Source organism: Rhinolophus sinicus, chromosome 16, assembly GCF_057876585.1.
Source record: "Rhinolophus sinicus isolate RSI-liver-muscle chromosome 16, RSI-T2T, whole genome shotgun sequence".
In the NCBI taxonomy this organism is placed as follows: Eukaryota; Metazoa; Chordata; class Mammalia; order Chiroptera; family Rhinolophidae; genus Rhinolophus; species Rhinolophus sinicus.
Window position 1 is genome coordinate 187,146,893 of NC_142516.1, and position 126,277 is coordinate 187,273,169.

The 126,277-nt window shown below is 41.1% G+C and overlaps 2 protein-coding genes across 4 annotated transcripts; one reads left to right on the forward strand and one right to left on the reverse strand.

Moving 5' to 3' along the window:
- Positions 1-14,523: 14,523 nt before the first annotated feature.
- NUFIP1 (nuclear FMR1 interacting protein 1) lies at positions 14,524-42,467 on the reverse strand. Of its 2 annotated transcripts, none has more exons than XM_088793026.1 (10): positions 42,041-42,467; positions 39,691-39,773; positions 38,766-38,864; positions 37,797-37,859; positions 37,061-37,137; positions 30,404-30,496; positions 27,502-27,695; positions 22,037-22,183; positions 16,176-16,408; positions 14,524-14,830 (listed from the first exon to the last, which is right to left on the reverse strand). In XM_088793026.1, the coding sequence occupies exons 1-10, from the start codon at positions 42,426-42,428 to the stop codon at positions 14,714-14,716; spliced, it is 1,494 nt and encodes a 497-aa protein (XP_088649152.1). In that variant the 5' UTR covers positions 42,429-42,467; the 3' UTR covers positions 14,524-14,713. The 2 variants fall into 2 exon arrangements, with proteins under 2 accessions (XP_088649152.1, XP_019612518.3); XM_019756959.3 differs by having other exon boundaries at positions 22,067-22,183; positions 42,041-42,466.
- A 64-nt stretch (positions 42,468-42,531) lies between these two features.
- On the forward strand, positions 42,532-73,065 carry GPALPP1 (GPALPP motifs containing 1). 2 transcript variants are annotated; one of them, XM_019756986.3, is made up of 9 exons: positions 42,532-42,737; positions 50,134-50,266; positions 51,063-51,164; positions 53,783-53,891; positions 59,827-59,958; positions 60,369-60,533; positions 64,305-64,403; positions 69,270-69,488; positions 70,123-73,065. In XM_019756986.3, the coding sequence occupies exons 1-8, from the start codon at positions 42,650-42,652 to the stop codon at positions 69,486-69,488; spliced, it is 1,047 nt and encodes a 348-aa protein (XP_019612545.3). In that variant the 5' UTR covers positions 42,532-42,649; the 3' UTR covers positions 70,123-73,065. The 2 variants fall into 2 exon arrangements, with proteins under 2 accessions (XP_019612545.3, XP_088649153.1); XM_088793027.1 differs by lacking the exon at positions 70,123-73,065 and adding an exon at positions 69,893-70,003.
- Positions 73,066-126,277: the final 53,212 nt, after the last annotated feature.

A 126,277-nucleotide genomic window follows, 5' to 3' on the forward strand; every position in this document is an offset into this window, starting at 1 on the left:
GAAAGATTTCCTAAGCTGAAGAAAATAGACATGCAAGTCGAGGAAGCGCAGAGAGTCCCAAACAAAATGAACCCAAACAGGTCCACACCAAGACACATTAGAATTAAAATGGCAAAAGTTAAAGACAGAAAATCCTAAAAGCAGCAGAGAAAGGCAACTACGTAGTAACTTATAAGGGAGCTCCCATAAGACTCTCAGCTGATTTTTTCAACAGAAACTCTGCAGGCCAGAAAGGATTGGCACAAAATTTTCCACATGATGAAAAGCAAGGAACTACAACCAAGATTACTCTACTCAGCAAGGCTATCATTTAGAATTGAAGGACAGATAAAGAGCTTCCCAGACAAGAAAAGCTAAAGGAGTTCATTGCCACCAAACCAGTATTACAAAGAATGTTAGCGGGACTTCTTTAACATGGAAAAAAAATCAAAATTATGAATAATAAAATGGTAATAGCTACATATCTATCAACAATTACTTTCAATGTAAATGGATTATTTAATCAAAAGACATAGGAAGGCTGAATGGATAAGAAAACAAAACCCTTACATATATGTTACCTACAAAAGACTCACTTCATATTGAAAGACACATACAGACTGAAAGCAAAAGGGATGGAAAAAGATACTTCATGAAAATGGGGAAAAAAAGCTGGGTTTGCAATACTTATACCAGACAAAATAGACCTTAAAACAAAGGCTGTAAGAAGAGACAAAGAAGGACCCAGTAAATTTCTTCAGAATTTATCTGAAGAAACCCAAAATGTTACTTTGAGGGTACCTGTGCATCTATATGTTCTTTGCAACATTTTTTAAAGTGGCCAAGATGCAGAGGCAGCCTGGGTGTCCATCAATGGAAAATGGGTAAAGAGGAGGTGGTACATATGAAGTCAGACAATTAAGTTTGTGAACTCGTTGCAACGATGTTGTAACCTTTTTTGATATCAGAGGGATTATTCATTATGAATTTGTACCAACTGGACAATTAACCAAGTTTACTGTTTGGAAGTGCTGAAAAGGCTACATGAAAAAGTTAGACAATTCATGGCTCTTGCCAACAATTCATGGCTCTTGCATCACGGCAATGCACCAACTCACACGGCACTGTCTGTGAGGGAGTTTTTAGCCAGTAAACAAATAACTGTATTGGAACACCCTTCCTACTCACCTGATCTGGCCCCCAATGACTTCTCTCTTTACCCGAAGATAAAGGAAATATTGAAAGGAAGACATTTTGATGACATTCAGGACATCAAGGGTAATATGACGACAGCTCTGATGGACATTTCAGAAAGAGTTCCAAAATTGCTTTGGAAGGTGAACTAGGCAATGGTGTCGGTACAAGCTTCCCAAGGGGAGTACTTCGAAGGTGACAGTAGTGATATTCAGCAATGAGGTACGTAGCATTTTTTCTAGGATGAGTTTGCGAACTTAATTGTCCAACCTCATATATACAATGGAATATTGCTCAGCTATGGAAGGGAATGGGTTCTTGCCATCTGCGGCAGCATGGATGGACCTGGAGGGTACTGTGTTGAATGGAGTATGTCAGACAGAGAAAGACAGATGCAATGTGACTTTGCTTATATAGAGAATCTAAAGAACAAAATAAACAAACTAAAAACAGAAACAAATTCATAGAAACAAAAAACATTTTGATGGTTGCCAGGTGGGAAGGTAGGCTGGGGGGGTGTGGGTGAAAAAAGGGGAAGAGATTGAGAAGCACAAATTGTTTTTTACAAGTTAGTTATGGGGATGTGGAGTATACCGTGTTTCCCCAAAAATAAGACCTAACCGGAAAATAAGCCCTAGCATGATTTTTCAGGACGACATCCCCTGAATGTAAATCCTAATGCATCTTTTGGAGCAAAAATTAATATAAGACCCAGTCTTATTTTCGGGGAAACACGGTAGTATAAGGAATATAGTCGATAATACTGTAATAACTATGTGTGGTGTCAGATGGGTACTAGATTTGTTAGGGTGATAGATGGGAGGGGGTTGGGGACTAGGGTAAAAAAGTTGAAGGGATTAAGAGGTACAAATTTGTTACAAAATAGTCATGGGGATGTAAAGCATAGGGAATACAGTCAATACTATGGTAATAACTATGTATAGTGCCAGGTGGGTTCTAGACTAGTCAGGGGGGTGACTTCTTAAATTACATAAATGTCTAACTACTGTGCTATACACCTGAAATTAATATAAAATAATATTGAATGTCAACTGTAATTGAAAATTTTAAAAAGGGGGGGGGAAATTGAAGGGAAATACATGGTCCAGATTTCCAGGTATAAAACAAATAAGTCACGGGGACGTAATGTACAGCATGGGGAATATAGTCAATAATATTGATAGCGTGATACTGTGTCAGACGGTTGCTGGACTTATCACGGTGATCACTTTTTTAGGTATATAACTATTGTGTACCTCTGAAACTAATATGAAATTGTATGTGAGCTATATTATTAATAAAAATCTTTAAAAAAATTTTTTTAATCTCGTAACTTACCCCCTAACCTCTGCTCAGAAAGGTCTTCATTGCTGTTGACTGCTTGATTAACTGATTGGTGCAATCAACAAACCAGGCGTGAAGATTCCTAAGGCCCCTGCGCTTCCAAAGTTACAACCCACTGGACATCACATGGGTGACTCATGAGCATCTCAGAGTTAACGTGTTTGAAACTGAGGTCTTGAGACCCCACCACCCTCAGTTCCCCAAACCACATCCTTCTGGAGTCTCCATTTCCATTCATAGCGGCTCCATCCTCCCAGTTGCTTCAGTCAAAAGCCCTGGAATCAATGGTGATTCCAATTCTCGCTCTCATTCTACATCCCATCCCTTGGGAAATCCTATTGACTACCATGAAAGTATATCCAGAATTTAGTCACTTCTCCCGACTCCTCTGGCCCAAGTCACCACCACCTCTCACCTGAATCACTGAAGTCATCTCACTCCTGCTTCTGCCTACAAGCCCCCTCCCCCCCGCCTATTCTCAGCACTGCAGCTGCAGGAATTTTAAAGACAAAGCAGATCATGTCACTTCTCTCTTTAAAACCCTCCAATGGCTTTCCATCTGACTCAGAATAAAAGTCAAATCCTGACTATGATCTACAAAGCTCTACATGACAACCAACCGTTCCAATGAATTATTCCAAACCACCAGACACTGTAGCACATGACCACACAACACTTCATCGTAGCAGCAGCAGTGGTCACCACGCCCTCCTGCTCAGACACCAGCATGAACGGCCCAGCATCTCCCCCTGAGGGGTCTGAGTCCAGCTCCGCAGGGCCCTGCTCCGAGCTTGTACGTTTCACACAATCCCAGCCCCTTTCCATGGTCCCCCAGCCTTAGGGGGTGATCGCTGTTTCCTATAATTCTTACCTCTGTGACACCTCAGTACCTCGTCTTTTCTCTTCCCTAATTCCTGGCTAACAATCCTTTATTTGAATTTCTCTGTTAAAATACTCGTGTGGTTTCCGTCTCCTGATGGGACTCTTTGGCTGATATAAGTCCAGTTCTGAATGTCTACCTACCCTGCTTGCTGCTTTGTTTGTGTACTGTGACACCATTCATTGTCGTTCATTCAACTACCACATGCCAAGCACAGTGCTTGTGGCTGGAACACGAGGAAACACAAAATGATCAGTTTTTGTACTGTTAAGTCCCAGAGCTTACAGTGTAGTGGAAAGAGACAAATGAAATTATCACACAAGTAAATATAAAACTGCAAGTGTTGCAATGCTGAGAAGACAGGTACATGGTGCTGAGTGTGTAAAAGGACCTGACCTACATAGGGAAGTCAGGAAAGGCTTTCCCGAGGTGATGACTGAGCAGAGGTCCAAGTTTAAGCAGGTAATAACAAGACATTCGGGAAAAGGGAAGAGCTTTCTAGGCTTGGAGAAGAGCAAAGGCCGCTTGGCAGGAGCCAGCAGGGCAAGGAGCCACGGCTGGGGCGCAGGAAGGTCACGTGACCCGCCCAACATCACGGTACAACCAGGGTCCAAGGTGGGCATTTGAGCTCAGATCTACAGCCCTCTGCTATGTTCACACTACCAAGCTACCCTAGCCAGCAACCACGGTCTCCTTTCCACTCAAAGCTTTCCATAGGGACAGAGATGGCAGTGAATGCTCACTCCAAAGGAAGAAAATCACAAAGTAGAATGTGAAAAAGGACAACAGCTTTGAGGCACAGAAACTGTCATGGAATTGTTTGTGGTTTCTTTGTTGAGTGTGCTCAGTCTGGGTCTGTGGAGTCCTGGGGATGGCCTGCTACTCAGTGTGGCCCTCGGGCTGGCAGCAACGGCACCTCCTGGGAATAACCTGCAGATTCTCAGGCCCCACCCAAGACGTCTGAGTGAGAAACTCGGGAGGTGGGGCTGGTGACCTGTATTTTAACAAGCGCGAGGTGCAGGGCTTCTCCTGCACACACCATGTCTGCAGTAGTGGTACCCAAACGGTCTGACCATCCTAACCACCGGGGAAACTTGTTAAGCTTTCCTGGGCTACACCCGTGTCTACTAAAATCAGAATCTCAGGGGCGGAGCCTCTATTCAGACGATCAGCCTGGTTTGGGAGCCACTGTTCTCCATCAAAGCAACAGTGTCTGCCAGAGAGCAATTCATTTTCAAATGCCATTTTTTCTTGCCAGGTAATTAATAAGTACCACAGGCTCTACAAGCCAGACTCAGTACATAATTTGATGGATATCATCGATCTTCTCAGCTCTTCAATTTTAAAACAGTATCTTTCACAGGTTTCTTATTTTGATGTTTTTTATCAATATCTTCTTGTCTCAGTCTCGTATCATCATATCCGCCAAGAACTATACAAGATCTCATAAGTGCTTATCAAAGTCAAACCTTGTTATTTTAGTTGTGGTCTAAATATCTGTTCTTGAAAATATCCCCAAGTTTCAAAATATCAAAAAGAAAAGCACCCAGCCTTGTAATACAAACATGCATCTAATTCAAACCTTTTTCTTTTTCCTGCTTTTGCAAAGAAATACATTTTCTATCACAGTGATTCAGCATTGTTTTAAACATACAAATAAATATAGGAGGAATTAAGATAATATTATGTCTAAAAACAAAAAAACAGGAAATACTTCCAGAGCTGAAAGAATGGATATTATCCTAAGTTCATCTTCAAACAACAGCATTTTCAAGAATTTTTCCATCTTAGAATTTTTCTATATCCTGGGATTTATGCAGCTCATCTGCAAATAATATTGATTGGTCTACTGTAGGTAAGCAAGGACATATGACTTCCCTCAAAGGCTACAGTCCCAGTGAGAAGGGACAAAACAGTGGTTGCTGTAACAGAAAAAAAAGACCCCAATTATTGGTTATCTTCAGACAGTTTAGCAGTGAGAGCCAGCAATCTTTGATTGTGTAAAATCAGAATTTGTGAGGTGGCTGCTGTCATCACTCCAATAAACAAGGAAGCAATTTCAGTAATTTTAAGAAAATAGAATGCATAGGAAGGAAGAGAGCCTCGATTATGTAACTCTGCCTTGGAAGATACTAAAAAGAAACCACTAACTGTAAAGTTGCATAATGACAATGGATTGTTTCCTATTAATGTTACCATTATCTTCAAAGAAAAAAAAAGAGAAACCCTTCTATAGAGAACAAAACCAAGAAGATGGTATCAAGAAAGTAAACCATTTTTCCTGCAAAAATAAAGGGATTAGAGAAAGTCTAAGGTATTCTTCTGTAATTCAACAGAAAAGGGAATTTAAAAAAAAAGGTAAAAAGATCCCTATCTTATACCATGCAAAATAGATTTAATACCAAAATACATTACAAAAATATTAGAATACATATAAATGACGTGTGATCCAAAAATATGGTGAATGTTTAAGTGAAAAAAAATTACTACAGTAATAAGCACATTGCCATTAATTCCCCTCAAAATACTCCCTCGCTTTTATCCCATTGTTTTTGCCACTTTCTGAAGTAGTTCTGAAAGCCCTTTTTCGCCAGTGTCTTTAGTTGCGCTGTTGTGGCTGCCTCAATGTCTTAAATTGATTCAAAACATTTACCTTTCATGGTCATTTTGACTTTGGGGAAGAGCCAGAAGTCACATGGTGTCAGATCTGGTGAATAAGGCAGGTAAGGAGACACCATAATGTTTCTATTTGACTGAAATTGCCATACTAGAAGCAATGTGTGACACGGAGACTTTCCATTATGATCACCAAATACAGTGAATGCTGCTGCCAAGTGCCATCCAACGGAAAGGCAGGGATCTCCAATACGGGCAGCGGTGCGTCGAACCTTAGTCACAGTGTGGGACAAGTTTCAGCTTGTTTGGTGCAGTCAGTTGGGTGTGAGCTACGGTTCAGAGAAGGTGTGTTTTAAAATGTGCCGCAAATCATCCTCCATCATGACAAGGCTCCGTATCACACATCGCTCCTGGTGTTCGGCAATTTCTGTCAAATAAAAACATTACGGTGTGTCCTCATCCACCTTATTCACTGGATCTGGCACCGTGCAACTTCCGGCTCTTCCCCAAAGTCAGAATGACCATGAAAGGTAAATGTTTTGAATCAATTCAGGACATCGAGGCAGCCACGACAGCACAACTAAAGACACTCAGGAAAGAGGACTTCCAGAACTGCTTCAGGAAGTGGCATAAACAACGGGATAAGCGTGTTCGAAGCAAGGGGGAGTATTTTGAGGGGGATTAATGGCCGTGTGTCTTTTACTGTAATGATCTTTTTTTAAATTTAAACATTCACCATATTGTTTAATCACATCTGGTATGGATGGCAGAAAGCCCCAAAGCCATCAAAGAAAAATTAATAGATCCAACTTCCCCAAAAGTTAAAACACTAGCCAGAGATTGAATATTTAACAAAAGATTGAGATCTGTAACAAAGCATTTGTACAAATCAAAAAGTTAAAGACAAGCAACCAACAGGAAAATAAATAGAATTCACAGAATATAATGGCCAAAAAAAAAAAGGAAAAAAAAATGCTCAGCCTCACTAGTGTCAGGTAAAGGCAAAAAAAAAAAAAAAAAGAGATGTCATTTGTTCACCTGACAAGAGTAACAAAATTACTGCATTTGCTGTTTTCAGATGTTCTCCTCTCTCAGCAATGTCATCTAAATATAACCTATGTTACGAATGGAAGGTCCCACACTGGGGACCCCTCCACTACTGCTCTGGACTGGACCAGCTCATGGGATTTGGGGGGATTCCAAGGAAAGGCACACCTCCCCAACCAGTGCCATGCAGGGTACGGAGAATGAAGCCTGGGCACCATGTCCTCAGTCTTACTTCTCAGGCACCTGAAAGGTAATTCCCAACCAAACTCAGAGGAAACGCCTTTTTTTTTTTTTAAGTCTTATACACTGGTACCTTTCATGCATGAGCAAAACCAGTAAAAAGATTTGTAATACATTGGTAAGAGCGTGGGTGAAAAGAAATTCTCATGTACTTGTCCAAGAATAATTTTCAAAAAGTTGGAAACATAACATAATTTGTAAGCACAAGTCAAAAGATTTATTTAACTTATTGCCAAAGGATCCCGAAAGATGACAAAAGAAGGTACCAGAAAAGAATGCTGGATTAAGATTACACAGTCAGGTGTTAACGTGGTCAGTGTCCTACAAGGCTAAACAACTGTAACCTCCCTTCTCCTAGAGAAAGGCAACATGTCACTCCACCAAATAAAAATTGTTTGCAGCTTATCAACATCATACAAGCTAACATCTGGCTTTACAGAGTCCGGGCTCTAATCCATTGCAAACAGAAAAGTGTCAGTTAACCATTAGGTAGGTTTGTTTGACAATGTTCCAGCACAGTGGGTTCCCGAACATTTTCGTCTCAAGACTCCTTTACACTCTTAAAAAATGAGAATTTCCAAGTTTTTGTTTATGTGAGTTATATCTAGTAATGCAGCATTAGAAATTAAAACAAAACTTAAACAGTAATTCACTTAAAAACAATAAATTCATTTACATATTAACATAGGAAACATTTTTTAAGAACTATTTTGTAATAACAAAAAATTTTAGTGAGCTCAGTGGCATTGCTTTAAAGTTTTGTAAATCACTGGGATTTCAAAGTAATTTACTGATGACAATAATTAGAGAGGTTACAGAGACTATAGCAGGGATAACCAAAGACAGCTAGTAAGAGTATTGAGAACAACCTGAATTCATCTCCAAAAACTCACATATGTATGTCTTCAACTAACACCTTGGAAAATTCTAGAAAGCACACTTCCCATTAGCTGCCATAGTAATGACAGCATCACACCATGTAGCCTCTGGAAAACTCTACTGTACATCCATAAAAGAAATAGGCATAAAAAAGGCAAATAATATCTTAGAATTATGAAAATACTTTCAATTTCACAGACCCCATGAAAGGGTCTTAGATACTCCTAGAGGTCCCTGGACCACACTGAGAATCACTGCTCTAGTGTGACATTGAAAGGGTACGCAGTAATACACTTTCCTTAAGTTTCAATATGTTTTCTTAAAAACATTTTTAATAAGAATGTAATCTGATACAGCCTTTTAAAGGGCATTTGATCTTTGAACCTAAGACTCTTTTCTACAGAAACAGTCATAGGTATACACATACACAGACACACAGAGTGTGTATCACTATAAATTCAGCAGTGTTCACTGAAGTGTTATTACCATTAGAGAAAAACTGGAAACAAATTTCCCCATAGGGGAATGATTTAAAAAGTAAAAGCGTATACATACATACAGGTGGGCATACACACGTATGTACATACACATGCACAAATACTCATGACGTATTGTCAAGTCAAAACATCTGCAAAGCAATATCTATGATTCTATTTAAAAACAAAATTCGTATGAGCATATTTAGATACTTGTAAGTACTCGTATAAGTATTTTAAAAGTCTGGAAATACATGCTGAACTATTAACAGTGGTGTCTCTGGAGAACATGACGAGAAGGGAACAGAGCAAAACAAACGTCACTTTTTAATTTTATATACCACTGGATTATTTGAATTCTTACAATGAGCATATTACTTTAGCCAACAAAAAAAGAAAAAGAAAAGAAAAACAAGGTAACAAAAGAGACATAGGAACCAAATGCAAGATGGTATCCTGGACTGAATCATCAAAAAGGACGTTTGTAAAAAAACTGGTGAAATCCAAATAAAGCCTGTCATTTAGATTTACAAATTAAATAAAAACATTAAAAAAAAGAATCAGAAAAACATATAGACACGAATTGCGAATACCTGGCCCAGGAAATGGTGGCATGACCCGCCAGTAACCAGAAGTGAAGACTGCCAAGCACTGGGATTTGAAAACCCACACACCACCTTCGGAAGGTCCTGGAAACATGAGTTTTTCCCGGGTGTGTACAAAGTCCAAGTGGCCTGGGAACAGAAGGCCAACAGGAGACGTCTGTGGCGCCCTTGATGAGAAGACTCAGACAGTGTTGCAAACAGAAGCCGTAACTGGTGTGTCACGTATGCACTGCCCTGAGGGGACAACCTATGGCAACAGCTGCAATGCATGGAATTTCAACTTGGGGTTTCTCCGGACATTCTGAATGTCTGTCTTGGTTACTCCATTCATTCAGTTACTGCTTTTGTCCTCTCCCCGTGGTGAGGAAGAAATGACGCGTCCCGTGTGCCACGCCCGAGGCCTGCGGTTATGCCAACAGGACACTGGTCTGGAGAAAGCCTGTCCTCGGAAGCGCCTGCTTCCACCGCAGTGATCCCTCGGTCCACTTGTGCCTCAGGCAAATAGTTGCCGGACAAAGGGCGGGAAGAGGGCAACTTCACATAGTGATTCAGAGTGGGCTGTGGGGGTTAGAAGCCGTCGCGGGAAAAGCTGCCCCGCGCTCCACCCACGGGCTTCCTGTCCCTCCGGAGAACGTGCTGACCACCTAGCAGTGGCGAGCCCCACCATTCCCACGGAAACGAAAATGCCTTGTCCATTTCTATTTTTAATGGGGGAAAAAAGATGCTAATAATAGTAAATATAAAAAAGGGTTGAGCTTTTAAATATGTCCAAAACAGAGTTTTCCAATATGGCACTTTTGATATACAAAACAATGCGCAAAATGAAATACACAGAATGATCTTAACTGTTACCTTATCAAGTTATAGAAACTTAATGTGTCTGATTGGATAGTTGACGGCCTTAAGGGATTATTAATTTTTAAAGATATGATGGTTTCAAAAAAGTCCTTATCTTTTAGACATGTGTACTGACATATATGGGGATAAAATAATATGACTGGGCATTTGCTTCAAAATAATCTGAAGTGGTTGGGGCAGGGTGGGGAGGAATGGGAGAGGGATGGAGGGTAGAGAGCTGTATGAGGTAAAGACTGGCCATGGATTGATAAAAGTCTTGAAGCAGCATGATGGCTGGGGAGGGGGTGTTATTACATTACTCTCCAGACTTTTGCGTGTGTTTGAAATATCCCAAAATAAAATGTTTTAAAGAGCCATAAAAAGGAGAAAAAAATGTAAACAAAGATGCTTACTTAAAAAACTAAAGAATATCAATGGTTTGGTGGTTGCCAGAGGGTAAGGGGGGTGGGGGGTGGGAGATGAGGGTAAGGGGGATCGAATATATGGTGATGGAAGGAGAACTGACTCTGGGTGATGAACACACAATGGGATCTATAGATGATGTAATACAGAATTGTACACCTGAAATCTATGTAATTTTACTAACAATTGTCACCCCAATAAATTTAATAAAAAAAAATAAAAAAATAAAAAGTTAAAAAAGAAAAAAAAAAGAATACGAGGTCTGACAATGAAGTTCACGAACTCATCCTAGAACAAGTGCTACTCATCTCATTGCTGAATGTCACTATGGTCACCTTCGCAGTACTCCCCTTGGGAAGCTCTGCACTGACACCAGTGCCTAGTCAACCCTTCAAAGTAATTGTGGAACTCTTTTTCTGGAATGGCCATAAGACCTGTCGTCGTAGTACCCTTGATGTCCCGAATGCCATCAAAATGTCTTCCTTTCAATATTTCCTTTACCTTCGGGTAAAGAAAGAAGTCACTGGGGGCCAGATCAGGTGAGTAGGGAGTGTGTTCCAATAGTTATTTGTTTACTGACTAAAAACTCCCTCACAGACAGTGCCGTGTGAGCTGGTACATTGTTGTGATGCAAGAGCCATGAATTGTTGGTGAAAAGTTCAGGTCGTCTAACTTTTTCATGCAGCCTTTTCAGCACTTCCAAATAGTAAACTCGGTTAACTGTTTGTCCAGTTAGTACAAATCCATAATGAATAATCCCTCTGATCTCAAAAAAGGTTAGCAACATTGGTAAACAAGTTTGTGAACTTAACTGTCAAACCTCATATAATGAAGAGATTCAGGTAAGAGTCCAGATTAAAACAGTCGACTCTCTCTCCTGTGCTCCAAATTCCTTAAAATGATGTATTTTAAAAGAATGGAAGAATGACAACAATGAAGGTAAGGATAAAGGGTGATGTTAGAACACAGTGGTTTTGAGAAACTCCTCCTAAGTTCCTCAAAGTGGTTCTCAAAACGTGGTCCTTCACACAGACCTCAGAAATCATCTGGAAACTTGTTAGAAACAAATTCTCAGGCCACACCCCAACCTCCTTTGCGGCTGGGGTCCTGCAGAAGGTGGTAGCAAGCCGTCCAGGTGATTCTGACGCCCACTGAAGTGTAAGAACCACTGTGAAGCTGATGGAAGATTGTGAAGCTTGACTGACAAGAAACAAAAAAGTCTCAGCCCAAACCAGGCCCGGAGGCAACAGTCAGAAACGTAAAAGCAATTCCAGGGACACTCTCAGCCCAGAGTCAACAAGTGACAGAAAGCCGAGGCCTCCAGCTGCGATTGGCCAGTCCTAACCTTGCCCACCTCCGAAATCCAGTGATTGGTGGGAGTGGGGGATCGTTTTGCACAGGGGAGAGAGAAGAGTTCCATCCTCAGAATAAAGCCCTTTGAGACACCATCCAAAATTAACAAAAAAGAATGTAGACCAGGGATTGTACCGTGTTTCCCCGAAAATAAAACCTAGCCAAACCATCAGCTCTAATGGGTCTTTTGGAGCAAAAGTTAATGTAAGACCTGGTCTTATTTTAATATAAGAGTGGGTATAATATAATATAATATAATATAATATAATATAATACCGGGTCTTACATTAATTTTTGCTCCAAAAGATGCACTAGAGCTGATGGTCTGGCTAGGTCTTATTTTCGGGGAAACACGGTAGTCATTTTGGGGAAACTTGTGGACACTGTTCAGAATCATGTTTTTAAAGGCATAAAATAAAATACATAGGATTACAAGGAACCCAGCTATGTTGGAATACAGTTATTAAAGCATTAAACAAAATAATTTAACAGTAAAAAACCCAAAAGAATAAAGCCCTTTGTATTTTGGCGAAGAGATGGAGTGAGGATGGGAAGGGAGCCTAGCTCTTGAGCCCCCGCCACCCCCACCCATCTGTGTATTCTAACAGGTCTGGTGGACAAGCCCCTTTTTCTCAAAGTAAACGTCTCCTGGAGAAAAGAAGGCTTTATAAATGTGGGAAAAATCCACACCAACTACCAATACATTAATCAAGTGAACCTCTTTCGTATGTAAGAGCCATCCTTTGAGGACAACAAATAGTGGTAAAGATAATTAGTAAACTGAACAAACAGAAGAACTGGCTATCAATGGGAAAAACAGAAATAAGTCAAGGAGTAGAAAATAATGTGAAAATTCTAACTGGTATCCTCAGAAATGTAAGGGTACTACAACTATGAAAAAACGCAATTAGGACAAGAAAGCAGTCTTGAATATTTAAAACAAATTACTAAACTGAAAGAACGTTGTATTCAAGAATAGGCAAAGCACCGTTCCTCCCCTTAAAACTCATAGAATATTTACAACTATTGACCATATATTCCGTCAAGTAGAAACCATACAGGCTACATTCAGTAATTCCTGGGTTAAATATAAAGGCAACTGAATCTGAAATTACCCACTAGAGAGAAGTAACAGCCACCCCAACTAAAGGCTGTCAGACATAGCCTAGGCCGTGCTTCAATTGTTAGAAAACAAGACTGAAAAGTAAAGCTTCGCACAATACACCTTAAAGCAGTGACTACTGACATCCCTGGAGATACAGTGGTCCGAGCAAGTAGCCTAGGAGTCTGAATTCATTTCCGCATTCAAGGCCTTTGGAAGCTGCCTGCTCACCAGTGACAAAACTGCAGACTAAGCCACAGTTCAGAATCTCCACTCGGTCTATAGCACTGGTTACTTCATCCTGATGAAACAAACTGGGTTAGGTGTCAGCCACATCTTGGAACCATATAAAAATTAAACTGAGTTCCTCGAAGTCAGGCGAGGCCTCATTCGTTTTTCTGTCTTTAATTCATGCACAGTAGTGGCACATAAGCAAGCACTCATCAGTATAATGTAAACTGAGCTAAGGTACTGGACAGGTAATTTCCCAGAAGACGGGCTCCCTGGAGCAACAGAGGGACTCAGAATAAAAAGGTCTGTCTGGCGGTTACGAGATTGGGAAAGGCTGACCCGAACACGAGCTTCGTCTCAGGTCTGTGAGGCCACAGTGCCCAGTGCCAAGTGCTGCAGGGCTCAGGACAGGGCCTGGCAGGCAGGGAGACGACAGCTGAGAGTTGCTGGCCGCTTTCTTGCCTTCCTCCTTGCAGGCCAGGTCGATGCGCTTCGATCATCACAATGCCAGATACCATTAATGTTTCAACTACAACGGCAGACCACTTTTTGAAAACTAGCCTCTTTTAGCTGTCTGTCAAAAGGGGAGAGTTCTAGCTCTGGCTAGCACAGGAGATGAGACCATAAGATCAAAATCTCTGGTTTTATAGGAAATAAAAAGATCTCAGTCGCTTTTATTTAAAACATTTAAAAAGGGTTCAATTATGACCTTCATAGGATGAATGTTAATTAAACCTTATAACTGAGGTAACTGTTTCATAAACTGCTGTTTCTGCTATAAAAAATTAGTTGAATCAAGTACTGTACCTTACATACTTTTTCACAGGGAAATAAAAAAGGTCCAATTCTGAACCATACCAAAAAGAAACACTTTAATTGAATCTAAACATACACAAAGGCCATATCAATATTAATATGAAATTAAATTAATATAAATGTTCAATATTTGAGCCACTTAAGTAGTACCAATAGGTGAATTTCAAAGTGTGCTTTGAAATAAACAGAAAATTTAAATTTCAAGACCTTCTAATTATATTAATTTAACTTGGTTTATTTTAAAACTATTTCCTCCTCCTACAGTTAAAGAATGATTCTTCCTCTCTTGCATTAAAAACAAAATAATTATTTCTCTCCCTAACCTACAACTTAGCTCAGCTGAACTAAATATTTTTAAAACTTCTTTCTTTACTACTAAACCACTATCTTCAGTTCTTAACTGACCCAAGATCCGACTTCCTCACATGACAGCAATACACACAAATAAATAAAAAGTAGAATTCTGTCAGCAAATATTACATACAATCCCAACAACACAGATAACGTCTTAAAAATCAGTTATGTATTTATTTGCATCAATTCAAAGAAAAGACTTGAAAATCCAACACAGAATTACAATTAATTACGAGACTTACAATTTAATTACGAATCCAGTTTTAGAAAGTTCCCGCCCTAACTTGAGGATGGCACTGTTACGCGCTTCAGTTATGAGAGCTGAAACATCACACACCTAAACATTTTCAGTTTTCACAGAGTCAGTGTTAAGTCCAAAAAAGTCTTTTTTGATGATGTACCGAACACACTGCAAAATCACATTTCTCTCATGGCGAATGTCTGGAGCTAAAAGCTATAAAACAATAAAAAAAGAGATCAGCGAGTATATGAAACATATCCAGGAAACACCATTTACAATACTGTGTACACGCCTTCCTCATGTAAAGAACACAGAACAATAAAGATGTGTATCATATTTACTAATTGTTTTGCTAAAAAACGATGCAAGAGCATTCCTTTTAATGTACACCAAGACTATCTAGGTTTTAAAACTGCACAAATGTTAACATTTGGGGTCCTCTCTAGGTGTATCTAACAAGGGACAAGAAAAATAGGTTTAAAAGTTTGCAATTCTTTAATCTAAAAAATTACGTCAAAGAGATCCTACAGAACCCAAATCTGTAAACAGTGTAGAAACTGATAAATAGATACAATAAATATAGTAATAGAACTAACAGATCAAAATCCCACCATTCCTGTACTTTTATCCCTTCCCATTGTTGTGCTTATTGTAACTAAAATAAAGCTAAAAAAAAATCCCTGGTATTCAGAGTAAGTATATAACCAAGGAATCGTATGTGATTCACCAAAAAACATAAAGTGACCACTCAATTTATCTTCGATGTCATTAATGGAGTTCGGAAACATCACAGAGGAACTTTCAGAGGAAAAATAATTTGATCTATCACTTATAAGGTAAATATTTTAAAAATGCCATTTACCATATACAATACTGAAATTTCTAAAACAGAGTCCATTTCAGATCCGTGTTTATGAGAAGCAACTATGTCTCCACGTAACCCTGAGTGCAGCCACAGAACACTTGAGCTACAGCATAAGCACTTATGTGACAAGGCGAAACCAAACAGACTTTTCACAGAATGTCAACAGTTTTACAACTCCACTATGAAATCTGGACTACTTCTATCACTGGTAGACATGAAAGCCTTGGATCTTTGAACAGCCTCGTGTCCATTACTTAGAATCAAAAGATGCATTGCTTTCGTTTTATAAATTGAAGAAAGATAACAGATTTTTTTAGCATACCGCACTGAGAATAAAGCCAATAATGCACAAAACAAACACATAAAAACCCTTCTCTCCCTTCAGCCTGCTCTTATGTTTAGCTGTGCTTTCAAAGAAAACTTTAAAAGTGTCAGTATACCTCAATGCACATTTCATTACCAGTTAAAACTAGATTTTTATTTTAAGCAGTTTTCGATATTGTAATTATTCCCTATTTACTAAACACAAGCCATATGTGAAATGCAGCTCCAGAATTAAGACACACAGATGAGTCTTCTAGAAGCATGTCTCCAGAAACCTTAAAAAACACACATGCATGCGCAGACAAACCCAGTGGCTCTACCATCCTGATGTGAGCAACAAAGATCAGAATGTAAAGAAAAATCACTTACCATTTCCAGGAGATATGGATGGTGTGTTCTTGGTTCAAATAACGTATGATAGTTGTGATAATCTTTTTTCCTCTTAGGGTTTGTCTTTTTAAAACTTTTCTTCTGGCTGTCATACTTGGCTTCTGAGAAATTTCTAGCAGTCTCTTTAACATCTTGACTTGGTCTCTTAGGAGTATCGCTATGAAAAAGCTGGTCTTCTGCCAAAATGTCTGCTTCAGTCTTAATGGGAACTTCTAATTGTGATAAAAAACAAACACAAAAATTTAAAAACAAAAAACAGGGAAGCCTTCCAAAAACAACCCAAAATACCATAATAATCCCTCCCGTTCCCCCAGACATAATACTGGCTACTTATTGATTGAAACTAGGCATTTACAATGTATTATAGTATTTTTTGAAATTGGGAGCTGTAACTGCCAAGACTTAAGGAGATTACCACAAAGAGCTACAGAAAGAGATCCTGATGATGGAAATAATACCAGATGGAAACTTGGATGTACAGAAATGAAGAATGGAAAGTGCCAGAAACCGTCAATATGTGGATAAATACAAAGACATTTTTTTCTCATTTGAAAAATCTTTTAAAGATAGTAACTATTTAGAGCAAAAATAATAAAAATGTTTGTGGGGTTTATAACATCAGTAGAAATAAAATCTATGATAATAGCACAAAGGAAAGGAAGAGGAAAACGTTAAGTATATTGTTATAAATTCTTGAATTATATGTGAAGTGGTATAATATTGTTTGAAAGAATACTGTGATAAGTTAAGGTTGCATACTATAAACTCTAGACCAACTTCCCTAAAATAAAACAAAGAGGTACAACTAATAAACCAACATCTGCATTGCCCTAAAAATACAGGATTATTCCAAAGGCAAGCATAGAAGGAAAACAGAACAAAAAACAGATGAGACAAAAAGAAACAAACCGTGGTATCAATAATTACAATATATGTAAATAGTTTTAATATCCCACTCAAAAGGCTCGGTTGAGATTAGACTGGAGGGGGGAGGGAAGACCAACTACACAATGTCTACAAAAAAATACCTTAAATTGTAGGTAGTCCTTGCTTTGTACAACTTGAACTGAGACTAATACTCAGTTACCAAGGAACAGTGCACAGCAAGGACCGCCCATATAAAGTCACAGGTTAAAAGTAAAAAGACGGCAGAAGATACCATGCATACACCAATCATATGAAAACTGGAATGGCCAGCGACAAAGAGGGGCAGCTCATAATTGTAAAAAATCAATTTACCAAGAAGACAACATAGTAACAGCTAACAACAGAGTGTCTATACACACGCAGCAAAAGCTCACAAAACTGAAAGGAAAAATAGATGAATCCATTATTAAGGTTGGAGACTTGAACACTCTGCTCTCAGTAACTGAAGAACAATTAGAAAATGAGCAGGGATATGTAAGACCTGAGTACCACTAACAATCAACTCAAACTGACAAACAACAGCCAGTTCACATGAACATTCACCTTGTGTTGGGCTATAAAACAAGTCTCAATAAACTGAAAAAAATAAAAGTATACAGAGGATATTCTCTGACGATAAAAAAATTAAAGTAAAATCAATTAACAGAAAACTATCCAGAAAAATCTCCAAACATTTGGAAACTAAACACACTTCTAAATAAACCACAAGTTAAAGAACAAATCACAAGAGAAATTAGAAAATATTTTGAAATAAAGATAAAAACATAATGTGTCAAATTAGTGGGATACAGCTAAAGCAATTCATGAAGGCAAATTTGTAGCTTTGACTATTCATATTAGAAATGAAGAAAATTTTAAACTCAATTATCTAAGCATCCACTGTAATGAGGTACACAGTGAGGAGGAATGAAAGAGTGAAAAATCAATAAATTAGAATAGGCAATAGAGAAAAATCAACAAAGCCAGAAGTTGGTTCCTTGAAAAAATTATAAAATTAATAAATACCTAGCAAGACTGATTAAGAAAAAAGGAAAAAATACCAATTAATAATATGAGGAATCAGAGACGGGATATCACTGTAGATCATATAGATATCACAAGAAAATATTATGAATAACTTTGTGCCAGTGAGTTAGACAACGTAGATGAAACAATATTTCTTTTGAAAAACACAACTTACTAGAAATGACTCAAGAAAAAGTAAAAAATCTGAATAGCCTATACCAACTAAGGAAATTTAAATTCATAATGTAAAATTCTCCCCAAAAGAAAATGCCAGATACAGATGGCTTCACTAGTGAATTGTACAAACAAGAAAAAAATGCTAGCAATTTTACACAAACCCTTAAAAAAGAGGTGAAGAAAACAGATCCCAATTTATACCAAATCCAGACAAAGCCAATCCAAGAAAAGAAAACCCAGACCAATAACCCTCATGAACATGGATGCAAAAATCTTTAAGGTAATATACCATAACCAAATAGATTTTATCCCGAAACTATAAGGTTGGTTTGACATTTGAAAATCAATCAGTGTACAAGGTGTGATAAACAAAAATATGTTGCTTAAATTTTTAAAAACTTCATTACAGTAAAAGACACTGCCATTAATCCCCCTCAAAATACTCCCCCTCGCTTTGAACACACTTACCCCATTGTTCTTGCCACTGTCTGAAGCAGTTCTGGAAGTCCTCTTTCATGAGTGTCTTTAGTTGCGCTGTTGTGGCTGCTTCGATGTCCTGAATCATTTTGACTTTGGGGAACAGCCAGAAGTCTCACGGTGCCAGATCCCGTGAATAAGGTGGATGAGGACACACTGTAATGTTTTTATTTGACAGAAATTCCCATACCAGAAGCGATGTGTGACATGGAGCGTTGTCATGATGTAGGATGATTTATGGCACACTTTAAAACACACCTTCTCTCAACCATAGCTCACACCCAACTGACTGCACCAAACAAGCTGAAACTTGTCACACACAGTTACTAAGGTTCGATGCACCATTTCCCATATTGAAGATCCCTGCCTTTCCTCTGGATGGCACTCGGCAGCAGCATTCATTGTATTTTGTGATCCCAACGGGAGGCTCCATGTCACACGTCACTTCTAGTATAAGGCAATTTCTGTCAAATAAAAACATTACGGTGTGTCCTCATGCACCTTGTTCACCAGATCTGGCACCGTGAGACTTCTGGCTCTTCCCCCAAATCAAAATGACCATGAAAGGTAAAGGTTTTGAATCAATTCAGGACCTCGAGGCAGCCAAGACAGCACAACTAAAGACACTCACGAAAGAGAACTTCCAGAACTGCTTCATAAAGTGGTGACAGCGATGGGATAAGCGTGTTTGAAGTGAGGAGTGTTTTGAGGAGGATTTATGACAATGTATCTTTTACTGTAATAATTTTTTTTTAATTTAAACACTCACTGTATTTGTTGATCACACCTCGTACACCCACTGAGTTTTTCAAATCTAAATCACTCTTTTTGGTCTGTGGCCTTTTGAACGAGTTTTCGATTTGGAGGTCCCGTCACAGCCAAATCAGTTTGAAAAAACAACAGTTTTAGAGAATTGTAAAACTGTGCTTAACTTCTAATATGGCAAAAACAAAACCAAAAAACCAACATGCAAAACCCAGGACAGATATCAAACTAACCCATTTGAAAATGCTAATCACTGAAATTTTCTTTTCTATGTGTATCTTAATGATTCTGATGGTCCCAGAACCAAACACAGCCTCTTCTTTTGCTTCAGTCTTTCTTGAAGGACACTTTCCTTGTTTAAAACTCTTTCTGGAAAAGCACTACTCATGTTTAAGATCCTCTATTTTCTGATACACTTTTCTGTTAATCCCTAAGCTCAGAAAGATCTTAACTATGAAGATACATACAACTGTTAATGTTGGTGAGAATCAGACTGCTTCTCTCCATTTAGAATCCACTTAAATAAGCAGCCTTCTAAATACTATTTCATAATTCAGACAAGGCCACTTCATTTCCTTGGTTTATTTATTCCGAAGTCCCTGTGTCAATATCCTGTTCTACAGACCAAAATTAACACTGAAAGCTAGAAATGTGCTAGTGACCTGGATGGCTTAATAAAGCTGAATTCAAACTACATAAAATAATTCACAAGGTTTAAGAACGTGAAGCAGGGGCTTTTCCTTAAGGCAGGGCATTTTTGACAATTAGTCAGGCATTTTTGACAATTAGTCAAAATGAATTCACACCAAATCCAACACATCTTTTAACAGATAATGTCCTCTGTTATCGCTAAGAAAAGGCTATGCAGGAAGACAGTAAACGCCACCTAGAGGAAGACGACAGTGGAAGGCAATAGAGTTGGCTTTTTCAGACTCTTAGGTCCCTAAACCTAGGCTTTCCATCAGCTCATCCACGTACTAGCTTTGCAAACTTATCCTCTCTAAGCTTAAGGTTCTATGAAATGAAGGGGTGGGTCCTCAAAGATCCCTTCCAGTTTCCTTTCTTCCTTCTCCGTAAAAAATGGTGGCAGCCTCAAAATGAAGACATGAGTATAAAAGTACTAAATGTTTTATCTTAAGAGAGAAGAAAGCATTCATACAACTTGTTTTTGTGGGATTCAGTAATCTCGTAATAGCTTTCTTTGCTATCACCTGTCATAAATACAACTGATAAGCAGGAAAGGTAATATGTGTTTAAAGAATAACTCCATCTTCATATCAGTGCACTGGAAACAAGAGTAAAGAAATAAATACTGTTTTTCTTAAAATTAAAAAAAAAAAAAAAACACACGAAAAAACAAGAGGAGACAACCATCTGTTAAGGAATACTCTGATAAAGCCAAAGTAGTTTCCATTTCAAGATTCAAGTAGCTTTTAACCAGCTATCATAGTAAGAAATAGCCCATAAAAAAAGAAGAAAACATTCCTACGTTACAGACAGATCTAAACATTATATTTCTTATTAAAACCCAACTCTTCTTTCTTTACCATCTTCCAACTGCACAAACACGCTCTCCAGCCTAGTCGACATTAGAAGTGCTGACATCATTGTCCAAACGCAGTGAAACCTTCCCTTTATTCCACTTATTCACCTTCAGAGCCTACATTCCAGTCACTAGGACCGCTCCTGCCGGGGTTACTCATGTTGGCCTGAGATTCACATCCATGAACTCTCTCAGGGCTGGTGAAGCCTAAAGAAAATGGCCCTGCAGCCAGATTTGCCCAAGAGCAGGACACAGGCTCAGTCACGACACATGCCTGATTACCATATAAACACCGGGCTCAGGGCTGCCAGCCACACTCCAACAGCTCAGCGGCCTCCTCATTTACCGGGTGGCCCTAACAGAGATGCTGGAGATTAAGCTGGCTCATCATCATCTTTAAAGGTAAGACGCGTCTCACAGAGACTCTTGAAAGGATTCCATTGTTTCCAAACTTTAAAGCACATGCAGTAATGCAACCCCAAGTAGAGGGCCGCTGTGCTCCCCAAATGACATCATTTATGTAAATGTGCTCTGTATTTAGAGCAAGGCCCTCAATACACTTAAGGAATTCTATCATTCCCTCTGTCATAAAGGACCTCCTCCCACCTGCAAAAGCTGCTATGCATGTTAAGACAAGGGTTGTGGAAAGCAGAGAGAAGAGAATAACTTTCTTTGCTGTATCTTTTAGAGTTTTCTTCAATTCCATTAGTCAATATTCTCTCTTCTTCCCATTCTTTCACTGTATCATTTGCCTTTTTCTCCCAGAATAGCAATACATTCCCCGTTTCTCCAGCTTTCCTTTACTGCATGTTTACTTTAATTCCAAAGTCAAATGAAAAAGGAATTTGAAGATCGAATAAAGAATGTGCAGGACACATGTTTCCTCTGATACACACAAGGAATGGATGCTACTGATACGTCAAAGGCAAAAAGCAGCAAAACAAACCCAAGCATAAGACCCGAGGCTGTGGCTGACCTTCCGGCTCGCTCTCTGACCCTGAGAGACTGCCGTAGCTGCTCATCAGTGAGCACAGGGCGGGCGTGACTTCCTTGGGTATGACAGTGCTTTGGGGTTTCTCCTCTTTATCAGACTCTGAAAAAGAAAAGCAAAGAACTAAGAGTAAATCAGGATACTCAAAACATCTACCAGTCCCCCACTCCCTCACGTGTTAGTGAAAAGAGAGTACTTTCTGATCATTTCCTAATTCTTCCCCAAGAACGAAATCCAGGAGGCCTGAAAATTTTCTCCTTGGTTTAAACCTTCATGGTCAGAGCTGCTCGCCCCAAAGAGAAGACACAGGAAGCTACTATCACAGCTCAGTTACGTACCGCGCTCCACAGGTTATGGAATTGGGCCTTCTTTAGATTCATTTAATTACAGTCTTTGCTATTACTTTGTTTGCTTTATTTATGGTATTCATTAATCTCATTAATTTTCACTCGGTGATCCCAATCCATTATTTCACTGGCTTAGGATCACTGACTGGAAATTAGATTCAGGAATAAAATATACACATATCCACCTTTTCTGTTGTTTTAAAGCTGGTTTTCAGGACAGAAAGAATATTTAAGCCATTCTATAGATAAAGGCTGAGTCAAAGAGCTTTGATGAAATTAATCTGCCCATAGTCTTCTTATTTAGAACTTCTACGAACTTAAGCAAACCAGCCAAGCACACGAGAGCCTGACGTGTTTGATCAGAGCCTCGCGAGCCTACTTGTAGCCCCACAGCACCACCTAATATGTTTCTTTTTGGCAGCTCTAAAAATGTCTTAAATCTAAACAACCAATAAAAATAAAGCCTGACTAAAGAATGAAGACAGTAAATAACTCATCTACGTAATGAACCAACTCCACCCACAACCTTCATGATATGTTTCAAGACAGCACTTAAGGTGGGCTAAGTCGGTCTAGGGGAAACGGGGTCCACTTTTACATGAACGTGGGGCCACCACCTTCCGCTGGTTGCAGTTAAATCCTCTCTCCTGCCCATGCACACTGCCCAGCGCCACACCTCCAAAAACTGCTCCTTGTCAATTTTAAGCTAACTCATCACCTTTTCTCCTGGATTAATAAAGGGAAAGGAACATACGTAGTATGTATGTGTACATACAATTAGTGGATTAAACAGTAATCTGCAACAATATTCGTACAGAGACTGCTCATCCAATTGTTTGAATGAGGATAGGCCTTCCAAGGCCCAAAGAGTACAATACAGTGTTCTGCAAAAGCACAAGCTCATTTCATCCTTATTAGGTATCATCACTTTCACTATTAATTACAGGCAACGAAACTCAAATTCAGAGAATCTGAGAAACTTTCCCTTCAGGTAACAAAACTATACAACAACTGGGTCAAAGTTAAGTCCTGGTTATGTGACTCCGGATCCCAATTTTTACCTAGTGGGCTAGAATATCTCCCACAGATATAAAGTCCTCTTCTTATAATGAAGCCAGCCTCCCAAGATGTGCTTTGATCAGTAATAATGCTAATGAATGTCTTCTTCCAGCTAGTGCTCCATTTCTCTGTTCCGTTTTACAGCAAAATTCCAAACAACAATTCCATGTAAGTCAGCAGGGAAATCACCAGCGCCCGAAACTGCAGCTGCCCGACGCACTCCCGAGTGTCCCCCAACCTGTCCATCAGGCCCCCACACGAGTGAGACTTTCTCTGCAGGTTCACCTGCTTCCTCTGTGTTGCCAAATCTAGAGGTCATTTCTTGGTTCTCATCTTATTTAACTTAGTGACAACATTCAACAGTAATCATGTTTTACTTTTAAAAACATTTTCTTCACGTGGCTTCCAGAACCCCTTCTCTTGGCTCCCCTTTCCTAGTCTCCCTACTGAATTCTCCTCATTGACCAACTTCCAGAATTCTCGAGTGTCCCTGGTTCCAATCCTCAGCGTGCTTTTCTCTTTATGCCTCCTTCTATGATCTCCTTTTACCTCAAATCTTAAAATCAAGGTGCCAGTGAATCATAAATGTATACCTCCAGCCTTCACGTTCCCGCTAAACTCCAGAATAATCTAACTGCCCATTCAACATCACTACTCAGAGGTCAAAGGGCAGCTCAAAGGTTAGTAACAGGTCCAACAGCAATACTACAGCTGGCCTGTCGTCATTCCAACAATGGGATGAACAGTCTCCGTACTAATACTGCTGGCGATTTCTGTTTGATCCTGTTAATTCGATCTCTACTCCAAACATGCCCTCCAGCAGACTCCATCTCAGTAAATACCAGCTCTTCCTCCTCCCCGGTGAGGCCAAAATCTAGCAATCATCCTTGCCTCTTCTTTCTCTCAAACGCCATCTCCAATCAATCAACAAGCGCTGTCAGCTCTTTTGAAAATATACCCACAATCATACCTTTCCCATTATTTCCACTACTACAGCCCCAGTCTAAGTCACCATTTCTTGCCTGGACAACTCTAACAGCCTCCGAAAAGATGTCCCCGATCCACCCTGCCCACTGCCCCCTATTCTATTCTATTCTCTTCCTAAACACATAAACGTAACCACATCACGCGCTCCCCTTCAGAAGCCACATCCCTTCCTGGCCTCTAAGGCCCCACCTGACCTGGCCTTCACTTATCTCTTACCTAAAATACTACCACTTCCTTCCCCGCTTATTCACACCCATCTTGCTGTTCCCTGAACACATCTGAAGTGTGCTCTCACGCTGGGCTGTCTGCACCTGCTGCTTTTTCTGCTTGGAGAGCTATCCCCTCGGTAGCAGCTCCTAACTTCATTCAGGTTTCATAACGTCACCTTGTCAGAGATGCCTTCACTGGTCATATAAATTATCCTTTTCTCCAACCACCGTTCTCTATCCTTTTACTTCGCTTTGCTCATCTTCACCTCGTTTACATCAACCCACATTTATTTACTATAACCACCTCCCACCAGAACATAAGCTACAGGAGAGAAAGGGTTTGGCTTTCAGAGCCCAGAACAGGTCATAAGTGCTCAACAAATATCTGAAGAACAAACTGCTGCATGAATATAGGCAAGTTCAAATCCCATGTTAACATCTTACAGAACCATAGTACATTTACCACATATTAACACTGGTATACTACTACCTAAACTACACACTGGATTGTAATTGTACCACTTTTTCCACAAATGTCCTTTTTCCATTCCAGAACACAACCCAGCATATCACATTGCATTCTGTCATCATGACTCCTCCTCTGTGTCTTCTCCAATCTGGGACAATTCCTCAGTATTTCTTTGTCTTTCATGAACTTGACATTTTTTGAAGACTACCGGTCAGTTACTGTAGAAAATCGCTCAGCGTGGGTCTGTCTGGTGTTTTCTGACGGTTAAACTAAGATCATTCATTTTAAGCAGCGCCTTCCCATCATGTCAGAGGGCCCGTGATATTGACATGACTCATGACTAGTAATGTAACCTTGATCGCTGGATGGTCTCCCTGGCTTCTCCACATAACATTACTATTTTTCTCTTTCATTATTCTATTTCTTGAAATGAGTCACTAAGTCCAGCCAACATTCAAGGAGATAGGAATTAAACTCTACCTCTTAGAGTAAGGAATATTAATGAATTTTGGAGATATGCTCATTAATATTTGAGGGAGATATTTTGAGGTTATATAAATACCGTTTTACCTTAAAGTGTTACCACTAATTTTACCATTCATCAGTGGCTCTTTCCTGAAACAATTATTATATGGTGTTCTAATGGCGACTTTCCATTTCCTTCATCTCTTCTAGAATTAACTGAAACTCTTCTATATGAAAGATTTGTGCTTCCTGCCCCATATTTATTTCTATCAGTATGGACTCATGGATATTTATTTTATTCTTTGGATTATAATCTATTATTATATATTTTGTGGCTCCAATTGTTCCAACTTTGGATATTGGGAGCACATGCCAGTTGGTCCCTGTGTCCTTCTTACATGCCCACATCCTGTCGTTTCTGAGCCGTTTCTTACTGCCGGGCACTAGATGAGATGCTCTGGGCTTACACTGTATGCTCCCTATCCCAACACCAGTCATTTCTCCAAAAAGCCCCGGTTCCTTTAACTGGAGAATGGCAGTAACACTTTGAAAAGGGGTACTGTCCTTTTGGCTTGATCAAAACATCCTCCGTAGTGATTTTTCATCTCAAAAGAAAGACTGTTCCCAAAGTCCCTCGGATCTACTAGCAGTTCTAACATTTTTAGCAGCTATCCCAGAAAGACTACGCCGAAGGCACCTATATTGGCCGACAAAATAATACTCCACAAACTTCTCTCACTTTTTCATAAAAACAGCCAAAACACCTCTCTAAACTAAAAATAGCATAAACATAGTAGCAATGAAGATGATAAAATCAAAATTTTAAATGACTATAAAATACCAGCTTAAATAATTTCTCTTACTGTTAAAACACCAGTGACACTTTCCTTCGGGTAAATTTCACCTCTCATACATACATATCATGTTCCCACTAACCAAAAAACGAATACAATTATCTAAAAATTATCACCAGACTATCAGTTTCTGGAAGGCAGGGAGAGATTCCTCTGAACTATAGTGCTGGGGAAGCCAAATGGAGAAACTGAGCAAATCCTTATTGAAATGAAAACAGAAAAAAAATAAAAATCACCCTTTGAACATCTTGCCCAACTCTAAGCACTCGTAAAAGCTTTACACCTGGCTTCTTTCTACAACTTAATTCTTCACTAATAACACTCCTTTGCAGAAGAGGACGCACGTGCAATTAGATGAAGCTTCCCGATTCTACCGGGAGGAAAGGTGGTCAAAATATCTACATGTATGTTTTCATTTTTCAGAAGGGGAAATGGAGCCTCAGAGGCTGAATGATATCCGTATGGGACAGCAGCATTTGGCCCTTTAATTTTTCAACTGATCAGCAAGAGTAAACTTGCCCCGTAAGTTCTAGAGGGAATTCACGGATCAACTATAAACACATAGAAATACAGTCTATGCTCTGAGGAGGAACAGTATTACTCAGACACAGTGAATTAGTACTATTTGCCCAAAGAGACTGTGTTCATGCTCAGCGGCATAAGTAACACTGGCCCCCGTTGGGATTACTATTTTATAGGTGGGGAAAACACTCACGTAATTGGGCAAATTTGAATCTACAGCATCAATACATTCAGATCAATCTGAAGAGTATTTTCAAGATTACATCATACTATGGAAATTACCCATCATATATTATCTTTCTTCCACATCCTGCCTGGCTCATGCACCCATCCCCAAGATTCAGAAAAGATGTCCTTAAACAATGTTTTCGACAATGTTTTGTTTTTCAAAATAAAAACAAAAACATCATTCCACATTTTTACATGTTTGCCATGAAAGTCTCCACAAACAACGCTGTGAAGAAGCAACTTCAGCATCATTGTCTGTACTGCTTTCCTGTTTACTCACCAGAATCTGTGTTCACCAAAACACCCAGAGGGTCTGCATTTGCTGCATGGGGACCTTCAGGTTTCAAATCACACAAGCCATTGCGTGATGCAATGGCCTCTCTCTGTCCAGCACGGTCATTTTTCCATTTGCGATGTCTGCCAGGACTTCTGATCCTTGCCATCTGTGAATGTCTGGACATCCCCTTCATCTTGCTAGAGTCAAAAAAAAGAAAAAAAAAAAAAAGAAAAGGCAACTCTTAATCTAAAAGGCACTCATCTTTCAAGAAAAATCTGAAAAAGACTACTGAATGCATAAGAAACCTAGCTGTCAATCAATTACTTGTAGCCTAGTGCATTAAAGAGACCAGAATAAAATAAATTCAATGGCTTCCAAAGACAGAGAACTCTATGGAAGAACTTTAAAATAACATAGCATAATATACCAAATTTTATCGATTCCAAGGAGGAATACATTTCCTCTCATATTTTAACCCCTCTGAACCTGGGCTATGCTGTATAATCAACAGCAGGGGGATTTAACTGGCAGCATTCTTTCATTCCTATTGCACAGAAGTCTTCCTTAGACTTTATAAAGTACATTAACTCTTGTCTACTCATTTTTAAGGAGACTTAAAAGTTTCTGAAGCATTTACAAACACGCTGCCTTGTTTGACCTTCAAGACAACTCTTTGAAATTGATTAGACAGGTGCTATTCACTTTAAGGAGATAAACTTAAAGATACAGACTAGGCACAATTTCACAGCTAGCTCAAACCAAGTGCCCGCTCAATCACCACAATTACACCTCTTAGAAGGAAAACAAATACTTATGTGAGCACAATCTAATGTACACTGTGTGTAGGAAAAAAGGCCACTAAGAAAAGGTTTATTATATACATTCTCAGTAGACAATATAAGGTATCCTTTGGTGAGGCTGAGTTTTCACAAAGATACACGTGTTTATCCTAATTTGTCACTTATTGATTGGGTAAAATTCATTTTTCAGTAGTCATGGAGGCTGCAGTTAGGAGTATAGAAATTAGAAATCTGGGCTCAAATCCCAATCTTGCCACTTAGTTGTGTCTTTTGGACAATAGTAATATCCCTGAGTTTACTGCCTCATCTGTAGAATGGGAAGCACAGAGACAGAGAGACTATAAAGTGCTTTGCATGTAGAACAAGGTAACACATTGGGCCCTGAATGAATGATAGTTATTATCATACCATTTTCTAAATAATTTGCTAACCCAACATATTTAGTTAACATCTCTGCAAAACAGAGGTTCCCTTTAGAGTCACCACAATCTTTACAGAGCCTCATTCCAAAATATCACATAATATACTCCAAATTTTGCAGAAAACCATGGACCAATTTCCAGTGTCCACCCAGAGATGCTAGGCTGATACCTCAATAAAGGTAAAACACACAGAGTTTCTGCCTGTGGCCCAATCACCACGAAGACAATGAGGAGACGCCACTCTCCTTAGGCGCCCACTCAGACGCTCTCCCTGAGCCCACTCAGATATGCCGCCTGCATCTGCGCACAGCTGGCTTCCAAATGATTATCATCAAGGTAATCACTAATGAGTAATGACTTAGGCTAATCCGTAACTGCTGAGATCAATCGTTGAAAACGTGGTATAATTAGTATGTATTTGAATCCCACCCACCTTTGAGGGAGTAGTTCTGTTACACCACTGTTTGATAATCATTTAAAAGTAAAGTTTATTTAATCAACACTTAAAAATAGTTACACAGAGTATAATGTAAATAAAAATGCAGATGCACTTGAAGTGAAGAGATTAGGAATGTCATGACTAAAAAGCTAATAGAGAAGAAAACAGAATATTAAAATTATTTAATTAATCCAAAAGAGGGCAAGAAAGAAACTTAAAAAAAAAAAAAGGACAATAGTAGACCGAAACCAACTATATTAGTAATAACATTAAATGTAAATAAACTAAATCCTAGCTAAAAAATAAAGATTTTCAGCCTGGATTATTAAAAAAATAAGATCAAACTATGTATTCTACAAAGACACTTTAAATATACAGACACAAAAGTTTAAAAGGAAAAGGCTGAAAACGCTACCCTTCCCCCACTGCACTACACCACCTTTGTCGTAAGTCAGGTGACTGTTTATCAGTAGATGTGTCTGTGGCACTGCCAACACTACAATCGCCATCACTCTAACTTTCTTAGCTGTTCTAGAACTTTTGCATTTTCATATTTAAAGCTTTTCAATTTTAAAGCTTATCAGTACCACCCTCCTCCACCATCCTACAACAACAACAAAAAACCCTTCTCAAAAAAAAAATCCAGGGGCCGGCCCAGTGGCTCACGCAGTTGGAGTTCCGTGCTCCTAACTCCGAAGGCTGCCAGTTTGATTCCCACATGGGCCAGTGGGCTCTCAACCACAAGGTTGCCAGTTCAACTTCTCGAGTCCTCCAAGGGATGGTGGGCAGCGCCCCCTGCAACTAAGATTGAACACGGCACCTTGACCTGAGCTGCCACTGAGCTCTGAGATGGCTCGGTTGGAGCGCGTCCTCTCAACCACAAGGTTGTCAGTTCAACTCCCGCAAGGGATGGTGGGCTGTGCCCCATGCAACTAGCAACGGCAACTGGACCTAGAGCTGAGCTGCGCCCTCCACAACTAAGACTGAAAGGACAACAACTTGACTTGGAAAAAAAGGCCTGGAAGTACACACTGTTCCCCAATAAAATCCTGTTCCTCTGCCCCAATAAAAAGAAAAAAAAAAGAAAGAAAAAACAATTTTTTAAGTAAAAGAGTTACAAAAGCAAAGATTTCGAAATTAAGAGTGTAGAGATTTTAAGATTTCGGTGTATGCTCTTTTTATTATTTATAAGTATACTTGTTTAAAATAAGCAGTGAGAATGCAAACAATTCTAAGCAATTTACCCATACTGTGTCGTCGTCAATACCGCTCCTCTCTTTTCCTTTTCTTCCTTTAACTTTTTCTTCCTTTCAATATTGGCCAGAGTTGGGTAGTTTCTACAAAACGAAGTCAAAAAATTATAAAAGGGCCTCTAGAATACAACTTGAATTACACAATCAAGCAATTGCTGCATTTAGCAATTTTTGTTTAATGAACGATTAGTACCAGAAATCACTACAATTTATATAAACCTTTATACAAAATTTATGAAACCTTTAATTCCTTCTCGACCACCTGCTAGTCCACAAACTTTGCTACCAGTCTATGAGTACATAAGGAGCTTTACACCAGAATTTAAATCAAAAGTATTATATACTGTGCTCAAACTGATCTCAATCATCTATTTGGTGTGTGCTCATAAATACTGTAAGAAAAAAATGTAAGTCTATGCAATCACTTATGCAAATTGGTACTAGGTACATCCAAAGTCACCAAGATGAAGAAGAGACAGTTCTCAGAAAAGACTGTGTACCAGGAAGGGTAAGAAAAGCACATAAACAGCTTTGACAAAGGGCAAAATATAGTAAGTACCCCAAAGAATGTAAAGATTGGAGGGTGGGAAGGGAAGATCATACTGAACTGGAGAAATTCAGAAAGAAACATGAGAGAAATTGGTCGTAAGTGGTGTAGGCAGAAATCAGAAGGAAAAGCGTCAGTGCGCTAAGTACAGCAAACAATGCAGATAAATCATGGCCTCAGAAAGTGTGAGCAACCGAGGGAACGGCAAGTGCTTCCGTCTGTATGAAACACAGTTACAGGCAATGCACCCGAAAGGGAAGCAGAGGCCAAAATGTACCCTGAATGGAAGGTTACGAAGTTTATATTTAACTCAGCTGAGATGGCGAGCCACTGAAAGTTACCCCCAGGGAGAGATATGTACAAGGCAGTGACTACGACGAAATCCGACAGCAGTGTGCAAGATGAATTGCTCGGACAAAGCTTTCTTTGTTCCTTGGCACAGCTGTATGGCGATGCAGGCACCAAACTCTGGTGGTGAGAACAGATCTTAGAAGGAGAAAAAGCACAGAAGGAGGGGAACATAGCAGCTACCACTCATCTGGGCTGCTCATCAGAGTAAATTCTGAGAAACATCAACAAATCGTGTTCTGCCATTGTTTCTACCTCCTTCTTTTTTTAAAATCTGCATCACTGGCTTGAATAGCGCAGACGATATGAAGCCTATTGGTTGGCCACACTGGAAGAGAAGAATGGAAATGACATTGAGTAAGTGGTGAAGTAATCAGAAAAAAGGCAATGAATTTCAATGAGGACACTGAAAAGCAATCTAACCAGCCAAGAAAAATAAACTCCATAAATAAAAGATGATGAATACACAAGCCATAAATAAACATTAAAAGGAAAAGATCAAGGTCAGAAGGAGATAAAAATCTGACAGCCAGTCAGCACCACATGACTACACTTTTGGAAAGCAAACATAATCTAAGGTTATATGAAATGGACTCTGGCCCACGTTCAAGTGTGAAACCTTCCTCTCACGATACTCAAAGTGGTCAGAAAACTCTCAGGGCACTGTGTTCAGTTTCGTATTTCTAAACTGAAAAGGAGGGCTGAGGAAAAATAAAACTTGGAAGGCATTCAGAAGAGACTCAAAGATGATTAACAGGATGAAAAATAAAACCTCTGACGAAAGATGAAAGGAACTGGAACTATTTGCAGCCCTTAGAAGAGAAGCGACAATAAACGATCTCACAGAGAGGATGGTAGCCAGCTCTTCTCAGTCTGAAGACAGACTATGAAGAAGCAGAAATGATGAGGAAAAAGGCGCTGACTTTCACAGGCCCCACAGCGTCTAGGCATGTCACGCACAGCCACTCAACACCCTTCGCATCTCTGAGATTCGCTCATTCTTACTACTTGTGTTTCTGCAACATTTTTCTCCTGTGTATTACAGGCCCTTATGATGTCAGGCCATGTGCTAAACAAGATTTGGTACCAGGGTGCCTCATGCACGCAAGTAGATGCTACGTAAGTGCTTCTCAATGGTAAAGAACGGAAACGTGTTACAGCAAGTAGATTTTAGGTGAGGTGTAAAAGAATTCCTTAAAACAGACATCAAGAAAGTTGAGGAAACTCCTTTGGTGGAAGTCTTAAAACAACTCACTTTCTCTGGCAGATTAAAGTATCACTTTCCTAAAGGTAAGGAATCTTTCAATATCCCTTGCAAAGCTGTAAGATTCTATTTTGCTCAAATTAATAAAACCCTCTCCCCAAATTTATACCATTTTTATCTATGCAGAACCTAAAGAATAAAAACTAAGGAAAACAAGGGTATTAGAAAGCAAATTATCACAAAACAGGGATACCCGAAATACAAGACCGAGTTATACACAACAACAGAAAACCCCTCCAGCAATGTAATAATGAGATACTGGAATAAGGAAAAGTCTGGAACTTTGATAAAGGACACAGATCGAGTTCCTAAAGTACACTGGAAAGAACAAATCCAAAGATGCTGGAAAAAATCACAACTGTCTTACGCTGCACAATTACATACAGATAAACCTTAGCCCAGTCAGCTCCTATTAGAGAATGGATGTTACGAGGTTAAAAAGACTGCGACAAGTGCTGTGCTCATGGTGGCCTTCTCCGTTTTTATCTGCTAAAACCCCCCTTCTCCCTGTGCTTCCGTCTTTCCCCAATACCCCGAGCGGCACTGGCCTTGAAACCACATTCCCCTTTCCTTCTCTCTCTCCCCTCTTCTTTTCATTCCTCTTGCCTATGCCTAAGCCTCCAGTGACAACCCTTAAGCACTAGAGTCAATAAATGGGCAAAACCATGCCAACCATGATCTTAGCACATATCATCCTGGTTACTTTATACTCTAACTCTTGCCCTAATCCCCAAATTACCACCCACTTACTGACGTCTCCCCTAAGCCTGTTCTCCATAAAAACCTTCCCTCTATTCTCACTGAACCACACCTGCTTCAACGTAAGCCACACTACTGTATTTTTATTTCAAAGTCTCCCGGAACTTCAAAAGGATGGCGCATTCTTTAGGAGCAGACCCCCTCTGTTGGAATTCTGAAAGAACTGGGGACACAATTTCAAAGGCTTTCCGCAGAGCCGCAGGAACTGCTGAAATAAACACCACAGAACTGCTCCACCTGCTGGGCTCCCATCGGCTGGAAAACACGGCTCGAGGTTTCTAAAATTGAGGTTTAGAAGCAAACCTCTACCACTCGCTTTCCCTAATGTCAAATCATACAGCATTTGTACCTCATAGGTCAAGAATTAAGAATCTTTTCTTTTTTTGTTTTTGGTGGGATTTTTTTTTTTTTTTTTTTTTTGCAGGTTATTAGTGGAAAGCCTTAAAGTTTTAAAATAAATACAGTGGGCACCTTGGAGTTTGGCTAATCTGAAAAATATAAAGATGAAGGAATAAAGGCAAAAATGTACTTTCTTTAAAGAAGCAACACACCAAACAAAACTTTAGCATTTTCTTCCAGCTCTAAAATTCTTACTCCATGAAAAATCTTTTACAAGATTTCCTAACATACCAATCCCAAAGTCTATCTTTCCTGCATGTCAAAAAATACAGTGGCTTCCTCAGAAAAAAATGTAGCTTCCACAAGAAAGATAAAATTCAAGACAATTCTGCCACGAAGATGTGAAATTTACTTTTTAGGAGTTTAAACAACATTGTTAAAAAATTGAAAACAGAAATTTACAAAGTCAATGTATCTTCATAATAGGTTTTTAAAAAACTGTTAGTGGCAAGAATGTGAGTGTATTTTTGAGAAATCTACCAAATATACCAAAAGAAATGTTTATTAATACTTTTTATTAATAAAGGACACTTAGAGAAATGTCTGAATATGTTAAAGAGCGAGAACTAGAGAAACAAGATGTGGAAAAACATCAGATGGATTCAGCGAGCACCAAAGATAATTTCAGAACATCACAGCTACAAAACAACTTCATGCAAAACTGTCATCCTCGCTCCCCTGAAGCATTTCATAATCTCACCGCTCTGTAACCTCACTTACGCATGCCATCCATTTTATCCCATCTTCTTCCAAGGTCCTCTGTCCACTGTCACAATCATACCTTCAGTCTACATTCTAGAACCTGCAGCTAGACTCTCTCCCCTCTGGCCCCACCTATCCCACACAAAACGAATCACCAAAAGCATATTAAACACTTGGTCCTCTTTGTAATCCTGTTCAGAAGGCTAGAGCTGCTTCTAAATATCACTTAGAGTGTTGAACTTCAGCTGTCAGTAAAGGTGGCCACGCAACCTACTTCTAGCCAATGAGAACTCCATGGCAGTGTCCGGGTTGGAGCTAAAGCAAAGCTATTGTTTCCCTCATGAGAAGGGGCAAACTTGGCTATGTGTGCCTTTTGCGCTGTTCTCTTCTTCCTGCCTAGAATGTGGGCTTAATATTAGGATATGCGGGAACCTTCTGGTGGACACGTCGGTGAAAACCACCTGCTACGGAGCAACAGGCGAAACCTGTGCCGAATGGTGCTGCTGAGCAGCAAGACTAGCCCCGGACTTTTCCTACTTGGGAAAAATCCACCCCTCCATGCTAAGCCGCAGCTGTGAGGTTGCTGTTCCATTTCCTGGAGCACAATCTTAACGGATGCAAGCACCACTGTATTCTAGCCGTCCTCTTTAACCTGAATGCTTTCCATGCCTAACTGGGCACATCTTGATTTAAACACTCACCTCCTAAAAGGTTTGGCAGTTTCTTAGAGACTAGGTAAACATATGCTTCTCACATGACCAACCAATCCCACTCCCAGGTATTTACCCAAGTCAAATGGAAACCCAAGTTCTAAGCAAAGCCTGTGTATCAATGTTAATGAAGGCTTTATTCGTAATCACCAAATACTGGAAATATCCCAAAGGTCTCTCAAGTTGGAAATGGATAATAAACAAGCTGTGGGACATCCTCGCAACGGACCAGAATAAAAGCAACAGAAAGGAGCAAACTACTGCTCCATGAGACAACATGAACGAAGCTCAAACACACTGTGCTAAGTGAAAAGGTCAGACTCAAAAGCTACAGACTGTATGACTCCACTTATACAATGCTCTGCAAAGGTATGAATGCAGAACAGAAAACAGACCAGCGGCTGCCAGGGACTGAAGGCGGGGGGAAAAGCTGACACTGAGGGCATGAGGGAAAGTTGGGGTGGGAGGGTGCCAGAGCACTCTTCTGTATCTTGACGGTGGTGGTGATTACACAACTATTAGGTTGGTGCAAAAGTAATTGCGGTTTTTGCAATTGTTTTTAACCTTTTAAACCACAATTACTTTTGCTCCAACCTAATACATACATTTGTCAGAACTGAGCATTCAAAGGGGTAAATTTCACCATATGTATAACATGCCCTGAAATGAACAGAAAGGCGCGCGCAGGCACTACACCTCCTACACGTCTGGCAAAGCAAACTGATGGCCCTGCCTTGCAAAGATCCCAAGTGCCCCCTGACCAGACACTGTTATTCCTAATGGGTAAATTTACTGCTTCAGTTGACTGCAGTCTCGTGGCCTCATCACATATATTTATCCTACATTTCATATTACAGTGAGAGTCTTAAAAGGCAAGAGTCTACTCCCATGTGTTTTCAGTGACCTCCAGCACACAGAATAAAATCTTTGCCTCTTCATATACTGAATGTTTACCTGTAATTTTCAAGCTGAACTATTGTCAAAAAGTTACTTAAAGATACCATATCACCTGCATTAACATAAATTCAAAAGTTGCTGAGATTTCTCACTAACATTAGAAAATCAAACTAATCTTCTACCAGGGACTTCAGATAAACACATGCTAAGCTAGTTGGTATCTTCAAATTCCTAAGACTCTAGCCAGTGGAATTTCTTCCTTTAAAGCACACATTGCACAAAACCACAGTGGGCAGAGTTCACATTCATATGGGGAAAGCTACTTTAGAAAACACTGCATTCAACACAATCAACTGGGTTTGTTTCAGTGAATTCTGTCCAATGTAGTGAGAAGTTCATACTCAAATCCACAGCAGTTTAAGTAGTTATTAGTTACATTACTAATTTACAACCACAATTATTAATCAGATGAACATATTTGTGCCCAATTTCTTTAAATACAACAAAAGTATAGTTCAAAACTTGAGTCTCAGCAAGATTTCTCCAACCACTTACTTTTACGTACTAAAATACAATTACACCCATAATAAACGTATTTCCCAGCTCCATTTATATACAGCAACATTCAGAAGCACCCCTTACAACTATGGCACCATGGGGTAGAAACAGCGACGTAAAAGACGGTTCTTACATTCGTAAAGCCTGTGAGTTAATTGTTTTAAAAGACACATATGCAAAGAAGTTCATCAACACGACCATAATAAGACACATCTATGCTAAAGAGGCAGAGGAGATACCAGGTACCACATTCAAAGAAGGGCAAGACATTCCTTTAGGCAGATGGAGGAAACATCCCCGAAGTGGCAGGATTTCAGCAGAGCTAAAGCAATGGGAAGAATTTCAAAGATGGAGAAGGTACGATTTTCTAGAAGCTGCAGCTGGAGCAAAGTCATTATTTTGAAGTACTCAGCCTTGCCACAGTAAAGGAAAGTTATTTCACTAGTTCTAAACTCTTTACTCACTTCCTTCTTTCTTCCCTCCATCTTGCGATCTCCTCGGGAGTGTCTAACTTGATCTTCTTCATACCAGGAGCATGCATCTAGGGGGAAAAAGCCTGCTGCACATCAGGAAGCATATTTATGCTTTTGACTGCATCTCAAGTCCTACCGGGGATAATGGAGACTCTGCACCCAACAGTAAAGTTACTAGCAAAGATCATTTTAAAAATAAGTAAGCAGGTTTAATCCATCCTTACGACCTTTCCTGTAAAGGAGCAAGAATAATTTCCTGAGTATTAAGATTAGTGTTATTAATAAGAAAAAGAGTAACAATTTTGGTTACAAAGTAAATATATCACCCATTTCTCAACTGACATTAAATACCCACAAGAATGATCTAACAACCAAAATTGAGGGAGGTAGCTAAAGAAATAATGAATACCTGAAACAATCTGAAGCTACACGGTGTAGAAAAACAATCATAGAATTTGGAGTTAAGAGACTCAAGTGCAAGAATCAGTGTTGAGGCCCTGGGCAAATCATTACTTTATCTGTTAAATAAGGCCAATATGTATCTACTTTACACAGTGGTTTGTGAGAATAAAATTGAATAGATGTAAAAATGCTTTATAAAGTACAAAGTACTGCATGAATGCTACTTCTTATTAGGCTATATAAATGCAGAGCTGTGAAGATAACAGATCAATGAAAAAAAAGAGCATGTGTCAAAAAAAAAAAAAAAAACCCCACAAGAACTTACATTTCTCCAATGGAACTGGACAATCTTCTCATGTGCACTAAAAGAGCAATCCACTTCAGGACACTGTAAAAGATTTTAAAAAAAGACTATTCAATGTTTTCTATATTAAACATACCCTATTACTACATAAACAGACACATTCTGGTCCCATTCATTATATGATCATCCTATGTATGTGCTGTTAGCAGTGCATAGTTATGTTACTAGCAAAACAAAGATCACTCCAAAACAGAGTTGCATTAAAAAGAAATGACAAACTCAGTACATACCGTGTCCCCCTGAAAATAAGACCTAACCAGAAAATAAGCCCTAGCATGCTTTTCAGGATGGCGTCCCCTGAACATAAGCCCTAATGTCTTTTGGAGCAAACCTCAATATAAGACCTGGTTTTCTTTTCGGGGAAACACAGTCGTACAATAATACGTATCAGTGACTTCACTTGAATGCATGACATCAGCAATGTTGTGAAGTATTTATTCCTGGAGTTGAGGGGCATTCCTACAAACTAAGAACCTTTTCCAAACTAAGAACTTTCTTTTAACTTTTTTACTTCTCAAATATTCTAAATAAAAAAAACGTTTTTAAGCACTTAATAAGGTCCAGTGCATCCCTGGAGTGTGATGGGCCGGGCACATTACACAGTGCGGTCAAATGGCCAAGGGCGGCCTTGAAGAGAAGGGAACTCACAAGGTGCCCAGAGCACCTGCAGGGGAGACCAGCCCGCTGAGAAAGCAGAGGCGTCCCCCACACACTAACAGCTGCCAGGCCTCCTTCTTTGCTGACATCTTACCTCTTCCTGAAGTGCTGGGCTCCCCACCCTCCAACTGCAAATCCCAGGGTCACTGTCCCAATTTGTCACGTCATCGAACATTTCTATGAACTATAAACTTTTAAGGAAAAGAAGCTCAGAATTTCTACCAAATCTACCCATTTTGCTAAATAAATTTCAAAACAACCAACAAAACCTACTTTTGTATGTTCAGACATGTGTTTCTCATACTTTTCTTGATTTTTAAAACCACGATCACAGGTATCACAAAAATAGTGAAAAACTGGTTCTTTTCTTTTCTGCAAACAAAAATGAAGAGGCTTTAGGTTTTTGGTGAAATATCTTTAATCAATAATAAAAATATAACTATCCTTCTAGTAATACATATTTTGATTTTTCACATTACCCTTATATGTGGGAGAAACTCCTGAAGACATTTCTAATGAAGGGACAATTCTGTTTCTTTTATTTTTAGCAAACATATTAGGAAGAGCCAAGCACAACAAAAAATTTTAAATCTGAGTAGAGCTAACATAAACAGTGAGTAGATTGCAAAGTGGTAATCTAATTAGGACTTAGAGCATAGGTCAAGATGACCTAAAAATAAATATTCAGTGTAAAAACAGCATTTCACCTCTTAGGAAAAACAACTATATATAAATATATACTATATACACATGCATACACCACAGAAGGAGAAAAAAGAATAATTTAGGTAGAGATTAATTATTTTTTATTGCCAATTTGCTAGTTTTATGCCTAAACATAAAACAAAAGGATTATTACAATGATAAACCACATAGGAAATGGTCTTCAGTTATTTAATGTTGATATAAGGTTTAATAACATTTATTCATCTGTAATCATAATCCTGAATTACATTTACTCAATACTACACTGAAATGGATTCAATGTTTTCACTTTCTATAATTTCTCCATTTATTTCTCAAAAAGATTTTGCCTGAAATGTTTACTTACAGTTAAGATCCTTAAAGATCCTACTATAGCAAGGCTCCACTGCATCAGTAATGGAGACAAAACACTGAGAGTTATGACAGCAACACAAGACAGGAAAGAGCAAGATAGGGACCAAAGTGGTCTGTTTAAGAACATCTTCAAAAATACCTTTTTCTTCTGTTTTCTACTGGGAGGGCTGTTGAAGTCAGTGAACTTTGCATCATAGTTTCGTGGCAGATAAGAATGTTTAACTGAAAACAAAAAGAGATCCATAAATATTCACAACAATACAATTATTTAAAATTTTATTTGCTGTAGCATGTCACAAGTACTTGAGTAGGAAGAGTGGTAAACTACCTCCTCTAGGAAGAATAGCAGTTTGAACAAATTAACAAAGATTAAGACTGGTCTACCAAATAAATATTTTTCAACTTAATGCACAGTGGTAAGACTAAGTGTCCACAAATGCATTAGCGTCTAAGTAATGGACAAGCTAAACCGATAAAATTCCTTGTGGTTATTTCAAACATTAGAAATGTAAACAGTAAAACCTCTAGTAATACAGGTCTTTGACCATCAATTTTAACCAGGAAAACAGAACCTTGTGAAATACATTTTCCCTCAGATTCTTTTCTTATTGCCATGACCCAACTCTGAAACCCTGACCTTTCATCTAGATTATTGGGACGGCCTCCCAAATTGCCTTCCAGCTCCTAAGTCCTTTCTTCCAACAGACCCTGCACACTGACACCACAAAAATAATCCTCCAATTGTCACAACCCTGCTGAAAGTCTGCAAATGACTTCCTAGAGCCCTTCATGAGATCCCGGTTTATTTTATCACCCTTCTCCCACACCGTCCCCCTACGCTGCTTCAGTCACCCCGGAACACTGCAATCTTCAGGACTCACCTTGTGCTGACACCTCTTTGTTTCCACCTAAAAAGTATCTCTGACTAAATATCTCCCAAAACACTTCTTCCAAATCCTTTTCCCAACTGTGCCACTCTCTGAAATCACCATCTATATGGCTCCATCACCAGTCACACTGTACTGTGATTTATACAGAGGGTACCAAAAAAATGTATACACATTTTAAGAAAAGAAAAGAACTGTATTAAAACTGTAATACAATGAATGGTGGTAGCATTCATTTGACTAACGCCATCGTTTGCGTGAAGATCATACTATACATCGCTACGCAATTCAACTTCAAAAAGTAATATATAGATAACATCTATTAAAATGTGTATACATTTTTTTGGCACCCCCGGTATTTATGAACCCATCTCACCTGACTTAGGACTGCTTTAGGCACACTCATATTCCCAGCATTTGGTGCACAGTAAACACTGGTTTGGGTTCAATTTAATGTAAATTGAATCATATGCGGAGTTAGAGAATGGTTTTACGGAAACAATCTCATGGCTTTCAATATGATCTATATACTGATGACACCCACGTCTACAGCTCCAGCCACAAATCTCCCCTGAAAGTACAAACTACTGGCCAACTGCCTATTTAATATGTCTACTTGACACACACATATTCCAAACTCAGCTCCTGATCTTCTGTCCAAATCTGCTCCACCCACATCCTCCCTCCCACTTGTTTGGCAAAAAACTTGAAAATTATTCTTGTCTCCCCTTTACCTCACTCCCATCTCCAATCCTCCAGCAAATCGTTTTGGTCCAACCCTACCTCCAAAATACGTCTAGAATCCAACTACTTCTCATATCCACCCTGGTCCAGGGCCCTGATACCTCTCACCTGGGGAACTGCAATTGACTTCCTAACTGGTCTCCCTTCCACTCAATTCCCATCAGTAGTCACATTAACTTTTCCTTTTAAAATATAAATCAGATCATGTCACTCCCCTGCACTACACATATCACAACAAGAAAAACCAAAGTCCCATCATCTACAAGGCCCTAACAGGTCTGCCCTCTTCCCCGATTTTCTCCAGTTCTAACCCGGGCTCAGTCCCCTCTCGCCACACCGGCTTCCACTCTGATCTGCAGCTCCTGCCTCTAGGCCTTTGCAGCTGCAGTTTCTTCGGCCTGTATCCCCGTCCCCCAGACGTACCACCATCTCGTCTCTCCCCTCCCTGAAGTCCCTGCTCAAATGTCACCTTCCTTATGGCTAACACTGACATTTAAACCTGCACTACCTATCCTTCTTCGCTTTGTCTCCTCCACAGCACTCACTGCCGTCTGACACACACTGCTTCATCTTGTCTGTCTTCCTACACCAGAGATTATGCTCCATACAGACAAGGATTTTCGTATGTTTCGTTCACTACTACATTCCCAGTTCCCGATACATCGTGGAACTCAACAAATAACTGCTAAACTGAATCAACAGGCGACGAAAACTCCTGTCGGGCAAATTGTGAGACATTAATGACCAGACTCCCACAGTGCAACGCAGAATGAGAAGTGCAAAGGGGGGGGAGGAGAAATGGGAGAGAAAAGGGGAGAAGAAAGGTAAGGGGGTGTATAGAGAGGAGTAAGCGCCTACCCGGCGTGTTGTGGGGCTTCTGATGCCAAGGAAAACTACCAGGAGACTGTCTCCAGTACCATGATGTCGACGCCTGGAAATTCCAGGAAGGCTGGCCGTTGATTTGAGGCTGAGAATCAAGGCGGGACTGGGGGTCGAAGTGGGGCTGCGCCCCGGGAAGAACCTGGGCGTGCAGGCGGGTGTCCACGAGGAGCTGCGCCTCGGAGGCTGGCTCTGACCCTGCTGCGGGAGGCGACGACGACGGCGGCGGTGGTGGCGGCAACATTGCCCAGAGCATCCAATTGTCCCGCAGGGGCGCAGTGTCGCTGAGAAGCCCCAACGTGGGGGTCAGCTCGGGGGCTGCACACCAGCCCGGGGAAGTCACGAAACCACCAGCCGGCTCAGCCATGCCCGCCGCCCGGAAGGGAATCCAGCGTGCGGATGGGGAACACGATTTATGCGTCACTTCCGTTGTGGCGAAGTACACGTCTCAGCCAATCACAGGCTGCGACGTCATTGGTCGGCGCCGGAAAAACTTGCAGCATCTGCGACGGATCGCGGGCTGCGTTTTGGGTGGGCTTCGCTGTGCGGGGGTAGACTTGCCTGCGTGACCAGCGTCCGCAGCCGCGCATGGCGAGGGATCTGATCGGCCCAGCGCTGCCGCCGGGCTTCAAGGCCCTCGGGACAGCGGAGGACAAGGAGCGGGACCCCAGCCCCGGTGAGCCCCGCGCGTCCCCTGCCCGCCGAGCCCTCCCGCCCCTTCTCTGGCCCGGCCTTGCTCTCTGAGTGCAGGTCTGAGGCCTGGGAGGGCGGAGGAGCGGGGAGCGGGCGCTGCCCCCAGGGTGACCTTCCTTCCCCAGCCGTAACAGTGGGGAGGAGGCCGTGGGGGCCTCAGAAGCGAGTTTTAGCCTCCTAATCATAGTAACGTTCCCATTTAACGCAAAGTCGGCTGCACGCTGTGCGCAACTATCCATCCATACACTTGCAGTCGTTTGATCCAGCGACTGCGTAAGGTAAAGGTTATTACTGCTGTTTACAAAAGAACTTCCAAACCTATAGAAAAGTTTTATAAGCGTTTATTTGAGCCAAATTTTTGAGGACATGCCTGGAAGCAAGATCTCAACGGATTGAGCAAATGCTCCGGAGAGTAACAGTTTTGCAGTTTCTTTTATGTATTTAGAATCAAATGCGAAAACGTAAGGAAGCTACATGAAATCTATTGGTGGTAGATAAAGGAGGTGGTAGATTAGGGCAAAGCAGGGAAATCTCTAGGATTGAATAAACAGCAAAATGAGGAAACACTTATGTTGGTGGGTACAGGATAGTTAACATTTACAGTACAGAGATAGTATGGGGGGAACAGGATAATGGGGGGTTCTATGGTCTTGTGCTCTGGAGCCTGCGGCTGTGCCTGTGAGGGGTCTAGAAAAAGAAAATTACTCTGACATTTCAAAGGTATGTTATTCTAGTTACATAAGAACAATGGACAGGATTCACTTACGGTAAAGATTGACCTTCGCTAAGGAAGCTATAGGCCTGGCGTGTGACTACCCGCTACGACCTGCCCAGCAAGGAATTTGTGATCAGATCATCCTGTGTGGTTACTTTTGGTCACTGAGCTTGTGAGGCCTGCCATGTGCCTTCTTCTCCCCCCTCCCGCCCCCCGCGTTTGTCAGGTTTATTGCTCAGCCCCCTTTTTTCATTATAATCGGAGACACTGAGGCCCAAGCTGTTGCCCTGATCGGACAGGTAGTAAGTGGTAGAGCCCTGATTAGAACAAAACCAGTACTCTTAACTTTTGTGTCTTAATTACCTTCGGATGCACAATGCCCTGACTCTTGGAGAAGACGTTTTGCTCTCTAGCCCCTGACCTGCCTTCCTAGCCTCTAATTCTGTCATTGCATCTGACACATACAGCCCAGTTCTCAAACCAGTCCGAGTTTCTGCACAGTTCCTCAATTCTCTAAGCTCCGTCTGGCTTCACTCTGCACCTCCTGACATGCCTGGCAACCTCTTATCCAATCCTTGAAGGCCCAACTTAAATGTCACCGTCGTGAAGCCGTACCAAACTCTTCCAAGCATTATCACGCCTTCTTCTTTACCCACAGAGTTTTTTCTGCTTAATCACGTCACATGTAATACATTGTTTTTCAATAACTTGCTGACTTATCTGTCTCCACTATTGCACTATGGTTTTCTGGCCTTAACACAGTAGGCACTTTTCATTGGCCAAGTAAATGCTTCTCACACTCCTCCATGCGTATCTATCTCCTCTAATGTTTGTTCTGATTTGTAGACTGGGACTGACTGACCAAAGTTGGAAAAGAGTAACTCCCATTTCTCAATCCAATTTGACTACCCAAAGGCCACATTTCCAACTAGAAGTTTCCTTCCAGATCTGCCTTCTGTTACAGTTGTTAAAAGGTCAGGCTTTTATTTTAGCAAGGAAGGTTCCATTCAACCATGGTTGAATAAAAGTGAGGTTAACCAGGTTTTTTAGTTGGGTTCCTACATGTATGTTACTTTTGGTTCACCATATTCCCAGATTTGAAACCAAGGCAGGATTTGCAGGTAAGCAACCACCATCTCCCAATTAGATACTTCTATTATGATTTGCTTCCATCATTCTACCGGCAGTTACTCCAGGTGTTCTCTTCTCTGTCCACTGTCTCCTCTTTGCTTGTCTTGTGTGTGCATTCGCTCCCACCCCCACCTTCTGCACTTAACACTGTGTACCTGTGTATATCCCCCGTACCTTGCCCCAACCTGTCTGGCACATGAAAGATCCTTTGTAATATTTGTTGAATGACTACCTCTTTATCAAGCACAATATCTTGCACATGTCATTTTTTTAACACATAATCCCACTTATTAGAATTTCATTCCCTTCATAACTGCCTAGATGGTTGATCCTAAAACAGTTGCCAAAAAAATCTTCAGATATCAGTTTTCGATCTCATTCTTCTTCTATCTGGACTTTCAAAAAGTTTATCAATACCAGTATCTTTGAAATTCACTGTATCCCCTGGGGCCATCCTCCAGTCGCTACCTGCCTCCTCCCTCTTTCAACCAAAGGGTAACCACCATCCAGATTTATAACATCAGAGGTAAGTTTTGCATGCGTTTGTGCTTTATGTAAATGGAAAAATATAGTACGAACTCTGTCAATTTGACTACCCCTATTTAAATAGTCATACAATATTTGTCCTTGTGTGACTGGCTTATTTCACTTAGCATAAATGTCTTCAAGGTTCATCTTTGTTGTAGCATGAGTCAGGAATTCCTTCCTTTTTAAGGCTGAATAATATTCCATGTATGTATGTACTGTATGGACCACATTTTGTGTATCTATTCATCTGTTTATGGACACGTGTTGTTTTCACCTTTTGGCTATTATGAGTAATGCTGCTATGGCCATGGGTGTACAAATGTCTACCTGAGTCCCTGTTTTCAGTTCTTCTGAGTATGTACCTAGAAGTGGAATTACTGGATCTATGGTAGTTCTGTGCTTAACTTTTTGAGGAACCACCATAGTGTTTGACATAGCTGCACAATTTTACATTCCCAGTAATACACCATTTCCTCCATATCCTCACCAACTCTTGTTTTTTTCTGTTGTTATTTCTTTTAACAATAACCATTCTGATGGGTATGAAGTGATATCTCATTGTGGTTTCGATTTGCATTTCCCTAATATTACTTATTGTTTAGCATCTCCTCATGTGCTTATTGGCCTGTGCATCTAGTTTAAGAAACTTGAATTTAGAGTCTCATTTCCAAAGTAAAAAATAATAATAATTAAACAGTACACTCTCAATGTCTCACATTTCTAATTTATAAAGATACACGATACGCCAAACAATGACCCTAAGACAACAAAAAAGAATATATGATTCTAAGAATATTCTGGTTATGAAGAAAATGTTGTATTTTAGAAAGCTGTGTACTTCGTATTGTATCGCATCAGGCAGCCCATAATACCTGAATGCCTCAAATGTGAGTTTCAAACAGCTCTGAAAGATGAATGAAATTAGTGAGACTAAGGGGTGAGAGGGAGCCCTGAGACTGAGGGAACAGCATGTATGAAGACTTTGGCTCCAGGAACAGAGAAGACCAGTAACTGAAACAGAAAGCGAGGGCGGAGATGAGGTTGCCACTGTCAGATGCCCACATTCCAGCAGGAAGGCAGATAAGCAGGATCTCAAACACAAGGGACAGACCTCTGTGTGGCGTTGCTTGAGTGTCCTCGTGACGTGGCAGTTGGATACCCCCAAGGAGTAGAAAGCGGAAGCCACAATGTTTTTTATGACCTAACCACCATTTGCTCAACATCCTATTGGTTAAGTAGGTTGTTCCTATTCAGTAGAGGAGAGAACTAAATAAAGGCCATGGATACCAGGAGGTTAAGAATCGTTGGGAGCCATCTTGAGGCTGCATATCACCGTGGAGACAAGTAGAAAGATCTGGAAGACACTAGGAGTTGCGTGGTGCAATCAGCAGGCCATGGTGAATCAGGGATGAAGAGGGAAAGGGGGGCTGATGACTTCCAGGTTTCTGGTGTAAAGCAGCTGGATGATGCTGATAGCATTTATCGAAACAGCTAGAGGAAGATCAGATCTTGGGATAAAAGTAATGAGTATAGTGATGGATGTATTTAGTGTGAAATGCTTGGGTGACACTGTAAGGAGATATAAGTGGAAAGGTAGATAGATTTGCGCTTAAGAAGAGTTCTGGACTAGACATACAAATATGTTTATATATACCCTGTTTCCCCGAAAATAAGACCTAGCCGGACAATCAGCTCTAATGCGTCTTTTGGAGCAAAAATTAATATAAAGTCCCGGTCTTATATAAGATCTGGTCTTATAGTAAAATAAGACCAGGTCTTACATTAATTTTTGCTCCAAAAGACGCATTAGAGCTGATTGTCCGGCTAGGTCTTATTTTCGGGGAAACACAGTATGTGATAATTAAAGGTGGGTGCGAATAGGGTCACTTGGGGGAGAGAATGGGACCTAAGACTGAGCTTTGAGAGTCTTTAACACTTGGAGGTTTAGCAGAAGATAAACTAGTTGAGGAGAAAGAAGGAGCAGCCCAAAAAACAGGACACAATTGAGAGTGGGGTATCACAAGCCAGAAGAAAAGACAGTTTTAGGGGAGTGAGCCATAGTCACATGTTTCAAGTAAGATGAAGACTGAAAAAGTTCCATTTGATTTAGCAGCATGGAAATTTTATTCTTGTAGGAAAAATTCGGTACTTACCCAGTGTAGTGATTTCCAATCAGAATCTTCAAGAAGGGATATGGAATTCTTAAAAATCCTTCAGTATCTCACGCACTGTCCCTCCTTCTCTTCCCTCTCCTTTCAGGATTTTATTGTGTTGTACAAACATCTTGCAAGTTGAGAAACAAAGACTGGGTTAACCTCACAGTTCCTGGCATAGTCCCGGTTTTTGCACTGAAAATCCCACTTCCAGGAAGCCCCTTAGTCCCAGGCAAACCAACCAGCACAGTTGGTCACCCCCTTTCTGTCTTCCGTGGCAGGGCGCCTCAAACTTGTCTGTGCACATGTGTCACCGGGAGATCTTGTTAAAAGGCTGTGATTCCGAGAGCTGGGTGAGGCCTGAGATGCAGCATTCCTAACCCGCTGCCACATGCTGCTGCTACTGGTTCCCTAGTTATACACCCAGGGGGGATAGGAAACAGTTTAGAATAGACCAGTGGTTCTGAAACTGGCCCTGATTTCTCCCCTGAGCTGTGTACTACTATACTCAAGTACCACTGATAGTACCACTGAAATTATCAATGGGCGTGTTAAACCTAAGATGTGAAAAACAAGCTCTTGACTCTTCCCCCCCAAACCTTCTCCCCTCCTGGCTTGGCCACACTGAGAATTGCATTGCCATCCTCCTGGCTAGCCAATCGGGGAGAAACCTAAGACTCATCCTCTGTTCCTTCTTTTGCCCTTCCTTCAAAGCATGTTGTAAATCAGACCATTTTTCCATCAGATTTCTAACTCATCTCCCCTACTTCTGATCCCGTCTATTGTCCACCAGCAGTTTTTGTTTTTACGGTAATTCTGATTATGTCTCCCCAGACTTAAAACCTCCCAGTGCCTGCCTGTTGTATTTAAAATCCCAAATCTTTGCCCTAGCTTATACTAGCATTTATTGAGTACTTACTGTGTGGCAGATACTGTGCTAAGTGCTTTGATTATATTAACTGATGTAATCTATAGCACAGTGAGTTTGGAACTATTACTAACATTTTGCAGGTCACGAGTGTGACACAGGAAGCTTAAATAACATCCAAGTCACACAGCTAGTAAGTGGCTGAAATTCAAAGCTGGAGACTGGCTCCAGAGCACGCAGTCTGACGCCTTGATCGCATCCAGCTTCATCTTGTTTTGCTTACTGTGCTTGAGCCACACAGGCCTTTGGGCTAAAGCACATCAGTGTTGTTCTCTCCACACAACTTGTGCACTAGCTATTCGTCCTCCTAGAATTTCCTTCCCTCAGATTGTTGCATGGCCACTGTCATCTCCATACAGATGTCTTCTCAGAGAGGGCTTCCCTGACCACTGTCTTTAAAAGTACCCTCCCATATATTCAGTCACCTTTTATGTTCTTTGTTATGTTGTTTGTCTAGAAGTATTTACTCAATAAGTATTTGCTGGATGGGTGGATGGATATCGACTCTTTGTTGAATGTTGTCTAGCGTATATATAGCCTCTGAAATCAGACTCCTGCGTTCATATCCCAGCTCCACTGTTTAGTTGTGTGATGTTGGCAGGTTGCTTTCTGTGCCTCAGTTTTCTCATCTGTAAGATAGAAATAATATTTCCCTAATAGAGCTGTTGTCAGAGTTCAATAGGTCAGTGCACATAAGTCACATCAGAACTCAAGACATGTAGTTTTTCTTTTATTATTTTTAAGCTTTAGTTAATATTAATTGTGAATGAACTGCATACCTGGGAAGCTCTTTGGAAAATAATATTTCCAGGCCAACTGAGTCAGGTCATTGGGAAACAGCCCAGAATCTTTTCTTAAAAAGATATTTTGGGGCCGGCCCGGAATATCAGGTGGTTGAAGCACCGTTCTCCTAAAACCAAGGTCGCCAGTTCTATTCCCACATGGGCCAGTGAGCTGCGTCCTTTACAGCTAAGATTGTGAACAACAGCTCTCCCTGGAGCTGGGCTGCCATGAGCAGCTGGAGGTCGGCATTTGCAGGCTGTTGTGAGCTTCCATGAGTGGCTGGCAGCCGGCGAGAGCTGCCGTGAGCTGCTGTGAGCTGCCAGCCGACGACTGGCGACCGAGTACCTCAGCTGGGGGGAGCGCAAGGCTCATAATACCAGCATGGGCCAGGGAGCTGTGTCCTACATAACTAGACTGAGAAACAACAGCTTGAATCAGAGTTGGGGAGAGGGGGGGAGGTGGAAGAAAGGAAAAATAAAAAAGATTTTGGCAATTCTGATATACATCCAAGCTTAGAACTATGGAAATGGAATTTCAGCATCACTGCATAGGATCAACTTAGACATTTGTGTCTATGCGACATCATGACATCATGCAGTGACATCGTGCATTGTAATTCTGCTGAGACGTAAAGTGACAGCAAGTCTCTCTGTTGAGTGGACCCAGAAGAAGGAATGAAACCAGTTAGAAGTTAGAATGGATAGTTTTGATTTTTGGTATATCAGAGTATAGAATGGCAAATTTGTTGTTTAGTTCACTCCATTATGTATTATCTATCAAATGCTGTGTAAGAAAAATAATTTCATGAAACTGTTTCAGCAGTTGTACCAACCAAAATTGCAACCAAAGCAAAGATTGCAAGATGTCAGGGAAATTAAATGTTATTATTAGACTTATAAGTTTGGGTATTAAAGTTTTTGTGGATCTCTCCGTTATACTATGCAAGACTTGGGGTCTGCCTTCCTGGAGTTGGAAAGACAAAATCACTGTACACAAAATAGGAGCAAATGAGATTAAATTCCGTAACAAATGATAGCCAGCCAGTGCTGTGAATTTCAGAAAAGAATGTACAAAATGTCAGCGAGGGAGCTCATTGGGACAATCGTGACTAGTTACAACATACATGAGGCATCTTCTTCAGTTGCAGGACCAGCCCTACCCCCTGATTATAAAAGCAGTAGTTCAGGGTCATCAGACAGCGATGAGGACAGTAGCTCTTTGGACGAAGAAGGAAATCAAGAATCTGAAGAAGACGACACTGGCCCAACTGCAAGGTCAGTCATTTACTGAAATGATAAACTAAGCTTCAAACCTAGAATACACTGGCTGGGACAGATGGCTATAAGGGGGTGTCACAGCTGAATTTATACAGCGCAGGAAGAAATCATTTCACATGACATTTCCTTGTGAACTATACCTTCTACAAAAAAATGTATTCTAGTAGGACATAGCTGTGGACATACCTAGAATTTCAATAAAATTCCTACGAAGAATTTTTCCTTAAGGCAATATTAAAGTGACTATTCTAAATAAACCATAGAATTTCTTTTTAAAAATTGTATATGCAGTGTACGTTTTTCGTTTAAGTTAAATGAATGATTTCCCTCTAACCTAGCCTTACCACAGGTCCATGTAAATAAGATGTCAAATCTTTGTTTGTTATTGGGTAACAAGGTTTTTTTGATGCATTTTAAAGATTCTGGGACAGAAATATCAATGTAAAAACTCTTCCTTAAATGAGATTAAAAGCCAAAGTCATAAACTTTTTGCTCAGAAACATCTAGCAAGTAGACTATTATTTGAAGCTTCATTGAGTGGAGTCTTGAATACCACGGAATATATAGAAAATTGATACAGCACTGCTGTAAGAAGTAAAACCAATGTGTAACATTCCAGGAAAAGATTAGAAGACTTACTGTGCATCCGTTTTTTATTTGGCAAGATTATTGTTTCAGTATTTATACAACTAGTTGAAGTTACAAATTAAAATTTTTATAAATGTAAAAATTAAAATTTCTCTGGAAAAAAGTGTTGACGTATATGTATAAAGTTGCACTACTGTGTTTTCAGAAAACAGAGGCGAAATCAAGGTGATGACGACGACGATGATGAAGGGTTTTTTGGACCAGCCCTTCCTCCTGGATTTAAAAAGCAAGATGATTCTCCTCCAAGGTGATAATGTGTAATGTTTAGGGCCAGTCTTTTCTAAATATTTCAACTAGTGTCTGAATTCATTAAAGAGATGTCTGACATTCTTTTTTAACTTATGTTTTATATAACATTTGAAAATCATGTAATAAAAATGATTTAAATAAAAGTAGTTATAAAATTTCCTATAATAAAAATATTTATATGTATATGACATTTTCATAGTTTATAAAAAATTTTCCACATCTATTTGTACTCACAGAAGTGCTTGTGATGGGCTGGGTACAACCGCATCCTTTTCCCCCCTTTTTTAAACAGATAAGGTTGCCCACAAAGTGAGTGGTAGACGTGGGGCCGACAGTCCTGGTATTTGACTTGGATTCAGGCTTTTTTCTTAATTACTTATTGATAGAAGAAGCAAATCCCTATGTGCCAAACTAGACAATTTGAATAACTTCTCTGAACCTCAAATTTGTCATCTATGAAATAACAGCACGTACCTTACAGAATTATGATTGAAATTTCATATTTATGTACATATACGTGAGTGTATATCTTATATGGGGCCTGACACAGAGTAACGGCATAGTAAATATTGATTCCTATCTTCCTGGAATTGTAAAATTTTTAAATGCTGAATATGAAATTACACACCAAATTGTCTAATTCATAACACTATATACTAATACGCAAGAACAAGTAAAAAGGGCTGTTGTTCATTTTATTTTCAGAGTTTATCATCACATTTGTCAGCTCCTAAGTTTCAGAAATAACAGGAATAGTCAATCCACTGTCTGTTTTTATATGGCCCCCGAGCTAAGATTGATTTCTAAAGGGTCATTAAAAAACAAAGACAAATATGTGACAGAGACCCAACTGTGACCCTCAAAGCCTAAAGTTTCCTATCTGGCTCTTTACAAAAAATTTGCTAAGGATATAATATTCCCTTTAAGAAAATGAATTATTTAGATGTGTAGCAGTTTCTTTTTTGAGAATTCTATTTTGGCAGTAACAAAATATATGTGTGGTAGCATACAGTGTTGGCAGAACCCTTTATGCAGCCATGAGATGCCGTGGTTATGTTCCTTTAGTGTACTTTAAGAGTCTGTGTGTCAGTAAGTTTGTCCTCACATTCCCTGAGGCCAGAGAATTAAGCTATAATTGCATTTGTAGACAAAACCCAAGTAGTGCTTCCTTACAGCTGATAAATGATAGCTAGTATGATCTTCCTAACATGCCAGACTTCATACACAGAGTTGTTTTGGCCCAGAGAGGTTTTTGAACCAAGAGCAGAGGTTATGCAATGGCTCAGATCAGCACCCGGACCTCCTGACTTCCAGTGCTATTTTCCCTCTGCCAGGAGGCCTGTCTGAGGCTCTAACTGAACAATCAGAAAATTCAGCGTAGGATGTCAGAACCATCTTGGTTGCTAATACTGGCACGGTAACATCTCTGGAAAGCACTTGGGTACAAAACAAAGGATGAACAACCTTAGAAGTATGAACAAGAATAGAAAATACCTTTTATTTTTTTTCTCTACACAAAGCAAGGTGTTCTCTTTTTAAGACCCAGAATTTATGCACTTCTCCCTTTTGGGCTGATGACAGTTCCCTCAGAATGTGGCAGTAGAGCAGCTTGAAAGAAAATGAATTTTTCATCAAGTGGACCAGGGCTCCAGCTCAGCTCTGCCACTTACTAGTTTGTATTGCCCTTCAGCATTATATTGCTCACCTGGAAAATGGAGTGACGTATGCCAGGCAGGGTTGTTTCCATTCCTTCGAGCAGAAAGGTGCAGTGGCTGCAGTGTGGTTAGCACAGCGCTGTTCTTGTTTTCTGTGGGTCTCAGGTGAACTCTGTTCTTTCTTGTCCACGTCCACACTGTCACTGGATTATTGGTGAGGACTTAGATTAATGCTTAGATTTTTGTACCATCTCAGCATGTGTCACCATAAACTGCTGACATCCATTGTACGCATGTGCTGTGTATGACCTTAGAGCTCAATTTATACTTAAGTAGTTCTGACTATAATTATAGTGCCCCTAAGGTATTTTTCAGTGGACAGTGAATATTAAAACAGAGTCAAGTGGAGGCCGGTTAGTTCAGTTGGTTAGAGGGCTTTTAAGAACAAGGTTGCCAGTTCGATCCCCACATGGGCCAGTCAGCTGTGCCCTCCACAACTAGATTGAAACAATTACTTGGATTTGATGGGTCCTGGAAAAACACACTTAAAAGTTAAAAAAAAAAAGAAAGCCAAGACACAAAATAGAAAAACATCTTCGGACTTAAAAAAAAAAAGAAAATCTTCCTAAAAGAACTATGTTAAATAAAAATTATATCTATATTTTTATTTAACATAGATCTTTTAGGAAGTGGGTATACGCCACTGCCATAAAGATTGAGAATTACTGGTTTAGTATCTAATCATTGACTAACAAATAGAAAGTAAAAATGCAAAAATTAATTTTTTTAAAGATATTTAAGTGGAAAAATACTAGGTTATAGAATTAAAAGAATATGTTAAGTAAAATTCTCATTGTCAACACTTGTCATTATCTGGCTTTTTATTATTTTCGTGAACTTTGATTCTGAAAACTGCTTTTTAAAGTCAGAGAGAATGATAAAGGTATATTTTATTTTTCAGGCCTATCATAGGTCCTGCGTTGCCACCTGGTTTTATTAAATCTACACAGAAAAGTGACAAAGCCAGAGATGATCCAGGACAACAAGTGTCATCCCATCTCAACTCTGAGGTTTGGAAAATTTTCAAGTAAAGGATAAGATGGATAACATGTAGCACATGCCACTTGACACAGTGACGACTGCAGTCGTTCGAGTTGCATGTGGTGTAAGACCCAGGCATGTTCAGACTAAGTTAGGATCGCAGCATAAGTCGGTGAGACCAAAGGCTTGTCCTAGCCCTGAGATTCTGTTAGGAAAAGAATGTGATGCTGGCAGGGTGTTACCTCCTCATGCCTCTGATCCTGAAAGGAAGCTTCAGAGTGCTAGAAAATAGAACATGATGAAAATTTTAAGGAACCGATGTGATTTGACTCGGAACAGAGAAAGCTGGGGAAGTTTTCAACAATGATCTTTACCTTGGAGTTAACTCTCCTCCTACCTCGCGCTGGTACCTCTGTATAACAGGTACTGGTGGGTCAGTCATTTTATTAAAATATAGAGCAAATGATTTTGGAGTCAAGTGTGAAGACTGTTTTCTTGTTAGAAGCCAGGTCTTCACCAATAGCTGAGATTTATAATTGGTGATGCGTTTTCCTCATGTGGATATTATTTTTATATTCTCCACGGCCTTATGATATAGATATGATCCACATCTTACAGATGCTAAAAACCAGAGAAGTTGGGTGACTTACTCAAGATGGCACAGTTTGTACTTACCAAAGCCAAGGCTTAAACCCAGTTCTTGAGACTTTAAAGCACCTGTTCATTCTGTTACCCTCCGTGGCTTCCTGTATGTTTATCTCCTGAGAATTCCGCAGTTACACTGCGGTTGTTAGTAAAGGAAATGCAATGCCATGGCTAAGATCTTGAACTTCCACGTCATTTGTTCATGCTTTCAACAGTAGAGCACCTACTACAGTGTGTCAGGCATATAGTCACCGGAACAAATCAGTCGACAAATTCCGTTGTTCCTACCTTCCGAAGACGTCCAGAATCCAGCCATTTGTGCTGCCACCCGGGGCCAACTCAGTATCGTACATCACCTGTTTATTGGCCACCATGCTTTCGCCCTGTTCCCTTACTGCCTCTTCCCAGCACGGCAGCTGCAGCGGCCTGTGTGAAACGCAGTCAGGTTACGGCACTCCACTCCCAACCTGACATTGCTCCTCTGCACAAAGCCCGAGTCCCACTGCCCTCTGCAGTCGGGCCTCCACAAGCTCCCGGACTCCGCTCTGGTTTTGTCCTGGCCACACTGGCCCCCTTGCTGTACCTTCTCAGACACACCAGGCCGCCTCCTACCGCTGGCCTTTATACCTGCTACGTCTCCAAAGCGGTCTTCCCTAGATGTCTGTGGGGCTGGCCTGCCACACCTGCAGTTTTTCGCTGGCCTGTCACCTCAGTGAGGTCATTTCTCACCTCCTAATTTAAAATTGCTAACTCCGCTTCCCTGTACGTCTATCCCCTTCCCTCCTTTAATTTTCTCCATAGCACTTACCACTACCTAAGCTACCGTTTATTTTACTGCTTCTTTTACTGACCTTTCCCACAAGAAGGTGAGTCCATGGAGGACGCGTCGTCACAGTATTTGTTGAACGAATGAGTAAGTCCGGCACAGCCCCCGCCCTCATCGCATTTACAGTGTAGGGGGGGATATATACATTAAACGGGTACTTTCTAATATGAGGGATTCAGAAGGTGAGACAAAATATAGTGCAACCATGACAGGAAAATATAAACCAACCTGAAAAAATGAGAAGTCTTTTTCTCTGAGAAAATTTCTAAGCTGAATATTGATGACTTGGAGCTAGCTCAGCAGAAAGGGCAGGAAAGATTGTTCCAGAGAGTACAGATAGCTTATTTGAAGGGAGAAATGTGGAGAGGAAGGAAATTAGGGTTAAAGAAATCCAATATGGTTAGAGTGGAGAGAATGAGAAGAAGGGTGAAAGAGAAAGGGAGAGAAATACCGTGTTTCCCTGAAAATAAGACCTAGCCAGACAGTCAACTCTACTGCATCTTTTGGAGCAAAAATTAATGTAAGACCTGGTCTAATTTTACTATAAGACCGGGTATAATATAATATAGTATAATATAATATAATATAATTAATATAATATAATATAATGTAATATATAAAATATAAGACTGGGTCTTACATTAATTTTTGCTCCAAAAGATGCATTAAAGCTGATTGTCTGGCTAGGTCTTATGTTCGGGGAAACATGGTAGGCTAGAGCCACTCAAGTGTTGAATCCTGGCTGAACTTAGTTTCATTATCAGTTGCTTAGTTTCATTATCAAACTTAGTTCCTTATCAGTAGCATGCAGGTTGTTCTCTTACAGAGTTGTTGGAAGGATAAATTAGAACAGTAGGTATCTAATTTATAATAACTAATTCTGATCACTCGCCACCTCCATTACTGATGCCCTGAGAGTGACTTGGAAGACTTTACACCGAGCCTCAGGAATCCTTCCTGGCAAGGTTGTTAAGTACAGGAATGAAGTACCAGAGGACGGATTTCCAGCCACATGAAGACTGAGCTGACATGGTCAGGCTAGGCTTTGCCTGCCACATTCACAGAGGAATGCTGGGGGCAAATAGCATGGCAGCAACGGTACTGCACAGCTAAGCTTAAAAGGAAGAGAGGGAAATCCCCAGGTGTTGATAACATTGAGAGAATCTAAAGCCAGAGCAGTAAACACGAGTTCCACAGCAGTGGGCACCGCCACGAGCCCTAGGGAGTGCGCCCGGGGACAGGAGGTGTAGGTTCAGGTCACGGGCAGGGAGAGTGATTTGAGCCCACCAGGTAAACCCACAGCCTCCATGCACTGCTCTGTCTGCAAAGAGTACTAGAGGGATGGAACCAGTCCTTAGGGACGTCTGCTTCAGTCTAGGGCCTTTTCATGCTGTCACTACTTTCAAATGATTCACACACAGAAAAGTGTGTCTGTCCAGCAGTCTGTCTGCCTCACGGGAGGTTGGCAGGGACAGAGAAAGGGAAATGGTACAATGTTAGCAACTGATGAATGTGGGTGAGGATACGTGGGTGTTTGTTGTACTCATCTTGGCATTACATCTTTCAAAATAAAAGTTTTGAATAATAAGTCAACTTTACTCACACCTGAAACTTTGTCCTAACTCACCTGGACTGCAACTGGGTAGTTTATGTAAGTAACTCCCTAGCTGGTATCTCTTCTACTTTCTCTAGCTTCTCTTAGCAAAACGGGAGGGATAAAGGTGGGGTAGAGATTACACCATGGTACACCTGTTAAGGTACTCTTAGTTCTGAGTTCTCTGCTTTGCTATTTCCCTTTAAACTTTCTTCCAAAGACACTTCTTGTTCTTGCTTTCATATTTGCCTCTCAAAGAGAGTCTCATTCACAACATATACCCCAAAATTAAGACACACGTGATAATACTAAATGATTAACATTTGTTGAGCGCCTGCCATAAACCAGACACTGCAAAGAACAACATCAACTGATATTTGCATGACTTAATTATATTTGTATAATTGCACAAACTTAATTTAATTCAAACAATCATCTGGGGGATGGTGTGTCAGCTAGAATGCTTTTAGCTGGAAATAACAGGAAATCTAACTCAAAATGGAACTTCGTCTTAACCTCCTTAATTAGCAGCTAGATTGTTTATATAATTTTCTTGTTGGTTTATAATCTATATTTCCCATATAAGGAAAATGTGTTCCATACATAATAAGAGATCGGGAGGTAGGGTCATTCATTCCTGGGTTTGTTAATTTAACCGCTTAATGGATCGTCCAGGGCTGCTATTATTTCCGTCTTCTCTCATCCACGACATGAGAATTCCTCTTAGGCTGACCCTTTTGTGATGCCAAGAAGCCTGTCAAAGTTCTCAGATTCACATGCAGGTAGAAACATCCAGACATAGAAGGGGATGGTCCCTGTCCTGTGCCCCTTCTTTTGAGGGAAGAAAACCTTCCTGTGTTTCCTGGAGACCTCTTCTTATGTTTCTTTGGCCACATGGAATCATAAACCCGTTCCTAAGTCAATCAGTTATTCAAAAGGAGTGAAACCAAAGTGTTTGGCTTAGAATTACCAACATTTTCCCAGGAGTTAGGGAAGGTCCCGGTTTCCTGAGAAGAGCATGGCTCCAAGAAGGATGAGCGAAACCAGTGTTCTCTCAGCAAGAGGATAGTTACTGTTGAAGCTGTTACAGTCGCCATCTGAAAGACAGAAATGAGGCCTAGAAAGGTTAAATAACAAGCGTGAGGTCACGTGGCAAACTGAGCCCTGGAAACTTGGTCTGTGTAGCTCTGCAGCCCAAACTACCAACCAGCAGGGTGCGTAATCTCTATTGTATTTCTGTATAAAATAACTCACCTTTAAAAAAAAAAAAATTTAACTCATCCAGGACACTCAAATAATTTACTACCTAGATTGATTTGGGTTTCTGATTCGGGTTTCTCAGTTTCAGTTTAGTGTGTTTTACCTGATTTCCTGTTTGCTCCCCCATCCGACCATTTAGTTTATGTCTCCCAACATCCTAAGCGATTTTTATTTCTAAAAATTTTAGGCATTATCCTACTAAGACATGCTAAAATTTCCCTTATTAAACCCTCTCGTTAGATGGAAGTAAAAAATGCCGTTAGCTAATCGATCCCATCATCTTAATTAGCAATACTGTATTGATACCGTCTCTTAATAGTTTACACGTTCATTGTATCTTTTATATCTTCTCATGTACCAAGTAGTATAATTGTAGGGGGTTTAAAATCTGTTTAAGATCATGTCTTTGGCATCAAAGCGTTTACTGTTGTAGAGTTAAGCTATAAACACTTGAAGTTAAATCATTAACAGTTGAAATAAAACAAAAGGGGCCGCTGCGGTGTAAGTAGGAAAAATACTACGATAGCCTTGATCTTAGAATATTTGAGTCTTAGATACTAGTTTTATAACCTTGGATAAGATGTTTAACCTTTCGAAATATTAACCTAGGTTTCCTTAAAAAGAAAACAAATAATGCCATTTCACAGTTTTGTTATGAGGATCAAATTACGCATCGTATACTATAGTCCATAATTATTGATAGAGAAAGCGGGAGAGGGCGAAAGGGAGGGAGAGAAGGAGAATGATTCAGAGTAAGCCACAAGTAAGCCATAGTTATTTGTACCAATAGCAATCACAAGGGTTCAAAGGAGAAACCACAGGTGGAAAGTTACCTTTGAGTGGTTAGTGGGAAAAATGTGAACAGTACAAATGATCCTCCTGGTAGTTAGAAAAACAAGAGGAAGAAGCTGCCTGTCAGAGCTGGAGGACAAATGTGTTTTATTGTTCCTCTTAACGTATCTCATCTTTGAGGAAGGACTGCTTTAAACCCTACTGTGTATAGCATCTAACCCTCAGTCTCACATAAAAACCCTTTATTAAAATGATTTACTGAGAACAAATTGAATTCAACTATTACAATACTGTTACATCTTTGGGGTAGGTGAGGTACTCTGGGAATCCCATGAACTCATTCGGGTTAGCACTTGTGAGGAATAGCCCAGCACTTCTGTGTCAATGGACTGGACTGAATCATAAAGCTGCTACAGCTTCCAAGAATGTCTCGCTCGTGTGCATCTTATTCCAACAAGCTTTTTCTGTGCCAGGGATGCATATGGTCTCAACTTGTATCCTTTCTGACCGACCCATAGTGATTACCTAGAATATCAGGTTGAGAAGAATCGTGCGGCCACATCTTTGCCATCAGGAAGAGCCGAAAGGATGTACTGAGGTCGGCCATGGAGATAGGAGGAGAGGGGGGACGATCCACGTGCCATGATTTGTCAGCTCTGTGCCGTGCACTAGAGAAAGGCACAGAAAAGGTCCTCGTCACTCAGTGATTGCTCAGCAGTACTTGTTTGCTTTTTTTGTTTTATTGTCTCTAGGTAATCAGTTTCAGCTAAATTTTAAGTAATTTAGGATCATTTTTCACAACCTACAGCTCTGCTCTTCGTTTAAAGGTAATGTCTTGTTTCAAAAGGAAACAGATAGCAGTGAAGATGAGAACATCGTTGGACCAATGCCTGCAAAAGTACCGGTTAACTATAGTGTGACAACAGAGTTTGAGAAAAGGGCCCAGAGAATGAAAGAAAAACTGACGAAAGGAGATGATGTAAGTTTAAATATACTTTACTCTGAGAGATAGACTACATTAAAAATCTAATTTTTAAAAAGAAACATTTAAAAAGTGTGTGTGTGTGAAGAAAATTTCAGAGCTGGGTTACCCAGAAGCTATAAAAGGAAAAGACTGGCAAGTTTGCCTGCTTAAAAATTTTTTATAGCAAAAAATAAAGTCAAAAGAACAATAAGTAAGGTGAAAATACTTATAATGTATACGTATGACAAAAACATCAGTCCTTTCTATTAAATCTTTTGTCTTAAAGTCTGTTACTAACTTTAAAGCCTCAGTTGAGACACATAATCACTTATAAAGTATTTTATACACACACACACCATACGCATGCACACTCTTACTCTTTCCAGGCTACTTTTTTTTTTTTAAACTTTTTATTTTTCTTAAAGGATTCTTCTAAACCAATTACAAGGGAGTCGTGGATGACTGAGCTTCCTCCAGAATTGAAACACTTTGGTCTTGGGCCCAGAACTTTTAAAAGAAGAGCCGATGACAAATCTGGAGATCGATCAGTCTGGACGGATACTCCAACTGACAGGGAAAGGAAAGCTAAGGTGAAAGGGTTTGTTCACGTATTTCTGTCTATGTTGACTCCGTTTTGAAAAGACAAGGAAAACAATTATGTAAGGGTACTATTTTTCAAATTATAATTCCAAAGGGGAAATACAGATTTCCTCTTGAAGGAAAGTTATAAGGAAGGAAAGTGACACCAGTTGCTTACTACTTCCCAATAAATTGTCTCATTTAAATCTCCAGAAAACCTTGAGACATGGGTTTATTGACTTCATTTTATAGGAGAAGCTAGCCCCTATGAGGTCAGCTTTTCTGGAATTACAGTGCTGGTAAGTGATGAACAATAATTCCATTCTGGACCTTTCCAACTTTAACTTCTTGGACTCAGAAACTCCAAAACCGGTCTTTATACAACATCATACTATCTCTATGACAGTGTATCTTAAAATATCTTGAAAAAACCCAAAGCCACAGATAAGCGTAGATAGTTAAACCATACATAGAGACTCACTCTCTCAGGTGCAGTGAGCTTCATGTTACTGTCAAGATAGGCAAAAAACACTTCATTAATAGTGTTAAATACTGTATGGTCTCACTTTATGTGGAATCTAAAAAAAATTTAAAAACACAAACAAGTTCATGGATCCAGAGAACAGATTGGTGGTTGCCTGAGGTGGCGGTGGGGGGATGGGCAAAATGGGTGAAGGGGGCCAAAAAGTACAAATTTCCAGTTATAGAATGAGTAAGTTGTAGAGATGTAATGTACGGTATGGTGACTAATATTTGTATTGCATATTTGAGAGTAGCTAGGACCCTGGATCTTGAAAGTTCTCATCACAAGGGGAAAAAATGGTAACTATGTATGGTGACGGATGTTAACTAGGCTTGCTGTGGGGATCATTTCACAATATATACAAATATTGAATCGAATATATTAAACAATTTACAAAGTATATACCAAAAAATGTATGCATAAAATACATTGTTATTTTTAAATTTTCTTTTCTTGAATCTTTTCTATTTATTATGAAATATTTCATTGTAAACTAGGAGTTAAACCAATGTCCCCAGCACTACTACTTACATTTACTCCATCCAAAAGCTTTAATTCCATGAACATGTCCCATTCACATCTTAAATACTTGACTAATTGGCACCTTATGATTATAGCTTTGTCGGTTCTGACTTAATTGTAGCGGGCCAGCCGCCACGAGTCGAACGGTTCCTGACAAGGGGAGTGGGAATGAAAAAAGGCACTCACACTTTGATGATGGCGATCGCGGACCCCAGTGTTCCTGGAGACCCTGAGTTTATTCTGTCCCCAGAATTTATACCTTCTGTGGACGTGCAGTTTAACAAGTACAAAAATGCATTACCTAGTTAACAGTGAAACTTTAACTTTAACACAGGAGACACAAAATTTACTGAAACTCCCAAATGTAATTATCTTATCAATAGCCCTGATAGGCATCAGCCTTCTGTTCTGGGAACTGGCCACTCCCACCACATTCCTGAGCAGCATGCAAGCACTCTCCAGATGCAGGCAGAGACAATTGCTTCAGGGGGAGGAAATAGGTTAAGTATAAACTGAGCCATTAAGGCTTTAAAGTTAACTGCAACCATGGCTCCCCACACTTAATCGATTGCACACTGAATTCATTCCCCTCACTCGGTTTATCTTGTTCATTAGTTCATTAGAATTATGAGGATTTCTGTTTTCATTCTGTAACTATAAACTCTGCATAGGCATTCTGTTGTTTGCAGGTAGTAATAGAAAAACGAGAAGGCTCCTTAAGGAGCTTTCATTTTACTGGAGAATTGTTTGTGAAGTAGTGTTATTCTTAAAATGTGGATAGTTTGTTGAAGTCTCCACATTTTAGCACCCTATCCTGAATATGTGGCGACTTCATAAGTTCTCTTTCACCCTGAAGATTAAAGGAAATCTGAGCGTTATGATAGAAAGATGAGATGAACCAACACACGTGGGGGCAGAAGAGGCAACAGAAGATAGTCGGGGCACAGTCGTGGGCCCCACTTTGGAATGACTAGTGTTGGAAGGCCTGTCTAATCTTTCTTAACTGGTCTCGTAAAAATAACATACTGCTGCTGTTTTATCATTTAGCTTTTAAGATTGTCTCCAAAACTACAATTAATCCCCTTGCTTACATGGACCTTTTATCTGTGCCTACAGTTAGGCATGTTTTTCTGCCCTTCCGTTCCTCACTGTAGGTGAGTAGATGTCAACCTACAGGCAGATACGCAGGGAGTCTTGTTCAGAGGGAAATACCACAGGAAAACGGAACAAATGGAAACTCAGCAGTACGATTTGGACATAAGTGATTTGAGGCCCTGTGACCGAGTTCTTTAGATCTCATCCTTCTTTTCAGGGCTGGAAATGTTTTGTTCATTACTTCCAGTGGACTCATAAAGGGATCATTAACACCCCTCAAATTGGATGTGGTGCTATATGTTACAGCATGTGGTAACAGACCTATCGTGTTTGTGGTCCACACTATGTACTTTCACAGAGCTGTTCGTTGTCTGGTGGTTTTGATCCTGTGTAAAGCTCATGACTAATTTTTAATTTTTGTAACAGATCTTAGTTGTTTCCTTTTTTTCCCCCCAAACTTCCTTTTTGATAGGCTGCGTCCACCACTTCAGCCTACTTGTTTATATTTGATTCCCCAGCATACATCTCCCATACGACTAATGTTCTCACATTCACTCGGTCTACATTACCTGAAAGAAGTAAAATTGCTCTTTAGAGAGAAACAGAAGTGTGATGCATAAATTAATTGAATAAGGTCTGTTATGTTCTCATCTCCCAGTCTTGACTAGTCTGTTAACTCTTAAATAGTTAGGTCTCTATCTCCATCTACCATAACATCGTTTTTCTCTGAATATTTACAAATAGACATCAGTTTTCTGGGAAATTTTTTATGGAAAAGTAAGACATGAGCTATTCCTATGTTTTTAATGTACTTTATTAAATACAATGTTGTTGCAGCCGATTATTAAGATAAAAATTATATAAGGGCCTCACTGTTTTTCTTCAGCAAATATCAACAATATAAAAATATGCTTCGAGAACAGTGGTATTCAGTGTTTTTATGTGAGCCTTCTTCATTCCTGGTCAACACTATGTGCTCCAGAATTTTTTCTTTCTAACTAAATTTTATTGGAAGTTTACATGCTTCATTTTTATGTGTGTGCTATGGTAAATGGTTGTTTGTTTGTTTTATTTCAAATTCCAGTTCTTTGTTGTTATATTTTGTATATTGACCTTGTATCCTGCAGCTTTGCTCTAATTGGTTACTAGTTCCAGGAGTTTTTTGTTGAGTCACTGGAATTTTCTATATAGACAGTCTTGTCATCTGTGAATAAACATGGTTTTATTTCTTCTTTTCCAATCAGTATACCTTTTACTTCTTTTTTGTAATTTCTTCCCTCAAGAGTTATTTTCCAAGTTTTGAAAACGAATACACGATTTCTTCGTAAGCCTTATTTTCTCTTCTACGTTTCATCATTATTTGTCAAACTCATCTCTGAGTTTGAGACATAGGTGGTTCTTCCAGTTCGTTGATTGGCTAGTGTTGGGTTTTTTTCTTTTTCCCCCTCTTGGTTTTTTCAGGAAAATCTTAGAACACTAACAGATCTCTTATCGAGTATATTAACATTTCTAATTGGAAGAGGTTGAACAAGCCTGACTTTGTTCAGTCTCTGATTACCCAATCTGAGTAAAAAAAGTATTTCTTTTTTGTTTTCTCTTAATTATATGGTTCAGTAACGTGTTATCTGTGTTTGTTCCTCAGGAGACACAAGAAACAAAGAAGTCATTCAATAAGAAGGATGAAGAACGTGTATTATCAGGAAGGGAAAAGAGATTGGCTGAGCAGGTATCCTCATACAATGTAAGTCAAGGGAATAAAATACGCTTATATACCTTTTTTCTGTCTTAATGCTCTTCATTTGTTCTTTTTCTTGTTTCTCTTTCTTTTACATGTCCCCTCTTTATCTCAGTCTTTTACTATGCATCTGTCCTGAAAAATATTCAACTCTATTGTGTATACATATTTATATAAAATCCTTTTGTGTATCTCACACTGTTTTTTAATGTATCTCATGTAATGTTTTTGGTTTTTTGTGGGTTTTTTTTTTTACTTAAGTCATATATCAGAAAATTAATTTGTAGAGATCAGTAGCATATGATCAGAAAGAGCCCATGAACTCCTAGAGAGCCTCAGTCCATACATTTTGAAATTATAAGCAGATTTGGAATGTTTGATGTAAAGATTTAAATATGGGAGAAAAAATATTTTTAAAATATGGTTCAATATAAATTTATAAACTGAACAATCAGTATTCATTTTTCATATCATTATTTTGTTCTATTCTCTCACTTGTGGGGGTAGGGGAACAACTGGTATTCCAGCTCAAAGAATAAATGTGATCACTGAACCCACTGAGCCCTGAAAGGTGTTCAGGAAAATTACCTTCTGTTTTGTTTCCAAGGTATTAGTTAGTAAGAAGTTCCACAAACATGAAAACTATAGTGAGAATTACTTACTGGACATAGGTAGACCAGTACCACAAACAGTGACGCACACATGGGACATTTTTGAAAGTGACCAAAAGCTCAATCCCCATGGAACATTTATGAAAACTGACAAGCTCAAAAGTCACGCTGTAACAAAATTGAAAGAGTCACCATTATTCAAGCCATATTCTCTGACCACTAGAAATTTAAGTTAAAATTCAGAAAACTTAAAAGCCCTATACAACTAGAAATTAGAAAAATTCAAAGTTTAAACTTTGCATCAAAGATTACATGATAACAAAAGCTAGAAAACACCTAAACTTGAATGATACAAAACTACAGCATATCAAAATGTGTGGGAGCAATATAAAGTGGTACTTAGAGACAAATTTTAGAGTCATAGTAGTTATGTTAGAAAAGAATAGTTGAAAATTCACAAGTTGTGCCTTTTTCCAAATGGGCATTTCTTATAAAACTAAGAATATACCTTCCCTGTGACTCTGCAGCTCCACCCCTGGATGTTTACATACAAGACAAATGAAAACTGTCCACACAAAGATTTGAACATGCTTTATTCATAATAGCCTCAGAAAGACTTGGACAACAATTTTCATAGGTGCTTTATTCTTAAGAGCTTAATTTGTGAACAGCCCAGGTGTCCATCAAAGAAAAAGAAAGCCAAACTGTGTATACAATGAAATACACTCTGCGATAAAAAGGAACAAATTATATAAGTAAATATGACAACGTAGATGAATCTCAAAGTTGTTGCATTGAGTGAAAAATGTCTTACACAAGACTTCCTACCCAAATCCATACTCTGATTCCATTTATATGAAGCTCTACAATAAGCAAAATAAATCTACAATGGACAAAAATCAGAATAGTGGTTGTTGGAGTGGGAACGTGGGGATTGACTAGGAAGGGGCATGCGGAGCTTTCTGGGGGATGGAATTGTTCCAAATCTTGAGAGAAGGTTGAATTGTAAAACTTAGTGAATGTAATATTAAGATCGTGCATTTCATTGTGTGTAAATTTACCTTAAAAGAAAAAATTGTAGACAAATATTGAACTCTAGTTAATGAAATGCGCGATAAAGTACTTAGGGGTCTACGTAATGATGTCTGCAATTGATTCTAAAATACATCAAAAAAATTGGAGTTCTAATCTCATGGTGAAATTCTGGTTACTTCTGAGATATACTTTTCCAAATATTAACATAGTCTTAAGACTAAACTACCCTATAACTCTTGATAAGTCAAACACTTTTAAAAATATTATCATGAAGACAACAGGAATACTGAACAACTGGAATCTTAGCATGAATTTTCAAGAGCTACTAAAAAACCATCCCATTCAACATAAATTGCTCTGGCTTTTATAAATTGTTATAAAACACACATTTTTCATTAAATGATTAAATTTGGTAAATCAGCGACTTGGCCCCTTAGCAAATTGATCTGTACGTGGATTGGTTTCAGTGTGATTTTTAATGAACTGACTGCTTCTGGGTTTTTTATTATTTTTTTATAGTACTAGCACTAGTTTGATCATGTACGGCACAATGTGCAGACCAGACAGTACAACTGAAAGAACTGATGTAACAGTTCATTTCTTTTCTCATAACAAATTTGAGACCTTGAATTGTTTGAATTGATTATAATAGCCCAGTGGTTTATTGTAGTCCCATCTCTATGTCCTCTTTGTAGAAGTGTCTATTCAGGTCCTCTGCCCATTTTTTATCAGATTATTTGTATTTTTGGTATAGAGTTGTATGAGTTCTTTATAAATTTTGTCTATTAACCTCTTAGCATTGGCAAGTATTTTCTCCCATTCAGTAAGTTGGTTTTGGGTTATTTTGATGGTTTCCTTTGCTATGCAAAAACTTTTTAGTTTGATGTAGTCCAATTTGTTTATTTTTTCCTATGTTTCCCTTGCCCAAGAAGACATATCCAAAAAAAAAAAATATTACTAAGAGCAGTGTCAGAGAGTTAGTTTCCTGCCTATTTTTCTTCTAGGAGTTTTATTGTTTCAGATCTTACATTTAAGTCTTTAATCCATTTTGAGTTTATTCTTTTGTATGGTGTAAAAAAGTGATTAGTTTCATTCTTTTGCATTTGTTTGTCCAGTTTTCCCTACCCCAATTTATTGAAGAGACTGTCTTTACCCCATCGTATGTTCTTGCCTCCTTTGTCATAGGTTAATTGACTGTATAGGTGTGAATTTATTTCTGGGTTCTCCATTCTGTTCCATTGATCTGTGTCTGTTTTTATGCTAGTCCATGCTGTTTTGATTACTATAGCCTTGCAGATAGCATGATACCTCCAACTTTGTTCTTCTTTATCAAGATTGCTTTGGCTATTCGGGGTCTTTTTTGGCTCCATATAAATTTTAGGATTATTTGTTCTAGTTCTGTGAAAAATGCCATTGGGATTTTGATAGGGATTGCATTGACTCTATAGATTACTTTGAGTAGTATGGACATTTTAACAATGTTAATTCTTCCTATCCATGAGTACAGTATATGCTTCCATTTATTTGTATCTTCTTCAGTTTCTTTCTTCAATGTCTTATAGTTTTCCAAGTACAGGTTTTTTTAGCTCCTTAGTTAAATTTACTCCTAGGTTTTTTGTGTTTTTTTTAATGTAATTGTAAATGGGATTGTTTTCTTAATTTCTCTTTCTGATAGTTCATTATTGGTGTATAAAAATGAAACCAATTTCTGAATATTAATTTGTATCTTGTTACTTTACTAAATTCATTTATCAGTTCTAAGAGTTTTTTTTGTGGAATTTTTAGAGTTTCCTATATATTGTATCGTCATATGCAAATAATGAGTTTTACTTCTTTTCCAATTTGGATGGATGCCTTTTATTTCTTTTTCTTGTCTGATTGCTGTGGCTAGGACTTCCAATACAAAGTTTAATAAAAGTGGTGAAAGTGGTGTCTTGTTCCTTAAGGAATACTCTTTTAGCTTTTGACTTTGAGTATGATGTGTGGGCTGTGAGTTTGTCATGTGTGGCCTTTATTATGTTGATGAAGTGTGTTCCCTCTATTCCCACTTTGCTTAGAGTTTTTATTATAAATGGATATTGGATTTTGTCAAATGTTTTTTCTGCATCAATTGAAATTATTTGTATCCTTCATTTCATTTATGTGGTGTATCTCATTGATTTATAGATATTGAACCAACCCTTGCATCCGAGGAATAAATCCCACTTGATCGTGGAGTATGATCTTTTTAATGTATTGCTGAATACAGTTTCCTAATATTTTGTTGAGGATTTTTGCATCTATACTCATCAGTGATATTGGCCTATAATTTTTTTTTTTTGTAATGTCTTTGTCTGGTTTTGGAACCAGGGTAATGCTGGCCTCGCAAAATGAGCTTGAGAGCCTTCCCTCCTCTTGCATTTTTTGGAGTAGTTTGAGAAGGATAGGTGTTAATTTTTTCAATGTTTGGGAAAATTCATCTGTGAAGGCTGCATCCCACTCCCTGCTTCTTCCATTCAGGGCCATTCTATCTTTAATCAATACTGAAATGTCTATAATGAATCTCTAATTTGTAAAACCAGTTGCCTTTGCTCAGACCTCATTCTACTAGATGTATGTGAAAATGTGAACACTTGCCCCAACTAAGAAGAAAGAAAATGAGGCAGATAAGAGAAAAAACAGAAAACTGAAAATTCTCTCAGTGTAGGGCATCTGGCAGCATGTCTTGCACAGGCCTTGGACTGTGTCTCCTCTGTGCTGTTACTTGTCTGGTTTGCCCTTGTTTTTGCTTTAGCCTTGTACCCCCTTCCCCTCCTAATCACCTGTCCATGTAGGCTCCACGGACTAGTACATCCATGAAGCTGTAATCAGGCTCCCAAGTGAGGATGTCATTGCTCTTTCTCACCCGTGTTCTTGGTTTGTACTTGAATTTTGATATACACACAATGCTTTTCATTATGGTTGTTTAAACATTGATTTCTTCTCTGTCTTGCTCTTTTTTTGAGTGTGTGGTATGTAGTTAGTAGATGTCTTCATTTTGCTTTGGTTGAATTGAATTAGCCTCTGATATAAATTTTCTTCATAGATGCTGTCTCGGATTCTGAAAACCTATTGGGGTTTGTAAATAACCCCCTTTAATGTTCACCATTAACCCTTAATTATTTTGTTTCACTATCATGTTCTGTCAGTAATCTATACAAACTGAGATTTTTATTTCTACTTTCTTCTTTATTTCTACGTTTCCCAGGAATCAAAAAGATCAGAATCTCTTATGGACATTCATCATAAAAAATTAAAGAATAAGGCTGCTGAAGATAAAAATAAGCCCCAAGAAAGAATACCATTTGACCGTGATAAGGATCTCAAGGTTAATCGGTTTGATGAAGCTCAGAAAAAAACCCTAATCAAGAAATCTAGAGAACTGAACACCAGATTTTCACATGGCAAAGGCAGTATGTTTTTATAAGTAAGTATATTTCAGTGAGGTATATTTTCATACTGATAAATTTGAACTTTTCTAAAAATACATTTTTTTCTATAAATGATTATGTGCAAAAATCCATTTCTTTTCATAAGAAGTAGATTATAAACCTGCAAGTCTTTTTCTATAAGTAAACTGATTTTTGAAAATTCAACCTTTGTGGGCTGAAAATGTGGTTTGTGGAAAAGTAGCCTGTCCTCATAATAAGCTAACGGCATTGCTATTACAAATGCTGAAATAAAAGTTTAGTTTATGAAAAATGGCAAAGGAAAGTGTGGTTTAAAGGTTGGGTAAACATGCATGCTTTATTTAAGGAGGAAGAAACGAGGTTTGCTCGTATCTTTGTGTTAAACAGGATCACAATTAGAAAACGTTCGTTGCTTTTAAAGGTTTGGGACGTGAACTTTCAGAACCGTTACATCACTCATTTATCGCCCGAACTGACAAGGGTTCATCATGGTGATTAAGGAATCACAAAAAGCTAAGGCTGCTTTTTAACATCTTGATGATTTTTTGAATTGTATGAAACCTACATCAATATTAAAATGTGGCTTTAAGGGAAATACAGTTAAAGTTAGAAATATTTCCCAACTTACTGAATTTTCTTATTCTTACTTAGGGGGATTTCCCTGTGCAATGAAGAAAAGTTGAAGAATAATACTCTTTTATCTGTCTACCTTTATTCCTTTGTTTTGAGTTTCCTAAGATTAGAGATTACTTACTTTAGTCTTAAAAACCATACAGACTTACCTTGTTCTGTTTGTTTTTTAAAGTCATGTGGAAACATAAAATCAGTGTTTATTATGTAGGAGTTCATGTGTCTTTGGCTTCTGAGAAAGCATGGGCTTTTCTTCAGATAATTAAGAGGATTTCCCCCCGCATCCTAATTTTTGTGGTGTCTCAAGTGCCCTCTCAGACCTAGTCAGGACTACGCAGAGTTTCTACCACGTCAGAAATCGCTAACCTGCCCTGGACAAGTGTGCCGGGTCCCTGCAGTAAACCCATGAATTTGAAATGATTTGGATTTTCCCTCCAAATTGTGGTCAATACACGTTTCCTTGAAAATAGAAGATATGGAGGACGGTTTTGTTAAGTTTGCTTGTTAACTCAGGGCTTTTTATTTGTTGTTTGGGGGTTTTGTCTGTTTGTTTTTAAGTCAGAAAGAGGGATCTCTGTGTTACCTCATGTGCTAGGTAAAAACTATTTTGGTTTCTTCAACTTGAATAAGTATTCCTAGGGGAGGCAATCTGAGGGACAAGATGTGTCATTAACCAGTAGCAGTGTGATGTCCACGGCTCAGCTCTGGGACCTCAACCAAATCTCGCACAGTCTTTAACCTCTGCTTGACCCTGATCTTACTATACCCATTTATGTTTAACAGATTTTAACTAATTTATTGGGGACAGATCATTCATATCAATCATGAATAGGCTTTTTTTTTAAATGAAACTGTAATCATAACCACCGTAGTGGGAGCATTTTAAGTTTGGAATGCTTTAAGATGTTAAATAGAAAATTCTAAATAGTTAAAGCCCGAATTCAAATTTTGTAAGTGATAGTTCCTTACAAATTGATACTAATTGTTCTGCTAGTCCTGTGCCCTAGTCTTGATGAAGCACAAGGTTTTAATGGGAAAAGATTCGGATTCTAGTTCATTTAGGCTTTATGAAAAATTGAGTAAACTGTTCAAATAATGGTACAAATGATTCTCCTACTCATAGCAAGGCAGTGATATTTTCCATAACAAATGTAAGTTGTAGGCGACTCAAGGGGTGTTGCTGTTAAAAGATGAATTAGTCTCCTGAGCATATGCATGAAAAGGCTTCTTTCTCGTCTAAGCAGAATTGAACAGAGCTACCTTTTGATGAAAGATGTCATTTTTCGTGAGTGATATTTCTGAACACAAAACTTGATGCAGCAGCATCCATTGCTGTTACTTAATTTTGTTATAATTTTTTTCCCTGATGAAAGGAAGACGTGTTTTCTAGTTCCTCATTCTTCTATAAATTCCTAATATATTTTTGGGAAATTTGGTATTTCTTAAAGTACAAATGACATCTGTGGCTAATTCCTTTTGCTTTGCTTTCTTCATCTTAAGGGGAAAGGGATAGTTCTATATTATTTATTTACTATTTCGTCCCTCACCCCTGCTGTGTCCATGACCTTAGCAAAAAGGAGAAAAGCCTCTTCTTTCTGCCTAGTACTTTCCACAAGTTACCCCCTTTCTGCCACCTCTCATCTAATGCTCTTTCATGCCCCACTGAGGCCAGTTTTAATGAAATGTGAGTCCAGACCAGAGGTCTTCTGCCCCGTGGAGAGAAAAGGCCCAGTATAAACAACACTGACAATAAAAGAACCAAATAGCTGTTCGCACAGAATGGAAAGGTGTTCATTCCATTCCCTCCCCTCTTCTGAGCTGCAAAAGGCCTGATTGAATCAACCCATCTGGCAGAAAATTGAGATTGTTGACATTTTCTAACAAGAACTCTTTAATGTCCTACACTTCTTAGCCAAGTTTTATAGAACTGTGACCTCTTGAAACTTAAAAAGAAAAAGAGCAACAGTAATTTCCAAAATTGAAGTAGCTACTTTAATGTTCTTTACTGATGAAGGTGACATTTAAGTTCATTGTACCTGAAATTATATGATTTTGTCCACTTCTAAACTGTCATCTGAAATAGATTTAGACGCTTCAGATTTACCACATTACTAGTAAATAAATGGTGGTTTTAGCAAGTGGGGTATTGTGAAGGGGGACAAAACGTGAGAGATGATGGCTAAATCCCTAATAAGACTGTTTTATCAGATAAATCTTTTTTATATTGTGTAAAGTGTCTAAATTAAGCCCTGCTCTCAAGTAAAAGCCATGGTCTTACTAAGAGTTCTTCATCTTGTTTGCATGTAGCAATCACTTGACATTTAATCACTTGAACATTCAATGGTTCTTTGAATTCATGGGGTTTTTTAAGAAGAGAGGTTGAGATTTAAATGGTACTGAGGCTTACGTGCTCCAGAAGAGATTAACGGTTATTATATAAATTATCTGATCCCAGAACATTATGGCACTTTTGTTTCTTAGATAGGGTGGATAATGATAATATTATTAATGAGAAATATGTGATCTGAGACATCGTTTTTGGACTATTTACAAGAGCCCATATCACTTCTCTCTTTTTCCATGGCAGTGCTGGGAAACAGTTCTGTTAAGTTATTATATATGTCTAAGGAAGAATTACCAGGGAGGGAAGTGGTCAGAGACAGTACCCATGTAACATCAAAGCCAAATATTCTATTTCAGAATGTTAACTTATTTTCCTTTGACTTTTGATGCCATCATGTGATTTAAATCTACAGTTACGAAAGGTCATGCATTTCTTACTATAGGAGAGGTATATTTTTTGCAGTTTAAAAAATTAACTGTGTAGTATGTACAAAATTAAAAAGCTATACGCTGCCCCTTTCAACCTTTTCATTTTGAACTTTACAGTTAAAAGACTTTATAAAAGAATTCCTGAGGTGTAATTTTTTTACGTATAAATAAAGTTTCATCTATATCTGAGAAGTCGTGGCTCTTTATTTTTGTTTGGTTTTAATATTATTAGCTTATCTGAAGCAGGCAACATCGGTGAAGAGAATATCCTACGAGGTCTGACAATTAAGTTTGCTAACTTATCCTAGAAACAGGGCTACATACCTCATTGCTGAATATCACTATGGTCACCTTTGAAGTCCTCCCCTTGGGAAGCTGTGCACTGACGCCAGTGCCTAGTCCACCCTTCAAAGCAATTTTGGAACTCTTTCTGGAATGGCCATCAGAGCTGTTGTCGTATTACCCTTGATGTCCTGAATGTCATCAAAATGTTTTCCTTTCACTATTTCTTTTATCTTTGGGTAAAGAAAGAAGTCATTGGGGGCCAGTTCAGGTGAGTAGGGAGGGTGTTCCAATCCAGTTATTTGTTTACAGGCTAAAAACTCCTTCACAGACAGTGCTGTGTGAGCTGGTGCATTGTCGTGATGCAAGAGCCATGAATTGTTGGCGAAAAGTTCACGTCATCTAACTTTTTCCCGCAGCCTTTTCAGCACTTCCAAATAGTAAACTTGGTTAACTGTTTGTCCAGTTGGTACAAATTCATAATGAATAATCCCTGTGATATCAAAAAAGGTTAGCAACATCATTGCAACAAGTTCACGAACTTAATTGTCAGACCTCATAAGAGACTGACATTCTCATCAGCTGGTGATAAGAGTAATAATAGACATTGAAATGCCTGGCGTGCTGTATGTCAGGCACCATGCATTTTAGTTTTAATGTGTCTTGGCGTGGGCCTGTTTGGGTTCATCTTGTTTGGGACTCTGTTCTCCTGGACTTATATGTCTATTTCCTTCACCAGGTTAGGAAAACTTTCAGTCATTATTTTTTCAAATAGGTTCTCAGTCTCTTGTTTTCTGTCTTCTCCTTCTGATACTCTTATGATGGGAATGTTGTTACTCTTGATGTTGTCCCAGAGGTCTCTTAAACTGCCCTCATTTTTTTGGATTCTTTTTTCTTTTTGCTGTTCTGACTGGGTGTTTTCTGCTACCTTGTCTTCCAAATCACTGATTCGATCCTCTGCTTCATCTAGTCTGCTGGTGTTTCTTTCTAGTGCATTCTTCATTGCAGTTATTGTATTTTTCACTTATGACTAGTTCTCTTTTATGGTTTCTATGTCCTTTTTTATGCTTGGCTGTCTGTTGAAGTTTCCACTAAGTTTTTTGAGCATCCTTATAACCATTGTTTTGAGCTCTGTCTCTGATAGGTTGCTTGCCTTCGTTTTGTTTAGTTCTTTTTTTGGAGTTTTCTCCTGTTCTTTCTTTTGGGATGTATTTCTTTGTTTCCTCATTTTGGCTGCCTCTCTGTTTGTTTCTGTGTATTAGGTTGATCTGCTGCATGCCTCAGTCTTGGCCAGGTGGCCTTATGTAGTAGGTGCCCTGTGGCACCCAGTGGCACAGTCTCCCCTGTCACCTGCAGTGGTCCAGGAGTGTCCCTTCTGTGGGTTTTGTGTACCCTCCTGTTATAGTTGAGCCTTGGTTGCCATGGACACATCAGTGGGTGGGATTGACACTCAGGCTGATTGGCTGTGGGGTTTGGCCACGTCCACAGTTTACAGGCTGCTGTGGGGGGGTGAGGGGGGCTTATCCCACTGAGTGGGATTTGAAGCCAACCTCCAAGTATGTTGGTTCTGGGGCCTCTTGGGAGGGGCTCCAGTGCAGGCCCAGGTCACCCACTGCCTGTAATCGGTCAGGGACTACTTAATAAGAGCTATAAAGGGACCTGTGGTTGTTCACTGCCTCTGCTAGCCCTGGAGGTGAGTGGGAAAGGCCACGCTGTGAACCAAAGACATCTGTCACTGGTACAGGGCCTCAGGTAGCTCTGCAAAATGCCAGGCAACCCGAGGCCTGCTGCCACCTGCCAGCTCCCTTAAGGCTCAGCCACTGATAAAGCCTCATGCGGTACACACGTTGGGTGAAGCAGCGAGTCACTAGAGTGCAAAGAGTTGTGGTCACCAGGTTGGTGTAAATTCTGGTTTGGTGCCAGTGCTGAGTGCAATGCGGGTGGGGCTGGCTGCTCACTGAGAAAGGGCCTCTGGGGCGTTGGGTGGGGCAGGGTCCCAGCTGAATCGGCAGAACAGCTTTGGAGCTCACCAGACCAATCAGATTCAGCTTTGGCCAGGCGGGGCGGGCTCAACACAGGAAAGATGGCGCCTGCCTGCCCGCCTGCTGCACAGGAGCAGGACCTCCTCACGGAAATGGCGACTGTCCGCCAGCCCTCAACCCCAAGCAGCGCAACTTAGTCTGCCTCCCATGTGTCTCTGACACACCCTGAGTTACTGTCCCTCTGCTGGAGCCTAAGGTGAGTGCCTGGGAGTGAGAATGTCTGTGCGAGGGCCCTTTAAGAGGACGCCTGGGTTTCCCACAGCCTTCCCTCCCACCCGTATGTCGGAATCTGTTGTTCACAGCCACCAACTTTTAAGCTCCCAAGTTTTGTGGTGATTTTTTGGCAGCAGCCCTAGAAAATCAATATAACAGGGTAGGAAGCAAAGTCACGTTGGCTTCTTCAAGCCCAAGATGGCGTCTGGTGTTAGCAACTTCTAGTTCAGCGTCGTCATTAACTCGGCAGGTTTCCGGTCTGTGCCGTCCTGGTCTCTAAAGGCAACTGGAGGCATTGTTACCAAGAGAAGGTAATATATTCGGATCGGACAGAAATTTGAAAAGGAAAAACAAAAACAAACACTACAATCAGTAAAAAGCCTGTCATGGAGTAGTTAGGAGTGGATTTTTTAAAGTGCTGTCAAATGGAGGTAGTTCTTGAATAAACGCTTGTTTATAATCAGCAGCTGAACATGTCGCGGTAATGCCGATGGTCCCCTGCACATCGCAGTTAGGTAATTTGTAAATGGATCGTTCTGAAGAGAATAAAAGGCGGGTTTTTTCCCTTTCGTAGGTAACTATTCTTAAATGAGCTTCCTTTTTACCGCCTCGCAAGCAATTGCGCTTCCGTGTGGGCAGTAAGGACGTAATTTAGGCGTTAATAATGCAAATTAAACTTATTAGAATACGTGCTTTGGGTTCTCGATTGTAATGCAGATAAGGGTTCAGGAGTCATTTAAATCAAATGAGAAAACAGAAGTACAAGGAAAAAAATTGTGCTACATTTGGACAAAACGATGGTGTGTCTACCTAGAAACTATTTTCTCTTCTGGTTTCTATACCTCAAGAAAAGACATAATAGAGAAGAAGGAGGTCTAGAGAAGAACAATTAAACTGGCTGACTCCTGTCTGCAGATAGTTACGGGGCTCCCACAATGCGCCGGACACGAAAATGACTGAGTCGTGGCCCTCAACTTCACAACCTAATGGAAGAGACAGACACACACAGCTACAACAGTGCAGCGCGGCTGCACAGGACAGGGACACGCACAGGACATGGTGAGATCAGAGGAGAGTCACCAGGCCCGCCAAGGGTCAGTGAGCTGAGACCAGAACAGAGAGACAGAGGCAGCAGAGGGCTGCTGGTGTTACGTTATGTGTATGTTGAGGAGTGAGAGAGACCAGTTTGAAAGGATGGAGCAGTGGAGGCGAGAGCTGGGGTAACAGAGAAAATAATCCAGCTGCAAGGCTGGAATTAAAGGTCGATGTCTAGGGGTTGACCTTGAATAAACAGGAAGAGGAATCTCACGTCCTCCAAAAATAGAGAAAAGGAAATGCGGGTGGTTATGGGTATAGATACGTTTTTAGGTAAAGGCCAGAAAGTTAAGATAATACCCGGCATACTTAATTTGCTGAGGTAGAGATTTTTTTAACCTTTTGGGTGTTGAGAATCTGATGAAAACTGATTGTCCGGCTAGGTCTTATTTTCAGGGAAACACGGTATATGGAAAGAACCTCAGCCTTACTCATAAAAAAGAAATGCAGACTAAACTACAATAAGATGTCATTTTCACCGAATAGATAAGCAGACATCAAAAATTGTTAAAACATCCTGTGTTGGGAAATGCATTCTCTCACACATGGCTGGTAGGAATATAAATCAGTGTGCCTCTGGAGGACAATTTGCTGATATCCATAAAAAATTACATGTACCAGAACTGTCCAAATACCAAGTTCCACTGCTAGGAATTTGTCCTATAGACATACGTGCACAAATGTAAAGTGACATGTCGTTTTTAATTGCACATTATCTGCAATAGCAAGACTGCTGTTTAAAAGAATGAATCAGTCTATGTATCCTGATATGGGGTGTGTGTGTGTGTGTGTGTGTGTGTGTGTGTGTGTGTGTTACTTAGAAGACCTCTGTAAATGCATGGAACTCCCCAGGGAGGACAGCCTTCCACTCCGGGCCCTGGTTAGTGGCCTCTGTCCATGCTGGTGCCCCATGCTCTGTGCTGTGTCTGAGGCTCGTCACCCAGTTCATCTTCTCCGTGGACCCAAAGACCTCAGGTGAAGTAGAGGTTGCCTGCTGGCAGAGGGGCTTCTCTGGCAGTGCATCTATACACTTCCCAATTCTACCCCCCACCCCCCAGAGGGCTCTGAGCTGTATCCCAGCTGCCCCCTCTGCATCAGGAACACGTTTAGAAAGTGATCTCACGGGTGCTCCAAAATGGAGTGTCAGAGACCTAGTGTAGCTGCCATGTACGGAGAAATGGATGCGTTCTTCTGGGGTTCACCAACAGACACGCCCCTCTGGCCAGACAGAAGGGCTTCCTGTCTTAAGGGGGTCAGGAGACAAAGGAGCAAAAGGCCTGCTCTCCAGGGAGCAGGTTGTTGGAGCTTCCTGGGGGCAGAGTGAACGCTGCTGTCTGGCTCCTGACATTGGGAGCTCAGGATCTGGGCCTTCTGAGGGCCTGTGCTGGGAATGAAAGGTGACACAGCTACTCACCCCTCCCTGGGGACAGGGCAAGGTAAGCGCACCCACCTCCATCCCCAGGCCAGGGTATATGAATGCTACAGCCGCGTATTGAAATTTTAAAATGTTTTCTCTCCTGGAAAGCGATAATTCCTTGGGAGGACTCGGGCTTGACTGGGTTCAGCGCCCACCCAGCCCTGGGTTAATTAACGATCCGAAATGAGGAGGCACCTGGTTCTTGTTTGTGTCAGGGGCCCCCAGGCTGCATGGGCTTGACAGTGTCGATTCCGAATGACAGGGCGGTTCCTTCAGTACACAGTGTGGGCGTTAGCTCTAGAAGAGGGAGCGGTATTGTACAGTCAGTTCATAGGCCCACTGGTGTCCTTTTGTCTACTGATCGTTTAAATACAGGTGTTCTTCCAAGTTGTCTTCTCTTCCCATTCTGCTCACTGTCCTATGGCTGTGCTTTCCCTCTGGACACCCAAGATCCTCAAAGCTAAATCTCCAGGCAGACTGCTTTCATTCACGCCAGATCCCGGTGGCCAGCCGTCTGCACTTGGGTGTCCACAGGCACTTAAACACACGACCACAATAGAATCCGTTATTTGCTTTCAATCCAAATATGCTTGTAGAAGCAAAGACTGTCTCTGAGAGAACACACAGGAAACCAGTCGGTGTGACTGCCACATTCCAACCCCTCCTATGTCCCCCTTTCTGTGAATGGGCACCCCCATCAATCAAGTCACCCAATCCAAAGGCCAGGAGTCATCCTTGAACTTGGTTATGAATATAGTGCCCTAAAAATGATCTTTGCAATGTACAGATTTGATTATGTCGCTCCCTTACTTAAAATCTCTCAGTGATTCCACAGCCTTCAGATTAAAGGGCCTTCTTTTCTGACTAGCTCTCCAAGCCATCCCTGCTGGCGGCAGGGGGAGATGTTTGTGCACCTTCTTCCCAGCCTCTCTTTGTGCCATTCTGCTCTCTCTCTCTCTCTCTCTCTCTCTCTCTCTCTCTCCTGTCCCGTGAGCAGCCTGGTCCTTCCCGCAGGTGCCTGTCACCTCTGCCCCTGGCGTCCCTAACTGCCAGCTGATGCTGTGTTGCATGGTCTAATACCGAGAGCCACTCCTCCAGTTTTCCCACAGTCTACCTGCTTCTGACTGCAGAGCTGCTTTGAAGATAGCAAGCATACAAACTCAGGTAAAGACAGGTGTTACCACATTTTGTACTCGGGTTTATGTCGATGACAACCCCCTTCCCCCATTTGATGAAATACTGTCATTATTTCATCTTGCAACCTTGAGGGACAGGATCCGTGACCAACCAGCTCAAATCTGTCTTCTAGTTGAGTAGCTCACACGGCGTCCCCGGCCAATAGATCCCTCCCTCTGTCGTTCTCCTGTTCACTGCACTATTAGAAACTTTCACGTGTTTTGTCCTTTCTCCATACCCAAATCATGAACTCTCTGAAGACAATATCTTTTTGTTAATACTATTTGTAGGGCTTCGAGGAAATACAATAGATACTCAGTAAAATGTATAGACGGGAGGGATGGGGTGGATACATTAATGCATGGAGAAAGACTTTTTGCTTCCTAAATACAGTAGTAAAAACTTGTATTTTTTTTTTTTTTCTTGAGGGTGAGGTAAAAGCTGGAAATATCAGCAATACCACAAGGAGGCACTAGAATTCCACATGGGTTCCCTCTGCCAAGAAAAGCCAGCTCCTCTGAAGTGTCTTGACATGGGCTGCTGCCTCTTCACAGATGCCTGGTTGAGCCACCATGGGCCGAGAGACATGATTTGAAATGAGGGCTGTGGGAGAATGCATGCAGGGAAGCTGCAGCGCCGCCATGGCAGAGACGAATGAGCACTTTCAATGGGCTCTAGCACAGAAGCACCCCTTCCTTCTCGGGTCAGCATCCCACCCCGCCCCAGGGAGCCATATCCAAACAACAGCATGTTGCTTCCTCACCCCAGTTTGCCTCCTCCACTAATTAAGCAAAATACTCAGGCTCACAATATAGGGACTTCGTTCCATTGCCACAGTATTTCCCCACTGAATCCTCTCTTCCTCATTCAATAATAGAACTGTCACAAATATTATTACAGCTTCCCCCTTTTCTTCCCACGAGGTCACTGAAAATTTCATCCCAGACTTTCAAACCCTAGATATTTGTGCAGGCTGGGGAGAAAAAAATCCTTTGAAATTTCAAGTATATCTAAACATATATATCTAACTCCTGTGAGAGACTACGAAATGTAACCATGGAAACTAGAGCATACCTGTAACCATGGAGACCCATTTAAACCAGCTGTGCCATTACCATCTAGAAGCTGGTAGGGCTATGGCTGTTAGAAGGACAGTTAATATGGTTGGATGATCTCAAGTGTTTTACAGACGTGTAGGTAATTTCTGGCTACTGCTTACACTTTAAAATATTAGAAAGCCTTTTGATAGGAGGGAGTTCTTCTTCAAAACTAATTTCTGAAGGATCTCCCAATCTTTCTCCCTCACTCTCCTATACCACACCTCCAGAGCCGTCACTTTGTCAGTCAACAAACACACGCTAATCGCCTTGGTGTACTGGACACTGCGGAATCCCCCACGTATGTATCCCAGATAATAAACATTGTCTGTCCCATCAGCTGTAATGCTGAGGCAAGTCCTGGAATAAAGGGTCCATTTATCAAAAGGCTTCTTTACCAGAATCCACAAGAATTTGGCTTTGTGTTTCCAGTAAAGGGGATGTGCCCTACACTTGTTACTAGCCAATGCCATAGAAGTGCTTTATCCATTTATTCAGGTCATTCTATTCATCCCGTTTCTTTGGGTCTTTCCCTGGGCATGTTACAGCCCCATCATCACACAGCTGCAAAAGCCTGGTGACAATTCGGTCTGTGAGCTGCTGTGAGGTGTGTTTTGTACACCAGTGTGGTTGAAAAGCAGAGCACTGGAGTCAGGCCACTTGCATCTGCCACTTCTGTGTGACTCCAGGCAAGTGATTGGACTTCTCTAAACCCTGAGTTTCCTCATCTAGAAAAGGGAAATGAAATGTATTTCTTTGGGTTATTCATTGATAGCTTTCCATGGCTATGCAGACTTACGCTGGGAACAAGTTGGGTTTTTTTGTGGGTTTTTTTTTTCATACTTCATTTATTTATTTTGCATTCGATAGTATTTTATATTAATTTCAGGTGTACAGCATAATGGTTAGACATTTAGATAATTTAAGAAGTGATCCCCCTGACTAGTACCCACCTGGCATTATGCATAGTTATTGCCATATTGTTGACTATATTATTTATGCTTTACATCCCGTGACTATTTTGTAACTACCTATTTATACTTCTTAATACCTTCACCTTTTTTACCCTGCCACCGAACCCACCTCCCATTTATCACCCTGATAAATCTAGTACCCATCTGACATCATATATAGTTATTACAATATTATTGACTGTGTTGCTTGTGCTACACCCTACATCCCCATGACTACTGTGTAACAACCAATTTGTACTTCTTAATCCCTTCCCCTTTCTTTTTCTTTTTTTTAAACTTTTATTTATTTAAGTGTGTTTTTCCAGGACCCATCACCTCCAAGTCAAGTAGTTGTTTCAATCTAGTTGTGGAGGGCGTAGCTCATAGTGCCCCATGTGGGGATCGAACCGGCAACCTTGTTGTTAAGAGCACAGTGCTCTAACCAACTGAGCTAACTGGCCACCCCCCCCTTCCCCTTTCTCACCCATGCCCCCAATACCCCTCCCATCTGGCAACCATCAAAATGTTCTCTGTATCTATGAGTTGGTTTCTCTTTTGTTTGTTCTTTATATTCCACATATAAGCAAAATCACATTGCATCTGTCTTTCTCTGTCTGACACTCCACTCAGCACAGTACCCTCCAGGTCCATCCATGCCACCGCAGATGGCAAGAGCCCATTCCCTTCCATGGCCAAGCAATATTCCATTGTATATGTGTACCATCTCCTCTATCCATTTATCCATCGAAGGACACCAAAGCTGCCTCCACATCTTGGCCATTGTAAATGATGCTGCAATGAACATATGGATGCACATGTCCCCTCAAAGTAGTGTTTTGGGTTTCTTCGGATAAATACCCAGAAGTGGGATTCCTGGGTCCTTCTTTGTCTCTTGTTATAGCCTTTGTTTTAAAGTCTATTTTGTCTGGTATAAGTATTGCTTCCCCAACTTTTTTCTGCTGTTTCCATTTTCATGAAATATGTTTTTCCGAACCCTTTACTTTTCATCTGAATGTGTCTTTCAATCTGAAGTGAATCTCTTGCAGGTAGCATATGTAAGGGTCTTGTTTTCTTATCCATTCAGCCCTCCTATGTCTTTTGATTGGGGCATTTAATCCATTCACATTTAAAGCAATTGTTGATAGATATGTTGCTATTGCCATTTTATTATTCATAATTTTGATCTTTTCTTTTTTCTTTTTGTCTTAAAGAAGTTCCTCTAATATTCCTTGTAATAGTGGTTTGGTGGTGAGGAGCTCCTTTAGCTTTTTCTTATCTGGGAAGCTCTTTATCTGTCCTTCAGTTTTAATTGATAGCTGTGCTGGGTAGAGTAATCTTGTTTATAGGCCCCTGGTTTTCATCACTGAACATTTTGTGCCAATCCCTTCTGGACTGCAAAGTTGCTGTTGAGAAATTAACTGACAGTCTTATGGGCGCTCCCTTGTAGGTACTTAACTGCTTTTCTCTTGCTACTTTTAAGATTCTCTTTTTGTCTTTAACCTTTGCCATTTTAATTATGATGTGTCTTGGTGTGTGCCTGTGGGTTAATTTTGTTTGGGACTCTCTCTCCTTTCTGGGCTTGTATGTCTATTTCATTCACCAGGTTAGGAATCCTGGGTATCTTTCCTCTTCAGTTACCCTATGATGTGAATGTTTGTACTCTTGAGGTTGTCCCAGAGGCCCCTTAAACTATCCTCATTTTTTTTTTTTTTTTTGATTCTTTTTTCTTTTTGCTATTCTGATTGGGTGTTTTCTGCTACCTTATCTTCTAAATCGCTAAATTTGATCCTCTGCTTCATCTATTCTAGTATTGATTCCCTCTGATGTATTCTACATTTCAGTTCTTGTATTCTTTGTTTCTGAATGGTTCTTTCTTATGTTTTCTATTTACATTGTTTTGTTTCCTATCCCTTTGTTGACGTTCTCCCTGAGATCACTGAGCATCCTTATAACCAGTGTTTGGATCTCTGCTTCTGGAAGATTGCTTATTTCCATTTTATTTAGTTGTTTTTCTAGAACTTTGTTCTGTTCTTTTATTTGGAACATGTTTCTTTGTCTCCCCTTTTGGCTGCCTCCCTGTGTTTGTTTTCATGTATTAGGTAGAGCTGTTATGCCTCCCAGTCTTAGTAGAGTGGCCTTATGTAGTAGGTGTCCTGTGGGGCCCAGTGGTACAGTCTCCCTGGTCACCAGGGCTGAGTGCTCCAGGTGTGTCCCTTGTGTGGGTTGTGTGTGTCCTCCTGTTGTAGTCATTGACCCTCGGGTCAGTTTTGAGGACTGGCTGTGACTATAGTGAAGGAGCTGTGGCTCAAGGGCTGATCCTACAGAGCAGGGTTCGCTTTAGTGGTGCTCTGGTGCCTGCCCAGTCTGCCCTTTGGGTGTGTTGTCCTTGGATGTGGCTGGATGATGGTTAAGCTTCATTGGAAACTGGCCACCAGATGTGCTAGTCCTGGTGCCTCCTGGAAGGAGACCTGCTGCAGGCCAAGTTTAGCCACAGCTTGTGCCCTACCTGGGGACACCTGGCATGAACCACAACAAACCAATCCGAAGATGGCCACTGCCCACACTGGCGGTGCGTTGAGAGGCTAAGTGTGAACTGAGGCCAGTTATCACTAGTGCTGGGCTTAGGGCTGCTCAGCCAGAGGTACAGGACATGCTGAAACAAGATGCTGCTTGTTTGCATTTTGTGAACATTTGAGAAATTTGATAAAAGTCCGCATCATGAGCTAAAATGGGTTGTTTGTATGGAAAATCTACTGGAAGTGGCTTATGTGTGCCCAAAAGTTGCGTGGGGTGGGGTCTCAGCGACTCACTAGTGTGGAGCGATTGATGGAAACTCAAATATGGAGGCTGCTTGTGTCTGCACACTAAGAGGCAGGAGGGCTCGACAAAGAAACAGTGGCTTCCGCCATCTCTTCCCTCTGGGAGAATGGTGCCCCTCCAGCCCTCACCCTGCAGCAAGACAATTCAGGTCCTCCCCATATGTCCCTGTCACCTTTCAAGCTGCTTCCCTAGCACTAGAGCTCAAAGCAGTTGAGTCCGTCAAAAAATAAGCTAGTGCATGAGCCCTTTAAGAGGAGCACCTAGGACTGCAGTCACCCTCTGTTTCACTTAGCCACAATCTGCTGTTTTTCACAGCCAGAAGTTATGGGGACTTCTCTGCCTGGCACTGGAACCCTGGGCTAGGGAGCCTGGTGTGGGGCGGGGACCCCTCACTGCTCTTGGGGCGTACCTCTGCAGCCAAGATGTCCCTCCTGATTTTTAATGGTCAAACATGGTTGTGGAACCAGCCCATTCTATGTCTCTGCCCCTCCTACCAGTCTCGAGGTGGCTTCTTCTGTATGTCCATAGTTGTAGGGCTTCAGTTCAGCTAGACTTCAGGTGATTCTCAGTGACCGTTGTTCTGCAGTTTAGTTGTAATTGATGTGGTCCTGAGAGGAGGTGAGCACAGCTTTTACCTACTCTGCCATCTTGACCAGAAAATCACACTGCTGCCAAGTTTTATCTCCTGGTCTGATCTGTGTCCCCCAGTATCACTCAGCAATCTTTCATGTTCTTAATCCCTTCTCCTATTTTACTCAACAGTTGGTCCAAATCTTTACAAACTTTAACCATGCGTGTGAAACCCTCTGGCTCAGCAGATAATGATGGTGGAGATGATGATAATGACAATAGTTGTTACACGGTGCTTACTATACACCAGGCACTATTCTAGGCCCTTCACGTGTTTTAACTCATTTAATTCCTACAACAAGGATTGTTATCATCTGCATTGTACAGACCAAGGAGCTGAGGCACATGGTGTTCAGGTCAATTCCCCAAGGTCACGAGCTAGTAAATGGCAGGAAGAGAATGTGAACCCCAGCAGTACCTCTGGAGTCTGCCCTCAACACCACTGAGTCAACGTCAAATGATCGAGTCCTGGCTCACTGTGACTGTAGGGGCCACGGGCATGGACTCCCCCAAATGGCTCCTGTTTAACCCCTTCCCTCACCACTCCTTACCAACACTTTTATCAGCACCTTTCCAAGTGACCTTCCTGGACATTTCAGAGGCAGAGACCAGCCTTCCTTCAACCCCCCACATCACCTACTTCAAGTTCTTTGCTCCCTTGGTTACCCCTTTCATGCTGAGCCTCAATCCTTCCTCTCGTGTGGCACCTTCCTCTCAGTATATAAGTAGATCCTATAAGTCTATCCTGTCTTTTTTTTTTTTTTTAAGTGACTCTATTTGTCACCCTCTCTCTCCTTTTCACAGCCAAGTCCCTAGAAAGTTCTCTGTCTTCGTCTTTGGACTTCCTAACACCTCGTTCCACTGCAGTTGCGCTCCCAGTGCCCGCCCTCCCCACCCCCACAAGGTGCTAAACTAAATGGCCCTAGTGCTGCTCCTCTCGGCAGCGTTTAATTCTATTGATGACTTTCTCCCCTGTAAACTTTCTGCCTGGCCATGACCTTCTCTCATTCTTCCACTCTTCTGCTGTTCTTCCTCCATCTCCGTTGCTGGCTCCTCCCATGCTGCCTGTTCCTTACATTCGGACGTCCCTGGAGATCCTTAACCTGCGTCTCCCCTATTGGGGACCGTCGGCGTCATGTCTGCATCTTTAACCAGAAATTTCTTCTGCGCTTCAGAGCAGTAGACAAAAATGAGTGTCGACCACCTTGACCTGGAGAGTCCATGGGCTCCTCATCCTCAGCTCATCACCACCGTCCACCCAGGAGTCCAAGTCACCAAACAAGACGTCATCCTCCGTCCTTCCCGCTCACCCACATCACCAGGGCCTCTTACATGTGCGTCTTAAATATCTCCTCTCCGTTCCTCATCCCATCGCCTCCACCACTGCCCTAGTCCAGGCTCTCATCCTTTCTCTCCTAAAAATATTAAAATCACCTCCTGACCAGTCTCCCTCTACCTTCAGCCTCCACCTCTATCAACCATCATGATACCAGCAAAGACCTTCTAATATGCATATCAATCCACTGCTCAAAATTCCCCAAAGATCCTCAATGCCAACATAATGAAAACTAATCCATTGCATAACAAGAAAAGCCCTTCCTGAGCTGACTGCTGCCTCTTTCTCCAGCCTCTGCCGTTGCCTCTCCACCTCCCTCACCACTGCCTTCCCTGCTCTGTGGCTACAATACTGGACTGGATGTAATGGCCCCAAGCATTGCACTTCCTGACTTGGCACATTCCATCCCTTCTTCCTGGACCGGCTCCCCCAGCCTGTCCGTCAGGCAAACTCCTCATCCGTATTCCCTACTTCTTCTTCCATACCACCCATCCCCTTCCCAAGCCCCTCAAATCCTAGCCTCCCTTGTGCTTTCTGTATATTCTCATCCAACAGTTATTATTCTATGTTTGTTTGACTGGTCCATTTCCCTTCCTAGATTTACTAACTCCTTAAAGGCAATTACTTTTTTTTTTTTTTTGCCTTGATATTTTTGTTCCTCCAGTGCCCAGCAAAATATCTTCACAATAGCGGACATGTATTAAATACTAGATATTTATATTGTTATTGAGAGGATGGCAGCGAAAGTCCTTGGCAGCTCACACTTCCGTCATTATCAGCATCATTACCAACATGAGAAAGTGGAAGGAGACCGGACTCTGGGTGGTGAGCATACAATGCAGTATACAGATGTCATGTTATGCAGCTGTACACCTGAAACCTACACAATGCCATTAACCAGTGCCACCCCTAATAAATTTAAGAAAAACAGAAAGAAAGACAGCACACATGAAACGCTGTTGATAACTGAACAGAGAGTTGCCCACGCAGCAGGTAGAGCCAGAGGGGTATGTTAGTATAGATACCCACATGTATGATACAAACCCATTGACACACAGACATCACCAATTCACACACCCAGTGAGGGGTCGCAGGTCTCTTCCAACTCTGACATTCTGTGAATGAAGGCGTTAAACCAAGATATCCAATCAAATCAGCCGCCATATCAGTGCCTACCGCATGCTATTTCACTGCATGCTGTGATGAATGGACACTCTCAGCCCTCACTGGGCCCCCAGAGCCCTCAGGTGCATCTGTGACTCCCAGCCCGCACCGGCTGGCGTGCTCTTCCCTGCACAGGTCTTTGCTTGTTGTTAGCTTGTCTCCACCTTATGAAGTTCCTCGCCTGCACTACAGACTCCAGCGTGCCATACTGGAGCTGAGGGAGGCTTTGGACAGCTAAGCCTCAGACTCCTTCTGCCTACCCAAGATAAAATGGTTGCACCCAGGAGCAATTTATAATATTTAAAAGCCCTTGAAGGGATATCTGCACACCCAACTTCATAGCAGCATTAGTCACAATAGCTGAGAAGTGGAAGCAACCCAGGTGTCCGGATGGATGAAAGAATAAACAAATGAATCTATACATACAGTGGAGTATTATTCAGCCTGAAAAAGAAGGAAACCCTGACGTTGCTACACTATGGATAAACCTGGAGGGTATTTTACAAAGTGAAATAATCCAGACGCAAAAGGACAAATACTATATGATTGCACTTATACAGGAATCTGGGGTAATTAAATTCATAGCAACAGAAAGGAGAATGGTGGTTACCAAGGGCTGGGGGAGGGTGGGGAAAGGCCACTTTAATGGGTACAGAGTTTCAGATTTGCAAGATTAATATGTTCTGGAGATCTGTTTTACGACAGTGTGAATGTACTGACCTGTCCACTTACTTTAAAAATGGCTAAGATGGTAAATTTTATGTGGTATGATTTTTACAATTTTTAAATTTTAAATTAAAAATAAAACGAAAATATTTAGAAGCCCTTAGAGCACAAGTGCCACGCAATCCAAATGGACACTGATCCTTTCGACCCCCACTGGGTCATCGGAACTGGTTGCAAACTCCCAGAATGGCTGTGTGGTTCAGGTGGAGTTAAGAAGCAAAGAAACTCATCAGAGGGACATGGGCTAGGCTCCGGGGTCCCTGCGAGGGCCAGAACCAGGCAGCGCTGCTCTGCAGCCAGGAACAATACTCACAACCCGCCTTAGCAACGTTGATGTTGCCGTGGACCCTGGACCTCACAGCTTCTTCTACTGAAAACACTGGACACTGGATGCTGCCACGGGCACTGTCTTCGCCCATCACCAGAACAGTTCTCGGCGCTGCCCCTGCTTCTTCCAAGTACCAGCTTTCTAGTCAAAGGCAGGTGAACGTACCTGACAGGCACGTGCCCTCGATGATATGCAAGGAAGGCTGGGAAAGCAAGTATCTGGTACTTTCTGGTTCTGCAGTGAGTGCAGGCTCTGGGCAAACAGATCGAAGGGCTGCAGAGTTTAGATGGTCGGCGTGACTGGCGTTTCCCGCACGTATCCTTTTCCTACCGTAACGCGGAGTAACACTTGCCTCGCTGCCCTGGAACTTAGTGCGCGGACGGCGGTGGGGGCAGCAAATGAAAACACAACGTGCCCAGTTCAATTTGAATTTCAGATGAACGGCGAGTAATTTTTTAGTATAAGTATGTCCTGTACCATATTTGGAACACTTTCCACTGAAAAGTTATTTATTGTTTAGCTGAAAGTCAAATTCAGCGGGCATCCTGTGTTTTATCTCACAGCCCTCCTTGGAGGTATCTTTTCTGTATTATGTTATGTAGAAATATTATACCAGGGCCTGCTTCCTGGGGATGCTACTGTGCAAAATCCATGTTCAAGATAAGTAATAGCTCAGCCGCCTCATCCTGGTTTTGAACACAAAACTTGGAAATTACCCAGACTTCCTCTTTGCTCCCTTCCCATCACAGATGTTCACTCCTCCAAGTCAGATATCTGCCTAGAGCCATCCGGGGTGAAGGTTATGTCTTTGAGAAAGCAAAGGAGAGAAGCACGTTAAAATTTAAAACCTGCTTACCCAGTCACAGTAAGAAAGAGTAGAATAGAGTAAGCAGGGCAGAAAGATTTTATGAATTTTTTATACTAGGCGCTCTCAATTTCTAGGGCCTCAGGTTTACTATGACTACACTTAACAGGGCTTTGCTGGGAGGTGAGACTAAAGAGTAATGCAGCTGATTTTCATGTGTGGTGTGTGGAAATGCGTCTCCGTGAGCCAACACTTGCTGTGGCTCTCAGCCCTCGTGGCAAGCTGGATCCATCACCCAACTGCCAATTTGTTCCTTTAATGGGAAAAGGCAAGTGCTTTGCAAAGCCACTGCATTTCAATATATTATGGACAAAAAACTGTTGGACTATTTCCTAATGGTATTTAAAATCATAAGTAGCACACACGAGGCTCACAACTTTGCCAGATTCTTCTAAAGTCACCCACACAAAGACTTGACTCATGTACCCAGGTCTTACATGAAGGATAATTAAACCTTCCCAAACCAATGTCGGCTTTCTCTGGCCTGCCAGAGAAATGTCCACAGTGGATATTCCCAAGGACAGAAACTAAATGGTGTCTTTTAGAGCTGGTATGAATGTTAGAATATATTTCACTAGCTATAAGGATCAGGGCCTTGAGAAAGAACTAATTTATGTGTTTGCTTAAATTAAACCCTTTTCAATTCCTCCAACACGCCTTGTCCCTCCAGTTTCAGGGCTTTTGTGTGTGCCGTTCCCTCCTCCTAGAACACGCTTCCTTGCTTGGTCTAGTTAACTGCTTTAGCTCTCTACTCAAAATCGTTTCCTCAGGAAAACATCAATTCCCTGACCCCTGAGACTGGATCAGGGCTCCTTTTTATGCTTTCAGAGTTGACTCTACCATTTCTTTATAAGTTTTATCACGGTTGATAAGGATATAGTTGGATTCCAGAGTGAGTCAAAAATGATACCATCCAAGAGATTTTTTCCATTTTTTCCTTCTCACTCAATTTTCATATATGCTTTTACCCCTGGGAGCCACTCGTAAATTACTCATTTATTATTATAAATGAGTAATTTGGCTCCCACCATGCCAGACAGCAGGCCCTTCCCTCGTCAGTCAGGAGAGAGGAAATGTCTCTTAGAGGTCAATATTGCTTAATTAGGCTGCCTCATCCCTCGGCCATTAACAAGAGTGTTTCAGAGACGATGGCATCACAGCTAAAGAGCATCCGTCCCCTTGACCTGAGGAAAGAAGTAGTTAATTTTTGTGCATAATTTTAAAACATTTTTTTCTATGCCACACAGACTTTTATGTAAATGCATGTCATTTGTGCTTTTATTATTTGGGTGCAATGTTTTTGCTTTCTTCTGTTCTACTTGGTTTCTTCCATATTTTCTGTTTTCTTCTCCTCCCTTCCAATACCAGCCATTCCCACACCAACACACACACAAGCCAGACCACTAACCAAAGATGCCTTTGCTCATATTTTTCTCCAGGCTCACAAAATCATGTAGAGAGATTTGGAGGGCTTGGGGTCATGGTTTTGCTTTACAGAAATGAGATCGTATTATATACACATTTCTGCATCTTTCTTTTCTCTTGCAACAATACCTCGTGGAAAGCTCTCCAAGTCAAGTTGTTTAGATTTAATTCAGTCTTTTTAATGGCTGAATAATAATTCTTGGTTCCACTATGCCATAAATTATTCAGCCATGGGCTTTGTCTCCAGCTTGGTGTCACAACGAATAATGCTATAATAGCATCCATGAACATGTGTTTTTATGAATAGTGGTTTCGTGTCTGTGGGATAGATTCCCAGGTGTGGGCTTGCGGGATCAAAGGCACACTAAATTTTAATCTTAACAAATATTATCTTCAATTGCAATTGCTGTTTCCTTAGAGCCATCCTTTTCCCCCCTTCTCTCCCTCTAGTTCTCCTTTCCCCACTTTCCTGCTACATCCTTTCTGTCTTTTATTTTTCATAATTAAAAGCTTGACATGTTCATCTTTGGTTTAATTTTATATGCTAAAGTGTAAGTTATTTGTGCTAATCTATGAAAATACAGCAATATTATAACATTTAAAAAATCATCACCGTGTTAAAAGTCTCAACAGGAAGAAGCCCTCTTGGCAGGGGGTCAAGTAATTAAGAATGTGACTGTAGGTATGTAACGTGATACCTATTTTTCTTCTCTTTCTATATTGAATCAAGATATATATTCATAAACACCCAAGCACTATGGCAACTGAATATTATCAGTGAAAAATGATGCGATCCCCCTGCCAATGTTTCCTGGGTAATGCATTATATGGGACTTGTCTTTTATGAAAGCAGCCTATATCTGTGAATGCAGATTTAAACACTTTTAAGCGTACAGTTCAGTGCATTGAGTATATTCACATTGTTGTATAACCATCAATACCATCCATCTCCGTAACTCTTCACTTTGCGAAACTGAAACTCTATACCCATTAAGTAGCTCCCCGTTCCCTTCTCCCCCAGCTCCTGGCAACCGCCATTCTGCTTTCTGTCTCTATGACTTTGAGGCTACTTATGTAAGTGGAAGGATACAGTTTGTCTTTTTGTGACTTATTTCACTTAGTGTTATGTCCTCAAGATTCCTCCATATTGTAGCACGTGACAGTATTTCCTGCCTTTTAAAGAATGAACAATATCTTATTGTCTGTGTGTAGACCACATTTTGTTTATTCATCAGTGGATATGTAGGTTGCTTCCACTTTTTGGATAATATTTCTTAATTTTTTTTTCTTTACTGTTTTTCCCCCCACACCGGACTAATTGAGCTAGTAAACACAGGCAAATTATTTCTCCCACATACTGTGTTTTCCCAAAAATAAGACCTAGCCAGACAATCAGCTCTAATGCGTCTTTTGGAGCAAAAATTAATATAAGACCCGGTCTTATATTATACGTATTATGTTCGATACGACCCGGTCTTATAGTAAAATAAGATCGGGTCTTACGTTAATTTTTGCTCCAAAAGACACATTAGAGCTGATTGTCCGGCGAGGTCTTATTTTTGGGGAAACACGGTAACTGTCACTACACATTCCCAAACAGAGTAAATGTATGTTTGAACCAGTATTTAAGAATTTTTTTTCCTCTTTCCATCATCATATATTTGATCCCCTTTACCCTCATCTACCACCCCCGCTCCCCTTTACCCTCTGGTAACCACTAAACTATTATTGTCTGTGTCTATGAGTTTTGTTTCTTCATTTGTTTTTCTTGTTCTTTTGTTGTTTTCAGTTTTATATACCACATATCAGTGAGAAAAAAACAGAAATATTAACTAGAGTTTTCTCTCTGGTGCTCCTGAGATAGCACCAGATGAGGTATGGCAGGGCAGAAAGCTTTTCTGAGCGTTTCTCGGGCTGCTGTTGTCTAATAGCCTAGGTGCTTAAGGAAATGGAACCAGGTCGGACTCTAGGTATCTTAACAGACAGATTCTTAACCAGATATCACTAAAGACAAAGTGGTCACTCCCAATACCTTCCGTTCCTCCTCCTTCTCTGTATAACTATGAATGCTTGCCCTACAGAACTGTCGGACCCTTTGAGACCCCAAATCAACTGAGTATATTTCTACCACCATGGTTGAACGGGATCTTGAAGTATAACTTTACATTTCTCACTCACCAGAGCTGTAGACTGAGATCTCGACTCCTATACACAATTAATGACTTAATTACAACATATAACACCCTGTGAATGAAGGGCTGCTTTCTATGGGAGCCTATGACAGGGGCCTCACCTGAGTGGGGGGAAGGGGGAGGCAGAGGATCAGGTTAGGCTTCCTTCAATTTGAGTTCAGATATCAAGGATGCATAGGAAGCACCTTGACAAGGGACGTGGGCCAAGCAGTCATGTCTCATTTCCAGTGCTGCTAGCTCCCAGCATTCCCCTGTCCTCGGCCTGAAAAAAAATATCCCACTGCTTTTTACCAGGAAAACTTGTCCAGCACATCCTCCGGCAATAACCCCAGCTTCCCAATTCTGATTAGTGTTGTTGAGATGCCCAAAGCTCCATGTGGTGTCATCATTTCTAGGAGTTTGACATTGAGAATTCTCTGGATGTTTTAAGATGCCATCTTGATCTTCACAGCATATCTGCTAAACATCTGAGCATTCTTTACACAAGATAGACAAATCGGCTCATATCTTTTTTTCTCTTGTAGTATTCTTATTGATGTAAATGATGTTGGATCTGCTGGCAGTTTCTGGGTGTGGGCCGGGCTCGTGTCTCGTGAGACCAAAGAATGGACACACGGACCCAGGAGAGGCAAAGAGTTTTAAAAAGAGGATAGTTTATTGAAAACAAAGGGTCAGAGCTCCCGAGTGGGAGGGGGTCCCGAATGGGGATGCCCAGTGACTGAGGCAAAAGTTCTTACTTTTATTTATTTTTTTTAGTTAAAGTTTATTGGGGTGACAATTGTTAGTAAAGTTACATAGATTTCAGGTGTACAGTTCTGTAAATACATTATCTATATCTCACATTGTGTGTTCACCACCCAGAGTCAGTTCTCTTTCCATCACCATATATGAGACCCAATTTACCCTCTTCTGGAGCCCCGCTCCCCCCTCCCCCCTTACCCTCTGGTAACCCCTAAACTATTGTCTATGTCTGTGAGATTTTGCTCTTTAAGTTGTTTGTCTTGTTCTTTTGTTGTTTTCAGTTTATATACCACAAATCAGTGAAATCATATGGTTCTCTACTTTTTCTGTCTGACTTATTTGGCTTAGCATTATAATCTCAAGATCCATCCATGTTGTCACAACTGGTACTATTTCATCTTTTCTTACCGCCAAATAGTATTCCATTGTGTATATATACCATAACTTCTTTATCCATTCATCTATTGAAGGACATTTTGGTTGTTTCCACGTCTTGGCCACCGTAAATAAAGGTGCAGTGAACATTGGAGCACACGTGTCTTTATGTATAAATGTTTTCAGAGTTTTTGGGTAGATACCCAGGAGAGGGATTGCTGGGTCATATGGTAATTCTATTTTTAATTTTTCGAGAAACCTCCACACTGCCTTCCATAATGGCTGCACCAGTCTGCATTCCCACCAACAGTGTATGAGGGTTCCTTTTTCTCCACAGCCTCTCCAACACTTGTTACTATTTGTCTCGTTGATGATAGCCATTCTGACTGGGGTGAGGTGATATCTCATTGTGGTTTTTATTTGCATTTCTCTGATGATTAGTGATGTTGAGTATTTTTTCATGTCTATTCGCCATTTGTATGTCCTCTTTGGAGAAATGTCTCTTCAGGTCGTCTGTCCATTTTTCAATTAGGTTGTTTTTGTTGTTGTTGTTGAGTTGTATGAGTTCCTTGTATATTTTGGGTATTAAACCTTTATCGGAGGCACTGTTTGCAAAATCTTCTCCCATTCAGTTGGTTACCTCTCTATTTTGTTGATGGTTTCTTTTGCTGTGCAGAAGCTTTTAAGTTTGATATAGTCCCATTCATTTATTTTAGCTTTTATTTCCCTTGCCTTTGGAGTCAAATTCATAAAATGCTCTTTGAACCCAAGGTCCATAAGTTTAGTACCTGTTTTCTTCTATGCAGTTTATTGTTTCAGGTCTTATGCTTAGGTCGGTTCTTATTTTTATACCTTCCCCTGCCTGCTTGGGGATGGGGGCTGGAGCCCTCTAATGGAATTCATCTATCAGGTTTGTCCTGTTTGCCCATCCTGAAGGGATTAATGAAATAACCCATTCCTATCTATCAGGTCTGCTCCTTTGTCCGGCCAAAAGGGATTTGAGATAATTTATTAACCTCAAGGCGCGTTCTCATATCTTTGTCCTGGAGTGAAGAAGACATTCCAGAATCTGGAGTTTCAGGATATGTCTGGTTTTTTGTTTATTCCACCAGGGACCTCCCTGTCTACCTAGCAACATACTAACTAACTTGTCTTATTATTCAATCCTAGCATCTATCCTTCATCATACAAAGCCATCATGTTGAGAAGCAAATAAAGGAAAAACAGTTTCCCGACATCATTAATTACTCCATTTTTTAGCAGACACAAACACTTTTTTCCTCTTTGGCTTTGGAACAGTGACTAGGCTGCCAGCTGCGACTGGTGGGGTGGGGGGGCATTAAAAGCCTTAATCACCAGAATGAGCTTTGTTTTTTTTAAGGAAAATAAGACTAAATTAAAGGCACACTCAGATATTTTTCTCCTGGTTAGGACAGGCACAAAATTTGGTGATTAATTTCTCATACACCTATCACTGATTTTTTTTGTCAGATGCTATGAGTTTAGTAAAAATTTATTGAAATATAAGCAAATTATAATTTAACTATTTAGACTATTCTATTTTCTGTGCTCCAAACTCATATCCAATTACTTACTACATTTCCCTTAAATATCTCACAGGCATCTAAAAGCAGGGGAAATGCTTTGTAGATTCACAATGCTTCTGAAACCAAATATGTGGGTTTTTTCCCCACACCAAGCAATTTTCTAATTCTCTGTGGACACCAACTAGGTGTTCAACAATTCATTTCAATTCTGACACCGTCTACCTGAAGAGAGCTTCCGATGCCACAAGTTAAGGGCTCAGTCCCACAAGACTGCCCCCCTTCAGACACCAATCACGAGTCCCAGGTTGCCAACTGGCTATAAATCAGGGGTTCTCACGATCCCCTACTCGGGATTGATAACTTGCTAGAATGGCTCACAAAACTCAGGGAAACATTTTACTTTCTATTAGCAGTTTATTATAAAGAGTATAACTCAGGAAGAGCCAAGTGGGAGAGATGCATAGGGCAAGGTTTGGGAGGAGGGGTGCGTGTGTGAGGAGCTGCCCTGCCCTCTGTGGATCCGCCAGTCTCCCATCACCTCCATGTTTTCACCCAGTCAGAAGTTCTCCGATTGATTGGCTCGTTGGCCCTTGGTGATTAACTCAATCTCCAGCCCTGCTCCTCTCCCTGGAGGCCAGAGTGTGTGTGTGGAGGGGGGAGGGAAGGCAGGGCTAAAAGTTCCAACCCCCTAGTCACGTGGTTAGTTCCGCTAGCAACCACCCCAGCCTCCAAGAGTCACTTCACTAGAGGAAATTCAGATATGGTGGGAAAAGGCTTATTATGAATAACAAAAGACTCTCCTCTCAGGAAGTTAGGGGGTTTTAGAAGCTCTGTACCAGGAACTGGGAGCAAAGACCAAATGTATTTTTCTAATTAGGTCACAATCTTGTCCAAAACTGAAGTCTTGATTGTTCTTTCCAAATTAATAAATATTGCCTGTATCCCCCATTTGCTCTGCTTCCAAACTCTGGAAAGCATTTACACGCTGTCCTCCCTGCCTATAACGCTTCTCCCCATTCCTGATCTGACTGGCTCTCCCCATCTTTCAGACCTCAGCTTAAATGTCACTTTGCAAAGAGGCCTTCCCTGACCCTCTCCCAATCTGAATGATATTTTCTCATGTTCTCCTTCATACACCTTGCAGTTTTAATAGTGTGTTGGATGATTATTCGTGTCTTCTCCGGCTTGCCCCCTGGTGTGTGTGAAGACATGGAAGTCCTGAATCTTTCTGTGAGTCCCAGCAGAATGCCTACCACACAGCGGCTACTCAGTATTTGTTGAATGAATGAGTGAATTAAATGTCTATATCTGCATTTCTTAAAATAAGCTCCCCAGAAATTGTTCTCCTGGATGATGCTACATGTTTCCTGATAGAAGGGGTCTGCAGTCAAATAGTCCTGATCAATAACTGAGTTAAGCAAAGTTAGACAGGGTTCTGTACTGCAGGATTCTTCAGGGCCAGTAATTTGCTTCGGGCACTGCAATACAGTACTTGAGAGGAGAAATCAATGTGAGGTTTGTCAAACAAGTTAAATTGTAGAGCCCTTACCTCACAGAGTACCTTTCAAGATGAGTGTTCTGTGGACCATCCCAGGGGAAATTCTAGTAAACAGTAATAATTACTTAGCATTTACCTTAATAAATGCTCTGTATGTGTTCGTTTTTTAGGTCACTATCTACACCTTCTGTATTGTTTCACTTACTTTTTTTCAAGACTTCAAAAAAAAATTTTTTAGAGCAATTTTAGGTTCACAACAAAATCGGGAGGAAGGTACAGAGACTTTCCACAGGCCCCTCACCCCTCTTTGCAGAGCCTCTTCTGTCATCAACATCCCCACCAGATGAGACATTTGTCACAAGTGATGAACCTGCACTGACATGCCGTCATCGTGCAGGGTCCATAGTTCATCCTGGGGTTCACTCTTGGGGTCGTACCTTCTATGGGCTTGGACAGATGTGTAGTGACAGGTACATGACTGCGGCTCCTCCATGTCTCTGCATGACGTGATAGCTAAGTTCTCCTTAGTGCTGGATGATACGCCGCTGTCTGGCTGGACCACAGTTTATCTATTCCCCTACTGAAGGACACCTTGCTTGCTTCCAAGTTTCAGCAATGATGACTAAAGCTGCTGTAAACATCTGTGTGTGGGTTTTTGTGTGGACAAGGGTTTTCGGCTCCTTTGAGTTGAAAAGATACCAAGGAGAGTGATTGCCAGATCATACGGTAAAAGTATGTTTAGTATTGTAGAAACCTCTAAACTGTCCTCCAAAGAGGCTTGTGCCAAATTTGCCTTCCCAGCAGCAGTGAACTCTCAGAAGGAGCTCTCCTTCCTGTGGCTCCACATTCTTGCCAGCAATTTCATGTTCTCACTGTTTAGGATTTTGGCCATTCTAATAGGTGTGTATATTTCATTTATTTTTCAGGCTATCCCTAGATGTTATGTAATTTATGAAACATCCAACAGCTTATAAGAGTCAGGATTTAAATCTGGTCACTTAGACTGCAAAGCCTGAGCTCTTAATTAAGCAACAGCACAGACTCTCAAAACAGCCTCCAGAATCTTCCACATTATCTGCACATATAATCTCCTGTCAGGCAGACAGATGCTCTCCACATGCATATCTGAAGCTGCATGTACGATATGAAAATTTTCTTATATTTTCTATTACTCTCTTTCCATGCAAGTAGTAGTTTTCTATTGCTGTGTAACAAATTACCGCAAAGTTAGCAGCTTAAAACAACCCTCAGACATGAGCTCACGGTTCTGTAGCTCAGAAGACCAGACAGGCTGGACTGAGTTCTCTGCTCAGGTTGTACGTGGCTGATATGAAGGTGCTGGCCCAGCGGTGTTCATTTCTGGAAGCTCTGGCAAAAAACTCGCTTCCAAGTTCATTCAGGTTGTTGGCAAATTCAGTTTGTTGTGGTGGTAGAACTCAGATCCATCTTTCCTCCCGTGCTGTCAGCCAGGGGTGGCGCTCATCTCCTAAAGGCCACCCACATTCCTTGCCATGTGGCCCCCTCCATCTTCGTTGAAGAATCTTCCTCACATTAAAACCCTCTTGCACTTTAAGTCTCTGACTTCTCCTGTTTCTGACACAGATTTAAAGAGCTCATCTGACGAGGTCAGGCCCATGTGGATACAATTTCTTAAGGTCGACTATTTGGGACCTTAATGACATCTTTGGAACCTCTTCACAGCAGCACCTAGATTATTGTTTGATGTACTAACTGGGAAAGGGTGTGTTGCGTATCCCGGAGGCTGGTGTCTTGGGGGACATCTTAGATTCCTGCTTCCAGAAGACATGCACACACTTTCTTCACTAGATTGTAAGCCATCCAAAGGCAGGGGCCATATTTTTGTTCTCTTTGCATCTTTTGTGTCAGCACTTAGCATAGAAAAGGCACTCACTTCACGTTTCTCGATGGTTCGTTATCCTCACCCGTCACCATTATGCTCATTATGCACAGTCTCCTCGCTGGAATTGCTTTTGTCCTGAAGCTTTCATTAATTGATTTTGCTGTGAGTCATACTTTTCAAAATAATGACTAGAAAAGTTGAGTTCTGAGATCCAAATTCAACCTTTTTCAGAAATGTCTGTGATGCTCGGTGTTAATACTCTAGGAAATGGGGAGGAGAGTTTCAAAACTTGATGGATTTTAAAGAATGTAACTAGGTACCGAGATCTGAAAAATTCCATAACTTCTTCCCTTAGCTATTTTAGAGTAAAAATATCAGAGAAGGGGTGTACTTGTAATGTTGGGTGCATTCACTACAAATTTCTCAAGTTCATGAATACTTGCTAAGCAGAAAGAAGAGTGCACTTATGTACTGTTTTGATGACTTCCTGTCAACAAAATCTGGTGCCTACAACTGCATCCTACGATATGCAAACGGAAAGCTGTTGCTCTGTTGTGCCCCGTAGTTCATATCACAGAAACCTCTGTTTTCTCAAGAGTTCTTTTCATGAAACGAGGCAGTATCGATAACGGCATCTCTCTTTGGTGCATTGGCTTATCAGTACCTGACAGTGACTCTCCAACGGAGGCTGGGAACAGTGAAACGAACAGACAAACTGACAGGAAATTTTTAAAAACTTCGACTGCCAGATTGTCAGACTTGTAACCGTGGATGTGGGCCATGCCTAGCCAGGTTCTCCTCTGCATTACAAAAATTAAGAAACGGAGGCATGAAGCCACAACAAGGATAGTTTTCCATTGTGATTCAGCTAAAATGATTAGGACAGATAAGGAGGTAAGAAAGGACAAGAGGGACCCAGAAGATTGCATCACAAGTGTGAATTGCATCTCTCAGATCCTAGGTGGTCTTGAAGCTCTGTTTCTACGTTGAACCAAGTGGCCTATTTCCACCTGCACTCCTTCACATCTCTTCGGTCTCCTCAGACCTCTCCTTTGCACCTGCTATGCTGACCTAGTTCCACCTCCTCCGTTTACAGACACAGCATCAGGACTCCACTGTGTTTTCCCACAAAGGACAGAAGTCCACCTGGGCCTGGAACCACTTTCCAAACTCCCAGCTCTGGGGGCATTGCTTTGTACTAGCCCTCATGTGGTGCTTGGACCACACTCCCTTCCTTTCACAGTAGCACTTTGCTCACATTGCAACCAAGGTGGATACCTTCAGTGTCATCTTGATTCCTGGGGTCTCCCCACCTCCATCCTGCAGAGGAACAACAAAAACATTAAGTGAGTGAGTGGAAGACGAGGAGACCATGAAAGTCACTGAAAGAACTAGCTGTTTAAGCTAAAGGGAAAGCAGTTTAAAAAAAAAAATTTTAAGGCTTTGGGAGAAGAGAGAATTTTAAGGAGGGCGTGATCACAGTGTTGAATGCTGCATTGAGTACAAGCAAAATATGTGCCCATTGCATTTGGAAACTGCAGCATTACTTTTAGTAAGAAGACATCACAAGAAAATGAATGAAAATGAAAACAATTAGAGCTTGCAAATTTGCTTAGAGGGAAATTTATAGCTATAAGCACCTTCTAGAAAGAAGAAACCTAATGACCCAAGTTTTCACCTCAAGCCATGGGGAAAAGAAGAGCAAGTTGAACCCAAAGAAAACAGAGAAAGGAAGTAAGGATTAGAGCAGACATGAATGTAATAGAGAATAGAAAAATAATAGAGAAAACTCAGTAAACCCCAAGTTGGTTCTTGGAATAGACAAAATTGACAAACCTTTTTAACTAGACTTGTCGCATCCCGCACGACGACGGTTTGGGGAGCGAGGAGGGCGGTGCAGGGTTGAGAAAAGACAGTCGCCATGAATAGAGTTTAAGTGGGGCCAAGGGACCAGCAGCCTCAAGGACTGGGCTGGGCGCCTAATCCGTTAGCTTTTATTAGTTAGGTGGGGAAGGAAAGGAGATAAAGCTTGTCAATCTCAAGATCTGTGAATCCCATACATTATAATAGGAAACTGATTCAAGCCAAGCACCCTTGCCTGCAGGCAGCGGAACCATAAATCTCAGGATGTATGTACTTTCCCAAGGGACAAAAGCTTTATGCATATGAATAGATGGAGAGCACCTCATTGAATCTCTTCCCAAGCAGGTTTTGGGAAGGAATGCAGCCACAGAGGCAGAAGCTCTCCTTAGCCAGGGGAAGATGGGGGGCTGTGCCTACCTCTGTGAACCCCATGGGTTCTCCTGTTGGTCCCCACTTGACTGCCTTGCTTGCGTTATTCCCCCCGTGGGGAATCTTACCTGTCATTGACTGACCAGCCATCCTTTGGGGCCAAACAGGGAGACATAAGGTGCAAACACAAAGGTGAAGCAAAGTCCCTGAAAGGATCTATCTCACAGACTCTCCTTGCTTTAGGGGCAGGTACAAGGAGACAGACAGGTAGGCTGCTGCGTGGCGACATAGACTGACCAAGAAAAAAACAGAGAGACGATTCAAATTACTTGAATCAGAAATGAAAGGGGACATTGCTACTGACCTTTCAGAAATGAAAGGATTATAAAAGAATACTATGAACTGCTGTATGTCAACAACTTAGATAACTTGGATGAGATGCACAAATTCCTAGAAACAGAAATTATCAAAGCTGACTCAAGAAGAACCAGAAGTGAGGCTGAAGTCCTGACAGTGCCCAGGAGGTGAGGAGAGGCGGATACGCATAGACAATCCTTTGAAGATTGGCTGTGAAGGCAGAGAGAGATGTGGTTTATTAGAGAAGGGTGAGACCCACAGAGTGTCAGGGTTTCTTTTTTCTTTTCTTTTTTTTTGGAGGTGGGGTTCTGTGTTTAGGATGCAGAAACTTGAACACAGTTCTGTAAGGACCAACGGGGATGAGAGGTGGAAGACTTAAGAGGAGAAAGGAACAGGGTGCCTGAGGAGGCAGGGGGTGGGGTCGTATCCAGGAGGAGAAAGTCAGTCCCTTGCCTGCCCTCAGCCTCAAGGACCAGGGAGGGGGGAGACAAACAGCCTCTAAGTGGGGCAGGTCACAAGGGAGGCAGCGTCTCCAGGGCAAGAAGACAGAGGGTGTAGATAGACTGAGAGTGTGGTTTCAAGTGAACAGGTGTCGTGGAGAACACACAGAGGACGATTAAAACAGAGGCCAGTAATGGGGCTAGTGGGTGGCGGTACACTTGAGTCTCGTCACCATGGAAGCCAGGCAGAGCTGCATTCCATGTCAACCCTGGGCAGAGGACTGTCCCCAAAGTCCTTCTTCCCTGGTACTCCACACTGGGCTGAGTGACTTACCCACACACCGGCTACCCTGTGATTCTTCTAGCATAGAAGTTAATTGTGTTGTGTAGTGACATGTTTACTTGCCTATTTCCCTTACGAAGTCATGACAGTAATTAGTATCATCTTTCCATAGCAGTTTTTGCAGTTTTCTTTTCTTGCTTATTTTTTTAGATCGCCAAGTCAGTAATTATAAAGAGGAGCTTAAAAAAAAACTTTTACTGTGGAAAATTTGCAACCTATACAAAAGCACAGGGAATAGTATAATGGCTCTTGTCAGCACCCAGATTCAGCAGTGGGTAATTCATGGCCATGCTTCTTTCATTTACGCCCCACCCAGGCCCCCACCCTCCTTCTTTGCGACTATTTGGCAGTGGAGTTGCAGGTAAGAAAATGGGGGCTGAAGGGCTGGAGATGAAAAAGGAAAAGTAATTCAAACCAGGAGAGGGGATTTGCACCATCGACTGAGCCTAGTGTGCTGTAGTCTGCAACTAAGGAGGAAAGAAATGAAAAGGCAAGGATGTATTACAAGGATACGGTGTTATTTCGTGGATGCCAAGAACGGAATGTGACTGGGCTGGGCTTCAGAAAGGAACTGAAACGAAGGCCTGTGAAGCTTCCAGGTCTCTCTCCGTCTCCCACCTGTGCCCCTCCATATGGATTTGTCTCACTCCTCTCTCTCCACAGACTTATTTCTTCTTGTATCCTCTGCAGGCGCGCAGTGAAGATGGCTGCTTCACAGCTGGTACATTTACAAGTTGCAGCTCCAGCCACATAATGAGTATGACCTAATTCTTCCTGCATCCCAATTAAAAATCTCCAGAAAAGAGAATCTTAACAGGGCAGCAAGCACTAGCCCTAAAAACTGTGGGTCTTATGGTATAAATGTCAGAGGTCCCACACTGAGACCTGTGGATTGGGGTGGCAATTCCCAAAGTGGGGAGTCCTATTGAGCCGGGCGGGTGTCTACTTGCAAATGACAGTGCAAGAACCAAACTGACGTTCAGGGCATGGAGACTGACCGACTCCCAAAATCTGGGTTTCCAGGTCATTTGTCTACACCAACCAACGCATCATTTAAAGTGGATCTTAAAAGACCCAGCCTAGTTTTCCAGGTGGAGTGGAGGGGCAGTCTGGACAGAGGAAATAACATTGTTGGGAACAAGGAGGCATTGAAACGGGCTTCCTGAATGAGGAGTGCGGGCCCCTGATGAGATTACTGCACCGAATCCATATTGGGGTCCCAAATGGGGGGAAGAAAAGCAGGCAGAATAGGTGGGGTCAGATTGTGAAAGACTTTGGATGGCAGACATTTGAACACAGCATTGTCACGTGTCATCTACAGTTAAGAAAAATAAATGCAGTGGGAGAAACAGCAGCCTATTCACTCATGTTAAACCATGAAAAACAAACGTGTTTGCCAATGGAAATTATTCCTGACTTTCTTCTGGTCTTCACTTAATTGGTATTTATAGGCGACTGTCTCCCAGATAAATCAGAGAAGTTGTTAAGCAATCGCTGCCCTGGGCCAGCAAATGATGCAGTTTGTTCAGCGCCCTCCTCCTCACCACCTGCAGAACAGAAGGCAAAACACCGCCCGCCCGGTGCCTCGCAGCGAGGTTGGAGGACGTTATAAATAGAGTCCATGGGGAAGGTGAATGGAGCCTCCCAAGAGGTCAGCACACTGCGAATTCCACCTATGAACTGGGGGTAAGAAACCCTCTGAAAGGAAGTGGTATATGAACGAGCCTGACTTCCAGTGAGAGGTCCAAATTGCGGCACTTCCGTCTGATACCACTATGTCAGCCTAACTCACAGATGAAGGCCACCCGTCCTCTCTCTGCTGCCACCTTCTCACACTAATGGACTCAGCCAACATCTGGTTTCAATATTTCCACATTTTCCCCTTGACTTTGACTAGCTAACCAGATTCCTACAGTGATAATACTGTAACCCATGCGTAATGAACTCTTCGGATAGTCCGTTTTTATTTCAGCTAATACCACAACAAGTTGTGAGCAGAACTTGAATTAACTGTGCGGTTCTGAGTAGCGGATATACAGTCATGATTCATCAAAGGGAAAATGACAGGAGCAAGAACACACATTGCTGGTCGGAGGACGAATGAGGCAGTGATGACCCCTTTAGACACAGCTTTGCCATGGCTGCACGTGGAAGGCCGAGAGCGTGGCTTCCTTTCTCTCTGCCCCATCACATCTTCCTGTCATAGGCAGGAGGGCAGTTTCTGTCCCCTTACACAGTGAGGAAAGTCATGAAAATTAGATGTATTTTAAAATAGAAATACCATGTTTCCCCAAAAATAAGATGTAGCCAGACCAACCGCTCTAATGCATCTTTTGGAGCAAAAATTAATATAGGCCACAAGTGGGTTGGGCCTCTCTGCTCTGGCTAGAGCAGGCTGTGAGGTGGAGGCAGAGGCCCGTTGGCCCGGCTCACTTTCATCCTCCACACAGATGACATCCCCAGGCACTGGGCCACCCAACAGGCTGCAGAGGCCACTGAGAGAGAGCTCAGATCAGCTTGCTCCTGGCTGGAGATTTTGCCTTTAAGTCCATGCCTCGACCATGGCTTCTGTAGTTTCTCTCTGCTCCAACACTCTCCCGAGATGGAGATGGAGGAGCAGGAGCTCGTGAGCCACGTTTTCTTCACCCTCCTCCCTTTCAGAGGCTTAGGAAGCTACGCCCCTTGCACTGATGGGAATCGGGTATGAACAGTGGTGTCTAGCCCACAGAAAGTTAAGAGTCCTGAGAATCCCTACGAGGGATTATGGGGCCAGTGTGGACAGCAATCATTTTTTATTCAAGTAGAAGTAGTTTGTGGGTGAACAGCAATAGCCTGGGCTCCTCCTGTGGTCTGCTTCCCAATCACCCCTTCACTATACACCAGATACTCTACACCTTCTCTGTGTCTGGCCACCGTGGCCTCTTCTTCCTCCCTGGCCTTTAACTTCCCCTAGTCTATTTATGATCTTTAATAAGCAATACCCTTTCCATCCACCTTTGTGTTCATAGACTTACATTTTTATCACGTGGGAACTCCATATTATGTATGAAAGTCCCTCCATTATAGTATAATATGCATAATGCACGGGCAGTCATATCGCACCACAATTTCACAGCATGCCGGGCATAAGTCCAAGATGCAAGATGTTTGTGTATTTTCATAATCCACCTTGGGCTTTAATTACAATGAAACAATCAAAGACATGAATACACCAGTCTTGTGGTTTCATCTTTGACATTGGCTTGATGTTGACTATTCCTGTGAAAATTCAAGCATTTCTCCTCCTCAGCTGATGTCCCCCAGGCTGCAGAGAGCATCAGAAACAAGGTATCTGCAGCCTGGAGCATCCAGCTCATTCAGTCCCACTTACCTGTCCTACAAACAAAAAAAATAAACCTTTAAGATATCTATGTGCTCAGAGGCAAACCTATCATTTACCCCAAAGTGAATGACTTCGATGAGCTGCTGCTATTCATGGGTAAACTTGAACTCACATTTCTGAGACCTTTTCACACTTCACACAAAGAAACCTTCCAACTGCTACGTACATAAAGCCAGACAAAATGGTGAAAGGACCCCCAGAACATAGACAGAGTGTCCAAAACAAGCTCTCATCGATGAAATAGAAACATTTGCAACCAGAGAGCCTGTTTGTCTCATCTCCTAAAACTGCTCCCAACAACCACTCCATCCTTTTCACTCTCTTTCCAGAAACCAAGGTGGTTAATTAAAAACAAAGTGGGGAACTGCATACACAAAAGCCTGGAGGCATGGAGAAGGCTTTCATCTGAGGAAATGAAAGCAATTGAGAACACTGTGCTGAATTCAGGGGCATAGTGTGGTTAGGGACATAAAGACAGTGGACTTGATGATCAACCGCCTTTTGTTAACAAGTTTGTGTTCTCACCCAGGGCTCCTCTGAATGGAGCACCCTCTGTTATGAATTGAACGGTGGCCCTCAAAAGATATGCCCACATGCTAAGCCCTGGAACCTGTGACTGTGACCTGATTTGAAAAGAGGGTCTTTGCAGAGGTGATTGATTTAAGGATCTTGAGATGAAATCATGCTGGGTTATCCAGGTGGGCCCTACCTAGATTCAATGACATACTTCCTTAGAAGTGACAAAAGAGAAGAAAGCCACGTGAAGGTGGAGGCAGAGATTCAGAGTGATGTGGCCACAAGCCAAGGAAGCTGACAGCCACCAAAAGGTGGAAGGGCAAAGAATGGACTCTCCCCCTGGAACCTCCAGAGGGAGTGTGGCCCTGCCAATGCTGTAACTTCAGTCTTCTGGCTTCAAAAACTGTGAGAGAACAAATCTGTTGTCATAAGCCACCAGATTTATGCTCATTTTTTACCACAGCACCGATACACCCTTCTGTACTCTGGGCTTCTTGGTGATCTACCATTCCTGACTTTCCTGAGCAGCCCACGTAGTCGGGCCCTTCCTGTCACAGTGGCTGTCACACTTCCCGTGTTGTCTCTCCCATTGGTCTTGTTTCATTTTCTGGTGACACCCAGCTGTCCTTGGTCTTCTCTTCAGCACAGTTGCACAATGCCTCAACCCTTCGGGGACTGTCTGCAAGGATTCCTGGACCCCTTTCCACAAATGTGATCGGAACCTTGGGACTCAGCCTCCCATTTCCATCATCCCCTTTCTCCCCGTCACTTGGGTTTGAAGTGAGGGTAAAAACAGATTTAGATTTGTTCCTGAGACAGTGCCTAGAGCAAGCCTCCTGATAGGCTTTCCTATCTGTCAGTGGGAACGTCGCCTCTTTACCTTCTTCCGCTCTTGCCACCCGAAATTGGGTCTCCTTGCTTCTCTTGACTGTGTTGAAACAACTCATGGAAGCTATACAGATGCCTTCCTGGGAGAAAGGCCAGAACTAATCAACTCACAAAATTTCTAATAAGAGGTGAAAAACATAATTTGAGGCACAACTGACAGAAACAGAAGGGACTTCTATGAACTCTACGAAATGGTACGTCCGCTTCCAAAATCCCTTTCTACTTTGCTGTGTCTGGGTTTACCTCCATCTTTCCCCATCCCAGGTTCATTGTCATTCGCTTCTGAGGCCTTCTTCCCAGAGTCCCCATCTCATCTGCCAACTTCAAATGTTTTGCTCAGTGATGCAGCAGGTTCAATTCTGCCTCCCAGCTTATTCTGAAATGCAAGTTCAGCAAAGCCAGAAGCCCACCCTCCCCGGGGAGGTCCTCACCTAAGCAACCCAGGTGAAGACCGCCCTCACCCCAAGCAGTTCGTTCATGTATTTATTCAAACACATAGAGTGCTTTCCTTAATAGGTCAAGTGAAAGAAATTTTTGTGACCTCAGAAACGTATGTAACTTTGATAATCAGTATAAAAACAAACAAAAAACAACAACAACAACAAAAACCTTTTCAAAAATTAGACAACACGTGTGAAACTGTAGTGTGTATCATATACCCAGGCAGAAATAAATGTTGTTAAGACACAGCCTAACTGTTGATAGAATTATGGAATCAGAACAATCTTTTAGGAAGTGTACCAAGATCTATCCGTGTTGAATATGTTTTCTCTTAGACCTGGAAATCCTCCTCCTAAGACTCTATGCCACAAAAAATCTCCCAGAGGTGTACTCAGATATGCGTATAAGATGCTAGTGTAATAGCAAAATACCAGAGAGAGAACTGCTTACCAATAAATAAGAAAATAGTTCAATAAATGACAGTATACCCACACAAGGCATGCTGCAGCCATTCCAAAAACATGACTTAGACGTATGTATTCTGACCTGGAAGGATGTTTATGGTACATGGGTGGGTGTTTATTCTTCACCTGGATCAGAACTGTGAATTTACTCACTTTACACTCTGGTATAGAAATAGAATGTTATTTCATCATATCCCATTACAGATCTGATCTTATGAACACTCATCATTTGGGGTCGCAAGGGTAAATATCTCATCCAGAACCAGTCTTAACCCAGTCTAATGATCTCCATAAGCATTTCAGTTACTCTTTCTCTGCTTGGATAATTCAGGCAAATGCTCAGTCCTAGTTCTCTCCAAGAGGAGGTCTGGGTCTGTGGGGAGGAGTGTGGTTTTGGGGGACCTCCTGGCACAGGGGGGCTTCTGTAGGGTCTCCTGTGGGGTCTCACAGAGTGTCCTGAGGTGTGGTGTGTCCAGTCCCAATGCCTGCACCCTCTGCTGGCATTACACTCTCCCCTTCTCAAACTGCAGCCTAAGTGATCTTTCAAAAAATACAAATCTAATCATGTCACTCCTTTGCTAAACAAACATTAACACCTTATTGCTCTTAGGAGAAAGACACAAAGCTGAACCCCATCTAGGAGCCCTTGCATGTGTCATCCCTCACTTTCTGTCCTGCCTCAACCTTACAACCCCACCCCACCCAATGCACACGGCCCTTCTTTCATTCCCTGGATATGCGAGGGTTCTGTACATACCTGCCATCCTCCGGCGTCCACTTCCCTTTGTTAATTCCTGTTGTTCTCCACATCCTTTCCAAGCATCCACCTTCCCTGAATTCCTTGATGTCCTCAATTCTCCCCAGGACGTGCCACAGTATATCTCTCCTCAATGCCCTTATCACTGTTGTAACTTTATACTTACTGGTGACACATACAGTACCTGAAACATCACATGCTTGATGAGTGTTAGTTTTTCCTTCTCCTTCCTGATTTATGCTTCAGGCCTGTGTGCCAAGTGGTGTCCCCTCAGGGAATGCCTGTTATCCTGCTAGCTATTTTTCACTGCAGATTAATAAATTGAAATGTGAGTTCATAAAGCAGTTGGTGAATTTTGATTAGAATGAGTCAGCTCCCCAAAGTCCCATTGCATAGAACACTGCACTGTTGTATTCGTTTCCTGGGGCCATTGTAATAAATTGCCACAAACATGGATGGCTTAAAACATTTCTTCTCATGATGAAATCATAAAAATGGCGGCATGAGGCAAGCCTCTTGAAATCTCCCCTGGAATTTACAACAAATTGAACAACAATAACTCCACAAAGGACTCCCTGCACAGTAGACAGGCAACACGAAGAGGCCCACTACTAAATTCACCTAAAGGTGGGCGAATCGCGCGAGCAGGGGGAGGAGAGAAGGGAGAAATGCGGAGATGGAGCCATGCGGGCGCAGTACGCAGACCTAGCTCAGTGCTCCGAGCTCACTGCTTCCTGGAGCTACCGCAGCTGCGGGAGAGGGAAGAACTCAGACTGCTAGGGCTCCGCTTCCCACAGGGCTGAGGGGGCAGCATATAACACGGCTGAACCCAACGCTCACGGAAGAGACCTCAGAGAAAAGACTGAGGGAAGAAGGCTGAAAATGGTGGTTTAAGCCCTCACTGCCGAGCAGAGAACGGAAGCCTTAGGCACTGAGACTAGCTGCCCTCTCCCCACCCTCCCAGACCTCGCCCTGCCCCCACCTGCCCCATGCTAGAAGCAGAAGAGTAGCAGTGTCAGATCAAAAGAACAGAATATTTGCAGTTTTGAGAACTGTGGTCCACAGACACGGACTCGCAGCCCAACTAGTTCCGTCAAAGGGGAGGGAGCTGTGGAAGCAGGACCGGCTGTGGTGGTGGTTGCTGCCATTGCTCTGGGCCACCTCTCAAAACTCCACCCCTGTCCCCACTCATCTGGGCAGAGCCCTGCAGGAGTAAACAGAACTGCTGAAACACAGGGGCTCTGAATGTGGTGCAGGAAGAGCTTTGGGACTTCGGAAGCTCTGCACATCCCCCCACGGAGATGTCGCCCTATGACCCAAGTGAACTGTTCACAGAAGAGAAACCTGCCTTCCAGGGAATCCCCCCCATTGTGTGAGAAGCCAGAATAGTACAGAGAAAACATAGCACTACCATGTGAGAGAGAATAAAAGGCTGCAGTCGGACAGAAAATAAAACCAACACCTACTGGAAAACAAAAGAAAGACCTCTTTCTATCAACCTGTTGCAGAACCCACTCCTGTAGATGTCTAGGAAGAGAAACAATAAATCATTAATTGTCATGAATAACCAAGGTAACAAGACAGCTCAGGAAGAAAATGAAAAGTCTCCAGAAAATGAACTTTAAGGCATGGAAATATGTGACTTAAATGACAGAGAATTCAAGATTGCAGTTCTGAAAAAACTCAATGAGATGCAAGAAAACACAGAAGGCAGTTTAATGAACTCAGAAACACAATCAAAGAACAAAATGAATATTTTACCAAAGAGATTGGAATTTTAAAAAAGAACCAAATAGAATTTCTGGAGATTAAGAACTCAATAAAACAAATGAAGGATGAAATAGTCAGCTTAGGTAGTAGAGTTGACCAGATGGAGGAAAGAATCAATGACATCAAAGATACAAATCTGGAAATGACACGATAGAAGAAGAAAGAGACTTGAGACTTAAAAGAAATGAAGAACTCCACAAGAACTTTCTGACTCCATTAGAAACAGCAATATAAGAATAATGGGCATACCAGAAGGAGAAGAGAGAAGGAAACAGAGAGTATATTCAAACAAATAGTCGATGAGAACTTCCTAAACTTGTGGAAAGAACTGGATCCTCGAATCCAAGAAGCAAATAGAACACCTAATTACCTCATCCCCAACAGGCCTTCTCCAAGGCACATTGTATTGAAGCTGTCAAATAAAGAATCCTCAAGGCAGCCAGGGAACAGAAGACAGTAATCTACAAAGGAAAGCCCATTAGATTATCATCAGATTTTTCAGCATAAACTCTACAAACCAAAAGGGAGTACAATCAAATATTCAGACTATTGAAAGAGAGAAATTATGAGCCAAGAGTAATATATCCAGCAAAGATATCCTTTAGATATATAGGAGGAATAAAGACCTTTCCAGACATACAGAAGCTGAGGGACTTTTCTAACACAGGACCTGCATTACAAGAAATACTGAAGGATGCTATTCGACCAGCATAAATAGGGATAATTTGTGGTGACCAAAACATAAAAGGGTAACTTCTAAAAGTTAAATTGTTAACAACAGTTATTTATGGTGAAGGGGTTGAAGAAGAAATTTTTACCTTCTACTTTAAGCAGTTGTCTTTTTTAATTCTTTGCAACATACATGTAATACATACATTTAACTTTTTCCCTCAAGAAACACCCAGATAAATCCAGACTGAGAGACATTTTTGAAATAACTGACTTATATACTTCAAAAATGTTAAGGTTATGAAAGACAAAGACAAACCGAGGAACCATTCTAGTTTAGGGAAACCAAATTGACTTGACAACTAAATGCAGATTATGAGTCCAAATTACATCCTGGACCAGAACTTTTTTTTTTTTTTTTACTCTAAAGGACATTACTGGAACAATAGGCAAAATATAAAGTCTGTGGACTACAGGATGATATGGCATCACTGTTAAGTTCCTGATCCTGATTTGTACTGTAGTTATGTAAATGAATGTCCTTGCTCTTAGAAAACACATGGAAGGGGCATCATGTCTACAACTTACTCTTAAATGCTTTAGAAAAAAAATATTGTTTGTGTGGAGAAAGAGAGAATCAGAGGTTATAAAGCAAATGTTGTAAAATATTAACAATGGTGGACTCTGGGTGAAAAGTACACAGGAGTTCTTTACACTATTCTTGCCACTTTCTGTAATAAAGTTACTTCCGATACCCCTTCTCCACCTTCAGAAGAGATTGGAAAAGTTGCTTCCTCATCTGCTAATAAATAATAGTACTTTTAGCTCTTGGTCATGTGATGATTAAATTAGATGATGTAGGTGAAGGGATTAGCAGGTTACAAAACCAAAACTAAACAGTCAACTTCCAAAGTGGTTGAGAATAGAATCCTCTCTAGCTAGTAAGTACAAACAAATTTATTGAGGGTATAGGGAGCTCACAGAACTGTTTAGAGGAAGAACAAATAAAACAAAAACTGAAAAAATGAAACAACCTAGACCCATAAACCAAAACCACATTAACCAAAGAATTAGTCTGCCAAGATGGTTGCTGCCCCTGCCACTACTAGGAAGCTAGAGACTCGGGAAGCCACAAGCACAGATGCTGTCTGACTACACTGCCTCCACCGTCATCCAAACCAGCCAAGGGACGTTTCATAGCCAGCCTCTCTCTCCACAGTCTTCATTCCAAGTCAAGGTTTCATGTGTATTTACCTAATCAGGGAAGCCTAAAAAGTATCTGCTAGTTATGTAGGAACTTTCCACTGCATGGGAGGTCAGCTCTCCTAATCCCCAAGCTGTTCAAGGGTCAATGGTAGATCCTAGCTGCAAAGGATTCTGGGAATGTAGTTTTTAGCTTCCCAGGCTTTGTGGTCAGACAGTCATGTTAGCAGGTGGTTGGAATGGGTGTGGAGAGTCAATATCTGCCAACAGTCCACCACTGTAATCATTCAACCTCTGAACCTTCTTATATTTATATTTCTGAACAACAAAATACCCATTTCACCTAAATGTCTCCCCTTCTCCCTAAAATGGGAAGCCCAAGGCACGTGAGTCCCTGCATCTATCTCTAGGGGATTTCTATTCCTCTTCTAAATTAACCACAATCCTGTCTGGATATCCTGTAACCTGTGGACTAAAATAAAATTTAACCAAAACCAAAACACATGTAAAATAATAGGGAAAATTGGCGGAGAGAGAGGGAGTAGGGTAGGGCAGGAGTGGAAAAACTATGCTAATACATATAAAAATATATACCTAACCGAAAGACTTAACAGATACACAAATTGGCTGAATGCTTAGTGGCCATATGTTAAAATAAATACTTTGACAAAGGCAAGACCAAAGCTAAATATGACCATTGTAGAATGGACTTCTGGGATATGTGAATAAATCTCAAATGTTATCAAAATATTTAAATTATTATCATAAATTTTAGTGGCCTACTTAAAAGTTGTGACTCATAGTGCAAACGACATTCTCAGCCCTGGGTTTCTCTCATGGTCACCATACTAAGCATTAGAAATACTAATTTACCACTTCCTTCCAGCTGCAGTTGGAATTGTGGCAAGACCTTTTTTCTAGCTCTGCCAATAGTCTTTGGCTGACGGGGAGGTTACCACTGCAGTATAAAGCTTTCCTTCTTTTCTAATTGCAATTGACTAAGTAAAGATTTATCTGCACCTCTTGGTCTCACAGATCAGTAGGTCGTGACAACGCAATTTCGCTGAAGCCGTCTCACAGACTGAAGCTCTGCTTGGAAATGCTTTCCGTGTAGTTTTAGAAGTACACTTAAGACTGCTGTAGTGATTAGCGCTCTTTCATTTCTAATACGTTAGCATGCACTCTTAGCTTCGTCACTTGAGAAAATTTTGTCCTTACGTCTTGAAAGTAGAAATTTTTCCGTGGACAGTATAAGTTGCTTAACTAGTGAGAACAAAACATGTTTTGGATCCTTCCGTTTTCTCCACCACTTTCTTCTCGTCACACTTTTTTATTCTTTATAACACATGGGTCGTGAATGATTGTCATGCTCCATGTGATTTTGGTGGGGTTTTCTTGCTTGTGAAATTTTGAGGTGGCACAGTTGATACTCTACTTTAAAATTAAAATTCAGCCTTATAAATTGTGAAGAAATCTCCGCTAGAACTTTTAAAAAGTAAAAATAAACCCAATGGCCTAAACTTAATTAAATACTAGAAAATTGTATACATTCTGAAGCACATTTGCCTGCCATTACGCCTCAGCCCCTTCTAGGAGGAAAGATGGGAGCGGGAGCAAAACAGCCAGAAGAAAGGAGACACAGCAGGGCAGACCTGGGAGGACTAGATGGGGAACTAGATTTTGGGAAGCACAGTGGTGCTGAATCTGCCCTTGAGCGTAAGTGCCTCCTTATATAAATCTTGAGCCCTGAGAATCTTGCTAGCCTCACCATGGTTGGCCCTCTGAGTTTCCATTAGCATCCCGCAGCCCTACCCCAGAATCTCTTAGAATTTACTCTTGGTATGTAGCTTTTTAAAATTTATTTTGCTGGGTCATCTGAGACTTAATTAAAACACTTAAAGTTTTCTCTTAAATTCTTTTTTTCTCACTATTTGTTTAGTTCTCTGTCTTTCATGTTGGAGGGCTTAATGAATACTTAGTGATCCCAAGCTGTCCAATCATTGAAGAGCGAGAACTAAAAATCTGATTGGCTTCCTCTGCTTCCAGCCACGATGGAATAACAGTGACCAGATTTATTCCTCTAGTTGAAATAAAACAACACAAGAGAAATATACTAAAACAATGGTTTTCAGACAATTTGCATCAGACAGCACTGGACAATGATTCCTGAGAACAGGAAAAACACATAACATAAGCCCTACATATGTTCCAGCTTACTGGTTATAGCAAGGTTGCAGATTACAAGTTCAGTACTAAGAAGCAACTGTCTATATAGTATACTAGTTAAACTCATAAATTGAAATTTAAAAACAATATCATTTATCATCACATCACAAATATGAAATACTTAGGAATACATTTGTCAAAGGATGTGTAAAACCTGTACACTGAAAACTCAAAACATTGGTGAGAGAAATCAAAGACATACATAAATGCAAAAATACATTATGTTCATTGACCAGAAAACTCAATATTACCAAGAAGGCAATTTTTTCCAAATTGATCTATAGAGTTAATGTAATCTCAATAAAAATCCCAGCAGGTTTTTTGCAGAAATTGAAAGCTGTTTCTATAATTCATATGGAAATACAAAGGGTCTATAGTAGCCAAAGCTATTTTAAAAGAAAAACAACATTGGAGGACTTACAGTACCTGATTTCAAGCCTTATAAAAAAACTGCGTTTATCAAGGCAGTGAGGTATTAGAGTAAGATAAACACGTAGTTCAATGGAACAGAATAGAGATATGATTTTTGACAAGTTGCCAAGGCAATTCAATGGGTAATCTTATACAATCAATAGATAATCTTTTCAATTAATGATCCTGGAACAATTTGATTGTCATATGAAAAAGAAAAGAACTTTTACCCTTACCTAACACCATAAATAAATTGATGAAGATTAATTATATACTTAGTATAAGAGTTAAAACTATAAAGCTTGTAAAAGAAAGCATAAGAGAAACTGTTGATGACCTTGCATAAACAAAGATTTCTTAAGAGACAAAAACCATGAATTATAAGAGAAAACTTTATTAAATTGGACTTCATCAAAATTAATGATTTTTGCTCTTCAAAAGACACTGTTAAAAGAAAAAGCAAGCTCTAGATTAAATGATAATATTCACAAAACACATAACTGCCAAAGGATTTTATCTAGACTATACCAAGAACTCTTACAACTCAATAATACAAAACAAACAACCCAATAAAAAAATGGACAAAATATTTTAACAGACACTTCACAAAAGAAGATATATAGATGGAAAATAAATACCTGTACATAAAAAGACGCTCATCATTAGTAACTGGGAAAACGCAAAATGAAACCACAATGAAATATCATTACACACTCACTAGAATGGCTTAAAGTATGAATACTGGACTCAAATATGTGGTGATGGAAGGAGAACTGACTGGGTAGTGAACACACAATGTGATATATAGATGTTGTATTACAGAATTGTACACCTGAAACCTATGTAACTTTACTAACAATTGTCACCCAATAAATTTAATTTAAAAAAAAGTATGAAGACTGGACATTCCAAGAATGTTTCAAGGAAGTTGATCAATTGGAACTCCCAAACTATGTTGGTAGGAATATAAAATGTAACAAACACACTGGAAAACAGTTTGACAGCTTCCTAAAAAGTTAAATGTACCTTTACCTATGCTATGCCAATCCTAGGTATATATCCAAGAGAAATGAAAGCATATGCTCAAATAAAGACTTGTACACAAATAGCCAGAGTACTTTATTTCTAATATCTCAAATGTCCCTCAGTCAGTGAATGAAACAATAAATTGTGATATCTGCATATAATGGAACACTATGCAGCAATATAATAGAGCAAATTATTAATCTATACAACAACATGGATGAATGTCAAAATAATTATAGTAAGTGAAAGAAGCAAGACAAAAAATATACGTCATGTGATTCCATTCATACACAATTCTAGAAAGAACAAATTAATCTGAAGGGTCAGAAAGCAGACCCATTTTGCCAGGAATGGAGGGACAGAGAGGACTGGTCACAAAGAGCACGAGGAAACATTTGACAATGATTCGAAGCGTTCATTATCTTGAGAATGGGCTTGGTTTTACAAGTTTATACATATGAAGAAATTAACTCATACATTTATATGAGTGCGATTGGGTTCTCTGTGTGTGCAAGTTGATTCAAAGGTTCACTGTGTTGAACTCTAGCAATTTTCCTCCTGAAGAATAATACTCATTGTTCCTTGTACTTTGCCTAATCCCAGATTGATTAACATTTCAATAATAATGTTCCTTCAAATATTCAGAAACTACTAACACAACTAATAAATCAAAGTCATAATTTTGCAAATGAGTCTTCCCAGGCATTCAAACATTGGTTTGCAAATTTAGTCAATTAAATTCTTTGCAAGTCTAATGCCTTAGATTCCTTTAAATGCAGCAATTACTTTAAAGGCAAGCAAAATATTTACATAATATTTCAATGATTATAAACCTGATCAGAATACTCATAATAAATAAGAAGGAGTGGGCCAGCCTGGTGGCTCAGGTGGTTGGAGCACCGTGCTCCTAACACCGAGGTCACCGGTTCGATTCCCACATGGGCCAGTGAGCTGCGCCCTCTACAGGTAAGATTGTGAACAACTGCTCTCCCTGGAGCTGGGCTGCGGTGAGCAGTGTCCGGAGGTCACACGTGCTGAAAAAGTTCTAGAGATCTGCTGGGCAACAGTGTGCATAGAGTTAGCATTTCTCTACTGTACACTTACACATTTAAGTGGATAAATTTACACATTTGTTAGAGGGATGTGGTTTTTACCACAATTAAAAAAAAAAAAAACTAAATGAAACCACAACTTTTTCATGAACACTTGAGACATAAAAATGACCGTGTCAGGAGGTCTGTTCTTTGAGGATGCTTCCTGTTTCCAGGACAGAAACTTGGGACTCCTGCCTGGACGGTACACACAGCAGCTGCCATCTGAGAGTGTGACAATCTCCTTGGGTGCCACCATTTCCCACACAAACTTTCCTGAGTCCCCCTGCTTCTGCGCTGAATCTCACTCCTGCCCTCAGCTGAGCCTGGTGTTTCCTGGTCCAGAGCCTCTCCCCTTTCACTTTCTCTGAGAATAGTTCCTGTCCCCATGGGAAGAAAGGGGGTGAGGTTGAGTGCTGGCAGGATGGGTGTAGTCTGCACAGGGGTCCACCTGGTTTTTCAACAGGTTTTTAACAAATGTCGAGGGTCTCAGCTGCTCATCAGCCCTTCTGCAGGACCCGATACCTTTCAGGAAAATCGCCCACCTATTGTGGGTACCCGTGGCCAACACTGTCAGATACCTACTCAATATCCAGTTTAAAAACATTTTTAAAACCAACCTTTAAATCTACCCACTTGTTCCTTGCTAATAGGACATCAGTTACCTTTAAGATAACCAGGTGTCTGGCCTCAGGGGAAGTACTTACTTTCGCAGCTTCCCTTGTAGCCATGAGAGACCACCTATCACCAAGTTTGGTGTAGGCAGAAATCTGCTGAGAGGCTGCGAATAGTGTTTTCTTAATAAAAGGTGCAGATGTGACTACCAAGAAGCGTCCCTTTTACTCATTCTTTCTCGGTGGCAGACATGATACCTGGAGCTGCAGGGACCAACTTGTGACCATGAAGCAAACAAAGGTCAACGAGCGAAGGCTTGCTAACCAGAAAGATAGAGCCTGGCACAGATGAGAAGCTGAACCAATGCTGGCAACCACTTTCCTCAGGACATCTAGTGATATGAGGTAAAAAACAAAACAAAACAAAAAAACCCTCTTGTATTGAAGCCTCTATTTGTTATACGTTTCATCGCATCCCCACCTGATGCAGAGGTATCTTTGCCCACGCACTGAGATGTACCTTTCTCCATGTAGCTGAGTCCGTTTCTAGGCTTCCCTCTATTGTCTAGCTTCCAAAATTGTGCTGAGCTCTTTCCGCATTTGTTCTCTCTTCCACCATTCCATTTGTACTTAAAAAAAAAGAAAAATACATGCAGCATCCTTTTAGTGGGGATTTGGAGGAAGAAGCAATAGGAAATAAATGTTTGGCTGGAAGTCCTTCAATAACCTCCCTGCTCTTACTCTTTCCCACCTGGTCCACATTCTACTTTGAGAAATCTTTCTAAATTGCAAATCTTACCATGGTCCTCATCTGCATAAATCCATTGTGTTTGTCACATAAAAGAAACAGTGCGTTTCTCCCACACTTGAAAGTAAAACTCACATGGAATAGATGTGATTAGCTATTTGTTCCAAGACCCAAATGTATTATCCCAAGTGGAAGAATAAGCCCATCATCCCACCATTCCCACCTGGGGAGAATCACAGGTGCAAAATGCCACCATTGCCAATAGATGTGTGTTGAATCCCTGGACGTCTCGCAGATAAAAAGGTAATTAAGAACCACTGTTTAAAGAGACGTGTGTAAAAGGGGAAGTGAATGGAGCCAAACAGAAATGAACCAGTGAAACATGAAGTCAGTAATGAGCTGGATCTTTCTGCCTGACATACAATACCTGGACAGAGTAAGGTTTTTTGTTAGGGAGAGTGAGAGGTAATCGTGATTGTGGTGTCCCCAGTGATATGCCATCCATAGACGGTCCTCAGTGGACTACCCAAGCTGCACAGGCAAAGGTCATGCCCCTCCCTGGGGAAGCCTATATCCAACAACCAATGGAGGGTGTCTTAGCTTGGGCTGTTACAACAAAATAACTTTGACTGGGTGGCTTAAACAACAGACATTTGTTTTCTTACAGTTCTGAAAGCTGGACGTCCAAGAATACGGTGCCAGCATGTTTGGGTTTTGGGTGAGGACTCTCTTTCTGACTTGCAGATGGCAGCTTTCTTGCTGTGTCCTTACATGGTCAGGAGAGAGAGCGAGAGCTCGGGTCTTTTCTTCTTATTATAAGGACACACTAATTCCATCACAGGCTTCACCCTCATGACCACATCTAAACTTAATCACCGTTCTAAAGGCTTTACCTCCAAATACCATCACCCTGGGGTGTCAAGGCTTCAACATACGAATTTGGGGAGAAGACAAACATTCAGTCCATAACAGAGAGGAAAACAGGCCTGGGCAGCTCAGCCCTACGCAGGACAAGCCTGAAGGGCCATTCCAGCTTCAGAGCTCACCCTAGGGCTGGCTGAGGCTGTTGCTGGGCCTGCATCCATTCCCAGCTCAACTCGGCCTGCTTCTTTCCACAGGTGCTCGTCCTAAGGGCTCCTTAATAAACATGCTGGTGGCTAAACTGAAGTGGGGGGCGGGGGACGGAATCCCCTGGAACACCTGTTTTGCAATTTAGCAGTAGATTTTGACCACGTCCTCATTACCGTCTTAATCCTCATGAACGGTGTGGTGATGGGTCTCTATTTTCCTGCCTTAAGGACAAGAAAACTGAGGGTCAGAGAGGGTACTTGCTCAGGGCCACATGGCTTATTAGAAACAAGGCTGGAATTTTTTTTTTTTAATTAAAGTTTATTGGCGTGACAGTTGTTGTCACAGAGCAGCATGCCTGTCTGCCCCCTCGTACCCACCCCTAAAAAGAAAGAAGTGTCTGTGAGTCTGTTCCTTTCAGGGACATTGCTTCACCTTTATGCTGTCTCCTTGTTTGGCCCCAAAGGATGGCTGGCTAGCCAAGGACGGGTAAGATTCCTCAAGAAAGGAACGACCTAAGACAGGCACAGTCGTGTGGGGACCACCAGGAGAATTCACGGGGTTGATAGAGGTGGGCACAGCCCCCCACCTTCCCCCGTCTAAGGAGAGCTTCTGCCTCTGTGGCTGTATTCCTTCCCACAACCTGCTTGGGATGTGATGACATCAGTTCTCCATCTCAGTAAGTTTTCAACATAAAGGTTTTATCCCCTGGAGAGGTTTGTTTGTAAACAATAATTATTTATACATCATGGGACTTTCGACAGGCAAGGGTGATTGGTTTGAACCAGTTTTCGGGTATGGTGTATGGGACTCGCAGACGTAGTAAAAACAATGCTACTACCCTGTATGTGCATCAATAAAAGCCACAGGGTGGCCCGATTCAGGGCTCTCAGTCCTTTGAGGCTGTGAGACCCTTGGCCCCTGTTTCAAAACATTCTTGATGTCTGTTTTCTTCTTAACCCTTTGCCTCCCCTTCTCGTTCTCTCACTGCCCGTGTTGCACTGGATGTGACAGACAGTGGTTAGTAAAATTACATAGATTTCAGGTATACAATTCTGTAATACATCATCTATATACGTTGCACTGTGTGTTCACCCAGAGTCAGTTCTCCTTCCATCACCATATATTTGATCCCTTTTACCCTCATCTACCACCCCCCCACTTACCCTCTGGTAACCACTAAACTGTTGTCTGTGTCTGTGAGTTCTTGTTTGTTTGTCTTGTTTGTTTGTTGCTTTTGGTTTTATATCCCACATATGAGTGAAGTCATGGTTTTTTACTTTTTCTGATTTATTTCGCTTAACATAATAATCTCAAGATCCATCCATGTTGTCGCAAATGCCACTATTTCATCTTTTCTTATGGCACAGTAGTATTCCATTGTGTATAAGACTAGAATTTAATCATGGTCTCTGGACTCGGATCTTTAGAGGGGGTGAGTAGCCATGGGAAAAAACAAAACAAAGAAATAAATAACAAAACAGACCTGTGCATTTGGTGCCCAGGGGCTGACCATTCAGGCCTCTATTTTCTTTTTCTTTTTCTTTTTTTAAAGCTTTTATTGGGGAAGGGGAACAGGACTTTATTGGGGGAACAGTGTGTGCTTCCAGGACTTTTTTCAAGTCAGGTTGTTGTCCTTTCAATCTTAGTTGTGGAGGGCGCAGCTCAGCTCCAGGTCCATTTGCCGTTGCTAGTTGCAGGGGGCACAGCCCACCATCCCTTGCGGGAGTCAAACCAGCAACCTGGTGATTGAGAGCCCGTGCTCCAACCAACTGAGCCATCCAGGAGGCAGCTCAGCTCAAGGTGCCGTGTTCAATCTTAGTTGCAGGGGGCGCTGCCCCCATCCCTTGCGGGACTCGAGGAGTTGAACTGGCAACCTTATGGTTGAGAGCCCACTGGCCCATGTGGGAATCGAACCGGCAGCCTTCGGAGTTAGGAGCACGGGAGCATGGAGCTCCACCGCCTGAGCCACCAGGCTGGCCTGCAGGCCTCTATTTTCTAACAAAATTGCATTGCCATGGCTGAGAGTATATTCATTTAGATGCCAATATGCTCACAAATTATACTCCAAAGCCAGAGGCACTCAAAACATTAAACCGACCAGCAGAATTTTAAAGTGTTGGTGCTCGAATGCATTGTCAGGTGTTCTCTCTGGGAAAGTAACAGGCGAAGTTGTTGTAACTCCTTCTAAGCAATATGGCACCAAGGACACAGAGATACCAATGGTCTCCTTGGCAACCACCCCAAATCGAGCTGCTAGAAGATGAAATCCCGATCTTTGTTCATGCAGCAGACCACATGGGGTCAGGCACTGTTTACCTCGCTCGCAGAAACCACAGTCACTGGGATTTTAATTGCATCCTTAAGATCAGTAAGAAAAGAAGTAAACAGGAGAAATGAGAGCAGTTACTAATGAGCACGTAGTGACCATAAAACATTCAGCTAGCTTCTTTGAAGCATGTACTTTGTAAAGTGTGCTTCAGAAGCCATTGCTTACACACACACACACACACACACACACACACACACACACACCATCTTTAGGGCTTCAAACACTGCTTTCTCCATTATAATTCTAAACTCACAAACCGAACTCATTATGTGAATGTTTGCTTTGGGAAGATTTTTCAGTTACATAGCTAATTGACCATTATATGTTCACCTCATCCAGCATTGCTTTTAACGGCCGTGGCTCCCAGAAGACCGTAATATTGAGCAACTGTGGAGTCAAACTGAAGCTAAAGGATGGAGATCAATGTTATCCCTTTTCATTAAAATAGCCTTGCTGGGGTAGCAGGTGCTGACTGGTCACATAACCAACTGCTGAGTCCTTGACAGATGGGGTGTAAATTACATTTTCTGTTCCCTTTCTGAACTCTATTTCATTTATTTATTTAACTAATAGTTATTGATGTGTTCTTGATATGAATATGTCAGGCGCTCATTAAGACTTGAAAGTACTGGTACACAGTAGCATAATCAGGTTAACAAAATTACTCCACCAACAAATCATCTGCACCATATTGTTTAGTCACTTGTATGTAAATGTACAGGATTAGAGATATTACAGCAGCATGGCACCGCGTGTCTCATGTGCATAAAAAGAGAAATGCTATTTACAAGGGTCCAAAAGGAGCGCTTTTGTAAAACTGACAACGTATCTTGTCTCACAAATCCATTTTTTTCCTTTACCCTTCAAAAGGAATCACTTTGGAAATCTGACCTCTGAGGAAAGCAAATGACATTTTCCAATACCAGCTTCAGCTTTTTCTTCACTGGCTGCTAAGTGAAGGAGCTGGCCCGCAGGCAGGCGGCCCAAGCAGCCCAGACCACTGCGTACGATTCAGGTTAGTCCGGAGGTATTGTACTCCTTCCTCTCTTTCATCTTACTTTCCTTTTTCTCCGTCCTTTTATTCTCCCCGTTTTCTTTTTGTCCTGCCTAAGGGCCTATTAATGGAATGTGAAGGATGAAAAGGTTTCTAGTCCGTGGCTGGCGGCAAGTCTAAGCAAACTGGGGCTTTCTCACTGCGGATGACCCTCTCCACTTTCCCGGTGTGCCCCGTGGGCTATTGTTACAGATGCAACTTCAGAAGACACACAGTGGGTGCTGGACATATTGTCAGAATCTCCCTGTTTCCAAAACACGGTGAAATTTCGCAGTGATTTGTGGAGCAGTTTTGAAAGTCAAGTCAGAGGCTCTTGGAATCCTTATGGAGGTAATTTGTAGGAAGCTGTCAGCGGCAGCAGTGTGTGTTTTAATGTATATGCACATTCTTCTTCTCCAATGAAGACATTTCCACCCACGTTCTCTGGCACCTGTCTTCCTATGCAAACTTGCACGATATTGTAACCACTCTCACACGATGGTAGGAGAAAAATAATTCTACTTGTCAAGGAATTTGATTTAAAAAATATTAAACTTTACATATTTTGTAAAGGGAAGGGAATTGAAAGTTTCTGATTTGCATTGTTCTCTTCTACCCCCAGTGCAATGAATATTTGAGGAAGAGTTATTGAACAAATGACTGTATGAACTAACCATCCCACCGCCACCCCCATTCTCAGTGTTTTCTGCGCATATGACTCACTTTCGGAGGTCGTTAAAATGCAGATTCTGATTCAGTAGGTCTAGGGTTTGGCTCTAATTCTGCTTTTCTAACAAAGCTCTCAAGTGATCAGATATTGTCAGTCGGGGGACCACACTTTGAATAGCAAAGTTCTAAATTTCAAACTTTCCGTTGGTATTTCCATCTTAAAATATACACCACTGAAATTTCCTATGGTAGAGGCTATTTCATTTTATTCATTAGACTAGAGATTCTTAAATGAGACTGTGGTGTAATTTGCCTTGTTGCATTACACATGAGTACTTTGGGACTGTATACTAAATAAACTGATTTACCTAGGTGCTAAGAGACATGGATAAGAGGTTTTTTTATCTTTGCTTTTTAAATTTACTTTTCCATTACAGTTGACATCCAATATTATATATTATGTAAGTTTCAGGTGTACAACATAGTGATTACACATTTATATAACGTACAAAGTGAGTTATATAAGTCTAGTACCCATCTGACACCATCCATGGTTATTACAATATTATTGTCTATATTCCCTGTGCTGTATTTTACATCCCCGTGACTAACTTTTATAACTGGCTATCTGAACTTCTTAATCCCTTTCACCTTTTTCACACATCCTCCCAACCCCCTCCTCAGCTGGCGACTATTGATTCATTCCCTGCATCTATGAGTTTTTTTTCTGTTTTGTTTATTCATTTATTTTGTTTTTTAGATTCCAAGTATACATGAAATCATGTGGTATTTGTCTTTCTCTGTCTGACTTATTTTACTTAGCATAATACCCTCTATGCCCATCCATGTTTTCACAAATGGCAAGATTTCATTCGTTTTTTTATGGCTGAGTAATATTCCATTGTATATACGTACCACAACTTCTCCTTCTCCTAATTCTTCTCCTTTTTTTTCTTTTTCCTTTTTTCTCTTTTTTTAGCTTATAAACAACAGAAATGTACTTTTCACAGATCTGGAGGCTGGCAGTCTGAGAGTAGGGTGCCAGCCTGAGCAGCTGACATCCCCCTTCTGGGTCAGACTCCTCCATGTCCACCACCTGTTCTTTATCCATCACCTATTGACGGGCACTTGGGCTGCTTCCATATCTTGGCTACTGTAAATAATGCTGCAGTGAACATAGGGGTGCATATATCTTTTAAGTTAGTGTTTTGAACTTCTTTGGATAAGTACCCAGAAATGGAATTGCTGGGTCATATGGCAGTTCTATTTTTAATTTTTTGAGGAACCTCCATACTGTTTTCCTTAGTGGCTGCACCAGTTTATAATCCCATCAACAGTGCACTAGGGTTCCCTTTTCTCCACATCCTCGCCAACATTAGTTTGTTGATTTGCTGATGATGGCCATTCTGACAGGAGTGAGGTGATAGCTCATTGTGGTTTTAATTTGCATTTCCCTGATGATTAGTGATGTTGAGCATCTTGTCATTTGTCTATTGGTCATCTGTATGTCCTAAAAGAAGAGTTTTTAATCTGCATCCACTGATGAAATTGTCATTTCTTTCATGTACAACAAGATGTTGGCTGATTCAGGTTGCTCTGGATGGATAGTCCTAAAGGAAGCACTCTTGTTTTTCTAGATGCTATCCCATTTGCCTCTTAAGTTTTAAGAAGAGATTTTAAAGGAGCATGGCGGGGGGGCAGTTTCTACGAACCCCAGTACATCTATACAATGAAAGGAGGAGCCTATATTAGTTATCTGTTGTTGCATGTCTTTGCTCTGTGATGGCTGGGGCCTCAGCTGGAGGATTCAGAGACCAGAGTGCTGAGACCATCTGAAGGCCTGACTGAGGCAGGAGGGGCCCATACAGCTGGCTATTTGGTGCTGGCAAATTGGTTCCTCTCCACATACTCTTTATACATGAGCATCTCTAAGCAAGAACATGTCCACAGGGCTGCTGCGGTGTCGCTGTGGTGGTTGGCCTCCTCCAGAATGAGTGAGCTGAGAAGCACAGACCTTTCCCTTTTTGACTGAACCTGCTGACAAGACAGACCCTCCAACATGGTTCTTTAATTTCCTGTTCTATGTCTCATAATTGATTTGCTAAGATTAGACTGTCCCTCTGAAACTAGCTCACCATAGAGAAAAATCTTTCTCTTCAGACTGTAATCAAGTGAAAGCTCAAATTGCTCGCCACACGACAGCCAATAAGTTGAGAGACAGGAGTTGGGGCAAGGAAACTGACTTCGTTCGGAGCGTCAGCCAGCCGCGCAGATGGCAGAGTAGTGTCCTAATGAGCCATCTTGAGAAAGTACAGAATTCAGTCTTGTTTTATGTCAGGGGCAGGGGTGACTGATGACCACAGACATCTGGACGTCAGCAAGGGTCCAAGGAGGATGGTGAAACTTCTTTGTTCTTGGTCAACAAACTCCAGTTGCCGTAGTCTCAGTCATGAGGTTCCCATAAATCTTTGGATAAACAGTCATTATTTTTGCACATACCTTCCTTATCTCCTTGGTGAGACAGTTTCAAGCTTGGAGGTTTCAGTAATTCCTAGGCTACAGGTTGGATCTCTTTAATGATTAATTAGCGTATCTACGTGTAGAACTAAGCAAAAGTTGCTAACCGACATGTTATGGTAACTGGGTAGGCTCAAGCAAAATGGAGTCAGAAAGACGGATTATTTTATTTTATTATAAAATCACTGAGAATTCTCCTGCTTTTAAGCTGTGTATCACTCCATCTGTAACCTGTGACCGCTTCCTACAAAAGTCTGAGAGAAAAGCACCCTGCTGAGACACTCTGATCTTTAGATCTAGGTTGCTCCCCCTATTGCAATAGCCTGAATAAAATAAGGAGAGGGAGGGAGGGAGGGAAAGGGAGAGGGAGAGGGGGAGGGGGAGGGGGAGGGGGAGGGAGAGGGGGAGGGGGAGGGGAGGGGAG

Coding starts and splice junctions, on each gene's coding strand:
- NUFIP1 (XM_088793026.1), bottom strand. CDS start 42,428: ATGGCTGAGCCGGCTGGTGGTTTCGTGACTTCCCCGGGCTGGTGTGCA. Junction 39,774..42,040: donor GAAGCCCCACAACACGCCGG/GTAGGCGCTTAC, acceptor TTTTGTTTTCAG/TTAAACATTCTTATCTGCCA. Junction 30,497..37,060: donor TGGAGGGAAGAAAGAAGGAA/GTGAGTAAAGAG, acceptor TTCGTTTTGTAG/AAACTACCCAACTCTGGCCA.
- GPALPP1 (XM_019756986.3), top strand. CDS start 42,650: ATGGCGAGGGATCTGATCGGCCCAGCGCTGCCGCCGGGCTTCAAGGCC. Junction 50,267..51,062: donor GACACTGGCCCAACTGCAAG/GTCAGTCATTTA, acceptor CTGTGTTTTCAG/AAAACAGAGGCGAAATCAAG. Junction 60,534..64,304: donor ACAGGGAAAGGAAAGCTAAG/GTGAAAGGGTTT, acceptor TTTGTTCCTCAG/GAGACACAAGAAACAAAGAA.